Source organism: Lissotriton vulgaris, chromosome 10 (assembly GCF_964263255.1).
Source record: "Lissotriton vulgaris chromosome 10, aLisVul1.2, whole genome shotgun sequence".
Taxonomy (NCBI): Eukaryota; Metazoa; Chordata; class Amphibia; order Caudata; family Salamandridae; genus Lissotriton; species Lissotriton vulgaris.
This window is the reverse complement of record NC_141698.1, coordinates 164,343,003-164,487,181: the sequence shown is the minus strand read 5'-3', so window position 1 is coordinate 164,487,181 and position 144,179 is coordinate 164,343,003. Positions and strand designations below refer to the sequence as shown.

General features: G+C 43.8%; 1 pseudogene; it reads right to left on the bottom strand.

Moving 5' to 3' along the window:
- Nucleotides 1-87,909: 87,909 nt before the first annotated feature.
- On the bottom strand, nucleotides 87,910-142,749 carry LOC147684906 (retinol dehydrogenase 16-like; annotated as a pseudogene).
- Nucleotides 142,750-144,179: the final 1,430 nt, after the last annotated feature.

Sequence of the window (144,179 nt, the reverse complement as noted above, 5' to 3'; positions counted from 1 at the left end):
TTAACCATATTTTCCTAGAGACCCTATAAGCCGGGCAGGCAAACAAAAAGTGTGCTACTGACTCATTAGGGGCTGCACAGCCAGGGCTTTGTGTTGAGCACTTCCTAATTGCTACTGCTTCCATCCTCACCTTCCCCAAACAAAAGCTGTTGAGGCTATTACCTGTGTCCTGAGGAAATTACAACCCCCCAGTGGATATCAGCAGTGACGAGCCTCTACATATGAGCTGGAAACCAGCTCTGTGCATGGGTATCGAGCTCAGTTTGTCTTCCACTGTGTGATATTGGGTCCCCAATGTGTAACTGAGTGAAAGGAGCCAATATCATGTGACACAGGGTGTGACTGTGTTAGCTGGCAGGTTTTTACTTATTGACCCACAATTGTTATCTCCCCCTTATCAGGACACATCACATGCAATGTGGGAAGAATGACATCTAACACATGTAGAGTACAGACACATATCTTAATTTACACATTTTCCATTAAATTTAAGGAAAACGTTATGTCAGTGCAAAATGTCTGGTACCGACATCAACAGATGGTTAAAAAACAACTGACTCTTGCTTAACACAGACAAGGTGGAAGTAGTAATCACTGGTAAAGACACCTCAGTTTGGGACTCCACCTGGTGGCCTGTCAAACTCAAACCTAAACCCCTCCTGGTAACCCATGTAAAGGACCTTGTAATAGTAATGGACAACCAACTCACCATGACTAGCCAAGTAAACGCAGTCTAAAGGTGAACACAGTATCCATCTTGTGCTTTCATACACTCAGGATGCTCAAGAAGATGTTCAAATGGCTCCCGACCAACACTTGCAGAACTGTCAATCAAGGGAATCTACCATTACAACGCAGGCATTACAATGTAATGCTTTTACAGCACACTTTTTTACAATGCAGAAGACATTACAATGCATGCCATAACAACGCAAATGCCGTTACAATGCATACCATTACAACGCATTTTATGGTAAGTTTAATAGGTATGTTTTTATATTGAAATAATGTTATTAAAGATTGATGTTTGATTTTTTTGGTTAAGGTTTATGTTTTGAAAAATTAATTTTAAATATATAATATTGAATGGATGTGAGGAAATGGGGGTTTGGGGTGGGGGAGTGTTTTAATACTCAGGTTTTAATTTTAACACCTGGATATTCATTTAAATGTGTTTCCTATTTGTATTAAGCTTAAAAACAAACTCTTGAGGGTGTAACACCTACCCCCTGGCATAGGATGTGTGGAAAGTTGGGGTATTGGGTGGGGTGGTGAATTAATATGCAGGTATTCATTTTAATACCTGTATTTTAAAAGAAATCTTTGGGGGTGTAAGAACCACCCTCTGGCATGGGATGAGGGGGGTTAGGGGAATGTTTTAATATTCAGGTATTTATTTTACTGCCTGGGTATTCATTTGTTTACATTTTTAATATTAATATGATTAATTAAAAAATCGGGAAAAAATGCCCATCGGTGTATAACACCAACCCTCTGACAAGGGATGTGAGGGAAATAGGGGTTTTGAGTCGGGTGGTGCATTAATACTCAGGTATTTTTTTCAATATCTGGGAATTCATTTATTTTAATCATTAATATTATTAATGTAAAAAAAAATTATTAACTTTTGGGTGTGTAACATCTACCCTCTGGCACAGAATGTGGGGAAAAGAGGGGTTTTGAAGTGGGGGAGTGTATTAAATCCCAGATTCTAATTATAATGCCTGGCTATTAATTTAATTTTTAATGTTAGTACTATACAGTTTTAGAAAAATTTGATATAATTACTCCTGGGTGTATAACACCCACCCTCTGGCACAGGATAAGAGGGAAACAGGGGTTTGGGTGTGGGAGTATACTAATACTCAGGTATTTATTTTACTACCTGGTTATAAAAAAATGAATTTTTAACAATAATATGATTAAGTAAAAAAATACAAAAAAATATCTTGGAAGTGCAACACCCACCCTCTGGCATGGGATGTGAAAGAAATAAGGAGTTTTGTGTGGAAGAGTGTATTAATACTCAAGTATTAATCTTAATATCCGGGTATTCATTCATTTTAATTTTAGTAATTGTTTTAAAAAATTGAAATAATTGGTCGTGGGTGTGGAACACCCACCCTCTGGCATTGGATGTGAGGGAAATAAGGGTTTGGGTTGGGCGTGTATTAATACTCAGGTATTAGTTATACTACCTGGGTATTAACGTAATTTAATTGTTACTATTAATATTATTAATAAAAAAAGAAATAATTACTCTTAGGTGTATAACACCCACCCTCTGGCATGAGATGTGAGGGAAATAGGAGTTTTGGGCAGGGGAGTGTATTAATACTCAGGTATTAATTTAAATATGTGGGTACTAATTTATTGTAAATCATCACGTGGTCGCGTAATGCCCTGCTATATTAGTATATGACTGCTTCACTGACAACCCGGAAGAATGGACATCCGTAGGCTGCCGGGGTGCCCTGCTTATGCAGGGGCAACCTCTCACTTAGAACCAAGCACCCTGCCCTCAGGATTGTAAAGGTCTGTTGTAGGGGTGACTTATAGGTTTTAAGTGGAGCGACCACTAGATATAGTAAACCTATCTCTTGAGTAAGTGGTGCATGCATCAACTTGCACAGGCTGTAATGGCAGGCATGTAGTTCCATTTTGCATGGTCTCTCATGGGTGGCATCATACATGCTTCAGCCCATGGGAGGCCTCTGGTGTACCTATGCACTGGATACATGGGTACCATATATTAGGGTCTGACTAGGGTACCCCTGTATCCAATCTGAAGTGTACCTAAGTAAAAAACATAACAGTTTAGGGAGAAAGCAGATAGACTGGGGTCCTGATTAGCAGGATCTCAGTCAAACTTGTCAAAAACAGCATCACATTAAGCAAAAAGTAGGAGTAATCATAAGAAGCAGATCCTACTTTCCTACAGGAATGAAGTTCCCTTAGCTATTGAGGGTCCTTGGGGGTCAACTACCCCGCCTGTTACCTTCAGGAAATCCAACACAGTGGGTGGGCTGAGTGGTTTTCGGTGGCCTCGCCGTCTTTCTCCTCCAGTCTGCAAATCCACCTTCTGGTGCACTACTATTTGATAGATGAAGTCCCCTTGACTCTTCAGGGTCCTTGTGGGCCAACTAGCCATCCTGTTGCCTCCAGTAAGGCCCACAAAGCTGGTCTGCTGAGAGTTGGTCAGAGGCCACTCCCCTTTTCTCCACCACTCTGAAAATGCACCTCCTTGCGCACTGTTGCTTGAGGGATAAAGTCCACTCTAGTCCTGAGGCCCTCAGGAGGCAAAGGGACCTCACCAGCAGTGTGCAGAGCGGTGCATTTACAGAGTGGTGGAGAAAGTGGCATTGCCTTGGACCACCTCTCAGCAATCCCACTGTGTGGGGCTTACTGGAGGGAGCAGGAGGTCTTTTTGGCACCTAAGGACCCTCAGCAGCCATGGGAACGTTCATTCCCCAACCAGCATCGCTCCAGGAGGCTTGTTTGCAGAGTAGTGGAGAAAGGGGGCTGGGCCTTTGCTTATGCTTATAATGTAAAACAAAAAAAATACCAGAGAAGTGGGCTGTTTGGCCTGCCCTTCCCTTGACCATTTGGACCCCATGGAGCCTGACCCATTTTTTATCATAAAAAGGAGATGGGGGCTGCGCTGCCCGCGCCCCCCCCCCCCTCTCCCTCCTGTGCCGATTTAGGCACCGGGGACTCCATCCCCCGGGACCCAGCCATTTTTTTTTTTTTTTTAAAGTGCAGCAAGGTGGGTCCATCCCCCAGGGTGTGCTCCCTTTTCTTTTTTTTCCCCTGGGCATGGCCTCTTGTTGGGGACCGCAGGAGGAGCCTCAAGGCCCCTGAGGGAGCCAGCATTGCTTTCATACAGAGGGAGCTGCTAACATGCCACTCCCTCAGTCCAAAAGTAATTTTGCTCCGACTCATGGAAGCAAGAGCATTTTACTGCTCTCGCTTTCCTGAAGAAGAGCAGAGTTTATTTTAGCTTGGCTGGAGCGGTGCTCTCACCAGGCCATAGCAAACTGCAATGTCCTGGGGTGGGCACCCAGGGACATTGCTGGAGCCGGTCCTGAGAAGTAGCGGTCCCCAGGGCCATGGAGGATTCCTGGAGTGCGGCCGCGAGGCCCTCCTCCCATCATCTGTACAGCCGCAAGGAGGTGGTGGTCCTTGGGGCTGCGTGGGGGGGCTGGAGCCGACCCATGCATTATTTTAGATATAGCCCCTGGGAGGTGGTGGGCCCAGGGGCTGCAGGGGGGGCTGTCGTCCCCCATGCATTATTTTAGATATATCCCCAGGGAGGTGGCAGTCCCCGGGGCTGCATGCGGGCTACGTGGCCCCCGTGTTTCAGAATTCAAGCCCCGGGGAGGTGGTCACACATTATTTTGGTGTTTAGCCCCAGAAAGGTGGTGGTCCCCAGGGCAGAGGGCGGGCCTGTTGGACCCTTGCATTTCAATCAATTAGAACCAGGGAGGTGGCGATCACTGGAGCTGCGGGGGCCCACGGAGGCCTCTGCATTATTATTTGTATAACTGCCCAGACCCTAGCCCACCCGGGGATTAATTAAATGAAGCGGGGAGCCAGCACTTCACTTTTTTACAATTTTCGGCCAGATTCGTGGATCCTTCCTGACTCCTGCTGACGCGATAATACTCATGATGTCTTGTAACCAATTACATGAATTGTTGTTCAATACAAATTCAATGCTCATTTCCTGTTTTTACATCACTAAGTATTCTGGGTTATTTTTTGTGCTAGTTAAAACACGATTCTTCACATTTATTGCTCATGTTATTATTTTGTGTATTTCACGTTTGTTAATAACAAGCAGAGTCTGTCTTCACTCACTATGGTGAAAGGGCGTCACAAGTGTTTTTTATAAAATGGAAAGCAACGCAGGATCAGGCACTCGTGAACAAGGGAGTGATCCCAAAACGTGTTGAGTGTTTTCTTGCCAGACCTAATGCTTGAATAAATACAATTTTGCTGCAGTAATCTCTGGAGTGTCTGTGACTGCTGTTTTTCGTAAAGGAGAACCGCCGTGGCGTATTTGTTTAGAGGCTGCCTGCCTAGTCACGGACTGCCGTTACAAAGTGGCTGGGAGAGGCGTTGCGAGCAAGCAAGCTCGTATTTTGAGATAGATATATATATATATATTACACACACAGGTTGCCCGCAACAAAGGGAGAGAGCCCACACAGGATGGTGAAGCTGAAGTCTTTAATGGAGGCTTCGCGTAGGCACACACTGGAAAGCTGCAGTAGAAATATCCAGCCTGACGCGTTTCGTGCCTGATGCACTTTTTCGAAGGCTTCTCACTACTGGCGTAGCATTAGGCATTATTTCAAGCACCAGCTTTTAATGAAAGACACCTGTCCCAGTGGGCGTAGCCGCGCTCGGCATTCTGGTGCCTGTAGTGCTGAGTCTTGCTCCAGTGAGTTGCCGTCTTGCTACACCATTTCATAACGTGAAAATTAAAGTCCCAAGTGGGTTGCTGCAGTCTCCTTGAAATGCCCAGCAAACAATACTGCTTCCAGAAAAATCAGCACCTGTCCCCTCAGACGTTCTGCCGGTTGGCGTCACGTCAGGTCTACAGCCATGCAGCAGGGCTCCCTCTACGGCTCGGACCAGCCGTTTTTTAATTACACACACAGGTTGCCCGCAACAAAGGGAGAGAGCCCACACAGGATGGTGAAGCTGAAGTCTTTAATGGAGGCTTCGCGTAGGCACACACTGGAAAGCTGCAGTAGAAATATCCAGCCTGACGCGTTTCGTGCCTGATGCACTTTTTCGAAGGCTTCTCACTACTGGCGTAGCATTAGGCATTATTTCAAGCACCAGCTTTTAATGAAAGACACCTGTCCCAGTGGGCGTAGCCGCGCTCGGCATTCTGGTGCCTGTAGTGCTGAGTCTTGCTCCAGTGAGTTGCCGTCTTGCTACACCATTTCATAACGTGAAAATTAAAGTCCCAAGTGGGTTGCTGCAGTCTCCTTGAAATGCCCAGCAAACAATACTGCTTCCAGAAAAATCAGCACCTGTCCCCTCAGACGTTCTGCCGGTTGGCGTCACGTCAGGTCTGCAGCCATGCAGCAGGGCTCCCTCTACGGCTCGGACCAGCCGTTTTTTAATTACACACACAGGTTGCCCGCAACAAAGGGAGAGAGCCCACACAGGATGGTGAAGCTGAAGTCTTTAATGGAGGCTTCGCGTAGGCACACACTGGAAAGCTGCAGTAGAAATATCCAGCCTGACGCGTTTCGTGCCTGATGCACTTTTTCGAAGGCTTCTCACTACTGGCGTAGCATTAGGCATTATTTCAAGCACCAGCTTTTAATGAAAGACACCTGTCCCAGTGGGCGTAGCCGCGCTCGGCATTCTGGTGCCTGTAGTGCTGAGTCTTGCTCCAGTGAGTTGCCGTCTTGCTACACCATTTCATAACGTGAAAATTAAAGTCCCAAGTGGGTTGCTGCAGTCTCCTTGAAATGCCCAGCAAACAATACTGCTTCCAGAAAAATCAGCACCTGTCCCCTCAGACGTTCTGCCGGTTGGCGTCACGTCAGGTCTGCAGCCATGCAGCAGGGCTCCCTCTACGGCTCGGACCAGCCGTTTTTTAATTACACACACAGGTTGCCCGCAACAAAGGGAGAGAGCCCACACAGGATGGTGAAGCTGAAGTCTTTAATGGAGGCTTCGCGTAGGCACACACTGGAAAGCTGCAGTAGAAATATCCAGCCTGACGCGTTTCGTGCCTGATGCACTTTTTCGAAGGCTTCTCACTACTGGCGTAGCATTAGGCATTATTTCAAGCACCAGCTTTTAATGAAAGACACCTGTCCCAGTGGGCGTAGCCGCGCTCGGCATTCTGGTGCCTGTAGTGCTGAGTCTTGCTCCAGTGAGTTGCCGTCTTGCTACACCATTTCATAACGTGAAAATTAAAGTCCCAAGTGGGTTGCTGCAGTCTCCTTGAAATGCCCAGCAAACAATGCTGCTTCCAGAAAAATCAGCACCTGTCCCCTCAGACGTTCTGCCGGTTGGCGTCACGTCAGGTCTGCAGCCATGCAGCAGGGCTCCCTCTACGGCTCGGACCAGCCGTTTTTTAATTACACACACAGGTTGCCCGCAACAAAGGGAGAGAGCCCACACAGGATGGTGAAGCTGAAGTCTTTAATGGAGGCTTCGCGTAGGCACACACTGGAAAGCTGCAGTAGAAATATCCAGCCTGACGCGTTTCGTGCCTGATGCACTTTTTCGAAGGCTTCTCACTACTGGCGTAGCATTAGGCATTATTTCAAGCACCAGCTTTTAATGAAAGACACCTGTCCCAGTGGGCGTAGCCGCGCTCGGCATTCTGGTGCCTGTAGTGCTGAGTCTTGCTCCAGTGAGTTGCCGTCTTGCTACACCATTTCATAACGTGAAAATTAAAGTCCCAAGTGGGTTGCTGCAGTCTCCTTGAAAAGCTGGTGCTTGAAATAATGCCTAATGCTACGCCAGTAGTGAGAAGCCTTCGAAAAAGTGCATCAGGCACGAAACGCGTCAGGCTGGATATTTCTACTGCAGCTTTCCAGTGTGTGCCTACGCGAAGCCTCCATTAAAGACTTCAGCTTCACCATCCTGTGTGGGCTCTCTCCCTTTGTTGCGGGCAACCTGTGTGTGTAATTAAAAAACGGCTGGTCCGAGCCGTAGAGGGAGCCCTGCTGCATGGCTGCAGACCTGACGTGACGCCAACCGGCAGAACGTCTGAGGGGACAGGTGCTGATTTTTCTGGAAGCAGTATTGTTTGCTGGGCATTTCAAGGAGACTGCAGCAACCCACTTGGGACTTTAATTTTCACGTTATGAAATGGTGTAGCAAGACGGCAACTCACTGGAGCAAGACTCAGCACTACAGGCACCAGAATGCCGAGCGCGGCTACGCCCACTGGGACAGGTGTCTTTCATTAAAAGCTGGTGCTTGAAATAATGCCTAATGCTACGCCAGTAGTGAGAAGCCTTCGAAAAAGTGCATCAGGCACGAAACGCGTCAGGCTGGATATTTCTACTGCAGCTTTCCAGTGTGTGCCTACGCGAAGCCTCCATTAAAGACTTCAGCTTCACCATCCTGTGTGGGCTCTCTCCCTTTGTTGCGGGCAACCTGTGTGTGTAATTAAAAAACGGCTGGTCCGAGCCGTAGAGGGAGCCCTGCTGCATGGCTGCAGACCTGACGTGACGCCAACCGGCAGAACGTCTGAGGGGACAGGTGCTGATTTTTCTGGAAGCAGTATTGTTTGCTGGGCATTTCAAGGAGACTGCAGCAACCCACTTGGGACTTTAATTTTCACGTTATGAAATGGTGTAGCAAGACGGCAACTCACTGGAGCAAGACTCAGCACTACAGGCACCAGAATGCCGAGCGCGGCTACGCCCACTGGGACAGGTGTCTTTCATTAAAAGCTGGTGCTTGAAATAATGCCTAATGCTACGCCAGTAGTGAGAAGCCTTCGAAAAAGTGCATCAGGCACGAAACGCGTCAGGCTGGATATTTCTACTGCAGCTTTCCAGTGTGTGCCTACGCGAAGCCTCCATTAAAGACTTCAGCTTCACCATCCTGTGTGGGCTCTCTCCCTTTGTTGCGGGCAACCTGTGTGTGTAATTAAAAAACGGCTGGTCCGAGCCGTAGAGGGAGCCCTGCTGCATGGCTGCAGACCTGACGTGACGCCAACCGGCAGAACGTCTGAGGGGACAGGTGCTGATTTTTCTGGAAGCAGTATTGTTTGCTGGGCATTTCAAGGAGACTGCAGCAACCCACTTGGGACTTTAATTTTCACGTTATGAAATGGTGTAGCAAGACGGCAACTCACTGGAGCAAGACTCAGCACTACAGGCACCAGAATGCCGAGCGCGGCTACGCCCACTGGGACAGGTGTCTTTCATTAAAAGCTGGTGCTTGAAATAATGCCTAATGCTACGCCAGTAGTGAGAAGCCTTCGAAAAAGTGCATCAGGCACGAAACGCGTCAGGCTGGATATTTCTACTGCAGCTTTCCAGTGTGTGCCTACGCGAAGCCTCCATTAAAGACTTCAGCTTCACCATCCTGTGTGGGCTCTCTCCCTTTGTTGCGGGCAACCTGTGTGTGTAATTAAAAAACGGCTGGTCCGAGCCGTAGAGGGAGCCCTGCTGCATGGCTGCAGACCTGACGTGACGCCAACCGGCAGAACGTCTGAGGGGACAGGTGCTGATTTTTCTGGAAGCAGTATTGTTTGCTGGGCATTTCAAGGAGACTGCAGCAACCCACTTGGGACTTTAATTTTCACGTTATGAAATGGTGTAGCAAGACGGCAACTCACTGGAGCAAGACTCAGCACTACAGGCACCAGAATGCCGAGCGCGGCTACGCCCACTGGGACAGGTGTCTTTCATTAAAAGCTGGTGCTTGAAATAATGCCTAATGCTACGCCAGTAGTGAGAAGCCTTCGAAAAAGTGCATCAGGCACGAAACGCGTCAGGCTGGATATTTCTACTGCAGCTTTCCAGTGTGTGCCTACGCGAAGCCTCCATTAAAGACTTCAGCTTCACCATCCTGTGTGGGCTCTCTCCCTTTGTTGCGGGCAACCTGTGTGTGTAATTAAAAAACGGCTGGTCCGAGCCGTAGAGGGAGCCCTGCTGCATGGCTGCAGACCTGACGTGACGCCAACCGGCAGAACGTCTGAGGGGACAGGTGCTGATTTTTCTGGAAGCAGTATTGTTTGCTGGGCATTTCAAGGAGACTGCAGCAACCCACTTGGGACTTTAATTTTCACGTTATGAAATGGTGTAGCAAGACGGCAACTCACTGGAGCAAGACTCAGCACTACAGGCACTAGAATGCCGAGCGCGGCTACGCCCACTGGGACAGGTGTCTTTCATTAAAAGCTGGTGCTTGAAATAATGCCTAATGCTACGCCAGTAGTGAGAAGCCTTCGAAAAAGTGCATCAGGCACGAAACGCGTCAGGCTGGATATTTCTACTGCAGCTTTCCAGTGTGTGCCTACGCGAAGCCTCCATTAAAGACTTCAGCTTCACCATCCTGTGTGGGCTCTCTCCCTTTGTTGCGGGCAACCTGTGTGTGTAATTAAAAAACGGCTGGTCCGAGCCGTAGAGGGAGCCCTGCTGCATGGCTGCAGACCTGACGTGACGCCAACCGGCAGAACGTCTGAGGGGACAGGTGCTGATTTTTCTGGAAGCAGTATTGTTTGCTGGGCATTTCAAGGAGACTGCAGCAACCCACTTGGGACTTTAATTTTCACGTTATGAAATGGTGTAGCAAGACGGCAACTCACTGGAGCAAGACTCAGCACTACAGGCACCAGAATGCCGAGCGCGGCTACGCCCACTGGGACAGGTGTCTTTCATTAAAAGCTGGTGCTTGAAATAATGCCTAATGCTACGCCAGTAGTGAGAAGCCTTCGAAAAAGTGCATCAGGCACGAAACGCGTCAGGCTGGATATTTCTACTGCAGCTTTCCAGTGTGTGCCTACGCGAAGCCTCCATTAAAGACTTCAGCTTCACCATCCTGTGTGGGCTCTCTCCCTTTGTTGCGGGCAACCTGTGTGTGTAATTAAAAAACGGCTGGTCCGAGCCGTAGAGGGAGCCCTGCTGCATGGCTGCAGACCTGACGTGACGCCAACCGGCAGAACGTCTGAGGGGACAGGTGCTGATTTTTCTGGAAGCAGTATTGTTTGCTGGGCATTTCAAGGAGACTGCAGCAACCCACTTGGGACTTTAATTTTCACGTTATGAAATGGTGTAGCAAGACGGCAACTCACTGGAGCAAGACTCAGCACTACAGGCACCAGAATGCCGAGCGCGGCTACGCCCACTGGGACAGGTGTCTTTCATTAAAAGCTGGTGCTTGAAATAATGCCTAATGCTACGCCAGTAGTGAGAAGCCTTCGAAAAAGTGCATCAGGCACGAAACGCGTCAGGCTGGATATTTCTACTGCAGCTTTCCAGTGTGTGCCTACGCGAAGCCTCCATTAAAGACTTCAGCTTCACCATCCTGTGTGGGCTCTCTCCCTTTGTTGCGGGCAACCTGTGTGTGTAATTAAAAAACGGCTGGTCCGAGCCGTAGAGGGAGCCCTGCTGCATGGCTGCAGACCTGACGTGACGCCAACCGGCAGAACGTCTGAGGGGACAGGTGCTGATTTTTCTGGAAGCAGTATTGTTTGCTGGGCATTTCAAGGAGACTGCAGCAACCCACTTGGGACTTTAATTTTCACGTTATGAAATGGTGTAGCAAGACGGCAACTCACTGGAGCAAGACTCAGCACTACAGGCACCAGAATGCCGAGCGCGGCTACGCCCACTGGGACAGGTGTCTTTCATTAAAAGCTGGTGCTTGAAATAATGCCTAATGCTACGCCAGTAGTGAGAAGCCTTCGAAAAAGTGCATCAGGCACGAAACGCGTCAGGCTGGATATTTCTACTGCAGCTTTCCAGTGTGTGCCTACGCGAAGCCTCCATTAAAGACTTCAGCTTCACCATCCTGTGTGGGCTCTCTCCCTTTGTTGCGGGCAACCTGTGTGTGTAATTAAAAAACGGCTGGTCCGAGCCGTAGAGGGAGCCCTGCTGCATGGCTGCAGACCTGACGTGACGCCAACCGGCAGAACGTCTGAGGGGACAGGTGCTGATTTTTCTGGAAGCAGTATTGTTTGCTGGGCATTTCAAGGAGACTGCAGCAACCCACTTGGGACTTTAATTTTCACGTTATGAAATGGTGTAGCAAGACGGCAACTCACTGGAGCAAGACTCAGCACTACAGGCACTAGAATGCCGAGCGCGGCTACGCCCACTGGGACAGGTGTCTTTCATTAAAAGCTGGTGCTTGAAATAATGCCTAATGCTACGCCAGTAGTGAGAAGCCTTCGAAAAAGTGCATCAGGCACGAAACGCGTCAGGCTGGATATTTCTACTGCAGCTTTCCAGTGTGTGCCTACGCGAAGCCTCCATTAAAGACTTCAGCTTCACCATCCTGTGTGGGCTCTCTCCCTTTGTTGCGGGCAACCTGTGCGTGTAATTAAAAAACGGCTGGTCCGAGCCGTAGAGGGAGCCCTGCTGCATGGCTGCAGACCTGACGTGACGCCAACCGGCAGAACGTCTGAGGGGACAGGTGCTGATTTTTCTGGAAGCAGTATTGTTTGCTGGGCATTTCAAGGAGACTGCAGCAACCCACTTGGGACTTTAATTTTCACGTTATGAAATGGTGTAGCAAGACGGCAACTCACTGGAGCAAGACTCAGCACTACAGGCACCAGAATGCCGAGCGCGGCTACGCCCACTGGGACAGGTGTCTTTCATTAAAAGCTGGTGCTTGAAATAATGCCTAATGCTACGCCAGTAGTGAGAAGCCTTCGAAAAAGTGCATCAGGCACGAAACGCGTCAGGCTGGATATTTCTACTGCAGCTTTCCAGTGTGTGCCTACGCGAAGCCTCCATTAAAGACTTCAGCTTCACCATCCTGTGTGGGCTCTCTCCCTTTGTTGCGGGCAACCTGTGTGTGTAATATATATATATATATATATATATATTGCCTACTGGCAGTCACCAGTAGGTAGTGATAGTTAGGACCTAGTTTCCATAGGAAATCCACAACATTCTATTTGGAATAACTTTGGCGCCAGTGGACAAATCTTCGTGAATTTCTTCAAGAAAATGGCCTGCTTGGTTCCGCTCCTTCCCTGAAAGTTTGGGGGTGATTCGTTAATTGGGGGCCGAGAAAAAAGGGGGGGCCCAAAACATGTTTTCCCCATGCAATTTTCGATTGGGACCTTTAGCCAGGGCTACAGCCCGAACAGCAAAACGGAATTACACGAAATTTGGCAGAGAGGTAGAGTTCTGTTCGCAGATTTTGCTTTTTGTTAAATGGTGTAAATCCGTTCAGTAGTTTCTGAGAAAATTGCAGGTAAAATCATAGCGATATCTAGAGACGAAGTTCAGTACGCGTACTGAAATCTGTTCAATTACGAGCGCAAGCTGCATGCTGATTGGCTGTGAACTGTCTATCAACACTCAAAGCCAGGAAGTATTGGCGGCCATCTTGTGCCTCGCTAGAACCGAGTCACAAGCACACAGTAAAACAAAGTTGAGAAATAAGGGAAGGGGGTAGGGTAGAGACATTCTGACCCTCTAGGCTTACTCATACTTGCTTGTATATGGATTTTTAGGCTCTATTTTTTATTTTTATTTTTTAATGAAAAATCGCAGCGTATGTGTGTGGGAATACGTACACTTACGAGCAGGAGCTGCATGCTTATTGGTTGTCAATACTCCAAACCAGTAAGTGTTGGCGGCCATGTTGTTTGTCGGGAGAGCAGAGTCACAAGAAAACAGTAAAACAAAGTTGAGAAATAAGGAAATGGGGCAGGGTAGGCCTATAGTCTTGGTCAGGGGTTGGTACATGGATCTTTAGGCTCAATTATTATTTTTTTTAAGTAAAAAATGGCGGGGTACTCATGCAGTACTTGTACGCGGTGGAAAAGGTGAAAAAAAGTAGAAGTCTGTTTTATTCATTAGGTCCCGGGGGGGGGGGGCAAATTACGGGGGCAATTTTTCTGCATAATGGGTGCTTGTAAGGTGCCCTGAGCACTGGGGAACGGCACTCCTCTGGTTTTATTTTGAAATATGCGGGGGGTTATGGTCCTACTCCCCGCAGTCTCAGTGAGCGGCACCTCTGGTCTTTTTTTTAAAAAAAAATATGTTTTGAGCTCTCTCTCTCTCTCTCTCCCCGTACACGTCGCGGGGAACCACACATTTCTGGGGCAGTTATATGTAAAATTACCTTCCAGCTCCGGGTACCTGCATTGTCTGGAGTTTTTTATTAATGTTGGGAGGGTGGGCTTGATAATACGTCCTTGTAAATTCACATAGAAGCGTATGTTCTGGTGTTAACATGGGCTTCTATGGGAAATAACAAGGCCATATTATGAGGCTCATTATCGTCGTTTTATCTGCAGTTTCTTGCCAATAAAACGGCGATAATTGTAACACCGGTCTTTGATAATATGCACCTAAGTTTACTGGTTAAAAAAAGAGCAATGAGCCATATTATCCACAAAAGGCGATACAGTATTGTCGTTTTTATCGGCAGGAAACTGCCGATAATGCGGCGATAATGGGCTTGATAATATCCCCTTGTTAATAACCATAGCAGCCCAGGTTAACATCAGAACTTGGGCTCCTATGGGAATTTACAAGTGCCTATGGTTTTTTATTAATGTTGAGAGGGTGGGCTTGATATTACGTCCTTGTTAATTGCTATAGAAGCCTATGTTCTGGCGTTAACATGGGCTTCTATGGAAAATAACAAGGCCGTATTATCATGGTCATTAACGCCGTTTTATCAGCAGTTTCTTGCCAATAAAACGGCGATAATTGTAACACCGGTCTTTGATAACATGCACCTAAGTTTACTGGTCAAAAAAAGAGCAATGAGCCATATTATCCACAAAAGGCGATACATTATCGTCGCAGCAGCATTTTCAGCAAGTAGTCCACACCCACATATTGATTCTGACTTTGCTAAAGTTCAAATTCTATGCATTTATTGGGATAAACTTTTGTGTTATGAGAAACAGTCTATAGACTTGATGAAACGCAGGATGCAGGATCATTGCTGTCCTCAACATTAGTTGTTATTTTTTTCATTCTTTTGTTCCGCTTGGAATTTGTTGAGAAAACACAAAAAAAATACAAAACAAAAAAAACTGTTCTTTTTAGAAATACCTTCACTGGTCAAAGAAAGAACTATATTTCTATGTTAGTGGGTAAAAGTTTGTCAGAATGAATGTGTAGTTCATAAAGGAATGAATGAATATGTTACTAGTGTATGGAGAATGTGAAAGTGCAGAACTATAAGGAACTGCTACAGCATAAATCTGTAAGGTGTTTATCTATAGTATACTGTAGTATGTCCGAAGCACTTGAATGTATCATATGTACAGAAATATGTTACAAGTCTATGTTTCAATTTGCGCTGCTGGTGAAAGTGCCTGGGTGAATTTGTACGTGTTAGGGGCAGATTTACAATCCCCTTGTGCCTCTTTTACACAGCCGTTGCGTCACTTTTGCGACACAGCGGTGGTGCAAAAGATGTGCCATGGTGTGTGCTATTAACAATGTGAAGCATCTGGAGGGTGTATTATATTGTAAAGTGCTGCCCCAGAAGAGGCTTTCTTGTGCAGAAAGGGGTGCAGCAAGGCCTCCTAAAAGTGACTGAGTGACATGTATAACATTTTATTCAGTGACTTTTGAGCTTATGCTGCATCAAAACCTGGCACATGCTTGAAGCAGGTGTAAGGATTGATACAGCATTGTGAGCATAGGGCCCCAAGAGAATTGCTGGAGCTGCGTTATACTTGCAACCGACGTCAAGCAATAATTCATCCAAAAATTACTTTGCAATCTAGTTTTGTTCTTATTGTATAATAAGAATATGAAATATAATCTAAAAAATAAAATAAATATAAATATTTATATCAAAAATATAAGAAATTAGTATAAAAAGAAAGACATAATAATTAATACATTTATAAATTATCATTTACAAAAACCTATGAAATGCACTAAAAAAAACAAAGGTTTCACACATGTTATAGTTAGGAATCAGCATTTAAAAAACCTTGCAAATTCTTTGAAAAAGCCATAGGTTTCACACGTTATAGTTAGCTGAACATTTCTTTCATACAAATCCTTTGAAATTCCTCTGTAATAGTTAGCTCAGCTATCAGTGATGTCATCAGGGATGTCATTTGAGATGTCTTCAGTGATGTCATGAGTGATGTCACTGACCATGTCATGAGTGTTGTAATATGTGACGTCATCAGCAGTGTATTGCGGGCGCGCAAGTTACAGTTAGCTGAGCTAACTATAACGTAGGAATTTCAAAGGTTTTGTATGAGAGAAATGTTCAGCTAACTATAACGTGTGAAACCTATTGTTTTTTCAATTAATTTGCAAGGTTTTTTAAATGCAAAATCCTAACTATAACGTGAGTGAAGCCTATGTTTTTTTCAGTGTATATATATATATATTACCTACTGGCGGTCGCCAGTAGGTAGTTATAGTTAGGATTGGCTACCATAGACAATCCGCAACATTCTATTCGGAATAACTCTGGCGCCGGTTGAGGAATTTGTGTGTAATTTTCCAAAATTTTGGCCAGCTCCGCTCCGCTCCTTTCCTGGAAGTTTCAGGGGGGATTCGTGAAGTGGGGTCTGAGAAAAAACGGGGGTCCCAAAACGTGTTTTCCCAATGTTAATTTCCATAGGACGGTCTGACAAGTCTACAGCCCGAACCGCTGTATGGAATTATGCCAAACTTGGCAAAATTGTAGGGACTGGTACGCAGATGCGCCTTTGCTATATTTGGTGGAAATTGCTCCAGTGGTTTTTTTTAAAATTAACTTCAAAAACACATATATATCTATGGATTGGTGTCAGTACAACGCGATGTTTTACAACGCGTTCCGTTACAACGCGATTTTTACATCGCAAATACCATTACAATGCATGCCATTACAACGCATGGCATTACATTGCAGATGGTATTACAACGCATACCATTACATCGTAAGTATTGGTAAGTATATCTTTTTTTTAAAAAATGTAATAAAGTTAATTAAATTAAATTAAAATAATAAAAATAATATAACATTTTTAAAACAGTAATTAATGTAATTATAGTAATTTAAAATAATATAATTAATGATATATAAAAAATGTATAAATAGAAAATAATATAATGTAATTAATTACAATAAATATAATTATAATTTAATTAAGTTATAAATAATACATAATATAATTATAATTAATAAAATTAAAAGTTTTTAATTAATTAAACATTTTTAAATAATATAATTTAATTATAATCGTTTATTAATACAATTAAATTAATAATATATTAATTTAATATATTTAAAATAATATAATAAATGATATATAAAACATTTATAAATAGAAAATAATATAATGCAATTAATTACAATAAATATAATTATAATTTAATTAAGTTATAAATAATACATCATATAATTATATTTAATAAAATTAAAAGAATTTAATTAATTAAACATTTTTAAATAATATAATTTAATTGTAATCGTTTATTAATACAATTAAATTAATAATTGTAAATATTGTTATTAATTTAATAAAATTAAATAAAATTAATTTAATTAATTTAATTTATATAAAGTCGTAATACCCCTGTACCCCAAAACCCATACACTGCCCTAAAACCTAAAAACACCCCTGTACCCCAAAACCCAAACACTGCCCTAAAACCTAAAAACACCCCTGTACCCCAAAACCCAAACCCTGCCCTAAAACCTAAAACACCCCTGTACCCCAAAACCCAAACCCTGCCCTAAAACCGAAAAACACCCCTGTACCCCAAAACACAAACCCTACCCTAAAACCTAAAAACACCCCTGTACCCCAAAACCCAAACCCTACCCTAAAACCTAAAAACACCCCTGTACCCCAAAACCCAAACCCTGCCCTAAAACCTAAAAACACCCCTGTACCCCAAAACCCAAACCCTGCCCTAAAACCTAAAAACACCCCTGTACCCCAAAACCCAAACCCTGCCCTAAAACCTAAAAACACCCCTGTACCCCAAAACCCAAACCCTACCCTAAAACCTAAAAACACCCCTGTACCCCAAAACCCAAACCCTACCCTAAAACCTAAAAACACCCCTGTACCCCAAAACCCAAACCCTGCCCTAAAACCTAAAACACCCCTGTACCCCAAAACCCAAACCCTGCCCTAAAACCTAAAAACACCCCTGTACCCCAAAACACAAACCCTACCCTAAAACCTAAAAACACCCCTGTACCCCAAAACCCAAACCCTACCCTAAAACCTAAAAACACCCCTGTACCCCAAAACCCAAACCCTGCCCTAAAACCTAAAAACACCCCTGTACCCCAAAACCCAAACCCTGCCCTAAAACCTAAAAACACCCCTGTACCCCAAAACCCAAACCCTGCCCTAAAACCTAAAAACACCCCTGTACCCCAAAACCCAAACCCTACCCTAAAACCTAAAAACACCCCTGTACCCCAAAACCCAAACCCTACCCTAAAACCTAAAAACACCCCTGTACCCCAAAACCCAAACCCTGCCCTAAAACCTAAAAACACCCCTGTACCCTAAAACCCAAACACTGCCCTAAAACCTAAAAATACCCAAACACCCCAAAACATATACATCAGTACCCCCAAAACATATACTCCTATACTCATACTTATTTTAAAAAATACTTAAATTAATATATTTAATTTATAATATTTAAAAACGAAATAAATATTTTTTTATAATTAATAATAATTAAATCAATAATAACATATTAAATAAAATAAAAAAAAAAATTAAATACTTACCAATACTTACGATGTAATGGTATGCGTTGTAATACCATCTGCTATGTAATGCCATGCGTTGTAATGGCATGCATTGTAATGGTATTTACGATGTAAAAATCGCGTTGTAACGGAACGCGTTGTAAAAGATGCGTTTTAACGGTAACACACCATATCTATAGGCACTCACCGAGCGCTAACCGGTACGCGTACCGGGGAGCGCACCCGGCGCGCTACGGGAGTGCGCGAGCGGAAAGGTGATTGGCTGTCGGTTGTCTTTTAACATTCTAAACAGTCTGGAGAGACCGCCATCTTGTGTCTCGGTAGAATCGAGACACAAGAGGTGACAAAGAAATGGGAAAATAATTAAAAGGGGGCAGAGTAGACACCCCCTGACCCCCTAGGTTTTCTGAGGGGGGCCTAGAAGGACCCTGAAGGGCAAAAAAAACTTTTTTTTTGTAAAGAATTTTTGCGGGGTAAGCGCTGGGTGCATTCCCGGGTACGCTCTTCGGTATGCGCACCCTAAGTGCACCACAGGGAAAAACTCTTTTTTATTTTTTAAAGAATACAGCTCTTTGATGAGAATTGGAGGTAGTTCTGAAAATAATTTTTTTTTTCTTCTTTTTTCCTTTTTTTGAACAAAAACAAAAACAGAGAATGGGAAACTGCTCAACAGGAGCAAAATAAAAAAATGAAAATTAGGGCTGGGGATGGCAGCGGTGGTTCTCTATTGCTCGAACCATGAGCATAACACTTTGTTCCTCATAACAAAGTAGCTGATAACATTTTCTGCATTTAATTGTGGCTTCATTAAAAGCAGGCTGAATATTAGGGATCAGCTGGTCTGGTCGCCCCCTCACTGATGATGCAGTTGCTCCTCCAGTTGAGGTAGGAGCACCGTCCCCTGGAGCCTCTTGTGCCAGAGCCCGGACACTGTCTCGGGCATAGTTCTGAGGGTTCCTCCTCTCGAGGTGCCGGATCATAGTTGAATTTCCAAAGGAATATTTTTTGGAAGGGTCACCCCGTGACAGGACAGTTTGACAAATTCGACACTCCACTTTTGGAGCATTTACTTTTTTTTGGTCTGCTGGTATGGAAAACAATTTCCAGATAAAATGCTCCTTTTTTCTAGGCTGAGGAACCTCTTCATCTACAAATCTATCTGGGTCATCACTGCTGCTGGATTCTCTGGCAGCCATGATATTCAAACAAAGATTAAGCAGCAAAAAGACAGGTCTTGCAGTCACAAAAGTGAAAGAAGAAGTGAAGGAAATGGGTGGGGATTTCATTCTTTGTAAAAAAAAATATTAGCAACCAATGAAAAGTGTTATTTTAAGGTCATATGACTTGACGCGCTTACGCTGCGTGCTCCGAAGCGCTTCCGGGGGCGCTTACGCGGCGCGAACGTAGGCGCTTCCGGGGGCGCTTACGCAGCGCGAACATAGGCGCTTCCGGGGGCGCTTACGCAGCGCGCCTGAGAGACGTTTTGCTAGCTGTACGGAAATGCAAAATCATTTTCATTTCGTAAATTAAAAATACTGCTTTTTAAGTATGGTACTGAATGTCTTGCATTATTATTTAGTTTTCATACATATTTTTATTTACGAACGCAGAATTAGCGCTCTCGCTGCGCTCTCGGGAGAGCTTACCAATTAATAATTATTATTATTTTTTTTTTTTTAAACCTTTATTTGTAGAACGCACAGTACACAGCGTCTGCCTACAACCCATCAGGGCCGGCCGCTATGACATATGACAAAAGGATAAAAGGAAAATAAGGGGACAGTACGCCGTTGAAGCAATCAATGAGCGTGCATTATCATACTGAACTTAGGACCATAGCAAAAGGATAAGAAAGGTTTAATTTTATAATTTTGTCGAGTGCGATTTTATGAAGCAAGGAAGAGAGTTAAAGCTAATAACTGAACAGGAGAGCAATCATCAGTCACGAAGCGCTTGGAGGGAAGCATAAAGGAGGAAGGCATATGTCAAAGACGCAATTTCCCACCATCGAGGTAATAGGACCAGCAACTATGTCACACAAAGATACGCTATAATAAACTCCCTACTAGCATCAGACCCCGACCCCAAATTAGGTGAAAAGGTGTTTAAGAAAAAGGAAAAGAAAGAGAAGAAAGAGAAAGAGGGCCATAGAGACAAAGAAGAAACATAAAACACATCCCATCCCCCCACCCTGCATACCAGCGGAAGGCCACGGCCCCCCCCCCCCCCATTAGGCATGCCTGTCGCCCCAGGAAGACCCCGAAGCGGGAAAGAGCGGAGGAGGGCCCTAGCTCCAGCCCCATACTCACCCCCAATCTCCCAACCCCCCAAAAAGCGGAAGTCCACTAAGAGGGAGCGTAGGCAACATTGTAAGATCACCCCAGCCATTGTAAAGTTCCCAATTCGAACAACATTCCGCTTCGGCACCAAGAACACTCAGGAAATATCGAAGCAGCGGTCAGCCCTGACCGGACCGGACAAAAGTCAGCACGCCACCCAGTCCGTGCGCAGTGAGAGGCGGTGCACCAAAAGTACCAGTTGAGGCCACACAAATCCCCAGCAAAAACCACATTGATAGCAGAGGGAAAGCTCTCCAAGGCAGCAGGATAGTCAGCGGTAGGGCATGGCGCCCATGGTCGGGAAACAAAGAAGCCGGTAGTAGATCGATGAGGGTCGTGGGCACCTCGTTCCAGGCATAATGTTCCCCTAACTTCCCATCCGGCGGCACACACATGTGAAAGTCAACCATTGCGGTCGTCGGGGATGAGAAGGGCAGACGCTCTTCGCTGGACTCATCCGCAACAGGGTGCGCCACGATAGGAGGAAGAATCCGCTGCTCAGGGCGTACAGTCGCCCCCAAATCTTTTAGGGTAGTGTGGAGGTCGTTGATGGCCATCAAAACATCTCTCACTGTAAGCGCCATTACATACCAGACAGTGAACCGGGACCTCAGGGCTCAATGCACAAAGGATGGAGCCGCCGCATTAACGGATAAAATGCAGCAGAGAACGTGTAGGTCGCAGGAGATACCCTGAGGGTAGTAGTTGAGCCCCAGTCAGCCACCGCAGCGCGTACTCCTTACCACAGTCGGGTTACAGTCTGATCCGTCAATAAATTCTGCCTCGCAGCGTTTCGTTCCCGATGTAAGGAACTCCAATCAAAGAACTGTAGCATATAAATAGTGGGTCCGGCGCTGCGAGCGCACTCAATGTCTGCGGCAGGGAGGTTTCATTTTCACCTCCGGGGCTCCGGACCATCATGGCCGTTGGAGGCCGTTGTTTATCCACTGCAAGGCGGCCATACTGCAGGCTCCCGGACGGCGTTTCCAAGCCATCCGGGGGAGAATGCGGACCGGAGTTGGACGGTCGGGCTCCGCTACTATTCCCCCGCACAAAGCTGTGGCTGGGGTGCAGGATCGCGGGCAGGAAACCATGGGAGATGAGGGCGAGCGGCGGAGCTGGGCGTCCGCGCGGCCATCTTGGCCGCCGTCCTGGCTCCTCCAACAATTAATAATAATTAATACTTACACAAAACAGCAAATAAAAAAACACAAAACATCGTAGGTTACAAACTCGTTATAGAAAGGAATTAGCTTTTAAAAAACCTTTGAAATTCAGTGAAAAAACCAGAGGTTTCACAATCGTTATAGTTAAGAATTAGCATTTAAAAAACCTTTGAAATTCAGTGAAAAAACCAGAGGTTTCACAATCTTTATAGTTAGGAATTAGCATTTAAAAATCACTGAATGTCAACGCCAAGCTCTGAGGGGTCTGATCAATGATGAATCCTTAGTGATCAAGCCCTCGGACAAGGGGGGTAACGTGGTCCTAATGAACAGAGACCAATATAGAACTGAAGCCCTGAGGCAACTTGCAGACAGAAATTTCTACAAGGAATGCACGAATGCAGTGTACCAAACTAGCATCACTAGATATGATGCACTAGTACAGAAATGGTACAATCACAACATGCTCGGGAAGGACGAAAATCTTTTTCTAAGGAACCACACCCCCATGTTACCCACCTTTTACCATCTCCCCAAACTACATAAAAACATGGAAAATCCCCCCGGCCGCCCAATAATATCATCTATTGGCAGCTTGACTGAGAACATGTCACGTTTTGTTGACAACATCTTGTTTCCCTTAGTGATCAAGTTGAAATCGTACATAAGGGATACAAAAGACTTCTTGACCAAGATCCAGGAACTAACATGGGATTCTGGGTACCTGCTAATGGTTTTAGACATCACTAGTCTTTACACCTGTATAGACCACAGGCAGGGTCTTGAAGCTATTAAACATGCTCTGGGTCAACGCCAAATAAAGTATGCAAACCACAATGAAATGATCATAGAGTTCACTGAATTTTGCCTGACCAACAATATTTTCCTCTTTGAGGACCAGCTGTACATACAAACATCAGGTACGGCGATGGGTATCTGCTTCGCTCCCAGCTACGCAAACTTGTTCGTTGGCTGGTGGGAGGAGCGGGTACCCAGGAGCTGCACAGTTGATACAGACATAGGGCATGTAAAATGCTGGTATCGTTACATCGATGATTTGTTTATCGTCTGGGATGGAGGGATGGATTCAGCAGAAGAATTTATCAAAATTCTTAACATCAATGACCTCAACCTACATTTTTCAGGCTCGGTTAGTCCGGTGGCAGCGGAGTACCTAGACCTGAAGGTGTATATTGAGAGTAACCAACTGCATACCACCCTGTACAGAAAAGAAACTGCTGGCAATTCGACACTCTTTGCCAGCAGTAACCACCCCACCCAGCTAAAGAACAGCATTCCCTACGGAGAACTATTAAGAATCCGTAGGAACTGCTCAAAGGACTCCGATTTTGAGGCGGCTGCTTCGGAATGCTTAGTGAGATTCTCCATGAGGGGTTATGGTAACACCTTACTGAAAAACACCTTGAAGAAGGTAAGGAAGATACAGAGATCTAAACTCTTGGCCACAGACGATCCCACTGTGGGAAGAAATAGAAAACAAAACAAGGAAAAAGGGAAATTTAGACTCATAACTCCGTATTCTACGGGAGCTAAAGATCTGAAAGCCATGCTAAATAAAAACTGGCATATATTGAAAACTGACAATGTACTTGCAGATGACCTACCTGCTCATCCTTTAATCACGTTCAGCAGTGCTAGGTCACTCAGTGACATGCTGGTCTCGAGTCATCTAGACAAACCAACACCTAGAACTAATTCCTTGAAGCGAATGGCGGGCTTCTTTCCTTGCGGCCACTGCAAGGCTTGTAGTGGTAGCAGACGAGTGCTATCATATGATATACCAGACACCGGTAACAAAGTGCCGATCAAGCACTTTATCACATGCAGCTCCCAGTTTATTGTTTAGTCTGCCCGTGTGGCTTACGCTACATAGGCAGCACTATCAAGGAACTCAAACTGAGGATCCTGGAGCACCAACGGGCAATCGAGAAAGTAGACATCTCATATCCGGTTGCCCGGCACTTTGCAGATGAACATAACAAAGACCGCAAAAAACTCCGATTTTTTGGATTGGACATTGTTCCACCAAATATAAGAGGAGGTGACAGGTGAAGGAGACTCCGCAGACTCGAGTCCAGATATATTGTAGACCTTTCCACCAAATATTCAGGAGGACTAAACAGCGGCGAGGAATTAGCATGTCATCTGGGTAAATAAGGCTATAGGAATAAGGAACTCTCTTAGGAGGCCTAGTACAATAACTGCCAGTCCAGCAACAAAGTGTACATTTTGTCTATAGTGCTTAAACCGTATTACTGTAATATTGAATTTCCCAAGTCTTGATTGTGATTCTGATTTTTTTGATTTAGACCTTGATGTTGGAATGAACCATACAATGTAACTGCGTTGATGAACACTTTTCTTATTCTCTCTATCTCTCTCTTGGTTTTGTTGACCTTCTCCTTTCCTTCTTTTTTTATCTCGCTCTTTGTCTATTTTCCCCCCTATTTCTTCCTTTACTTTCTTCTCTTTTTCTTTTACCCCTTTGCCCATCCTGACAGGCCACCGGAGGAATGTAAATATGTAGATATGTGTATAATAATATGTGTACATAGAGAAACAAAATTGGCCAATATGGAAGCACGACCTGATACGAAAGGTCTCCTGGGATCTGAATTCCTTACTGTGGGTATTTTAGTATCACAATGGAATATATTTCTTAGCAGCTGAATTATGATTTATGATGTACCTATCAGCGTCTAGAATCAACTGAAGTTTAAAGTCCTTGGAGTTTCTTTTGGCCAACCTGGTTATACCGTTTATGCATGTCATACCCCGGATGACGCCTCTTTTCATTCCTTTGAATGCTTCTTGTTTTGATTGAGTAATCTTCTGTCAGATACTTGAAGGAAACAAATTTTCTCGTTATATTTCAATGAATTTCCATGATGAATTTTGTATTAATTTCATATGAAGCATGATATTACTCTTTCTCTGTGTCTGGAGGTTTGCCTCATGAATTGCACTGTTTGTTTATCTGTAAATATGACATTGTACATTGTATCATAGGACACTAGCCGATCCACAGCTTTATTTCAACGTGAGAATGCACGAATGAATTAGATAAGACCCCTGTATGGATAGAACACCCTTCCAATATGGCGCCCACAGAGGCATAAGGGGTAAAGTCCTATGTTTATGTCAATGTTCATTAACTTCTATACTTAATGGGACGTCTGAAATTGACGAGTGATACACTGACGAAGGCTCACGCCGAAACGCGTCTGTGCTTTTTTGTTCCCCATAATTAAATCGCTGGTTAACTCTTGGATTACGAGTGCTGCCTCTTTATTGTGAGACTGAGAAGAGTCCTGAGCGACAATATATATATATATATATATATATATATATATATATATATATATATATATATATATATATATACATATACATGACGCTCAAAAGTCCTAATTTCTCCAAAAGGACTACAGCATTCCGAGGGTGGTGATATTCACAGCGGTCTTTAATGAAAAGTAAACAAACGCGTTTCGGTGCAAGCCTTCGTCAGTGTCAATGACACTAAGCACATGACCCAACTTAAAGCTCCTACTTGGTAGTAGACATCAGCAAAGGACTAGCCCAGAGGTCGATTATCGACGCCATCTTGTAACAGATAGAGTCCAATACATAATATATGTAAATGCACACCGTGCAAGACAATGGTACCGAAAATCGGTACATATACAAGAAGTATAGGCATAAATTGATAAATTACAAATTATAACAACATCAAGCCGTGGATACATATATATAGTTATATCCAATAGGTATTTATAGTTAGGATGAAGTTTCTATAGGAAGAGTGTGCTTTCCTTTGCCAATTCCTTCGGCATCATTTGACAAACCCTTGTGAAATTATCAAAACTAGTATGCCACTCACTCCAGCTGCTGTCTTGAAAATATCAGGGTGATTTGTCAAGCAGGGACTGACAAAAGGGGGAACTACACCAAATTTAACAGAAAGGTAGCTGTTGGTTCCAGATTGTGACCATTTTGTTAATTGGTGTAAATCTGTTCAGTAGCTGCTGAGTAATTTAAAGACATCTCCAGTTGTGTATATAGGGACACTGAGGATCCCTGACCCCTTCCGATCTCATGCTGAGATCGGATTGGCTGCCAACACTTCAAACCAGGAATTGTTGGCAGCCATCTTGTGACTCGGCTTGAACTATGTCACCGTAAAAACATAAACAATGTAAAGAAAAGAAAAGACAAGGGGGCAGGGTAGAAGTATCCTGACCCCCTAGACCTACTAGGGGGGTCCAAACAGGCTCCAAAAAGTATTTTTTTCTTTAATTTGAAACTTATTTAAAAAACAAAAGCACAGGCTCTGGCACTTTGTTTCTAATCTGCCCTCATGTTTACTTTATTCTATACCACTCCTTTTTACGCCACTCCACTCTGGCCACAATACTCCCCTCCATGTCTCTACTCCACTTTACCCCTCTCCACTCTTTGCCACACTCCACTCTTCGACATTCCACTCTACGACACACCACTCCACTCTCCTCTATGCTCTAACTTTTAGTCATGCTGGTGTATAACATGGCTAAAACACATTGGCGCAGCCAATGGCTCCTACATAGGCGAGACATATTGGCCTTTGCCAATGGTTGTCTCCTTTTCTACCTGCCCATGCCTGATCCTTTTTGGCTGCATTCCATGCCGATTGTGCCTTCCTTGCATACCAGGAAGCACCATGCTTCCTACTAACCACTATGCTTTCTGCGTCCATCTTAAGACCCACACAATGGATCTTGTAAAAACAAGTGCATCCCATGGCTGCCTCCCATGTATCTAACACTCTACGACACTACACTCTAAGCCACTCCAGTCTACAACATTCCATGGCTGTACTCCACTCCACTTTTTGGCACTCCACTCTTTAACACTTTTCATTCTCCTCTAGGCCACTAACATTTAGCCATGCTGAATAACAGCAACACTGGTGTACAACATGGCTAAAACACATTGTCAAAGCCAATAGTCCTTGCACAGGTGAAACCTATTGGCTTTCCAAATGCTAGTCTCTATTTCTCCCTGCCCTTTGTGCGCTGCACACAGCATGATGCACAGTGTCAGCTCACTTCAGCCATTATTTTACATGACTGAGTGATAGCATTATGCTCTTGTACACCTGCACAACGACCAGTCCCAATAGAGCCAAGGACTAGCTGGTGCAATGTTTGCTTTGACATAAATATATAGATCTTTGCTGTTAGCCAGTGTTCTCTTTGATACAATGCGTACCTTCTTACCAAAAACATTCACAAACAAAATAAGTACTGACAAAGCCAGACCTACTGGCTTTGCAAATATATAAAAAAACACGCAATACCTTCAAATTATTATGACTTTTGCACCTCTCTACACAGTGTATTCAACTCTGTAGCCAAACTACATTAGTTATAAGTCTACAATCTATCATGCACTGTGTTCTCACAAAAGATATGATTTGCTATGTCATAATTAATATTGTAAATACTATTATTTTAAATGGTCTAACTGACATAATATAAAAGTGGATCAGCAGCACGTGGACAAGGCGTGAGTTATAGTTAAGGTAGTGTGGCTACTGGTTCAATACACTGTGTATGGAAGTGAGCGAGTTATGATTTGAAGGTGTTGCAAAATTATAAATTAAAGGTATAAGTATAATTTTAGAAATGTAAATTTTTGTGCACACTAAATTTTGTTTAGCTAAAGAATAAATAAAGTAATATGAATTTCAAGATGGTCTGAAAATTATAAATGTAATGCAAACTAAAACTGAAGAACTTCTAATGTTTGTGTATTTTAAGTTTGGTTTATATAAAAAGAATAAATAAAGAATACATTAAGTTTTCCTAACTATGACAAAGGTTTAACTTTTTAGGTCTCGCCTAGCTATCGCGTAAGCAGTGCTTTGCGAGATATTTAGTAAGGGGCTTTTGAAAGTGCTCCCAAAGACTGCAGGCGGATCGGGTACAGTGCATGTGCGTAGTGCGCGTGCACCATTTGTCAGCCTGCATGATCACTTTCACGGCCGCTTTGATGTTCACAGTGAGCCGGGCGTCCACTGAGAACATCAAAGCGGCCGCAAAAGTGATCACTATTTGCCAACAGGCCGGGAGGAGGTGACTTTTTTTCATTAGTTCCATCGCCGAACTGGCCGCATGCATTTGTTTTCGCTTTAATTACTTAGGTTAAAATGATGCCATCCATGCTTGGCTCTTCTCAGATCTTTTCGGTGGGTGAAGTTCGTTGAGCTGGGGATTTACATATCCTAGCGAGTATTGTGCTTTTCTTGATAAAGGGCACCAGTGGCACAATTGAATTTTGCAGTTTAGTAAAACTCTGCTCCTCCGGAGTCCTCAGGGGTAGCTGGTTCTATCCCCCAGGGAGGATGCTTGCTTCCTTCCTTCACGTTTATCTTCTTACCTAACCAATCGGAAGTACAGCCCAAGCAACAGGGAAGAAAAACACTTTTTTTTACTGCTTGCATGGACTGTTTTTGAACTTACAGCTTAAGCTAGCAGCATGTATGCTTTAGTTGCTATTTTCTCGTTTTGGTACCCGCTAATCTGAGCTTCCTGTCAAGGCCACTCTAGCAGGGCACTTTCCATTCACGTGCTCTTATAGCATGCAGAGGGCATCTCGCTTCTGCCTCATTTGCTTTTTTGTAGCTAATGTGGGCGGCGCTCGCCTCTCGATGCTTTATGTCGGTTCCATCACGGTTTCAAACCCAGGTCCCTTGCCGGAACGTAGCGCTGCGAGCTTAGGTGTCCTTGAACTACACCAGCCGCTATTGTGTGGGAGTTCATATCTTGTGGCAACTTGCCCTGCACTGCCTCGGGTGCCAGCACAACGCTTGCCCTGCATTGCCTCGTTTTTGTTTTAGTTTGCAGCAGACTTATTTCAGCTATGCTGCTTTAATTGTTTAAGAGCTGTGGTATGTGGCATTGAAGTGATACTGGGTTTCCTTTTAACTTGGCAGCCATTTTTACATGAGCAGGAAGCTTACATTAACTGGGATTTTCAGCTGTCTGATAATCCCGTTTAACTGACAGCATGACCGCATTACCTGATTACGATCTGGACTCTTAAGCTTCTGTGAGAGTATGTGATGGACCTATAATATTTATGCCTGCTATATTGCTGGATGTTTTCCTGCATAGAATGGTGCTTTAACATTGTTCTATTTAAATCAACTCACCAAGGTTAAGATAGGTAGAGGTTACAGTAATCATTCTAATATTTGGATCTTTGAGTAAACCTCTACAGCTGGGATGTTGGTCCAGTTTGAAACATAAAGGCTGTGCTTGTACGCTTCCCTTTTCCCGGATACCTAGGTCATTGATGCAACGTTCTGTTTTAAAGACACTGCATCCATTGCCTTATGTTTTTGGATGTATTTAGTGCAACAAGACGGACTCTGTATGTCCATAAATATGGGCAAATAGTCATACCCACAACCACACACATACACATACACACAATGACTCACACAACCACACCCACAGCCACACACACACAACAACCACACACACACAACCACACACACAACCACACACACACAACCACCTACACACACAACCACCCACACACAACCAAACACACACAACCACACACACACAACCACACACATAACCACACACCCAACCACACACACAACCACACCATCAGGGCACACTTTCACCAGGCACAGACACCATCAGTCGTCAGTGCACGCTTTCACAGGGCACAAACACCACCAGCCATCAGTGCACGCTTTCACCGGGCACAAACACCATCAGCCGTCAGTGCATGCTTTCAGCGGGCACAAACACCACCAGCCATCAGTGCACGATTCCACCCGGTACACACTCAGTCACCAGCCACGGTCGCGCTGTGCTCATGATGGAGCAGTTCCGTCATGGCCCGCTCGGCACGCCTGTGCGGCGCGGATTCCGCGCCTGCGCTGAGCGTTCCATTGAGCGGGCGGGGCCATGACGGAACCGCTCCGTCATGAGCACAGCGCGACCGCGGCTGGTGACGGAGCGGTTCCGTCATCAGCATGGGCGTGCTGCACGGCCCCCCCACCCCCGTAGCGCTGCGGCGGAATAGCCGCCGCAGCGAAGGGGTTAATGCGAGACCTATTGCATTGCAAATGCTTGTTTTTTTAAAGTAGTGACTGTATGGGTGAGTGATGGATAGCTAAATAACTGTATGAGTGATTGACTCTGTGTGTAAGTGGTTGTATGCGTGAGTGAGTGGCTTTTTGAGTGGGTGTTTGGCTAAGTGAGTTGGCGTGTGAGTGGCTGTATTTGAGAGTAAGTGTCTGTGTGAATGGCTGTAGGGGTGAGTAAACAGATATGGGAGTGCTTATATGGATGTGTGATTTGGCATGTAAATGGTTCTGTGGGTGTGTGAGTGCTTGTATGGGTGAGCGAGGGTTTGTTTTGAGTGGCTGTATGGGTGTGCGAGTGGTGTGTGAGTGAATTTGTAGGTAAATAAGTGGGTGTATGAGTAGCTATATGGGTGAGTGTGTGGCTGAACGGGTGAGTGACTGATTGTATGAGAGACTATATGCATGAGTGAATGGTTGTGTGAGTGGCTGTATGAGTGAGTGAGTTGGTATGTGAGTACTGGTATGGGTCTGTAAATGTGTATGTGAGTGGTTGTGTGGGCGTGCAAGAGGTTGTATGTGGGTGTGAGTGGTTCTGTGGACGGTGTCATCAGTGATGTCATTTGAGATGTCATCAGTGATGGCACCATCCATGTCATGAGTGATGTAATATGTGCGTTCATAAGCACAGCTTTGTGGGGCATAAGTTATAGTTAACTCAGGTAAATATAACTGCAGTATTTCACTGGTTTAGTACAATGTGAAATCTGAGCCTAACCATAAGGTCCCTGTAACCTTTGGTTTTTTAGTGAATTTCTAATGTTTTTTAAATGTTGTAGCCTAACTTTAAAGACTAGGAGTCACCTTGGCAGAGTGGTGGAAAAAGAGAGCGTGGCCTGCGACAGCCTCTCAACAATCCTGCTGTTTGGGACTTACTAGAGGTAGCAGGAGGGGTAGTTGGCTCTCAAGTACCCTCAAGACCTAAGGGCATTTCATCCCCCAACTAATCAATCAATCAATCAGTGACACTTATAGAGCGCGCTACATACCCGTAGGGTCTCAAGGCGCTGGGGGGGGGGGGGGGGGGGGACCAGATGGTCCTTTGCAGAGTGGTGGAGAAAGGTGGTGTGGCCTTCAACAACCTCTCAGCAATCCCACTGAGTGGGACTTACTGGAGATAACAACAATGGTAGTTCACCCCAAGGATCCTCTGGAGTCCAGGGGTCTTCATCCCCCAAATAGTAGTGCGCAAGAACAAAAGTTTGTAGAGTGGTGGTAAAAGGGGATGGGGCCTCCAGCAACTTGCTGATCCCTTTTTTTTATTATTATTATTAGGGGAGGGTGCTGCAAGGCTCCCCATCCAGGTCTGATTTCAGCCCCGGGGATCCCATATCCCAGGGCCTGGCCTTCTTATTTATTAATCTTTTTTAAACAATGGGGACCCCATCCCCCGGGGCCCGGCCTCTATTGTGGGTGCCCTGGTCCCACCAAGGGCACTCACTCATCACTGATGGGAACCGCAGTCCCAGCCAGTTTCCCGCCTCCTGCGGGAGCAGGCATTGTTTTTTCACATAGGGAGCTGCTGAACATGCAGCTCCCATTGTGTAAAAGCTCAATTGTGCTCCGCTCTGGCTTACTGAAAGCAGAGCAAAGTTTGCATGATTTTGCTTTGCCTAATTTGCTATTACCTAATTGGTAATCGCAAATGTGGTAATGCAGTACCTAGGGTGCTCGGGAGCCTAAGGCCCCCATAAACCCATCGCCCCCCAAAACAAAATTGCACATTTAAAGCGCACACATTTCCTAGGGGCATGTGTGCACTACATGGCACTTTGAAAAAAGTATTTAGTGATTTTTTCAAAATTGGACATAGTTACCATCGACTTAGAGTCAATGGTAATCGTATTCCCTAAATGCACAGTTTTCATTTTGAAAATGCTAGGTACATGTCCTAAGAGAATCACAAATTGTGATTCTCTATTTGCAGTCACAATTTTAGGTGAGTGCAATTTTCGTGATCACCTAAAATTGGGAATACAAAGCCTTCCATACATCTTGAAAGGGTATTTTGCATTCGCAAATGGGCAAAATCACTGATTTGCACTGTTTGAGAATGCAAATTGTTTGACACATGTGGCCCTAAGTATTTCTGGAGTAGTAAGAGACCGTCACAGCTGTCACCTGAAGTCATCAGAACCTCATCCTGAGGTAGTTCTAGTGATTTCATTTAAATGTTTTGCCCCATACACATCCTTCAGGATGGTTTTGGATGACTTCCCCAGAATATTACAGAAACAGCACAGATGCAGACATGGGATGACTTGAGTATGACTTCAGGAAGATATTTTTGACTTGGGTTCTGCTACAAGGCCTAATTCTTTGCAACACTAATTGTGTGTAGAGCTCGACAGAAGAGTTGACCATAGTCGTCAACCTCAAATGTGTCTGCTTGCTCCTCTGTAAAGGTCCTACTACTCTTGAGGGGTACTTGCGGGAACTGATCAGTGAGGCTCTGTGTTGATGTGCAGAAAGGCTTTGCAGCAGTGGCATAACAAAGGCCTCTGCAGGGAGGACCCAAGTTCCAGGGGGCCCCCTCAAAACAGTACACTGGCCTGACAGCTCCTCAGTGAGACCCCGGGGGGCGGGAGGGGGGTCCTCCATGTACTTTGCAGGGGGTGCCCTAAAGTTTTGTTATGCCACAGTTTTACCGGAAACTGCTAAAGAGAAAGAACAAAATTCACAGCACACATGAAATTCAAACTGTTAGTTCTAAATTGAGAGCTTCCAGGGAAATGCATTTCAGGCCCACGAGATTCAGCTTACATAAGAGAAATGGCATATGAGCGTTACGAGATTGCATAAAATGAGGCACGCTCAGCTAATATTCCTACCTACATGCTATATGACACGTTTAATAAACACATTTAATAATGATTGGTTATCAGTTGCATAACACAGGTTCTTCATGTTAGTGTTTTCTGCTAGTTACATTTGCTTTCCAAATTGACTCTTAATATTTTCTATTTAAGGACCTAACTACATTGCATCTTAGGTTATTGCATTTCAAGATCCTAACACTTCATGTTAGCACGACAAAGGATTATAAGCGGATGCGTTCTACATGTGTGGTCATAATGCATCCCCCCTACAAATTAAATCAAATTTCCGGCACATCACGCTTATTTTCTGCAAAAAAGAATCTATTGCTATGCCTGTGTAATATTACGCTTGTATTCTGAATTGGGTCCAATATTTTTTCCAGATATATGAACATATGATCCGAGAAATAGAGAAATGTATTTAAGAGAAACAGTAAGCTGTGTGTGTTGAGAGGAGCTGCAGTGACTATTCTGGGTCCTTGGCGGCCATGTTCTCTCTGTGGCCGCCTTCACCATAGAGAAGAGCAGACGATGATCTGGAATGAGCATGACCTTTCTCAGAGTTAGCTTTCGCCTCCGGGTCATCGGGCTCCATTGAAGCATCACACATTTATTTCTCTGGGTAGATTCTGCTGCGAGCGCTTCTGAACGAGAGGCAAATGTTCATAAATAAATTCAAGCTCGGTGCTTGCAGCGCCTAGCTCTGGGCACAGATCTGCAACTGAGGGCAGAATTGACTCTAGAAGCTTAAACTGAAAGAATGAGAGAGAAGGAAAAGGAGTGGGAAACGGGGGAGGGGGGCGTTATAATGCATGAGAAAGAATTAGCGAAAAACAGAGGAAAGAGGAGAAGCAGGTAGAAAGAGAGGTGGAGAAATACGCAAGTTTTTCTGTTTGTTGTTGCAGTTTTATGAAGCGCGAACTGTATTCGAAGGTATCAGAGCGCTTTACATGAGCACCATGATGCATTACAGACGGACACAATCATTTTAATAGGCACGGGAGATTAAGTGATAAAAGATATACGGGTAGAGAGAGGTAAAGCAGGAGGAAGAGAGGGAGTTGGGGAAGTGAGAGAGCTGGGGAGACGAGTGAGGGGGAGAGAGTACGAGAAGGGGAGAGAGGGTGCTCACACGAAAGAAAAGCAGACGAAGAGAGAGAAGCTGAGAAGGACTGCGAGCGAGAGGAAGGGGGGAGAACAAGGTCGGGGGAGGTAGTGGGAGAGGAGGAAAAGAGAAAGGGGGCACTTGAGAGTGTGGGGGGCGCAGAGAGGGAGACAGGCAGAGATTGGACAGAGGGAGTGTGAATGAACGTTACAGAGTCATAAATGGGGAAAATACAGAGAGATAAGTAGGCAATTAGAAGAGAAGAAAGAGGAGGGTAGAGAGAGAGGGAGAGAAAGACGCTTGTGGGGGCGTGGAATGATGACAGAAGGTACCACAAGCAACGAAGCCCCCACCCTGCAATAAACCTATGATTCTGCGCTCGTGCTTGAAGACGTATTCGGTGTGTGCTGCACGAGTGCGCGGGAAAAAAACGACTCCCCTTCACACACCAAATGAAGACTGACGGTACATTAACCAATAATTCCACACCGAGAATTTATAGTGAGAAGACAATGAATCTAGCATGGTCCAAGCAGGCAGCCCTGTAGTAAATTACCTAGTGCATGGAAGCTGGAAAGCAGACAGCCTAGCAGTAAATTATCTTGAGCAAGACAAGAGTGGAAGGCAATTTGCCTTCCACCAAGGGCTTTGCCCTCAGTATCTCCTTGCACAATGCCTCTCTCTGTCTTTATGCATTTACTTCTCATGCACGTCACGTGCTTGAGCAGTCTGCAGACACAACACAGATGTCTTAAACCAGCGGTTCTTAACCTGGGGTCTGCAGATTCCTGGGAGTTCGCGAAACTTACTGAGGGTCCGCGATTGTTTGAAAAAGTACATTATATTAGCATATTAATTCAATATATGCAAAATGTAACACTGAACGTTTTAAAACTTTCTGTGAATGTGAACGAATATGAAATTGGATGCTAAAAATGAAATTGACATCTTAATTTGTGGGAATAGAGCAAGTACAGCAAACAGAATCTAGTATAAACGACTAGTAGCCTCAATTGAAGTATCGACAAGCTAAAACAAAAAGAGAGCATGGGTAAGGGCATATAAAGATGAAGGGACATGCCACAGGCCACACTTTCTCTTCATCTTTTAAAAGAATGATCCAACATCCTACTAAACTAAAAAAAAACGATTTTAAGATTAATTTTGTTTGTGAATGAAATACAATCTATACTACTATTATAAAGAGAGAACACAACCCTTTTGGCAAGGTAAACTCGGGAACCACAGCGCCAATCCACACACCTGATAACTCCTTGAAATTGTCAGGGTGTGTAGATGGACATAGGCTACATAAAATAAAAATAAAAAGTAAATTAAAAAAATTCACTTTAAAAACAAAGTAGTCCCCTGAAAGAAGCGCCGGCCGCGACGTCTGCGTCATGACATGGAGAGCGCTGGTAGGAGTGGCGTTCAAGAGCAACAGGAAGAGCGGAGGACATGATCGCTGGGAGGATCTGCGGACAGGCGGGGAGGAGCAGCGGACAAGCGGTAATGACCAGCGAGAGTGGCGAGTAAGGTATGTGAACCTGGAGTGACGGGCCGAGGGACGTGACCAGCGAGAAGCGGATGAGCAGTGGAGCGGTAAAATCAGCAGCGCGAGGAGGAGCGGCGAGTAAGGTAAGTGAACCTGGAGGGACGGGCCGAGGGACGGGCGGAGGAACGGGCCGTGGGAGGGGCCGAGGGACAGGCAGAGGGACGGGCCCAGGGACAGGCAAGCCTGAAATGCTGCCCCCAACCCCCTTCTACCCCAGGCAACGCTGGAGCGTACTGCTAGTATTTAATATTTTTTGTGCTTGTTTGATGTATATTTGTACTGTTTGGAGGTTCTAAAGTAGAAATTGCCTATGCCAGGGTTCCTGGCTTCCAGTAGTGATTCAGTGGGGGTCCACGGAAGTCATATGGTTAAAAACCACTGCCTTAAACAATGTCTGCAGGCACACTTCCCCCATCAGTAAGTCCCTCACGCCAGAGAATGGCAAAATAGTTCCTTTCATTTCACTACTAATTGCATAAATGTTTTGTGTGTCTTCTGTAGCCAGAAAATTATTTCTGTTTGCACATCAATGAGAAATAGTCATGAGATGGGCAAGATGGTGGTTGTGTAAAGCCGCAGTGCTCTTGGAAGAGAGTACAGATCATGCTGATAATTGTACCGATGATCTACTAAATATGCAGTGAGAATATTTGAGAAATACGCTACCGAAAACTTGAATAGTATAAAGATAAAAGAAAGAAATAGAGTTGGTAGACGGAGGAGTGGAGGAGAGGAGATGGTTACGGAGCTTTGCCTGGAAGAAATAAAGCCTGTTAGAAATTATATACTAACTTTAGGCACCTTAATAGGCCTACGGTACTCCGATATCTGTGGAAGGAGACACCGAAGAACCTCAAAATGCAAGAGAGAACAGGAACTGAAACCTACCATTCCGCAGGTGTTGGAGGAGAAGCTGCCGCTATTATGGCTCCAAAGATCGCGGCCACATCAGCCACAGCCAAAGCAAAAGCGGCGAGACAGCGAAAGGTCACTGAGCCAGGAGGCAAGCTGGGTGGAGGAACTACGGAGGAGGTCGCCCTGGGCTCCAACACGCCGAAGCGTGGAGATGTTGCCGATCGGAAGGGGAGTGTGACCGGCCCATCGGTAGCAGACCTGCTGCGGAGAACTCTGGGACAACCCCTTCTGGGTGATGGAGGGAAGAGCAAGGCAGGAGATTCGGCTGAATTGGCTGCCGCGGCTGCTGCTCTGATGCTAGATGAACACCCTGATACTAGGGGTACACCGGCTGATGTAAACAACGATTCAGGCACCCCCAGTATCGCTGAAGCGCAGAGCCCAGTGGTGCTCAGAAAATAACAGCTTGGCAACAGAGCTGGACCCGAGAGGCCATTGCGAAGGCGATACAAGGGATAAAGAAGTTATGTCTCCTCCAATACCCCCTTTGATGGCAGAGTCTGATGCCAACACGGGAGACATGGAGGGGGGCCCAACACTGACAATGGGGCTGAAGTCGGAGAGGCCGATAAATTACATGTTGGGCGGGGTCTGTCCACAATCTCCAAACGCCTCAAATAAGCCTAATTGACCCCAAGGCAGTGGTCAGTACTGGCAAGATTACTGTGGCTAGCACTAATAACATAGATTACAATGACCTTGAACCAGAGAAGGATCCCAGCGTTTTTTTCTCTTTTTCGGATGAGCTTGAATGGTCCGATGATACCGAGTCTTGTCTGACTGATAAGAGCGGTAGTGGCAAAAAATTCGAAGATCCTAGGGTCAAACCAAAAACTGTGCTAAAACGAAAAAAGAACCATCATGGAGCAGCAGATTTGTCCTGAGACTATACCCCCTCTACTCAGCTTGCTAGCTTTTCTGGTTTGATAAACTTAGCACAACATCCGGATCGTACGGCATATGTAAATCCAACTACGCCAACCCTTGACACTGTTCTCCAAGCTATCGCATCACATCGTGAAGAGACATCTCAAGATGGGCGCAAAGCTCAGGCAGCACTATGTAAGGTACAAGGGGTGGTGCGCAAATTGACTGGGACCGTTAGCAGATTTGGAGATCGAATGACGGAACTGGAATCTAGAATTGTTTCAAATGAATCTAACATTACTATGAACCAGGAGCGGGTTGAATCTCATGAAGCTGAGCTGGCAGACGTTAGATGGAAACTGGAGGACTTTGAAAACCGTCAGCGTAGAAATATCCTACGCATTCTTGGTGTGCCGGAGGCGGCGGAGGGGGAAGACATTTGATCATTCGTAGTGGACCTTCTTCGTGACTCTTTGCCGGAACTCTCTGGCTGGAATTGGGCAACAGAAGTACAGCGAGTGCACCGTGTACCTTTCACACTAAAACAACCAGAGAAACCTGGGGCAAATCCCCGTGCCATTCTTGTCTTTTTTGGCAACTTCCTGCTTCGGCAGGCAATTTTTGAAAAAGATAGGCCTGAAGCCAAGCGCACTAGAGGTGGGATCTCTTATTTTGTGCGCCCTGATTTTTGCCACTCCACCATCGAAAGACGGTGGAGACTACGCCAGCTAATTAAGCCATTCCAAGACAAAAGATTCAGGTTTATCTTAATAACCCTGCTCAGCTCAAGGTGATCTATGAGGGTCAAAGAACATTTTTTCTTTCTGAAATAAAAGCTAAAGAATACCTTGATGGGCTAAAGTAGATACAGCAAATACTGAAATATGTATTACATATAATGTGATTAAGGTGATTAAGGTGAAGTGGTTAAAAAAAACGGACCAAAATGTAGTTCGGTACTTGTGTGTATAAATATATGTAGTTTAATTTCATCTGTATGTTTTTGTAGGTGTGAGACTAGATTGAGCACTGGTCATGTGGTGCATATCCATCACAAAACAGATTCTAATGGAGTCTGTATGCTTCACATTTGGTGTGGGGAGGGAGGGGGGAGGGTGTGGAGAGAGGGAGAGTGGTGGTGGGAAGGCAGGAGATAAAAGCAACTAAAAAAAAACAGCTCCAATATTAAAATTAAGAAAGCAACCTATGTACCTGAATGGATAATGTGGATAGAAGATATACAACAGATCAAGATGCCGGGAAAATTTGCTATAATGCAAGGATTGCAGATCCCTTGGAAATCACCAAGTAGGCTGTAATGGGGAAAATAAAGATATGTTCTTGGAATGGGACTGGACTTAATGATAGGGGTAAGAGGGCCCGATTATTTGAAATAGTTAGACAAAACTCTTTTGATATAATTTGTCTGCAAGAGACCCACCTGCCCGGGGACAAAACGGATTTGCTAAAAGTTGGGGGATACAATTTACTTGCCTGCACTACACAAAGTCGAATACTCGTGGGGTAGCTATTTTAGCTAAAATTCCCTTTGGACAACCTACACATAAAGCAGTGGACACTAATGGAAGGTGGGCTATTGTAGAACTGGAACTGGGTAGTACTATCTGCTCAGTTTATGGCTCAAATCAGGATGACCCACAAATATTTGATGATTTAGAACTAGAGCTCGCCTCTTGGCCAAGATTGCTTATATTCTGTGGGGATTTTATTATCTCCCTGGGGTCCACATGGGGGAGGCAGAGTCAGTATAGATATTCAGGCCGTAAGCCGAAGATATTTAGAGCTATTAGACGACTTAGCGATAGCTTTGATCTTATAGATATTTGGGATGTTAAAAATCAATATGACCCCGGGTACACATATTTTTCACACCCCTACAATAAATATGTTAGAATCAATTATATGCTAGTTACAAGAGACCATGTTATTCAAGCAGAAATTATTAAATGCCCGAAGACAATTTCCGATCATAATTCTTTAATTCTTACTATCCATATAGCTAACTTCAACAGACAACGCTCAAACTGGACATTTGATAGAAAACGTCTGGTTAACAAAGATTATATAAACTATATAACTGCTTGGACACAGGAATTCTTTGATATTAACCAATATAGTGCATCCAGGGGGGTTGTTTGGGACTGTTTTAAAGCTGCCCTGAGGTGGGAGACAATTAGCTATGTCGCTAGACGTAAAAAACAACAGGACAATGCTAACTACCTTTTGATGCAAGATCTGGCTAGAGCAGAGGAAGAACATACACTATCAATAGCTCGGGGAGAAGATGGGAAACAAACCATGCGCCGAATGTTGGTTCTTAAAACTGAGCTAAATAACGGGCTGACCCAGAAAGCAGCTGAAACTTTTCAGGCACACCAAAATAATATTTACGAAAATGGGGAGAGGGTGGGTAAGCAGCTGGCCCTCCGTACTCAACAGAAAATGTCCTATAATACGATCACTGCTATCAAGATAGAAGGTCAGGAATATACAAAACCAGAGGATATTGTTGAAGTATTTCAACAGTATAATCAAAAGCTCTGTCAAAGGGATGGCATAGCGGATTCGAATGAAGTGAGAGAATATCTAAGGGAATTCCTAGCTGACACTGGGTTGAGCAAGGCCATAGACACACTAACTAGAGAGGGTCTTGAAAAGGACATCACTGTCACCGAGTTCTATCTGGCTTGGCCTCAGGGAAGGCCACAGGCCCCGATAAAATTCCTCTAGAATTATATAAAATACTAGGAGGGCAAATACTACCTTTTTTATTGGACTTGTTTGTAGGGATACTAAGCATGGGCGAATTTTGCGAATCTCGCGTTCGCGAATTTTGCGGATTTGCGAACTTGCAATCCGCAAAATCCGCGAATTCCCGCGAATTTGCGGATTTTTTTTTTGTGTGTTCGCGCGTGTTTCTGCCAGTTCGCGAGGGTTTTTACAATTTCACAATTTGCGAACTTACCGGTCGGGTCGCAAGTTTTGCGAACTTGTTGTTTCTACGTGTCCAGCCTGTTTGGGACACTCTTCTTCATCACTGCCACTCTCTGTCACCACTGCCACTCTCCGACTACTCATGCCACCCTCTGGCCCACCCATGCCACCCTCTGTTTCATCACCACACCCTCTGGTTGTCCAGTGTACATTATTTTCGGCAAAGCAAAGCACACCTTCCCTGCCTCAAGTGACCTGAATTAATTTGGGGCTGATGTCACAGAATATTTTTTTAGCTGGCACCTGCTTCCTTAGTGCTTCCTGATTAGTGATCTTTTGCACTTGCTAAGTGCTTTCATTGTTGCAAAATTAGTTACAACACCTGCCCTGCCCCCAACTGACAATAATGAATTAGGGGCTGATTAATGGATTTTAACTTCCAGCCTGGCTCCTGCTTGTCTCCCTTAGCTGTAATTCAGGATCTTTGTAGCATATGTGTAACTATTCTGAGGTTCAAAGGGTCACATAATATTGGCAACTGGCAACTGAACTCTGGAGGGGCCCCTCAGGAAGCACTACAGGAAATGGCTACTAATGATGAGCCTGAACTTTTGAACCTGGTAAGTAGTTTCAGTTTTGCTAAGATCGTATTTCTGCAATTTAGCACTTACTCGCGGGGTGCGAAGTTGTACTGGCAAGCCGCGAACTCACGCGAACAGTGCGAGCAAGCCATAAAATCCGCTGCTCGCGGATTTGCGGATTTCACGGGAAATTCACAAATCTCGCGGATTGCGAATTTACCGAAAATCCGCAAAATCCGCGAGCGAAACGGATTTTCCGCCCATGCTTAAGGGATACAGTGGAGTGGCACCCCTCCAGAATCATGGAAGGAAACTAACATAATCATCTTCCCTAAAAAGGGTAAACCTACTGAACTTCCATCATCATATCGTCCAATTTCATTGATCAACTCTGACTGGAAGCTCTATGCAAAGATCTTGGCTAATCGGCTCGGGTGGGTCATCGAACATCTGGTCTCCCCCTGGCAACATGGTTTCATCCCCGGCATGGGCACGACAGATCACACCTGTAGAGGCATTTCCCTTTTTGATATTAAGTCCGGGACAGGGGAGAGGATGTCGATGATCCTCCTGGATGCTGAGAAAGCTTTCGATCGTGTGTCATTGGATTTTCTATGGGGAGTGTTGGAGATTAATAATTTTGGGCTCGGATTTATGAAAGCAATTAGAGTGAAGTATCAAGACCCAACGGCCAAACTCCAAGTGATGGGTATCGAATCCAGAACAATTAATATATCAAGAGGTAAAAGGCAGGGATGCCCCTGCTCCCCGATGTTATTTGCCATGTACAATAACCCTTTGATTATAAAACTAATAAAATTCAGTGAAATAAAACCAATCATTGTCGTAGAATATGAAACCAAGATACTTGTCTACGCAGATGACGTGGCATTATTAACACCAAACCCCGTTGAGGCAATCGCAGAAATAGAAATTATTACCCAGACATTTGGTCAATATTCTGGTTATTCGCTTAATGGAGATAAAACTGTGGTTTTATGCACCGATAATATTGAATATGTTGATTCTAGAAAAGCAGACAAAGCCACATATCTTGGAATATGTGTATCTCCAAAGGTTGAAAATATTAATAAGCTTAACTAAGAACCCCTAATGAATGCTATAAGAAAAGATCTTACTAGGGCTAATAGCTTGCATCTGTCAATCATTGATAGGGGACATTTTTTTAAATTAATATACTTCCCAAGCTATTATACCTGTTTCGAGCTATTCCTCTAATTATAGAAGACAATATCATCAAATCCATTGAAGCACAAATATCTAAGTTTGTCTGGCAATACGGAAAAATAAGGAGGTCTATGAAATATTTATCTTTACCTCAACATAGGGGCGGGTTAGCAATTCCAAATATGATGTTATACTTCTGGGCTGCTCTTCTCCAACAAATGGCACCGCTTTTTAATACCACTTCTCCCATTGGGGGCACACAGAGCACTGAAATACCATCTATTATGAATTAGCAATTGGAAAAAAAGCAAAAGGACTCTTTCTGAGACAACTTGAACCAAGCTATTATGAAAATGTCAAATTTAAAATCATTATTAGTGCTTGGAAAATATGGAAAAAGGCTTCTAGATATATGGCAATTCCAAAATTCAATAGATATACCGCCTTGTGGCACTCCTCTGTATTGCCAGTGCAAGCTAATGACGACATTGCTTAAAAAATGGAAAGGTATGGGGATTACCACAGTATGGTTTTTTTTGGGAGGGGATTCAAATACTAGGTTTCTGAACCTCTAGACAAATTTTGCTATCTCTAATATTGATTATTTTAAGTTCACTCAAGTCAATACTATTCTTAATTTAAAAAATCCAAAAATCACACTCGAAAATATTCCCTTCTTTGATATTATAAACAAAAACTCGACAAGAATTGGAACAATCTATTATCTGCTCCTGGAAAGACTTAACGATGATTTGGAACATATAGATCCATTATGGGCGGGCAAACTTGCTAACCCCAATGTTGATATTGATATGTGCCTGCTGTTAACATCACGATTACTCCTATCCTCCGATTTGAAGGCCCAGCTATACAAAACTATTTATGATCTATACTATACCCCCGCTAAGCTGCATGCATGGGATAAAATAATAAATGATGAATGCCCAAGATGTGGAGTAGGTCCTGCCACCTTATTACACATGTTTTATGAATGTGTTAGATTAACACCACTGAAAAAAATGTGATCAGAATTTTGGGAAGAGGTATTTGGCCATAAGGTGGTGGAATCGCCTACTCTCTTTATTCTTGGTTATGATAGTACTCTTGGTTTTAATACGGAAGAGGAATCATGTATTTTTCTAGGTACGGCAGTTTATAGAATAATACTGGCAGCCCGCTGGAAGGACGCAGATTCCCCAAGCTTTCAAATGTGGCTAACTCGTTTTCTGGGGGTCTATAATCAAGAGAAAGCCATCTATGCGGCAAGGGGGAGACATTCTAGAATGCGTGGCATCAAGATTTGGTCTCCAATTGCACTTTGGAGCAGGGATGTAAGAAATATTTAAAGACTAACTGTTCTTATCATATTAATATATATATTCTGGACGGCTTGGCATGTGTTAAAGTAATGAATTGTCTATTCTAATTAACTCTATTAATCATGAAGGTTTTTTTAAATATTTGATACTGATGTATTTGTATATTTCGAATTCTTTGTTATGTAATATTTGGAGTTGTTTAATAAAAATAAAAAAAGAAATAGTCATGAAAGTTATGGAGCTTGTTGATCATGTGCCAAAATATAAAAAAGCGACTAACCCCAGAACTTACTGCATCTATATAAAGAATTATAAAGCACCCAAATGGGCGAGCTATGCAGCAATTTAAGTGAGGCAATAACTTCAGGGGGGGGGGAATAAATAAATAAAATGGAAAAATCTCTGAGCATGCTGAATGCATGGTTCGCCTACAGCACCAGCTGCTGGAAGATGGGCTGCGTATTTTCCAACATGAGATAATACACTAGGTTAATACACAAGACAACATAAAGAAAACCACCAATAGATACTTTTTTGGAAAATAGCTCATAAAATAATACAAATACCATCACCCAAAAGCAGGCAGTAAACTATACCCACTCTCTAAGAAACCAAATCAAAGGCCATGAATTACAGTCATTATCATTATTGGGTGTGATTGCGGTTTACCACTGGGGCAGTGCGAAAATGTGTACACTGTTACATAAAATACTGCTGGGGAATACTTGTGAAAATACCATTAGCGCATACATCAGGACAAAATGGTCCTTCCCATACAAATACACAGCACACCCTTTACTATGGTGAGCACATTTCCTTAATGGACATCCACATCCTTCACAGTAAAGACTTGTGGGACTGTTTTGGGTACCAACCACCTCCTCCTGCGGAGCACTATAGAGGTAATGTGGTGGAGGGCGTTTATCTGGTGGATTCACCAGGGACGTGACTTCAGGTGTCCAAGGTCTTGTAATTCTGGGAATGCACCGAAAACCATGGGTCTTGAGACACCCACGCTATGCACATGGAATGCCTACCAAAGGCAGAGTAACTCAATGAAGCGATTTGCGCTTTGGTGCTCAATATTTTTGGAGCCACACAAAGTGGCTTTGCATGGCTTTTAAAATATGAATTAAGGTTTGCACCACACTTGCACCACATTGCGTGGTGCAAGAGCAACACAAACCAGGTTATAAATGACTCAGGGAAACCTAAGACATACACCCACTGAATCTTATTGATTTAGATAAGCCACTGGGATACACCCATGAATTTAAATTAGAGTTCGCCTCCAGAAACTAGAGAATTATCCAATACCACCCTAACCTAATTCAGACAGTCCGGCTCTCACAGTTTCAAATCCACTTAATAACTCACACTGCTTGTAACATCTTAATTGGTTGTGCATGTCTTACTACTTTAGTAGGGAAGTATTTCAGGTAAACTTTCAGAAAATGTAGATGGAAATCTAACTCAGTTAAAATACATGTTTCATAAATTAAATCTCGGTTAACATAAGGTAGCTGCTTAATGTTTGTGTCTGAGATGTAGTGCTTTGAAAAAAAAATCTAGATAGATAGATAGATAGATAGATAGATAGATAGATAGATAGATAGATAGATAGATAGATAGATAGATAGATAGATAGATAGATAGATAGATAGATAGATAGATAGATAGATAGATAGATAGATAGAATAACAACCACATTCATGAATGGCTTATGGTGTTCTAGTCAAAAATTACAAACAAATTATCTTTAGTTTTATGGTTTTACCACATTTTTTGAGAGCGTTGCTACTTATACAGATGTTCTAGTGCTGTGAGGAGGAAAATAAGGGGGCATGAAAGTGACTCACTGGTATATAATCAAGTCTTCAGTACACAGGCACTCCTATTTCTATTTAGGGGGGTTTTGTAAAGCGCATGGTGACGCACAGCGGCGTGTCCCCGCGCTGAGGAGCGACTCTTACTGGAACCTATACTATAGAAGCGGCATACCTTACTGAGCGAATAGTGCAGTTTTAAGTTTGGCTCTAAAAATTGATTCTGATGGCTCTAATCTCAATGCCATGGGTAGTTTGTTCCATCTTGAGGCTGCAAGGTACCTGAAGGATCTTCCGCCCATCCGTGCTCTAGACACCTTGGGAACAACCAGGAGTCCAGAGCCGGAGGATCTCAACGAGCGGGACGGCTCGTAAGACGTCAGAAGTCCTTGCAAAGGGAGAGGAGATCTCCCATTGATGATCCGATGGCACGTGCATAGAGCTTTGAATTCTACCCTGCTTCTGACCGGGAGCCAATGCAGAGACCGGAGGGCCGCTGCAGATGCGGCTCTTCTGGGTAGTCTAAGCCCTAGTCGGGCAGCGGCATTCTGTAGGACCTGTAGGCGGTTGAGATTCTTCTCCAAGGTCCCTAAATAGAGAAGATTGCCATAGTCCATCTTTGATGTGACTAGTGCATTCACCAAGGTTGTTCGGCTCTCACAGGTAAAAACTTCAAAGTCTTCCTGAGACTTTTGAGGGTCCCAAAACATGATCCGACCACCTGATTGATCTGGGGGCCGAAGGTAAGGTCAGTATCAAACCAGATGCCCAAGTTCTTTGCTTTCTGGCACGGAGTGGGTGTTGGACCTAGACAGGATGGCCACCATGCCGACGTCCACGCTGATTGGCAGCCCCCCACGACCAGCACCTCAGTCTTGCCTCCGTTGAGCTTGAGGCAGTTGGCGGACATCCAGGCAGCTAGATCTTGCATGCAAGCTCTGAAGATGTCCGCCGAGAGACTGGGTGCACGCGACAGGGAGATAACCAACTGCGTGTCGTCGGCATACGACACCAAACGGAGGCCGTGACTCTCTACTAAGGTGGCAATAGGAGCGACATAAAGGTTGAAAAGTGTTGGACTCAGGGACAAGCCCTGCGGCACCCCCTGGTCCAAAGAAATTCGCTCAGAGTAGTGGTCACCCTGCCTCACTTGGAAGCCTCGGCCAGTAAGAAATGAATAAATCCATTTCAACGCTGCCCCTCTCACCCCTCCTTTGTTCAGACACTGTAGCAAGATGGAATGTGCTACAGTGTCGAACGCAGCGCTGAGGTCTAATAGGATTAGAGCCATGGTTTGTCCCTCGTCTGCACCCTGCCTGAGGGATTCGGTGGCCCTAAGGAGGGCAGACTCCGTAGAATGACGGGGCCGAAACCCGAATTGGGTAGGGTGAAGAATGTTGCCTTCCTCCACATACTTCATTAGCTGTTTGTTTACCACCTTCTCCGCTACCTTAGAAAAATAAGGCAGCAGAGAGATGGGGCGTAGGTTGTCCAACTTCTCAAAGCTAATGTTGGGCTTCTTGCGGAGGGGAAGCACCACAGCCTGGTTAGCAGGTCTAAAGTTCCCAGAGTTATACAGCCAGTAAAACAGTCAAGTCAAAAATCTAGGGGTACACCATGCAAAAGATGGACATACCTACAGGCCTCATGAACAAAGAGTGCTTGGTGGAGCCAGGCAACCTAACTAACCAGACACCACAGTCTGCTACAAATGCCTCCAGTCACGGTGATAGCTGCCCTAGTCAAGCCTCACATACTCTTAAATGCTTGTAGAAGAGATACTATGTTTTGTGGGTGGTTGTATCAAATGACAAACCAGAGGCTACTGTTTTGTCACCACACTACAACCACAGATCGATTGAACCATAACAGTGTGATGATGTGAACAATGTGTGGGAAATGTAAAACTGGTTTAAAGGGGACTTCTTCGCGATTCAGCAAATATATAATGAACTGGACCAAGATCCAGGATGGGAAATTCAAGCGGTGGATGGAATTACTAAAATAGTGGTGTGCACCCACAGGCTCAGGGATGCACAATGTTTGCAGCGAAACCATGGTGCCACTGAGTCACAATGACACTGTTTTGGAAGAGCGCCCGGAAGAACTAGTCACTTGTCTTACAGTCCTATTGCTAAAGTAGAAAATGAGGGTTACAATCCTCTTATGTTTTCGAGTGTGCGCCCACAACATAGACCTGAGGTTCAGTGTAGGGTGTCATCAGGAAAGACCGACTTGACAGCAACAGTGTAATGCTGCCTTGGGTAGCCATGAAGCAGGAGCAGGCAACACAGCATTCATACTATAACTAGAAACAACCTCTTGTGGGGATTTCTAACTTTTGGGTGAACAACCTTTACAACAAAACTTTTACAACGCACTACCATTACAACGCAGGCATTACAACGCAAACCATTACAACGCATTGCGCTGGGGGGCGCTCTAGGATAGGGAATACGTTTAATTTTCTATCCAACACCTTCCCTAGTGCCCACAGGGACTGGAGTTTGAATAGAAAATTAAACTTTTCACTATCCAGCACCTCTAAGCACTATGCGTTGTAAAGGTTTGCAATGTAAAAACCGCGTTGTAAAGGCATGCGTGGTAAAAGCATGCGTTGTAACGTCATACATCCTAACTTTTGTCATTTATAGAAAATATTGTGATACTTGACTTTTATAAACAATCATGTATACTGAATAATGAAAAATGAATTGTTCTTTTTATGTACTAAAAAAAGAGATAAAAAGAGTTTTATATACCAAAAAAAAGAGGAAAAATATTTTTGTAAAAAAAAAAAAAACTATTTGAAAACCATACTTAATGGCGCTATTGTATTTGTGTTGTACACTTAATGGACAATAACAGAGCATTTTCCTGTCTTAAATTTATTGGGTTTGACAAGAGGTTGTTTGTAGTTATAGTTTTCCCTTTTTCCCCCTCCTCTTGAACCCCAAAGGAACCAGGGGGTGCCTTAGCTTCACAGCAACACAGCATTCATCCAACATGGATTGCTATATGCAGCAGCTATATGTACAGAGCAGAAGATGTGAACTCAAAGGCACCTTGCATAAGGTGGCAACAGCTGATGCTTCATGGGGAAAAGCCTTATTCACAAGCTGAACAAATATTATGAAGTGCGACCACCTATTTGGGAAGAAGAGTTGTGAGCACTTAAGCTAAAACCCATACTTTACTAAACCTTGACTGTATTTTCTTCACTTTACGTATATCACTTGTGTAAACTAAAGTACCTGGTCGAAGGGGTTGAATGCTGTAAGGTTTACATTACAGTTAAAAATATTCAGCATCTGGGCCTAGCCACAGATGGTTCTTTATATTTATTGTGGTTATTGATAAATGTAATGATTATTAACCATTTATTTATCAGTTAGGACTGTCTGTCTGTGACGTTGATTACTAAAATGGGATGTTAATAGAACATTTTAACTATTCCCCAAGAGGTGGGGTCTAGTTTTGCATTAAAAATAAGAAATGTGGTTTGCAAAAACATATACCACTGTGCCTGAATTTAACTGTACATAATGTTTCATTAGTACATTTGCAAAATATGTTAATGGGGTTACAGCACAACGGTGGTCTATGTTAGTCGAATAACACGAAAGTAGGATGTATTTGCAACACAAATTAAGATGAAGAGAAAAATAAAGAAAAACCTTTTGGGGAATTCCCCGCCAGAAAAATCGATGCATTTTAACAACTCCTAAATCAGCATTACTAAAAGGAAAAGCATATTAAAAACATAAATAAATAAAGCACTGCCTATGAGTTTCATCAGTAAAATAATTGGTCCAGATAGTCTGTCTTCCATTTCTACCAGCACCAGTGCTATAAAAGAAAGCAAAAGAGACCAGTTAACCAAGGCATAGGATAGGAAAGTGGTCTAGTATAAGATATCACTAATGAGAATCAGGCGTGGTTATGGTGAAAGGGCTTCATCCCCATATGCCCCTCCCTCATTCAGCTACTCTGACTTTGGGATAAGCAACTCACCAATTTTAGGGGAGACTGCAGCTGTCAAGGGCAACGCATCCTTGTAGCTTGCCCCAATGCGTAGGGAAGTACCCTTTGGACCTCCACCGCCGGGGACTGAATGTTCCACAACCCCCTGCAGCCAACACAGGTGAAGCTGCTCTCCCACGCCTCTTAAAGCGCATCACACTCCCGCCGCACGGAATAAACAACTCACTGCTTTTAGGGGAACCTGGAGCTGTCAAGGGTAAAGCATCCTTGTAGCTTCCCCCAAGGCGTAGGGAAGTACCCTCTGGACCTTGCCATCACGCGGAGAGCCGTTGCAGTCAAGACCACCACTGCCGGGGCCTGCATGTGCCACAACCCCCTGCACCCAACACAGGTGGAGCTGCTCTCCCACGCCTCCTAAGACGCATCACACTCACGCAGCGTGGGAAGAGGCAGGACAGGGCCACCCCCTTGACTTTGTCGTTTGATATCCCTGCTGTACAGCCTGTGAGTCAGTAAGCCCTTCTTTACCCCTCCACTCCCCTCATTGACTTTGATGAGGAATGAAGGCGGCCACTGTGTTTCTTTCCTAAGGAACTTGCACAGTTACTAATTGACTCAATTTTTAATTAATGAGGAAAATCGACTGTGTCTTCTTTGTTCTCTGTGAAAAGCCTATATTGAATACCTGTAACACTACCCTTTTTGCTTAGAACTGTTTCAACTGGGTTAGATAGACAAAGTGTCTTTAAAACAAGGGGATCGTGTTTAGTGTTCTAAGAATTTGTTACGGCTCCATCTATCAATATGGGAAAACGAAAGGCAACGGAGGGATTAGATGGGGGAAAATGACAAAAATAAGGAAAAGTGCTGGGGAAAATTGCACCTTAGAAAAAATAGATAACCTGATAGAAGAGGTTGAGACACTACTGAATAGCAAGTGTAAACCGCCTAGAAAAGAAACATCCAAGATCACAGCCTTTTATAAGAAAAGTGGGGCTAATCCTCATACAAGTAACACTCCTGAATCAGGCATAATACATGTAACTATTGACGCACCACCATCCAAAACAGCCATCCGACAGTTAGATCCTGTGCAGCATGTTAACTGGGAATTACAAGAATCACAGGGCACAAATTGACTGATTTCTGAGGTCTCTCACAGTAAGGAAGGGGGTGCGGAGGGCACACCAACAATCGAATGCCCAAAAAGGTATCTACCATTAACACTGCTAGATAATGTCTCTCACGCGATACTTCTAAAGCGCCTACAGGAAATTGGAATCAGGGGTTTGGCTTTGGCCTGGTTCCGGTCCTTCTTGGAGGGGAGATCTTTTCAGGTTTTGGTGCCACCTTTCCATTCACAGGAGTATGCCTTAAATCAGGGGGTGCCTCAAGGTTCAATAATGAGCCCCTTACTGTTCAACATTTATGTTCCACCCCTTGAGTTGGTGGTTAAAAGAAGAGGGCGGTCTCTGGTGTCGTATGCTGACGACACCCAACTGGTGATCGCCTTCTCTAAGAAATGTATTGTTAACCTGGAAATTTTTAAGGAGGACCTGTTAGAGGTTGAGGACTGGATGGCTGCAAACTGTTTGCAGTTGAATGCCAGTAGGTCTGAGGTCATGCTGTTCGGGAAGGACCAAGATCTGTGGTTCAAGCAGTGCTGGCCGGATCATCTCAAACCGGCTCCTCCGCCTAAGGAGGCTGTAAAGAACCTTGGTGTGTGGGTCGACAGGGGCCTTACCTTCGAGATTCAATCGAAAGCGGTGGCAGGGGTCTGCTTTGAGCTTCTGCGAAGTTTGAAACCTCTTTTAGGGTTTTTTCCTCCTAAAGTCTGCCAAACCATTGTATAGGCTACAATTTTATCCAGACTGGATTGTGGTTATTCTCTCTATCTCAGTGCAAATAAGTCCAGCATTAGGCGCCTGCAAAGAATTCAGAATGCAGTGGCACGCAATTTGGTGGCACTTCCAAAATCGTGCTCTGTTTCCCATGTTCTTCCTAAACTACATTGGTTGCCTGTTGTGAAGGAAATCCAGTTCAAAACACTTTGTGTGTCTCACAGGATTTTGAATCAACAGGCACCTCTGGGACGGGCCAATTTGTTAGAGTTCTATGTGCCACGGTGCACTTTAAGGTCTGCTGACCAAGCTTTGGTCAGTATTCCTCGAGTCCTGAGAGCTAGAGCCGGAGGCCGCTCTTTTCGCCGTCTTGCTGCAAAACTTTGGAATTCGCTTCCTGTTTTTGTCAGAGGGATTCAGAACCATCTTGAATTTCACAAAGCCTTAAAGACCTGGCTTTTCCCGGTCTAACTCTAAATCTTTTCCTCCTTGCTCACTCTCACTGTCTTTGGTGGCACTGGGATGCCCCGTCGCTGGGGCAGCCATGCACAATACCAATCTGACTATAATAATAATATTAATAATAATGATCCTAACCCTCTTACATTTCTAAATACTAATTAACCATTATGCTTCCAGTATGTTGACCCGCAAGCCCCGACAAAAACAAATCCCACTCCCGCAAATAAGATGAAAACAGTGACTGACAGGGTACAAGCCATTGATAATGCCCAGCTAATAGCAGAACTGACACAGAGGCTAGACACTTCAACGGAAGAAGTTGCAAATTTAAAAACAATAATTGGCAACATGATATCTAATGGAAATGAGGGCAAACAGGAACCCATGGAGGGAGCACAAGTTTACAACAGGATGTCAAAGGTGAACCACCAAGCCCCTAAAACAGTAAAACAATGGTACCGCCCACACAGACATGACGAGACCCTAGTGGGAAAAGCCAAAGAGACATTATATGAAAGAGGGACTATCACGAACAACAACTGGGAGAGAAGGGAATTAGCCATAGAAAGAGTGAATGTAGAACGAGGGGATACATTTGGAGTAAGAGCTATGAGTGGACAAAGCTATGCTGACAAAAATAGAATGAATACAAAAAAACAACTAAGGAGTGACTTATTGGCGCTGTGGGCAGAGAAATAAAGCCATGAACACAAAAGGAAAAAAGCCTCCCACCAATAGTGACAAGGCGATATTGTCCTGAAGAAAGCTGCATGAATTAATATAGACAGCTGAAACATGTCGACCTACTTTTGAAGGGATATAAGTGGCCTATAATATTACCACTACTATTATCCTGCACATTGCTTTTAATAATATTAGCTGACCACCAAATAAAGTTGTTTTTGGTACAACTAATATTTTTTAATCACATCACTATCACTTGCACATAAACACATACCTATCAAGTTCACTTCACAATAACCTGCTCCGCTGTGAATCAGGCGTTGAAGCACACTGGAGGGACATTCGGTTCCTCCAGTGGGAACCCCATGATGAAGCATGTCACCACTAAGGTGAGTGAGGGTTCTTCTTAAACAAATATGAGTTATTGTTTCTTCCTCTTTGTATGTGTTTTCACTCTTTTTCCCAATTCTGGTTCCAATATCGCCTTGTCACTATTGGTGGTAGGCTTTTTTCCTTTGGTGTTCCTGGCTTTATTTCTCTGCCACCATGCGCCAATAAGTCACTCCTTAGTTGTTTTTATGTATTTATGTTTGGGGATACAGGAGTGACCTCTTTGTTTATCCTCCCTCTCCTGTTGTTGATATATATTTTGCAGCGCGCAGCTGTGAGAGCTGGTCTGCTGATCAATTTTTCCCTTTGGTGCTGACCCCTTTTTCACAAAATGGGGAACCCTGGTTTGTCATACACCAGAGAAGAGTTCGATGTCATCATAAATGACAACTCTTTGTTTTCGGACCCCCTAATATCTCAGACAATTGCCCAAACCATTGAATGGGATAAGGTTGGGGAACAAAAACGTAGCCGCATAAGAGCCATCTTGCATGGGACTATGCTAAAGGAATATCTAAGTAACAATCTAGCCCCTAAGGGACTCCTAGTTACCAACGCCCCAAGAATCTTCCTGGACGATGCAGTGTTCAGGAAGGAATGGGCCCAAATTGCCTGGCACTGCACGCGGAACAGGGCAATATTAATCATAAAAACGGCCCTAAGTCTGTCAGAAGCATTGATGGTTGAGATACAGCAGACAGAAAGTCATTTTAAAGCAACCTTGACTGGTTATAAAAAAACGTCTAGAAGTTCTAAATAAAGAAGTCAATGAGTACAAAGAAAACTTGTCCCAATCAAAAGCCCAAAAATTCAAAAAAGATCTAAAAAGATGGTCCTATGTTAAGGTCTACCCCTATTCCAGTCCTGATTACACCCCCCCCAAACATGAATGATGATAACTCCGATACATCAGGGGAGTCCAACATGAGTGGGTCCTCTACAGGGAGCACTGGGACCAAAAGGGGAGGACGAGGTAGGGGAAGAGGATGAGGTTTTCAACCCCCTATATGGCAGCCTTATCCACAAGGGCCTAACTTTCACCCGAACATGTTTCATCAACCACAACAGTTCCCACCCATGAAGGGCTGGAATTCACCGTATTATACAATACTACCCAAACGCGTTTCCCCAACAACGTTTTTTAGGGAGAGGCCGGGGCAGAGGGGGCAAACGAAAAGGTACCAACCAGGTCCACTGGGACCAGACGGAGACTATGGGCGACAACACCCGCAGCAAAACACAAGATCAGAGGGCGGGCAAAGGCAACCAGAGACTCTAGTTACCAACCTATCCTCTGTAACTTTGACTCCTACTAAGATGAACACTTTGGAGAAAGGGCTCAGTTTTGTGCCAACTCCAAGATTAGATCGGTTCAGACTACGTTGTGAATTAACTGAGTTTTTCAGAAAGATAAGGTTAAAAAGCTTTTTTGAGCAAAGACAATCAGAAGATTCATCCCAAGACCACTGAATGACACTACGTTTAGATTAAAATCTAATTTCATACCCCCTCCGAATATGGTACCTCCGGAAATATTGGCATTCGAGAAAGCGGTTATTACTGAGGTAGAGCAACTGAATGAGCCAACTCCCTTTAGGAACATGACAGGAGCAGAATTCCAAGCAATTCAATCCCTACAGAATAACAACACAATCGTGATTAAGAGTGCAGACAAGGGGGGTGGAATTGTGATTCAGGATCGGGTAGATTACGACACAGAATGCTGTCGTCTTCTGAATAACCAGACTAATTACATTCCCTTACACGAAGATCCGTCGGAAAGTTTAAAAATAGAAATACTGCTGAACATGATGGCATTATCAGTAAGCATGAGGCAGATTTTCTCATTACTACAGAGGGAAAAATTCCATACTTCTATACCCTCCCGAAAACTCATAAAGGAGTCCTACCACCACCGGGCCGTCCAATTGTGTCGGGTTTGGGTTCAATACTCGAACCCCTTTCAAAATACTGCGATTTCTTTTTAAGACCAATCATTGAAGCCACATGTACCTACATCAAGGACACGAAGAGCCTCTTGGCAATTCTACAAACAATTAGATTACCAGACGACCCATGTCTTCTTGTAACTCTCGATATCGAGAGTTTATATACCTGTATACCACAGGATGCGACTATTGAGGTATTGGCAGAGATGTTACAACAGACAACTTGGGAATATAACACCACAAGATCATTTGTCGTGGAGATTGCGACTCTAGCCCTTAAACGCAACTTCTTTAAATATAATGGGAAGCTGTTCTTACAAGCAACGGTGACTTCAATGGGAAGCACGTTCGCGCCCAGTGTGGCAGGGTTATATGTGTACCATTTCGAGTGTGAGCACATACTGAACGAATCTAACCCTTTCTCGTCAAATATGTTACTATGGCAAAGGTACATAGATGACGTTCTACTGATTTGGAGAGGTGATAGTACCTCCTTAACATCATTTTCTGACTGGCTTAACGGTCTGGATCGTCATCTTAAGTTCACTCATGATTATGCTGAGGATAAGATTGTGTTTCTAAACGTGACAATTTCACGCACTGGCAATGAATTACGAACAACAACTTACTACAAACCAACATCAAGGAATAACCTACTGCATTACTCCAGTTTCCATCCTCAATCACTCAGGGAAAATCTCCCTTTCGGACAGTATTTGCGAATACGACGCAATTGCAGTGAGCTGAGTGATTTCAAACAACAAGCCCAGGAACTGACAGGCAAACTACAACGCCGGGGTTATCCGAAACATCTGCTGGAGAAAAGTTGTAAACGGGCGCGTAACCAACACAGAGATGCCTTATTGGAGAACCATCCCAAAGGGGCTCTTTCTGAAATCCTACTCACATGCGTGACTACATTTAACCCTTTATCTAATGCAGTCACCCGCTGTATAAACAAACACTGGCGAGTACTTACTAGTACTGACCATAATTCGGAGAAGCCCCTCATGTCATTTAAACGTGCAAGAAGTCTTAAGGATGCCCTTGTCCAAACCCGCCCCAGACAACAAGACCACACTAACACTGAAGGGGTTCTGAATGCATGGGGTCTACCCCCGATAACTGGACATTACCCGTGTGGTGGTTGTGCCGTGTGCCCACTGACTTGTGCCACAAAATTTCTGAATTTAGAAGAGGGAAAAGTGTGGCAACAAAGAAACCACACCAATTGTAACTCGTGCTTTGTTATCTACCTAATTACCTGCCCTTGCAGGTTAAAATACATCGGAATGACAACTAGACGAGTAAAGTTAAGGATCAGTGAGTATCGAAGTAATATTCGTTGTCACAAGACCAACACAAAACTAACATCCCACTACTTTCAGCAGAAGCATACACCAGAAGAATTAAAATGAACTGTGATCGAACAACTGGCCCAGGGCTCTGAGGCCAGTCTGTTTGAAAAAGAACAGAGGTGGATATATCGCTTTTCAAGCCACCGAACGGGCCTTAATGATGATATTCCTTGGGGCACAGTGATGAAGAGATAAGAATTCTTCCCAAGAACTGTTTGATGTTTCTCCCTGCCTTTTCCTCATTTGTATATCCTTTTAGATTGGGCCTTATTTTTTCGACTTCCATGGACCCTATGTCTGGGTTCATCAAATTAGAGAGACTACTTACTGGAAATAATGACTAATTGGATATAATCGATGACATCAATTTAAGAAGACTTTGGCACCTATGGCTCTCTTATGATATTTTAAAAGAGTGTTTTCTCATGAGTTAAATACACAGTCATCCATGCTTATGTATTCTGCGAGTGACTAATATAAAATAATAATAACATTTTATTTCCACTCCAGAAATAACCTTGATTAATTTAAGAACTAAAACAGATATTAGTGAAAATACGTGGCTTTTGCAGCATGAGAAAGTCCCTAATGTCCCAACTGTACCAAACATACGACCTAAATGTGAGTTTTTTAATATCAATTGCCCACTTAGAAAGCCGTTTCACATAGAAGGGCTCTTAGTTGGAATTGAAGGCAGTACCAATAAAGTTTTGGCTTACAAAATAAAGAAAAAAAGAAAAAAAAAGAAAAAAACGTTTTGTAGCTGGGGGCTTATGGAAGCTTTAAATTGTGTTCTTAAACGCGTGATAATGGTCTTTCATTATGCCTTTGGGAAACCATTTCAAACTTTCCTATTCACTGTTTTCAAACATAAATGCTTCGATGCCTGAACTAATCGCAAACTAAATATAATATCTCTTTAAGCGCGGTGCACGCTGAACACGTGACCTACCCCTGACCTCGCTCCTTTTAGTGACGCTACGCGTCGGCAATCTCACTTTCCGGGCGGCGGCAGTGGACCAAATTGGTTCATGGCGGCGAGTCGCTACTAGCAAAGTAAGTTTTGCACATTTAATTTAAAATCGGTTGGGATGGTGAGTTTTTTACTAACACCCAGATTAACGATCTAATCCTTTTCCTACGCAGTGGCTGTAGCGTGAAGAGAGCCTCCCCGCTTAGCCTACTGATGACAGCACCATAATATCGTGCTGTAAGTAATACAAACCAGCAGTGTTTTTATAAAATGTTGCTTTTTTAATTAGTCCCGGTTTCTTGGCTCACGTTTTACGTGTGAGGAATATGGTCTCTTTTTTGTAATCCTACAGTGAAACCTGGGTCAATTCAATATGCACCATAGTAATTTCAACAGACCGTTTTTAGCCTGCATACTCGTCGTAGCCAATTATACAGAATATACATTATTATTAGCGATTTAGTTTTGATGAGTTTTGTTTTGATTTGTAGGCTTTTCTGAACAAGTAAGCCTATAGACGACAAATGTAAAGACTGGGAAGCAATAACCCCAAGTCTATCCTTCACTTATCCCATATTCGGGTTGCTAAGGAGTACTGTCGCTAAGGAGTGACTTTAAATGCTGGAACTAAATGGGACATATGTATAAATAAATATGTTGTACATGAAAAGAGTGATTTGAAAAACGCATTAATGTTGTGGCTTTTACTTACAGATTTTTTTGGGCCCCTGGAAATACTAGGGTTGCAAAAACCGAATAATTTCGGTATTTTTATAATATAATTTTTCACATATTACATATCGACTGGTTGGACACGCCTTAGCGAGCGTGGACCACCAGGGATATTCACTTTAATGGTCCTGAAGAAAGCTGCATGAATTAATATAGACAGCTGAAACATGTCGACCTACTTTTGAAGGGATATAAGTGGCCAATAATATTACCACTACTATTATCCTGCACATTGCTTTTAATGATATTAGCTGATCACCAAATAAAGTTGTTTTTGGTACAACTAATATTTTTTAATCACCTCACTATCACTTGCATATAAACACATACCTATCAAGTTCACTTCACAATAACCTGCTCTGCTGTAAATCAGGCGTTGAAGCACACTGGAGGGACATTCGGTTCCTCCAGTGGGAACCCCATGATGAAGCATGTCACCACTAGGGTGAGTGAGGATTCTTCTTAAACAAATATGAGTTATTGTTTCTTCCTCTTTGTATGTGTTTTCACTCTTTTTCCCAATTCTGGTTCCAATATCGCCTTGTCACTATTGGTGGGAGGCTTTTTTCCTTTGGTGTTCCTGGCTTTATTTCTCTGCCCACAGCGCCAAAAAGTCACTCCTTAGTTGTTTTTTTGTATTTATGATTGGGAATACAGCAGTGGCCTCTTTGTTTATCCTCCCTCTCCTGTTGTTGATATATAAAAATAGAATGAACTCTAAATATATTAGGGGAGCCTTAACCCTGGAACAAGGACTATAACAAATAGAAATGGAGAAGATGCATTCCAGGCAATGCAAATCACGCAATACTCAAACACCAGACACACTGTTCTTACGCAAAGCAAGATTAGCACAAAGCCCAGTGATATGCCAAGACTAGCGGATCATAAAATGTTTATGATTAACTTTCCAAAGTTATCCCTCTCTTCAGATAGGGAAGATATGGATTAATTGAACAATAAGGTCATACACTGGATTAGACATAAGCGTGCCTGCTTCTCAGTGCTACGTTCTGACATAATAAGTGCGGAAAGATTATCAAATAAAAATGACCCCTTTGGCACAATAATATTGGTCTTTCAATCCCTAAGACCGATCGACAAACTGATTTAATTGGAATTAAGAGCACCCCTAAACTCGAGCTCTATGGTAACATTTAAGCTAAATAGACCTAATTCTATGGATGGTAATCGACAGCTAGTGCAAGACAGTCTCAAAGAAACATACAATGGCACTGAGACACAAGTCGACCCAGAGGCTGTTGACTGACTAATGAAGCAGCAAATTACCTATGATATCGACAACAGGCTCTCTCAGACCCCCATACATATATCTGGAAAAGTGGAAGGGAGACAACAAATAGAAAATCACTGATCTAAAGAGATGTCCTAACTTAGCCTTGTAGTCATACGCTGCACCGATAAGTCCATTACATAGTGGAAAAGAACTATAGCATGCAACAAAGCATTTAATATAATGGAATGTTGCAGGACTTAAACTAAAGTTACTAGACCCCGAATGGCAGGAGTTCATGAACCAATACGATATATGCCTATTACAAGAATCCTGGGCTTTGGAACCACAGCATAAGATGGGTTACAGAACATTAGTACCAACTCAGTTCAATCAGCTTGAGGCCGGCCATCAGGGGGGCTAGTGATATGGGTTAGGATCTCGCTAAAGATTGAAAATGAAGAACAAAAAATATAATCTCGAAATATCGTTGGCATAAAAATACAGAACCCTGACTGAGCTAATGTTTACTTGCTAAATGTCTATAATAGACTGAGGGCATTCAGTATTGAATCACCAGAGATACACGTTTTGGATAATCTATTGGGCTCAACTGATCCCAATATATCGGTAATCATAGGAGGGGATCTAAATTGTGAGTTCGAGCCAATAGTGGGCCTAGAGAACATCTTGGAAGAAGAAACCATGTCACGAGGGATCCGATTTTAGAGGCTGGTGCTTCTGTTCCCTGCATAACTGCAGCGATTCAGTTAGCTCGTTTTGTGATGGGGCAAGGATTAAAGGCCTGTAATGGTAGGCTACCGTCAGATAGCCCTACTGCATATACTTTAAAAAGAGGCACTTCCAGGAGCAAAATTGATTATATATTGGTCAGTGTTAGCATGTGGAATAGTTTAACAGACTTAAAAATTGAAACAAGAGAAGATAGTGATCATTACCCACTATGCTTAACACTGGGGGGAACCTTTCTCGAAGGCTGAGAACTGGGGATGGACCCCAATACTGGGAACACATTGCAACCTATTGTTAGTAAAATGGCCAGCTATAGCAGGCAACTGCGATATTATGACTAAGATCTATAACATTTTTTCCGACATTCTTTTGCCAAATATAAAAACCACTTCAGGTGAGATACCAATCACGCAGGTCCACCATACCATGGAGAAAAAACTGAATCTTCTTTTGAGGCAATCTGCCAAAACGCAAGAGCGGTCAAATTGTACAAAAAATAATTCTTATAATCCATGGTTCACCAAGACTTGTCGAGAAGCAAAACTCCAATTATTAGAGGCAATTAGATCCAGCAATATACAGAAAATAAGAGACAGTAGGGCAAAGTACCAGAAAACAGTAGTACAAGAAAAGAAAGATTGGGAAGATTGTAACTAGAATGATCTAATTATACCATCAAAAAGAAGGATCATGCTGGTTTCTGGAATACACTTGCATGGGGACCAGAATTGGTAACCATGGCCTAGACCACTATCTGGATCCAGGCACATGGAGTAGACACTTTTCAAGCTCGTACTCTGAAGCTGCAGATCCGGTAACAATTTTCATTTCTACTATGGAAATGAACTTCCAGGAAACTGACTGGCAGGGCTCAAATAGTACCCCTTTCTTTACACTAGAAGATACAGAGGCTGCAATAGAATGTATCAAGCCAGGGAAAGCAGTGGCCTGATAAAATTCCAGGGGACTTTTTAAGACCCGATAAAGCAGTTTGGGTACCATATGTGAATCTCCTTTGAAATGCTTTGGCAATGGTGAGCCAATACCCGTTTCTTGGAAGGCGGCCGAAATAGTACCTATTTTCAAGAAAAGAAACCGCCAAGACCCCACAAACTAGAGGCCAATAAACCTAATAGACACTCTAGAAAAGGTCTATGCAAAACAAATTTTGTCTAAGCTTAATAATTGGTTGGAGGGAAATAGCATCTTATCCCAATATCAAGCTGGATTTAGAACAAAAAGTAGCACAATAGGCCAGGTTTTTAGATGCTGTGTATAGCTTGGAAATATACTATTTTAAAGAGAGGACATTTGAATATAGCTTTTATAGATCTGAAAGGCGATTTCGATTTCATTCCTAGGAAATCGTTATGAAACTGTCTAAAAAGTCAGGGAGTTCCAGACGACCTTTTGACACAGATTGCGAGGCTTTACAATGATAACTGTGCAAAAGTCAGAGGGGGGCCTGGGGGGGAACTGACAGATGCAATACTGATTAATAGAGGGGTGAGGCAGGGATGTGTGTTGGCACCAACCCGGTTTTCTTTATATGTGAATAATGTTGTGTAATATCTTCAGGGTTGTAACCATGGCTCACCAAAATTAGGAGGGGTGCCAGTTCCACTATTACTCTTTGCTGATGATACAATCTTAATATCGCAAACACCCAAGGGTTTACAAGCCCTCCTAGACACCTTTAATGATTTTTGTTTCTCTAAGGAGTGCCGGGAAACCCTTTTTGGGTAGCTGTCGCACCCTACAAATGCAATTAATAAATAAAAGGGCCTCGAAATAAACTGAAGCAAAACCAAATATATGGCAGTCAATCCACAAAAATCCTTCAACAGAAACATTATTTTACAGAAACAAAAATTGAATTATGTGATAAAATTGAACAATTTGGGCATTGCACTCAATACGAACCTATCATGGAAACGCCCACATTCAGAAATCTAAGCTAGTCCTGATACAATCCGCCATGGCAAAAGTACAAAAACAGCAAGGTAGCTTATCAAAGGCAGTGTCACCAGCACTAGAAATCTATAAGTATAGGGCACAATCTGCGACCCTTTATGGCACAGAGCTTTGGGGGATCGATGGTCAGAATGTGTTGGCCATGGAGGAGAATACATTTCTGAGAATGTTGTTAATATTACTGACATGCACACCACTGATTCCCATCATATTTGATACAAACATTAGGCGCATTGAACACAATAGCCACGCTAAGACCAATGTTGTTCTGGATCCGTTTATTTACTATTCCGGAAATTAAAAACTACAAAGATGGGTTAATCGAGATACTGCAACTCGGCCAAAGCATCGACCTGGTTTTATAAACTAGGCTTGAATAGCTATTGGGATGATTCCGAATCTCTTTCACAGCTATCAAAATCAGTTAAAAAAAGTACATACTAGATGCATGTAGCAAACAGTATACATTACTCCTCAAAGCTAGGAAGGTTGCCCTCGCAGTTTATATCCATCAAACCTTTTCCTGGAATATTTAGATGAAATACACCCTCCGATGGCCAAATCCCTATATATGAAGTTCCGCGTTTGATGTTTTGAGGATAAAACATAATACATGAAAGTGTATGGGTAGTAAAACAGATGACAGGGACTGTTTCTGTTCCCTTTGTTCCCAAAATGCCATTGAAAATGACTTTCACATACTATTCTTTTTCCGAACTTATGCTACTTCTAGGAGAAAGTTGATCAAACCAATATGTTGGAACCTGGGATTCAGGACACATCCAGGAGCACTGAGAATTTTAAAAGCAGATACATCCCAGAAAATAGTTTTTAGTCAAAGCAGATGTTTATTTGAAGTAAAACCTTACTATCAATAGAAAGGGTTTGGAATTTTTATTGGGTTATTTTTCTTTCTGCTCTAGCTATAGTTGATTGATACTACAGTATATTCTTTTGGGATGTATTCTCCTCCTGGACATATGTTGCTGTATCTCCACCCTAATATCTCCAGTGGTTAACATCTGTGCTTTACTCATTTCTTTAAGACTTAATTAGCAACATAGCACTACCCCAGGTTGCACTACTGTTTCATAAATACAAAAATATCCAATCCTTTTTCATGAATTTAATATGCACTTTATTCGCCAAACTAGAAGCCGACTACTGTACTAGCTGTATTTGTCATTTCCTCTGTGAATATCATCTATTGCACTGGCATAACATCTGTTAAACTCTTTTAATGAATGATTAGTTGTAAAATGCCAACTTTTTACTTACGCATATGTATTTTAAATTCAAAATCATACATTCTTATACTAATTATTTATTCAATATGTTTAAAAAAAATAAATGTACATGAGTATATTTATGGTGTCTTTTTAAACTGAAGATTATATTGATGTTTTTATCATTCTGACTTGGCTCGGACCGCTACCTAGTTAACCAGTTCCAACAACGTGTTGAACATGCCCTATTAATGCTATACCCTTCTAAACAAGCAAGCCTCTGCGTTCATATTTTTCATTTTATTATCTGCTTCTCCTGCTAGCCCCTCTCTCTGCCTTATGCGTTTGCTGGATAGCAGCGGTGATATGGGTATAGTGCCCTTAGGTGTGCCCTATGGTGTGAAGCCAGCCTTCTCCATCTGTGCAAGAAAAGTAAAGTGTCATGTAACACTCCCGAAAAAAGCAACAGAATAAGCTTGCATCACAATTTGCATTGCAAGTTTTGGGTGTTGCGAGAGAAAGAAAAAGGTAACAAGTAACTGTAAAAGATGGTCCAAATGACCATTGAGTGACATCATAAACCAAGAGGAGAAAGGACGAGTGGTTTGTAAATGTTACCAGAATCCCAAGGTGTTAATACAGGACCATATTAGACATTACCCATTAGGTAGTTTTTTATATTACATGGCAGTTTGTTGTAGGTAGCTTAGCAAAGCACTTCACTTCCAATTTAAGATAACAATTGACAATGATTGAAATTAGAATTCTACGGTAAAACAATCAACTGTGGCGAGGGCCAGTGGATTTATGCAATTCTGTGGCTCTAGTATTTGTTGCATAGTTAGGGATTTAGCTTATTTGCTTCATAATGTGTGACATAATATTCATAATTTGCAGAATTCACAAAAGATGTTGGGGCATATTAGCAAGGGCGATATCACCGCTTTAGCGGGACTTTTTCCCGCTAAAGCGGCAATATTTTTATCACCCTATTAGCAAGCTGTCGCTAACAGCAGTTAGCGACAGCTGCAGATTTGGGGCCTGCTTTGCATGTCAGCGATATTTATCGCTAATGACATGCAAAGTGGGCGTACCCAAACTGTTAGCGACTGAAAACAGTCGCTAACACCCCTATCGCCTATTAGCAAGGCAGGCAAAGCGATTATAAAAAATCGCGCTAAGCGCGATTATTACTATAATCTAACGCCTGCTAAAAAGTTGACTTACCTGTATAGTCAATGGGGGATGGATTATCAGATTAAGCCCCCATTGGCGTTAATGCGAAATCCAGCGATATTCTCGCATTTTGCCGCAATCGCTGGATATTTTAGCACAATGGAGAAAAACGTTGCTAATAGCATGTTTTCTCAGCTAAAATATTCAGCAATTGGCAGCGATAAAAAAAAGTTGCTAATCGCATTTAGCGATAAATATCGCTATTTCTTGCTAATAGGCATCGTTGTTTCTTGCACAAATGGATGAAAATAGTGCTGCCAAAGAACGTGCTGAATAATTATTTTTCACAGAATAATATAGAACACCTTGTTGTATAATCTGGTCTCCGATGCTGCATAATTATTGTTGCTCTGACAATGATAGGGCTCTGCAGAGTGGTTTTGAGTTTGTCCTTGTGATGATTAAATCCTTATTTCATAGAGAACCAGGAGATAATGTCGGTTTCATGGCTCTCTGGTAAATATGGTGTCGGAAAATGTCCCTCTCTAAAGGGTCACCCCAAACTTTTTGCCTTTCTCCTCCTACTTTCCTGACCTAGTTTGTGTTGGCTTTAGGACTCTGGGCACTTTACCACTGTTAACCAGTGCTAAAGATCATGTGTTTTCTCCTCTAAAACATGGTTTGATTGACTTATCCACAACTGGCATATTTAATGTATCTATTAGTACCTCACAGAGTTCACTACATGTGCCCAGAACCTATAAATTAAATATTACTAGTGGGCCTGCAGCACTGATTGTGCCAACTGGAAGTCACCCATAAGGTAGGCCTTGAATACCCATATGGTAGGATGCAGGGTATTTAAAAAAGGGTGGACCCCGATGATGAAGCATGTCACCACTAGGTGGTGAGTGAGGGGTTTTTTAGAAAAGGAAAAATTATTCCAATTTTGGAAAACCTTCAGCCTATACATCGGGTGATACTCCTTCATTTGTTTTTCAATATTTAAAAAGTAAGGCATGCATATTTAATGTTTTACATGTCCTGAAGGTGAAAATCCTACAAAGTCATTTTTCTCTGTGGCAAGGCTGGTTCACCAAGAGGAAAACACAGCGTTACATTATAACAACTTCTAAAGCTTCATTTCCATTTGGGAGCAGCTAGAAGAATGGTTGAAGGACTCATTTTAATAGTAATTTAAAATCCAACTTAACAATCAAGTCTGATTTTATATTACTATTTTGGAAATGGCAGTTTTAGAATGTTCTTACACACAATTTGTATGTTTGGTAATGGCGAGAAGAGCACTTTGCTATTAGGACGAGAACCCTCACTCACCTGAAGGTGACATGCTTCATCAAAGGGTTTCCTTCACACACAAGGACCGCAAGGTAACTTGTGCGGGCTACAATTTCTGAGTATCACCGGAAGGAGCAAAGGTGTTTCGATGAGCAAGATGGTAATAGTGATGAGTAAGGGGGGAGTGCAAGAAAGAAACCTACAGTATTAATAAAACTATCTCCAGGCGGGCGAAAAACAATTTTATTCTGGTGCCCCCATCAGATATAGTTAAAGACCTGTGAAGGCAGGGGTAAAGCCTACCCTATCTCAGTGGGTCAACATGTTTCAGTCCCCTAATGACTATCTAAAGTTCACTGCATTCATAAGGACCAGAGATATGCTGTCACTCTGCTTTCAGAAATTAAAATCAGACACTAGCCATAGATTCGACTTCATCGCACTTAGCCTTAACTTTTGACTTTGCCCCAGTCTAGTGCGAGCAGATAACAGCATTTGCTGCTTTGTGCTTTTGGCGCTAATTTTATTTCAAACTTACAAATTCATATCTTCATGTCTGCCTATTAGATTTTTATCATTTTGGGGTCATTTTATTATAATGTACTCAGTTTATTTTTCATTTGTTGTGGATGTTTCGTCTGTAGTGTTTCCACAGTATTATTGATTGAGTACTGCATAAATACTTTACATATCGTCTCTAAGTTAAGCCGGAATGCTTTGTGCCAAGCAACCAGAGGATTAAGCACAGGTTTATTTAGTGACTTTTGTGGTTCAACCTGACAAGGGTTCACAGATAGACTATTGATGTTAAAAATATTGATGTTCAAGATATCGAAAAATAATATAGAATACAAACATATTGACTTTCATACCTACACAGGTAAGTACAAAAATATTGAATCAAAAATATTGATGTAAAAATATAGATGTAGAGAATATCGATTTAATATATAAAATAAATAATATATATGTAATATATTAAATATGAATATTATCTTAGCAAAATAAATTACATTTAATATACATGTTTACAAAATATAACAAATAAACTTAATTTAAAAAAATAAACACACAAACATAATAATTTATACATATATATTTACTTTAAAATAATTAATAAACTATTATCTTTAATTTATTTAAAAACTTTAAAATTATATTAAAAATATATATATATATATAAATAAGAAATAATAATTTAAAATATAAAAAAACATTGTAGAATAAATTAAAATATTAAACTATGAAAAAATATTTTAACTTAAATTGCCCTATACAATAAGTGGAACAGTAGGGAACGTGCTGAATAGCAAATTAATTAAATTTACTATTCCAACTCCAGTGAATGCAACAGTAGGGAAAGTGTTGGATAGCGGAGGCTTAAAAAATACTTCTCCCACTCCAAAGAGTGCAACAGTAGGGAAAGTGTTGGATAGCAATAAGGGAAAAATGACTATTCCCACTCCAGTCAATGCAACAGTAGGGAAAGTGCTGAATAGCGGAGGGGTAAAAATTATTATTCCAACTCTAGTGAGTGCAACAGTAGGAAAAGTGATGGATAGCAGAGGGGTAAAATTTACTATTCCCCTTCCAATGAGAGCAACAGTAGGGAAAGTGTTGGATAGCGAAAGGGCAAAAATAACTATTTCCACTCCAAAGAGTGCAACAGTAGGGAAAAAGTTGGATAGCGGAGGGGTAATAATGTGTATTCCCACTCTCCTGAAAGCAACAGAAGGATAAGTGTTGGATAGCGGAGGGGTAAAAAAATGGATTCCCACTCCAGTGAGGGCGACAGTAGGGAAAGTGTTGCATAGTGGAGGGGTAAAAATTAATATTCCCACTCCAGCGAGTGCAAAAGTAGGGAAAGTGCAGGATCGCGGAGAGCACCCGCCCCAATGCCAATGCGGCATGCTGTGCATTGCATGCAGAATGTGACAGGCACCACGCGGTCACTGCCACCTTGTGCATGGCAATGAAGGGGTGTCCCTAGTGCAGCACCCCACCATCCCACCCCCGGGGACTTGCAACGGGCCCCCATAGCAATACCCTCCAGCCTTTCCATGGCTGCATCGCCGCCATGAAAAGGCCTTGTCCTCCCGTCAACATAATATGGTTGACCGTGCTTGGAAGGCACCGCCACCGTGTTATGCCACAGGTCTGCGCGGCCAGCAATCATAACGATTGCGGACCGGCGGAAAAGCCGCGGACGGACTTTTGGTCCACCACGTTACCCCGCCATGCTAATGAAATGAAAAATAAAATTATAAAGCGCAATAGCTACCCTGAGGCGTCCTAGCGCTGCAGACTTGTGAAAAGTGGGGGTAGGGGTTAGGTTATTCAGGGTGTGAGTAAATCAGGGTGTAAGGTGGGGGTAAATCATGTTGTCATGGTGGGCGAATCACCACCGCCAGCCGGGCGGTGGTGATCCGCCCGCCATCATAATGACCCCCTATATTAAACACTTCAATATTTTTAAAATCAGTATTACATACCTTAAGTCGATATTCTTGACTACGATATTCTTCCTCTTGATATTTCTGACCCACAATATTAATGACTCAATATTAGTTCAACTCAATATTTAGTACTAGGTATCCTGTCTCTGCACCCTGACAAGTATTGTGACTATTATTTGAGGTCGGTTTTCACCCCATCAACTAATACTCCAATTTCTTGCACAAACAGTACATGAAACTCCACAGCAGGGTGCACAACTGATGATGATATGAATATCTGAACTACAATCCTTTCATCACTCTCTTGAGAGAAGCAATGATCACAAGTGTATCACAACTGCAATACATTGTCAGATACAACTGACAAAAATACACAGATCTTCTTCGATTTGTTATTATCACTTCAATTTAGCAAGATTGTTTGTGGCAAACATTTATTTTGAGAATTCTCAGTACGAACAATTGCCCTAAATCCTGTAAAGAAAAGCATTTATTAAAAATAGGAAAACACTTTTTACTTTAAGCCACAAACATGTAATACAGTCTACATGTACCCAGTTAGATTAGAAACAGAAGAATGGAAATTGAAGAACAACTGTATTCATATAAAGAAAATAGAAGTAGTAACAACATGATATAATGGACAAAGAAAAATAGAATCACCATGGTATCATTGAAAATAGAAACAAGACTATGGTGATATAATGCAGTCAGAAAAAAGACTAGCATGATATTGTGGAAATAGAAATGAGAGGAACTACCCTGAAAACAAAGAAAAAGAAGCAACATTGCTATGTTATAGATGATATGGGAGGTAAAAATGACTCTAGAACAACCAGTGTGGCTTTAACAAATGCATATGATGCACCATTAAAGCATGATGCTAGGGATTAGAGGCAAGAAACCTAACTTTTTATCAACTCTTCCTGAAAGACTGAGCCATTCGAAAAACCTACCAGTATATACTATATAGTGGAAGGGTTGAATCTCCCGAAAAGAGAAAGTAGGAGTGATGAAGTAATACACATACTGGGAAAGACTGTAAAAGTGACCATACATCTAATATAAGAAAAGATTGCCCAACATAAAGAGAAGGGCACACCCATCACAGTAAAGATCACCAAAAATTAAAAGAAATTCCCCAGAGAAACTGCCTATGTGAATGTTATGTTATTTTATGTTATTAAAATATTTATTAAGCGCACTATCACTGATTAGTTTCGTGGCGCTAGGATCGACAGTAACATAAGTCAGGGTGAATGGTGGAGAGTTAATTAAAATGCTTGTCTAAAAAGCCAGGTCTTCAACGCTTTCCGGAAAATTAGGAGATCTTGGCAGTACCGGATCTCCGGGGGGAAAGTGTTCCATAGGCAGGGGGCAAGTGTTGCAAACCTACGTCCACCAGCACGTTTAAGTTTGAAAGGGAGAGTCTGGAGGAGGCCTTGGTGGAGTGAGCGAAGGTTGCGAGAAGGAACGTATCTGGTAATTAGTTGGTTGATGAATTTAGGGCTTTTGGCATACAGACACTTAAAGATCAAGCAACCTGCTTTAAAAGCACAACGTTGCGTGACCGGAAGCCAGTGCAGTTTGATGAGTAGGGGAGTAGCTGCATGCCACCTTGGTTGCTTTAGAATCAGCCTTGCGGCATAGTTCTGAACCATCTGGAGACGCTTGAGTAGATAGTTTGGAAGACCCAGGTAGATGGCATTCACGTACTCCAGATGGGACAGAACAGTAGCGATCACAACCTGGGTGATTGCTTCCGACGTTAACAGTCGCCGGACCTTCCGAATTTTTTTTAGCTGAGTGAAGCATTTGGAAACCACCTGGCCCACTTGTGCTTTTAATGAGAGGTAGCTGTCCACGATGACTCCAAGCGTTTTGGCCAATGGTGATGGTGACGGCGCTTGACCCAGATCTGATGGCCAGTAGTGGGGACCCCAATGCTTAGTGCTGTCCCCTGTCAATACCAATTCGGTTTTACCTGGATTTAATTTCAGCTGGTTTTGGTCCATCCAGGATTTAATAAACCTCATGGTTGACTGGAAATGGGTAATGGAATTTTCAGAATTGTCGATGGTAAAGAGTAGCTGTAAGTCGTCAGCATAATTGAAGACTCTCACCTGTTTGTCTCACATGCTTTGCCTCACTGGATGGCTGCACTGACTGAAGGGCAAAAAAGATTAGAAATGAGCCCCATTTTCCATTTGCCTCAAACGTTACACTAACAGGCTACCTAACCTGTCCAAGGTGAAGCTTTCATTTTAATAAATTAGAGGAATCCCTCTACAGCAAACCTTCAGACACTACACTATGGTTGTAAAAGAAGTTGGATCATAAACCACAGCTTTGCATTTTCTATCTAATCTTCTGACATACTGGACCAGACTGAATGCTGGAGGGATAAGAAACAACCTACAAAATTCTTTGTTATCCCCATACATTAGTCCCCAGTCTGCAGGTTTACAGAGTACCCTAGGATATCAGTGAGTAATAGTTTCCGTACATATCTCTTATTTTAAGGCTTTTTATTAAGTTTTTATAATTACAAACTGTCACAGAACATTCGTTGTTCATGTAAAACAAGGGAATTTGAAAGAGAGGATCACTTCCAACTGTGTTTTGCTTCTTCAACAAATGTCACAGTTAGGAGTCCTTGCAGTTGTGTTATATAGTGTTCAAACCTTACATAATACAATCATAAACTCCAGCCCCTTCGACAGCCTTATCATATACAACAAAATGCAGTTGGTGTGTTCCATTTCAATTTTCAAACATTAATCCAGAGAGAACCTGGATTTGTCCCTGGTGAATTTATATAGAAACAAGTACACAGAAGCCAGCTCAACCACTCCTTTATAGTCGTACCCACTGCCCTCATCTTCACACCTAGACCCACATGTGCACACCTTCAGAGGGCATATCACTTTTAAACTTTACACAACCTTCTCAGCAGAGCCAAAACCCATCTGGAACTTTATACTGATTATAACTGGAAACAACTGAAAAAGCATACAAGGGGGTCAGACAATGAAGGACAATGCAATTATCCTGTTGTGCTCTTCAAGCTTTTTACCCACTAGATCCTTTCAGGATCTGAGGGTGCACTCTCACAAAGGCAAAGTGGAAGGCAGTTGTGAGATCATCCAGATGCCATATCCAAATATTAGCAAAAATATGTGATTATTAGTCAGTATTACAGCATGAAGAATGTGCAAGGATTACCAACAAATGATCGCATACTGATAATATAAATTAGTGTTCAGCAAAGGGTCCAAGCCAGAAGTCTCTACAGGTAGATCAGGAGCTACTGGTAGCTTGCCAGTACCCTGAATGTAGCATGCTAAAGTGCAGACCATAGCAGTATGTAATTTAGAGGGTTTAGCTATCCCCTTGAAGAAGGCATACAGCTCTGGACCATTAAAGGGGCTACTAGCCAAACTAATGGCAGAGCCACATGTTTACACACAAATGGTTGTGGGATGGAACCACACATGCTTTTACCACGCATGCCGGTTCCAAGCAGTCTCTACAATGCGTTGTTAAGGCGTGTATGGTAAACACATACCCATGGTTAAGACTTGACAGGTAAGTCTTAACCCCCCCGACCCCTGCCCCCACCCTGAGTCCTAAAACTAACCCCCTCCCTCCTGAAAACAAACCTCCTCCCCTGAGCCCTAGAAACTTCCCTGCCTCAAATCCTAAAAACTACCCACCCTCCCCTAAGCCCTACCCTGACCTCCCCTGAGCCCCTAAAAACTACCTCACCCTCCCCTAATACCTACAAAGTACTCTCACCCCCCCATAGCCTGCTCCCCAAGCCCTAAAAAGTATACAAATCCCAGTACCCTGCCCTTAGCCCTAAAACGGCCCCCAAGTCCCTGCCCTGACACCTAAACCTACCCCTTCCCTCCTAAAATACAACCCCCTCCCAAGCCCTGAAAACTACCCCAGCCCTGAAAACTTCCCCGACACCCAGCCCTGAAAACTACCCTGAACTCCCAAGCCTTGAAAACTACCCCAAACACCCAACCCTGAAAACTACACTGAACCCCCAGCCCTGAAAAGTGCCAAAACTCCCCAGCCCTGGCAACTACTCTGAACACCACCAGCCAAGAAAACTAGCCTGAGCCCCCCAGCCCTGATAACTACCCCAAACCCCTCCAGACTTGAAAACTACCCTGAACACCCCAGGCCTGAAAACCACCCAAACCTCCCACCCTCTAAACTACCCTGAACCCACACCACGGAAAACTACACCAAACCCCCTACCTCTGAAGGCTACCCCTAGCCCCCCCAACTATACAAACTACCCACTCAAAACCCAGCCTCAGCCCCACTTACCTCACCACGTGGCATCCTCTATCGATCCTTCCTGCTGCTTGGCTGCTTCCGCCGACTAACAGCTAAACCAAGCACTGCTTTAACCCCATCACTGCTAGGCCTCCCCCCCCCCCCCCCCCGTCCCCTGTGCCAAGCCTTTTTTGGCTATTTGGGGTAGTTTGCGCTTAGGCCCCTGTAACTTTTCGTCCACATAAGGTATCCACGCCAAATTAGTGTCCTTTTCTTCCAGCATCATGGGGATTTTAGAGGTACCCAGTGCTTGTTGATTCCTCTGGAGGGGACCCAGAAATTAGCCAACATACAACTACATTTTGAGGAAAAATGTGAAAAAAGTGCTGCAGAAAAAAGTGTCTTGTTTTTCCCTGCAAATGGTATCAACAAAATGTTTGTGGTGCTGAAATCACCAGCTTTCAGGGACAGACAGATGTTTGTCAGAAAACCAAAATGTTTTCCACGGTTAAGGCATTTTACTGGGACATAGCCGAGTTTTGATATTTTTTGTGCTTTCAATCTCCTTCCAGTTAGTGGTAGAAATGGGTATGAAAGCAATAGTGGTTCCTGGAAAGCTATACATTTCAGAAAATTAGACAGCATTCTGAATTCCACAAGGGGTCATTTGTGAGGATCCTTTAAGGTTGTTTTTTTTTTACTGAAACTAACAGTTGAAAATAAGCAAAATTGAAAATGAGTTGAAAAAACAGCAATTTGTGCCAACGTTTTCACCTATAACTTCTTCTAAGTATGACAGATTTTTTAAAGCAATATACCGTTACATACACTGGACCCTTTTGGTTGAGGGGATATATAGGAATTACAGGTTCACCAAGAACCCGAGGAACCCAGAGCAAATAACTGAGCTTCATCTTGCAAAGGATTTTCATTGAGTACCGGGTATTTAGCAATTCATTTTGGTAAAATACAAATGGTGAAAAATAGGTATCAAGGACACCTATGAATTTCCAAAATGGGAACAAAATATAGAGTTTAGAGGGAGTAGCTATTTGCACATCTACAAAATTGTTGGTACCATACTAGCATGTGAATTATAGGACATTTTTCAAAGTGACTTCTTTTTTACACATTGTCTTACATTTGGAAGGCAGAAATGCATAGAAAGTCAATAGGTAATAACAGTTGCTCTACAATTCTCTGTTTCCTAAAGTCTCCCAATAAAAATGGTACCTCACTTGTGTGGGTAGGCCTAGTCCCCACAACAGGAACCGGCCCAAAACGCAAATTGGACACACCACATTTTTACAGTGAAAACAGACCCTGAGTACGAGAGCGTTGGGGGATCCACGCAAGCCATACCTCACTGGACTCCCCATGGTGTCTAGTTTTCAGAAATGTGTGAGTTTGGTAGGTTTCCTTAGCTGGCCGCGAGCCCGGGGCCAAAAACCTAGGTGCCCCCCCTGCAAACCCAGGTCGTTTTATGATAGATCATTTTGAAGTCTCCACAGTACATTTTGGGCCTTTTTCTGTTGCGGTCACTATGTCTACCCACACAAGTGAGGTACTATGTTTATTGGAAGACCTGGGGGAACACTAGGTGGTAGGAATTGTGTGGTGGCCCGGTGATCCCACAACTTTTTCACACAGAAAAGTGAGAAAAATGTCTTTTTTTAAAGCTAAATTTAAGGTTTACAGGGGGTTATAGGTTGGAAAATGTTGGGAGATCGACGTAAGCCACACCTTCCTCGACTCCCCTGGGTGTCTATTTGTCAGAAATGTCTGGGTTTGGTAGGTTTCCCCATATGGCCGCTTAGCCCAGGACCAAAAACGCAGGTAGCCCCCTTGCAAATCCATGTTAATGAACCTAAAAAAACCAAACATTTCTGAAAATGCGTTTCAGCTTCTGCACCCTGTGATCAACGCCGAAACGCATTGGGTTTTTCGGCTATGGCTTAATACATTTTTCACCAACTTCCTGGCTAAATGAGTTTCTGGGAAGGAGAGTGCATATTATTAAGCGTTGTTAAGCTTTCTTTGTAGACTGTATGTTTACAGGGTTCCTCATACCCTGATGTGCACCGATACCAACGAGTCCCGGCATACCTATGAGGATTGTGATGCTCATAGATAGATATATGTATGTATTCAAGGATGGAGCTAATCTTATGTAATCAGTATTCTTGATAAACATTTTGGTTGACAATTTTGGGTCAATTGGGACATCTGGGTAGTCACTTTTATAATCCAGCAAGGTGTGGTCACAACTGTGGTCATATCTAATATGATCACTTCTGCGACAATGATTAAAGTCATTAGCAGATCAGGACTATTTTCATTGATCAGAAGTAGCTCTCTAATTATTACAGAAAAGGTTGGAGACCCCTGATTTAATCCATTTAAAGAGGTTTAAGAAAGTTCCAAGAACAAAGTAATTAGGGTACTTTCTATATGGACATGTAGATTAATATCCGATCCCTCTCATTTAACATGTACTCTCAGTGCTTTCCTTTAAGGGCAATGAACAATAGGTTGCTCATATAGGAAAACATTGTTTAAAAATACATGAAGCTGTTCAACACAAAAGCCTGCTGCATGCAGAGAAGAGCTTCACAAAAAAGAAAAAATGATTTAACAAAGAGAAGTTGATTAACAAAGAGAAAAGGGTAGAACAAAGACAGGAATCAGACTGGTTGATCAAATAGAAGGCAGAGTGAACAAAGATAAGTCTGATTAACAAAGGGTAGACAGTTTGAACAAGGCATAAACATGTCGAACAAATCAGAGATGGGTTGAACAAAGCAAAGGTGGGTTGAACAAAGTATACAGGCACTTACCGGAGCTTGCAGCGTGCCGTGAGGGAAACGGCCCAGCTCCTCACCTTTTTTCCAATCAGCCTGCGCCGTGAGGGAAACGGCTGTAGTCACGGATTACACAACTCAGCAGACCCGGGGAGGACGCAGCCCAGTGACGCTTCCAACGCGCCCCGAGGCGCCATAAGTGTTCTGAGCGCCGAGCGCGCTTGGGGGGCACTTACCGGAGCTTGCAGCGTGCCGTGAGGGGAACGGCCCAGCTCCTCACCTTTTTGCAATCAGCCTGAGCCGTGAGGGAAACAGCTGTAGTCTCGGACTACACAACCCAGCAGACCCGGGGAGGATGCAGCCCAGTGACGCTTCCAACGCGCCCGGAGGCACCATAAGTGTTCTGAGCGCCGAGCGCTCTTGGGGGGCACTTACCGAAGCTTGCAGTGTGCCGTGAGGGAAACAGCCCAGCTCCTCACCTTTTTTCCAATCAGCCTGCGCCGTGAGGGAAACGGCTGTAGTCACGGACTACACAACCCAGCAGACCCGGGGAGGACGCAGCCCAGTGACGCTTCCAATGCGCCCGGAGGCGCCATAAGTGTTCTGAGCGCCGAGCGCTCTTGGGGGGCACTTACTGGAGCTTGCAGCGTGCCGTGAGGGAAACGGCCCAGCTCCTCACCTTTTTTCCAATCAGCCTGCGCTGTGAGGGAAACGGCTGTAGTCACGGACTACACAACCCAGCAGACCCGGGGAGGACGCAGCCGAGTGACGCTTCCAACGCGCCCGGAAGGCACCATAAGTGTTCTGAGCGCCGAGCGCTCTTGGGGGGCACTTACCGCTGCTTGCAGCGTGCCGTGAGGGAAACGGCCCAGCTCCTCACCTTTTTTCCAATCAGCCTGCGCTGTGAGGGAAACGGCTGTAGTCACGGACTACACAACCCAGCAGACCCGGGGAGGACGCAGCCCAGTGACGCTTCCAACGCGCCCGGAGGCACCATAAGTTTTCTGAACACCTCCCGCCCCGCGGGACGCGCGCGGGCGGCGCCGGGCTAAGCCCGGGCACAGGGTGGGCCCTCTGTGGCCCTCAGAGGCACGTAGAGGCCGGGTCGGGCCACCCCACTTGGCTGCTACGAAGTTGGAGGTATTGTATCTCTTCATTATCGATTCTGGCATTGTACTGTGTTTTCATCATGCCCATCTGGGAGGAGCTGAATGCCCTGTGTGGTACGAACTACGTCCAGAACGTATATACCCCCCCTAAAGTGAGTAGATATGCTGATGAAGTAAACGACGAAGACACTGAGAATACTGACAAAATGTGCACTAGTCCCTCACTACACCCCTCCAATCCACCAATAATATTGCCGACTGAGGAGGTGAACAAAACACCTGTCCCCGTATCACCACTTCAATTGACCCTACTGGCACAGATCGAGCAATTGTTAACAACTGCACTATCACCCCTGATCACTAAAATCAATAATCTGGGAGATAGGTTGACCAGTATCGAAAATAAATTATTAAGGAACCATATCTCAACTGAAACAACAGCCACACCCATTCACCCTACTCTCCCCAGCAACAATGACAATTTCAAACCTAGGACACTCATGACAGCTCAAACTCCTGAACCCCTCATCTCTCTACCTAATCCAAGAGGCCGGAACATTATTTTTAACTCCATACCTGTACCCCATAGAGTTCCCAGGCTTGTACATGAAAGCAGGAATTGGATCAACCTACCGCCAGAAGCTGCCCCTTACGTGACTGTTCTTTCTGGGGTCCCTGCACCTAGTCAGGGCAAATTTGAAACTCACCAGGACTTGTTAAACAAAACCATCTCCTGGCTACAACAACACAGACCATTGCCACCTGCTTTAGATGGTGGCATCCTGAGAGTCAGGAGGGTGGGGTGGCTAGGTACGTCGCCCAAAGACATCCCGGGCGACCTTATTTTAATTAAATTCAAGACTATGAACATTGTCCCCTATTTGCGATTCTCCCAACCCCAAAGAGGGAGATGGCCCTATTCGCATCTGGGACTTGTACGATTTTTATCCCTGCCCCCGACCCTATCCGTCCCTAAGGCAAACGACATGGAACCATAATTCTTGGTAAAAGGGGATGCCATGAACCCTGTGCTACCAACACACTACCCTTTTTCCTGATTTTTGCATGTACCATTTTATTTAGCTGAATGGACAAATTGATTTTAGTTTGCTTTTAATAGTTGGTTTTTCTTTTTATTTTGCAAATGATATGTCGAGTCATTTATACATGTTTTGTATTTCTTTGCTGCTTTTATGGTTTTAAACAAAAACCGAATAAAGCTTATTTGAATTTGAATTTGTATACAGAGAGAAGATTGGTTGAACGAAGCAGTCAGTGACTGATTCAAAAGAATGTGTGTTTAACAAAGAGAAGGTCATTGGAACAAAAATAAAAGTTGCTGAACAAGCAGAATGGAAGGGTGGGGGGACAAAGAGGAAAGTGGTTGGACAAGGTGAAGCTTGTTTGAACAAAAAGAAGAACTATTACAAAAAAGATTACTCTGACAACCACAAAAAGGCTAACAGAATAACAGGACAAGAATAAGGCTGGCTGAACAAAGATAAGACTGGTTGAACAAAGGGGTCACTGACAAGCAAAGATTATACCCGTTTACCAAAGTGAAGGCTGGATGATCAAAGAGATGATGTATTGAGTAAAGAGAAAGTTGCTTAATATGAAGAACTGATTGGACAAATAAATCAATCAATAATACATTTTTAAAATGCTTGCTCCCTTTAATATAGTCAGAGATACAAATACCCAATGAAACAGATGGTTACGTTGGTCAAATAGAGGCCTGCTCCTTGGATGAGAATAATAACTAACAAGGGAGAATTGCCAATGCTGATAAACAAACAGTTCGTGTATTTTTAAATAAAGTACTTGAAGTGAAATTCAAGACCGAGAGCTAATTAATAACTTTTATTCTTTTTAAGAGTTTTAACAATACACCAAGTTATATATTTAACGATTGCATATTCCAAAAATCACACAAACAAAAAAGCCATATTAAACAGGGGATGAGTATTCAGGAATCATTCAGCATATCACACATATCCCAGACATACACGGTACAACCATTCGAGGGAAAAAGGGGTACAATTGCTAAAAGCAATACAAAAAAGTTTTACAATATTTACAAAATAGCACACGCTGAAACAAGAAAAGAAATAGAGAAAAGAAGCCAAGGTCTGCGAGGTACTTCACAACCTAGTTGCTTAATAATTAATCTAATAAACAGTACATTCCTATGAAAAAAGGTTATGTGTTATTTGAAACAGGTAATGTACAAGGAAATGAGGACAAGCAAACAATAATAGTTCATAACATCCGTGCTTGTCACTGTTGCAGACAACTGTATGGCTATGGCCTACGCGTTTCGAATCCCATTGGATCGTGGGGATTCTCTTCAGGGCCTGGAGTTTTCTAGAAAAATAAAGAGAAAACCAGAAAAGGAAAAGAATTACCACATACTCCAATTTTTAAACAATAGAACCACATCAGGCACTTAACTCAGTGACCACTCCTTGTCCACAGAAACTTACCAAAGGGCAACAGTAAGCGAAACTTGGAGGGGCCTCAACTTTATACTTAGATGGAATATGCCAGAATCTGGAAGGGTTGAAACATAGCTAGAGTCAGGGATTTCGAAGCCAGAATGGAGGCTGTCGACGGAACTGGGGGCTGTACAATTACTTACTTTCATAAGAGAGAATATCACAGGGGAGAGAACACAGTGGAGACCTGTGGGGGAATGACCGTATAGTGCATCAGTACAACCTCTTTTAGATGAGTCAAAAGAAGTAATAATAGCAAATGTATAGTTGGTCTCACCTGTTAATTATGTTGCTAAAAGTTCATTTGAGCCGGGGGTAGAAGAAAGTCGAGCTTCTAAAGGAAATCTTAAGTGGTGGAAAAAACTTGCACCTTTCGGTCCGTTTAACAGTTGAGGACTCTAAAACATAATAATAACCCAAGAGAGAAAGCACTTTAGAATGTAGTCAGGCGACAGAGTTGCAAGCAGAAATTGTTTACACCGGGCGGCATCTTACCGCGTGAAACGGCAACACTCGAGGGTGTAAGCCGGGTTGGTAACAGATTTGTATTTTTTATCCGTAAGACGTGTAGACCAGTCTGAAAGTAAAAAATAGTGGATACGATTCAACAAATTGTCGAGCAACTTTTTAGCAGACAGAGGTGTTCACGAAGAACGGCGTCTTACCACGAGGGAGGGCGCAACACTCGGAGGTCAGCTCCGTTAAGGTTGATACAATGTAGCCCAGAGCAGCTCCGGGAAAGTGGATACAATGTGGCCCAGGGCGGGCGCCTGGAAAAAATGACAGGATGCGAGTGAATAGTTTAAACGTGACCTTTTAGACGGGGAAATTACTGCAAGTGCTAGAAGGCGCTTACCGGCATATCAATTGTCTATAATCCGGCAAAACTGGTTAGAAGAGTTTAACTACACAGGAGACAAAAAAGGGGGGAAAAAACGTGAACTCAACCATTAAAAAACGGGTCAAAAACCGGCGAAGTTTAGCACAGCAAAGTACTTACAAAAGAGTTTAAAATCAGTTCCTACAACTCGGCGGCAACATAAGCGGTCAGCACCGGTCACTGGCTCCTGCGGGATAGCAAGTTTTGGCTCAACTGATCTCTCTTTTTATATGTTCCTGGTGGGGCGATCCGCCCACAGCTTAAACCAGGGAAGGAAGTAAAACGTGGACCGGAATGGAAGACTCCAGGGTAACAGCCTAGCTGAAAGAATAAAGGGCCAGTAGCATGGATTACAGCTTAAAGATTTCACTCAATTCATTGAGCCCCGAAACTGCAGTATCAAATTTAACTATAAGAAGGGCTTCACGTTTAGACAGAGCTAGATTGAGATCTCCTCCACGGGGGTTTTTTTTATTTTAGAGATCACCGTCCACTTTAGGTCAGTGACTCGGTGTTGCAGTCGTGTCCAATGTAGCACCAAAGGGGCATTCTCAACTTTGTTTTTGATCCTAGATTTGTGCTGTGAGATCCGCTGCCGGACCTCTTGGTTAGTCTTGCCTATGTATAGTAGCTGGCAGGGGCATGTAATGCCATAGACAACAAACTTGCTTTTGCAGTTGCTTACTGTATCATGTTTCCAAGAAATCCCGTTGTGCTGGAACAAAGAACCTTCTACAGTGGATTCACAGCACAGACAAGTCCCACACCTGTGATGACCGAGGATGGGAGGCATCCCCATCATTTGACGTAAAGTTAAGGTTTTAGGGGCAGGCATGGCTGCTCGGACTATGTGGTTGGCAATATTGTTTTCTTTTTTGAATGCAAATAGGGGCTCATTCACGAGGCTTTCATCTAAATCCTTTATCAGATGCCAACTTTGTTTTATGATTTTCTTCAGCCGATTGGCATTAGGACAAAAAGTCGTGACGCATACCTGCTTTTTTAAATCCGATTTAGGTTTGCGTTCCAGGAGTGTCTCTCGTGGGGTCCATTGGGCTCTCCTAAGGCAGTTTTTTACAAGTTTTTTAGGGTAACCCCTCTCACACAACTTAGATGTTAAGTTTTCTGAGTGTAATTTGAAATCATCTGTAAAGGTACAGTTTCTGCGGACACGCAGGAACTGCCCATAAGGGAGATTTTCTTTTAGATTGCGTGGGTGGTTACTATTAAACATCAGCGACTTGTTACGGTCAGTTGGTTTAATAAATAAGGAGGTGGCCAGTTTCCCTTCAAAAGGGAAGACCTCCACGTCGAGGAACGCAATCCTATTAGTGGATTCAGAGATGCTGAACTTTATGTCGGCAGTCCTGGCATTAAGCCATTGATGAAAGTTAGCAAGGGTGTCGCTATCACCTGTCCATGTCATAAAAACATCGTCAATAAAACGGAGCCATGCTCCGATGTATTGACTGAAAGGATTGTTGTTATAGATGTATGCATTCTCGTACATATCCATAAACAATACTGCCAATTCTGGCGCAAAGGGGCAGCCCATGGCTACCCCCTTGACTTGGTAGTAAAATTCACCATTAAAACAGAAGTAATTCTTTTTTAATGCGAATGTAGCCAGATCCACAATGAATTTAGTAGGCACACGCATGGGCCTAGGTCTGGAGTCAAGGAAATGAGAGAGAACTGCTATAGCCTCATCCTGAGGGATCTGGGTGTATAAAGCAGTTACATCTAAGGTAACTAGTCTGTCTCTGCCTTCACTGAAGTCAATGTTTTCTAGTTTTTTGATAAAATCAGTGGTGTCTTGTAGGTAAGATTTAACCTGGATCATAAAGTCTTTAAGAAAACAATCAACATATTTGGATGCCGGCTCTAGTACAGAACCGCATCCTGCCACAATGGGTCTGCCTGGAGGATGGTCAGGATCTTTATGTATTTTGGGCAGTATGTAAAACATGGGAATTTTGGGATGTTTAGTTTTCAGATATTCAAATTCTTTGGGACCAACAAAACCTAGATCGAATCCTTCCTGCACAAGTGCGAAAAGTTCGTTTTGAAGGTCCGTGGTCGGGTCTTTATTGATCTTTCTATAGCAGGTGGGGTCCTGTAGTTGCTTCATGATTTCAGAGGTGTAGTCCTGGCTGTCCCATACTACAATAGCACCGCCCTTGTCGGCCTGCTTAATGATAACGGTGTTATCATTTTTCAAGTTGTTTAGAGCCGTCATTTGGTTTTTAGTGGTATTATATTTAATGTATTTCTTTTCTTTTTCCATAGCTGTTATGGCAGACAATACACTTTTCTCAAAGATCAAAAGGTTTTTGGGAACTTTGTTTGCTGGCGGGCAAAAGGTGGACTTATTCCTTAGGCCGGTGACCTCCGAAGGCTGGGAGATGGGGTTTTCACCAAAAAACAAAGTCAGACGTAATTTTCTACAAAATTCAATGAATTCTGACTTCATTTTCACGAAGTCAGTCCTTTTTGAGGGTACGAATGACAATCCTTTGGCTAGGATGCTTTCCTCGTCTGGTGTGAGAACTTTTTTAGACAGATTGAAAATAGGCGACGCTTTTAGTTTTTGTAATGCTGTCGTCTTGTTCTCATCTCCCATTGGATGTTGCTTCTCACCCGGCCCCTGGGGAGTGTCTGGCCTCTCCCTAAAAAATTCGGAGATTGATTTTGTTGTTGCTGTTGATTAGTGTTCCAATTGCGATTTCTATTTGGGCGATTGTAATTGCCAGTGGGTTCGCTGTCAGTACCCGACGAGGAGGTATCGGAGAACGAAATGAATTGTCTACGAGACCTACCCTGGTTTCCTTGAAGGAAACGTCTGGATTCTGCTTTGGAATAGAAATCCGCTTGTAGATAGGGGTATGTATTCTCTAATGAAAAACCTTTTTTATCTTTTTCGAATTGGTTGGATTTTTGAGTTATAGTGTGGTCTTTGAACTCTTGTATTTCTTTGGCAACCTTTTCCAAAAGGGCCTTCGCGTCTGCTATAGTAGGATTACCACTAATTTCGGACTCTAATTTCGCAATTTCGGCTAATTCCTCTTTAGATATTCTGACAGCTGTCTCAACTGTCAGCATCATAAGGTCTCTGCTACATTTGGTTTCTATCATGGAGAAACCTTTTTTGAATATCGGGTCCTCTGTAAAAATTACAGGAATGTTCTTAATTTGAAGACCAGCCGGGATGGTGCCTTCTCGGAGGTGCTGCAACAAAAAATGACCATGAAGGTCTGTCCTAATCTGCTTCTTTTTCAAACGAATGAGTTTGTCTGATTCGTTGGAAGTGGTAGCTGTCTCACTTAAGGTGACTGAGGAGAAAACAGGAGGGTCACTGAGGAAGCTTCTAATGTGGTCGAAAGGTGCAAGTTTTTTCCACCACTTAAGATTTCCTTTAGAAGCTCGACTTTCTTCTACCCCCGGCTCAAATGAACTTTTAGCAACATAATTAACAGGTGAGACCAACTATACATTTGCTATTATTACTTCTTTTGACTCATCTAAAAGAGGTTGTACTGATGCACTATACGGTCATTCCCCCACAGGTCTCCACTGTGTTCTCTCCCCTGTGATATTCTCTCTTATGAAAGTAAGTAATTGTACAGCCCCCAGTTCCGTCGACAGCCTCCATTCTGGCTTCGAAATCCCTGACTCTAGCTATGTTTCAACCCTTCCAGATTCTGGCATATTCCATCTAAGTATAAAGTTGAGGCCCCTCCAAGTTTCGCTTACTGTTGCCCTTTGGTAAGTTTCTGTGGACAAGGAGTGGTCACTGAGTTAAGTGCCTGATGTGGTTCTATTGTTTAAAAATTGGAGTATGTGGTAATTCTTTTCCTTTTCTGGTTTTCTCTTTATTTTTCTAGAAAACTCCAGGCCCTGAAGAGAATCCCCACGATCCAATGGGATTCGAAACGCGTAGGCCATAGCCATACAGTTGTCTGCAACAGTGACAAGCACGGATGTTATGAACTATTATTGTTTGCTTGTCCTCATTTCCTTGTACATTACCTGTTTCAAATAACACATAACCTTTTTTCATAGGAATGTACTGTTTATTAGATTAATTATTAAGCAACTAGGTTGTGAAGTACCTCGCAGACCTTGGCTTCTTTTCTCTATTTCTTTTCTTGTTTCAGCGTGTGCTATTTTGTAAATATTGTAAAACTTTTTTGTATTGCTTTTAGCAATTGTACCCCTTTTTCCCTCGAATGGTTGTACCGTGTATGTCTGGGATATGTGTGATATGCTGAATGATTCCTGAATACTCATCCCCTGTTTAATATGGCTTTTTTGTTTGTGTGATTTTTGGAATATGCAATCGTTAAATATATAACTTGGTGTATTGTTAAAACTCTTAAAAAGAATAAAAGTTATTAATTAGCTCTCGGTCTTGAATTTCACTTCAAGTACTTTATTTAAAAATACACGAACTGTTTGTTTATCAGCATTGGCAATTCTCCCTTGTTAGTTACTGTTATGGCTCAGCCTTGCTGATCAGAGCCAACCCTTAGTTGTTTCTTGGCTTGGATGAGAAGGCAGTTTCACAAAGAGAATATTATTTGAGCAAAACTAGGTTGGACATATTGATCAAATTAAGAACTGTGTAATAAAATGTATAATGGTTGAACAGAGAAACGGTCTGGTTGAAAAAGAGAAGACAGGAGAAATAGAAGAATGTGTGAGCAAATAGAATATGTAGTTGAATAAAGGAGTGGTTGATAACGTAGACTAGGTAAAATGATAGAAAATTGGTCAATGAAAGAGAAGAATGTTTGATGAAGAATAAAACTAGTTTAACAAGGAAACAGCTGAGGAAACCAAGCAACCAAATGTTACCTAACATGGAGAGAGATTGTCAAAAGGAAGAGTGAGATTAAGTACAAAAGGCTAAAGTGGTCACCAGAATATTAGGAATAACTTATTTTCATATATTGGTCCATACATTTTCAAAGCCTTTAAATAGCTCACTCACTCAACTACTCATGGTACTCACTTTACTGACCTTCAGGAGGATGTAGAGGGAAGGCGACCTCACTGGGATTCTAGGGTCAACTTAGCCAAATTGTGTTGGCTTAGTTGATAGTCAAAGAACATTTTAAAATTGTATACTTTTTAAGTGATACACACTGGGAAAGGACTTAACAAAAGGGATGATTGCAAACTGAAGCAATAAGATATTTTTCTAAAATTAAGTGGTTTGTAGAATAACTTGAATGTGGGTGACCTAACGTGAAAACATGTTTTGTTTATCTAAAGATCGAATATCCTAAAATAGGGGTCTGAAAGGAAAGAAACACAATAGTTCTTTCCATAATGGGGAGAAGGATAGTTCAACAACAAAAGTATCCACAGGTCTAAACAAACATTGTCCAATCTCTCATAAAACATTAAACAACCCATTCTGAATATAAAGAGAGATTGTGTCTCTTCCTTGGATACCCATCAGTCACCAAACTTGATGATCTTTTTCTTCATCTGGGTTTCCTTGTCCACATTACTCAAGGCTTAACCGGGGCTACAAGCTTCTTCACAGCCCACAATATGCCCGAGTATGTGATCCCTACTGAAGAATGGAATCTTACCAGATGTGAACAGATGGTGATCAAATGGGATTTTATGGTGCAGTGCTAAAGTGAACAAAGTGAAAAGTGTTAAAATTGATCTATGAGAGACCTAACTTTATTGATGTAACTCATAGTTCAAACTAAAAAACAGTGCAGAGATAGTATTAACAAATAACTATCTAGAATCTTAACATGGTCAACATGTTTCAGCATCCATGGTTAACTAACTCTAACCTTCCTGATGGCTTGGTTGCCGGTAACGGGGTACCGACGGTCAGAGCGGTGCCGCCTGTTTATCCTGAGCCGTTGCCAGGTAGGGTGAGTCAGCTTCCTTTGAAGAATAAGACACCGTCTGTCAAAGGATGTTGTATGAGGAAGGATTTCTGTTCACACCGTGAATCGGGTGACTATGGTGGTATCCTTTAGATCCATTATATTGTATATGGTTTTTATACACAATTTTTTCATTGCAGTAGCATTTCAGTATTAGGTCCTGAAGAAAGCACGGTTAGAGTTAGTTAACCATGGATGCTGAAAACTTTTCACTTTGTTCACTTTAGCACTGCACCATAAAATCCCATTTGATCACCATCTGTTCACATCTGGTAAGATTCCATTCTTCAGTAGGGATCACATACTCGGGCATATTGTGGGCTGTGAAGAAGCTTGTAGCCCCGGTTAAGCCTTGAGTAATATGGACAAGGAAACCCAGATGAAGAAAAAGATCACCAAGTTTGGTAACTGATGGGTATCCAAGGAAGAGACAAGATCTCTCTTTATATTCAGAGTGGGTTGTTTAATGTTTTATGAGAAATTGGACAATGTTTGTTTAGACCTGTGGATACTTTTGTTGTTGTACATTGATATCTATAGGGCTGTGTATCCACGCTGGTCTCTAAAATTAGCCTTAGACCCTCGCCCAAAAGTAATTGGTATTTTTTGAGAAGGATAGTTCCACAACACTCACAAAAGGCTAAGTTCTTTAGAGTGGTTCATGAATATGTTACGAAAGACATTGTAAAAGGCTAAGTTCTTTAGAGTGGTTCATGAATATGTTACGAAAGACATTGTAATTTTAAATGTGGGTAGTTCAGTTTAAGGAATAGAGAGAATGTTCTTTTTGATGGCAGAGGAGCCAAAGAGAGACTTTCTAGGAAAGGGAGAGAGAAAGAGATAACAGTCTAGCGTCAGTAATAGATATTTGAAATAAACATATTTTGGGAAATAACCATCACTCAATAATTTAACGAAACCCCATGTTTGATTCATGTATTCTCAAACTTGTTTCCATTAAAAAAAGTCTCTCTTGAACTAGTTATAGAAACAGAAGTAATGCACACAAGGGTTAAGGAGGGTAAAGCATGACTTGTAAATAAGGGAGGAAAAGAGATGAGGGAAATTCTTCGTGTAACCTCAGATTTCCAGGCCACCATCAATGTGACAGCAGTATTCAGGTGTCGAGTGATTGATACCACACAGAAGAGAGTTCCACAAAAAGACAGTTTTTCGAAAAGAAGACTCAATCTTACTCCTGATTCTTTTGTTATCGATTGTTTGAAACTTACTTTTTCACTAGTTATGCATATTTCTTTGATCTCACAATCCACTGTTAAATAAAGACTTAAATAGGTTACGTTTCGTGGACTGTGGAGTTGAGGGTTATGGAATAGCTTTGATCACATTGTGTTACATGAAGTCCTGAATAAAGATAAGATTGGAATTATATAACAAGGTCAATGGACGTGAAGCGCTCTACACAGTATTAAGTTCGAAACTGTTAACTTCAAATCAAAAGAAAGTTAAAAAAAATACTAAGTGTGATTTGATTTACGGAGAAGGTAGATTGCTCTTAAAGAAAATGGTAATTGAAGGAGGATATGTTGCAAAAGAGAACCAAATTTAACCAAGGAGAAGAGTGGTCACCAAAGGAATAGAGCAAAGTCAACTATATACAAGATATAGAAAAAAAATCCCTGAAACAGGGGTAGACCTATAAAGAAGCTACAATACACAAGAAAAAGACAGCTGCTTCGAATAGACGATAGGTCACTCAAGAGGAAGACGCATTTTCAAGGATTAAGTCTGCAATATTTGTTTTCTGTAAAGTCAGTGGAAATGTGGGTTATATAACCATGCACATGTGCATCAAGGGAGAAACCCTGCCATGATTGCCCCACTGAAGTAGAAGATAACTTGTCATGGTAGTTAAAACATACACACATATGAGATGCTGGAAGGAGGGGTGCCTCAGGAACCCCAAAAATGTAAATGCTGGAGTTCAGAAGGTGAATCACAACAAAATGCCTTTACATTGTGTTTTTTTTCTTGTCACATTCAATGCAGTTCCAACACAAACATCTAATGTCAAGCTGACAAATCTCTGCTAATTAGAAAACTTGTATTTACTTGTATTTCTCTGACTGCAAAGCCATTTTTTTAAAGTGACCTAGGTCACAATGTTGCTGAAGTACAGGAGGAGGCAAGGCTGCGGGATGTCTGCTTCAGCATTAAAATACATGTGAATGAACTATACAAATATTTAAAACTATATTAGCAATTAGGAAGCCACTAATGAAGCACATTTTAATAGGATCAGAACAAATCAACACACTTTATTTGCTGAAGCACAAATGATACATATTTGTTGAAACCCAATTTCCATGCATTTTCGTTTGTGCGCTGTATAGTATTACCAGTCAAATTCTATGTACATTTAATGGTAATTTCAGGAGAAATGTGCTTTTCTGTAAATGACAGGACTCTATCTCACCAGTGCTCCAAAAAGCACAACCAGATGCATGCCATACCCCTACTACTCTCTTGCTGAATGGCCATGGCACATTTGCTACACTCATTTTTATGTTTTTCACAAGCCCTATGACTTTAGTGATATAACATTAATGGCAGCACCCCCCATTCTGAAAATTGTTCCAGCACCACTGTGTACATAGTGAAAGAGAGAGAAAGGAATAACCTGCACCTTAGCCAGTCCTACGAAAAAGCAAGGCCAGGCACTGAAATACTAACTTTCTCCTGCTGACCCTCTAAAATGTAAATCTATTTAAGTTTGGCAATAATAGTATCCACCAATATAGTGGGGAAGTAAGAGAGTGGCACGTGGAAAAGTTTGGCATCCCAGCCAGCTGTGTAGCGGGTTCTTGGGTAAACTGCTGTCAACCCGTCCTCCATGCAGTCTGTGACCAGTGATAGGTTGGTAGTCATCTTTTCTATTGCATAAATTCCATTGTAAACTGCAAGGTTAAAAAATAAACATATGCATCACTTTAGATTACAGACATGCTTTTGGTTTATATTTTACATTCCACATTTTCTCATTGTAAAACACTGTGTGGAAATTGTTGGTCTTTAGAAGACTATGTCAGCATATTAGGAATTAGACAGTGAATCTATTATTTTACAATCATTTACATATTGTGTTTCAATCTCTCTTGAACATGGGGAGAGTAGGCACATGGTTGTGAGAAGTTGGCCTAGCATATGCTGTCCTCTCTTCTAGTGGGCACCTTGCACCAGTCCAAACGACCCCTTATTGATGGTAGGTGAAAGACAACCTTATAGAAAGCTATCCTAGTGGTACGAAAATAGATATTGTCCCCGAGCACAATTTCACAGATAACAGTATTTTATAAAGAAAAAAGAAGAAAACCCAAATCGAAATCTTTGCTTTCAAATTCTTTAGCAGTTTTTTTTATTTTCTTTTTCTTTTTTCTCTTTTTCTTCAAGTGGTTAGAAGTTCATCATTCCATATTTCATAAGTCATACAGTACACAACGAGCGTAGCCAAAAAACAATGCCAACACGTGTTTCATCAAGGGAACAGTCTCCCAATGACTTCTTCAGGGCTACAATAAAATAAAATAAAGAATATATATAAATATATGAACAATGCCTTATATTTTTAACAATACTAACTAACACCTGTAGTGATTGGGAAGACACATGTTTTCACCATGTCTTTAAGTCAACCAGAGGTCCCAGAAAAGAAAGAAAAGCGGTGCAAAGAAGATAGTATTCACTGAGAACACCAGCCACCAATCAATCAATCAATCAAAGCATTTATATAGCACACTACTCACCCTGAGGATCTCAAGGCGCTAGGGGAGGGGGGTCTGCTACTGCTCGAACAGCCAGGTCTTGAGTTGCTTCCTGAAGGCGAGGTGGTCCTGGGTCAGGCGGAGGTGGGTCGGGAGGGAGTTCCAAGTCTTGGCGGCGAGGTAGGAGAAGGACCGTCCCCCTGTGGTGGCTCTTCGGATGCGGGGGACGGCGGCGAGGGCGTGGCCGGTCGATCGAAGCTGGCGTTTGGGAGCGTAGAAGTTGAGGCGGCTGTTGAGGTATCCAGGGCCTTGGTTGTGTAGGGCTTTGTGTGCGTGGGAGAGGAGACGGAAGGTGATTCTCTTGTTGACCGGGAGCCAGTGCAGGTCTCTCAGGTGTCCGGAGATGTGGCTGCGACGGGGGAAGTCCAGGATGAGTCGTGCTGAGGCGTTCTGGATCCGCTGGAGTCTCTTCTGGAGTTTGGCGGTGGTTCCGGCGTAGAGGGAGTTGCCGTAGTCCAGACGGCTGGTGACGAGGGCCTGGGTGACCGTCTTCCTGGTCTTGGTGGGGATCCACCGGAAGATCTTACGTAGCATGCGCAGGATGTTGAAGCACGATGAGGAGACGGTGTTGACTTGTCTGGTCATGGAGAGGGAGGAGTCCAGGATGAAGCCCAGGTTGCGTGCGTGGTCTGTTGGTTTGGGTGCGCTGCCTAGGGCGGGGGGCCACCAGGAGTCGTCCCAGGCGGAGGGTGAAGATCCCAGGATGAGGACTTCCGTCTTGTCCGAGTTCAGTTTCAGGCGGCTGTTCTTCATCCATTCGGCTACCTCTTTCATCCCTTCGTGAAGGTTGGCTCTGGCGGTGGTGGGGTAGTTGGTGAGGGAGAGGATCAGCTGGGTGTCGTCCACGTAGGAGATGATGTTGAGGTTGTGCTGGCGTGCGATGTTTGCGAGGAGGCTCATGTAGACGTTGAAGAGGGTTGGACTGAGCGAGGAGCCTTGAGGAACGCCGCAGATGACTTCGGTGGCTTCTGATCTGAACGGGGGGAGGCGGACTCTCTGTGTCCTTCCGGAGAGGAAGGAGATGATCCACTCTAGTGCCTTCTCCTGGATTCCGACGTTGCTGAGGCGCTGCACTAGTGTATGGTGGCAGACAGTGTCGAAGGCCGCGGAGAGGTCTAGGAGGATGAGGGCTGCTGTTTCTCTGTTGTCAAGCAAGGCTCGGATGTCATCAGTGGCTGCGATCAGGGCGGTCTCGGTGCTGTGGTTGGCCCGGAAGCCAGTCTGCGAGAGGTTGAGGGATCCATTCATCTCGAGGAAGGCGGCCAGCTGCTTGTTGATGGTCTTCTCGATGACTTTTGCAGGGAACGGGAGCAGCGAGATGGGGCGGTAGTTCTTGAGGTCGGTGGGGTCGGCTGATGGCTTCTTTAGTAGAGCGCTGAGTTCGGCGTGCTTCCAGCTCTCCGGGAAGGTGGCGGTGTCGAAGGAGGTGTTGATGATGTCCCGCAGGTGGGGTGCGATGACAGCGTCGGCCTTGTTGAAGACGTGGTGAGGGCAGGGGTTGGTCGGAGATCCGGAGTGGATGGAGTTCATCGTGCGGACGGTGTCTTCGGTGCTGATCGGGGTCCAGGCGCAGAGGGTGGTGGTGGGGGGCGGTGGTTCGGTCGTGGCGTGCGTCGGTTGAGTGCTGAAGCTGTTGTGTATGTCCGCGATCTTGTTGTGGAAGTAGGCGGCGAGGGAGTTGCAGAGGTCTTGCGAAGGGGTGATGTCGTTGTTTCCAGCGTTGGGGTTGGAGAGCTCTTTAACGATGTTGAAGGGTTCCTTGCTGTTGTGTGCGTTGTTGTCCAGTCGTTCCTTGAATGCAGTTTTCTTGGTGGCGTGGATCATTTGGTGGTGTTTTCGGGTGGCGAGCTTGAGGGCAGTCATGTTGTCCGGTGTTGGGTCTCTGCGCCAGGCTCTCTCGAGGGCTCAGCAGTTCTTCTTGGAGCTCTTGAGTTCGTCAGTGAACCATGGGGCTCTCTGGCTGCCGGGTCTGCTAGGCGGGGTCCTCAGGGGGGCGAGGTCGTCTGCGCAGTCGCTGATCCACTTCGTGAGGTTGGTGGCCGCTTGGCTGGGGTTCGTTGTGCTGGTGGGTGGGTTCTTGCTCAGGGAAGTCGCGAGCTGGTCGGTTGTGATCTTGTTCCAGCTTCTGCGTGCAACCTGTTGCTGGTGGTGGTGGATCGTGGTCCTTCTGAAGGTGAAGTGGATGCAGCTGTGGTCCCTCCAGTGGAGTCCGGTGGCGTGGCTGAAGGCGATGTCCTTGCTGGATGAGAAGACGGGGTCGAGTGTGTGTCCGGCGTAGTGGGTGGGGGTGGTCACCAGCTGCTTGAGTCCGAGGTTTGCGAGGTTGTCCAGCAGGGTGGTGGTGTTGGGGTCGTTGTTGTTCTCCAAGTGGAAGTTGAGGTCCCCGAGGAGGATGTAGTCAGCGGAGGGGAGGGCGTGCGGGCTGACGAAGTCGGCAATGTCCTCGCTGAATTGTGTGTGTGGTCCCGGGGGTCTGTAGATGAGGTTGCCTCTGAGGGTGGTCTTGGGGTTGATGTGGACCTGAAAGTGCAGGTGCTCGGCGGGTGCGAGGGTGTCGTCGGTGTTGGTCGTGATGCGGATGGTGTTCTTGTGGATGATGGCGATGCCTCCTCCAGTCTGGTTGATGCGGTCCCTCCGGATGATCTTGTAGCCGTCTGGGATAGCGATGGCGATGTCGGGCGCTGAAGAGGCGTTCATCCAGGTTTCCGTGAGGAAGGCGACGTCTGGGGCTGTGGTGTCAAGCAGGTTCCAGAGCTCGACGGCGTGTCTGTGGACGGAGCGGGTGTTGAGCAGGATGCATTTCAGGTGGCTGCTGTTGTTGCTCATCTTGGTCTTGGTCGGTGCTGGAGCAGTGCAGGTCCGGATGCAGGTGAACTTGCAGGAGTGGCAGCAGATGGGTCCGTGAGTGCGTCTCAGGGTGGCTCGATAGCATCCCGGGATTCGGCCGGTGTTGAGTGCGTAGAGTTCGGTGGCGTCATAGATCCGGCGGGTGGGCTGGTGTCTGCGGGAGCCAGGGGTCGTGGCACTGGGCCCGGTCCAGGCGCGGACGGGTGCAGACGGGCTTACCTTTGGCGCACCTTCGACGCTCAATTGGTGCTCCCGCTGTGCGCGTCCGCTACGCGGTCGCTCTGGGGGCCAAAGTGCAAGAAAGAAAATAAGTTGATAGTAAGTTTCACTAGTGTCCGAAAAGAACCTAATTCTAAACTATGCCATTGCAAGGAACTTATTCATGAGAAACACACTCGCCGATAGAAAGGATTCTGTTACAGATATATCAGTATCATTCCAGATTATTTTCAATCTTTATATGGTTTTTAGAATACTGCAATTAAAATAAATAAGTTTTAGTTGTATCCAGAGCCAGAGTATAAACTTTTATTGTTGTTTTCCATTCCTAGTGCGTAATCAGAGTCAAACAAGTCTAGAGGTTAAATCACTAAGAGAAATTAGGTTCATATCCAAATTTGATAAGCCATTAAATTTCACCTGAGTCAAATAGCACTCCTATGCGATCTACTAATAAATTACCTCAAAAGGGCTCCATAAATCAAGGTTTTCACAGAAGGAATAACAATTTTTTGTATCTGAAAGGAAGAACAAATTTAATTATGAACAATATATATTTTATTGCCAAATTCGTCTTAAAAGACATATATTCAAGTTCATTTCTTAACACCTATGGGGGAGAAACACAAATGTGTAAACACCCCACATGTGCAATCAAATTATTACAAAAATGTAACCCGAGGTAGTACGAAACTAATATAAGCGAAGAGGGGCAATTCATTAGCACCCCAAGTGCAAAACCGCTAGTTTGCTAAAATCGTAGTTCCAGTTCATTCGAAACTAAGACAATTTAAAATTATTACGGAAAACACGGTAAACAATAAAATGTAACCCCGGATGATAGAAGCCTCAGTTATTTAAATCACTACGGAAAACCGGCATATTCCGCTATAACACTCTCATCATCTTAATTGTTCAAACCACTACGGAAAACAAAACATATTTAACGCCAAAAGTCTCTTCATGGACAAAGCCGCGTGCTCACCCTTTTCGTACTATATACCGGTGAGCCTTATATATATTTTTACAAAAGGCGTATCACGTAAGGTAACTTGAGGCACATATCCCAAGGCAGTTTACTCGTGCTCAGGTACTTCTTCTACGACTGTATACAGCTAAAGCATTACCGGCCCATAGTAACCGACCCACATGCAAATATTCACAAAGTCGGCCCCACCATTATCCTCACTTACCGGGAGAGTGCTCCATCCTCTTCACGTTCAATTCGTCAGGTGTAAACAATCGTAAACGCCATGATTCGGCGTTTAAATACACACGTGAGAACTAGCGTTCCGATTTCCCAAAAATCAAAGAAGGACATTGACAGAGTTTCGTCTTCCTGGAGACGCCATATTAGTCTAGTCAATTATTCACGGAGTTAGAACGTGAATGCACCCTGAAGAGGTTTTGGAATCCAGGTGCATAATGATATATATAATTATTAAAAAGCGCATTAAGGCGCGTTAATGTAGCAATTTTAAATTGGCAAAGTCATAAACCAGTCTCTAATTTTCAGATTCAACTTATCAAAACTATAAATTGCGATAAGTAGTAACACAGTCTACGCGGATAGCAAGCTAGACTGCATAAGTAGTAATCAACTATGTCAGTATACTTTTCTTACTGGTCAAATAATCAAGAGCCATCCGAGGTTCAATACTATAGTGGCCAATCGGACAAAACGAAGGAAAATAGAAGGAGAAGTTTTGTCTGATTGGCCACTATAGATACAATAAATTAATTTATCCTAAACACACTCTTCTAGTCTTTTATGAGGCTAGAGGCAAAAGGACATCAGTTAAACTTATTTAGCACACAGGAAATTAGTACAGTATATGTTTAGCCCTACGGGCCTCACAAACCAAATACTAAGAAAGTGGTATAAGAACCACGACTGACATAGATACAAGGCCTAGAACTTTTAGAACTGCTGGGGCCCCCAGGAAAAACCCATGGTAGTGACACAGGGGACCCATGGGGGACACATGCAGTGTCTAAACACAGCCACGAATCACCATTTACTTCTACGGGGAAAGTCGCGGTTGGAAAATTACAAAGGAAGGACACTTAGAAGAGGACTTGGAGCAAACCCCTTTAGAACTAGGAAGTTCTAGAGTCAATACACACGGGAGCACCGGAGTACTTGTGTTACCTCACCCAGGGAAGCCGGGTGCATAGGTGTCTTTCGTGTCTGGTTTTGTTGTCATTTTCAATGGCGAGCTGCGAGAAAGTGCTGCAGGCGACCAAGTCGAAAGTGTCCGGGGGGATCCAAGCCTGGATCGGAGTCAAGAAGAACCTGAAAGCAGAGGGGACAGCATATGGGTCACTAGCCAGTGACCAGGAAGGCGAAGAGAAGATGCCAACCAATGTCGGGTGCTTGCAGGTGAAGTAGGTGAAGCTTGACTCTTCAGCCACGAGGAGCAGGAGGCGTTGAAGACAACCAGGAGCTGGATTCCAGCTGTCCCATGAAGGATGTTGAGTTCTGTTGTGTCAGATTCCGGATGGGACCCAACAAGCCTTTGGAGGGGAGTCAGGGCACATCTGGAGGAACCAGGAAAGCCCAAGAAACAGAAGAGTTACCTTTGTGGGAACCCACCAGTGGACGGACCAGGGATCGCGAAGGAGCCTCAAGCGGAAATGCTAGAAGCGGGCCCACGGAACACTCGTGGAGTGTAGGCCCACAATCTTCAGTGCAAATGGTGCTCGGGGAATGGACTAGAAGTAGCCCAATCCACAACTTACAAATGTGCACGGTGTCCAGGAGTTCTGGTCCCACATCTCTCGTGATGGCTGGGGGTCTCAGCTTTGCTGCGATCTCATGTTGGCCTCTGAGATGTCTGGAAATCCATGTCCTGAGTCGCAAATCCGGCGGGATCCATGGGGAGCCTTGGAAATCCAGACCAGCAAGATGCTTCTTTGGTGCCTGTTTGAACAGGGGAGTCACTCCTTGACCCCAAGGGAGATTCTTCCGTCTTCTAATCGAAATAGAATGCCGAAGGTCCAGGATATATGTTGCAGAGTTTCGTCCAGGGTAATCTAAAGTCCTAATGACTGGGTTCCCATACTTATACTAAGTTTAGAGATTGGACTGTGGGTGGATCCAGGGAAGGGGTGGTTACACCCCTTTCCCTTTGTCCAGTTTTGTGCCAGAGCAGGGCCTGTGTGCCCCTCCAACTGGTTTAAACTGGGGTATGCACAGGGACACCAAGTGTGTCCCCAGCACTGTCTGAAAAGCATTCACTCAATGCACCCACCCAGCCCCAAGACACTAAGGCCTGTCTGGGGAGGTGGTTACACCTCCCTGTGACAGGAAACCTGTTGTCCAGGCCTCCCCTGCCAGAGTTTCGTCCAGCAGCAGGAGGTCGGACTCGTGCCTGTGGCTGCAGCATCCATTTTGTGATGCTGGGGCTCTTTTAAACTATTACCGATTAGGTAAGTGTTTACTTGTCTTCTCCTTCTAGAAGGGTGGAATTCTACCCCCCGCCAGGACTGGTGGGGGGGATAGGATTCCTAAGTATTTGACACCAAACACAACACGTTTCCATGCAGCCATTCCAAAGTTAGCATTTACCTCCGATGTTCTAATGCACTTAAGAGTATATGGTCTGGCTGCATCACAGAACAGCTACAGAGAATAGATTCCGAAAGCTGCAGAGGGGTCCTGCTCATGCGTGGGCACCCTCTCACACAAAACCAAGCGCTCTGCCTTCAGGATTGATAAGGCCTGTCATAGGAGTGACTTATAGGTTTATATGCATCAGTGATTAGAGGTAGATATAAGTAACCCATATCTTAGTAAGGGGTGCATGCACCACCTTACCCAGGCTGCAGTAGCAGACTTGTGTTGCCATTTTGGAAGGCTTCCTAGGGGTGGCATAATACATGTTTCAGTCCCTGGTAGGCCTCTGGGGTACCTATGGCCTTGGTACCTAAGGTACCATATCCTAGGGACTCACAAGGGTAACCCAGTAACCAATCTGGAGTGTACCTAATGTACATGCAATCATTTTAAAGAGGAAAGCAGATAGACTGGGGTCCTGATTAGCAGGGATCCGAGCCAAACTAAGTCAAAACACCAGATGGATGTTGGCAGAGCAGAGAGCTGGGGGAGAAGATGTGATTACAGCAGGTCGGACTGGGGACAAACATAGGTCTGGTTCAAAATAAAACTGCTCCCAATTGGGAATAAATATGCATAAAAGTAGCCGAAAATTGCAAATCAGGCCAGTTTTGGACTTGTAAAGAGACAATGTATAGGTATATTGCAAAGTATGGGATTCCTAAGTATTTGACGCCAAACACAACATGTTTCCATGCAGCCATTCCAAAGTTAGCATTTACCTCCGATGTTATAATGCACTTAAGAGTATATGGTCTGGCTGCATCACAGAACAGCTACAGAGAATAGATTCCGAAAGCTGCAGAGGGGTCCTGCTCATGCGTGGGCACCCTCTCACACAAAACCAAGCGCTCTGCCTTCAGGATTGATAAGGCCTGTCATAGGAGTGACTTATAGGTTTATATGCATCAGTGATTAGAGGTAGATATAAGTAACCCATATCTTAGTAAGGGGTGCATGCACCACCTTACCCAGGCTGCAGTAGCAGACTTGTGTTGCCATTTTGGAAGGCTTCCTAGGGGTGGCATAATACATGTTTCAGTCCCTGGTAGGCCTCTGGGGTACCTATGGCCTTGGTACCTAAGGTACCATATCCTAGGGACTCACAAGGGTAACCCAGTAACCAATCTGGAGTGTACCTAATGTACATGCAATCATTTTAAAGAGGAAAGCAGATAGACTGGGGTCCTGATTAGCAGGGATCCGAGCCAAACTAAGTCAAAACACCAGGAAAAAAGTGGGGGAAACCATGCAGTCAGATTCCACCTTCCTACATACAGTAAAAGAAAGACTCTGACCCATGTTGTTTTGATTTGTAATGCTTTATTTAACATGTGTTACTGAGTAGGATTATGGAGAAATATTGTGAAGTATTTATTAATGATAATGATTGCATCTAAATATGGTTATCAATTCTATTGATATGATAGTGATTTTTAATCTGCGAGTACTGCCATTATAATATGGTGACCCCTTGACAAAGTCAAAAAGCTTGCCGTATATTATGATTTGGTGACCCCTCGACAAATCCAATATGCTTGCCATATATATTGATATGGAGACCCCTTGACAAAGCTAATAGGCCCGCTTTATACCATCCCCTTATATTGTGAAGTTGTATCTGGTATCGGTTGGGGGTATTGTGATTAGGGTGAGCACCCACCAGGGATGATGTGATATAAAAGTGTCACCAAACATATTTTCATCTAACTACTGTATATATTTGTAAATTAATGCACAGAATTTCTCTGCGTGTGTGCGCGTGTTTGTGTAATAGGTGTACTTTTCAGTTTTCAAACAAAAAACATTGACTAGACATTAATTTATTGAGTGTCGTTATTGCATATCAGCGGATGGAGATTACTAGTCCCCACCACCTTCACTGAGTAGGCCTTGGAATGCTCTGCTTTGTTACCCAGAAAGATCAAGTGCTGCAATGTTGCACTGGATTCCCAGTTAGAAGACAATTGTGGACCTTTTACTTATGCAGGACTCACATCCAGTAGAACTAATATCCTAATTTCTTACACTCATTATGCTGCCCCTGAAGTCTAGCACAAGGACTACTTAAATACAATCACCAACTGGAAAACAAATGGGGAAATGAAGCTATCCATTGGCTTTGGCTGGCCTGGTGTTCCCTCTCTGAGCTACTTCTTACAGGTACTTTTTTTAAAGTGCTGGTAAAATGAGGTATCCCCTTTCAGGAGTGGGACCTAAAAATGGAAGACAGGAGTAGTCAAAGAAATGGGACATAATTAGAAAAACAAGGGGACGTGATAGCAGGACACTGATAAAGTAGAGATGGGTTGGCAGAGCAGAGCAGGGAGCTGGGGGAGAAGATGTGATTACAGCAGGGTCGGACTGGGGACAAACATAGGTCTGGTTCAAAATAAAACTGGCTCCTAATTGGGAATTAAATATGTATAAAAGTAGCCGAAAATTGCAAATCAGGCCAGTTTTGGACTTGTAAAGAGACAATGTATAGGTATATTGCAAGGTATGGGAGACTACATACTCTTGTTTTTGCTGCAGACAATGTTTATGGTAACATAAGGGGAATCCACTGTAAACCTGGCCCACCTGGACATGAAACTGGCCCGCAAATTGCTAAACAATAACGGCCAAAAGACTTAATCTCATACCAGACCATGGGGCACTGTCTGTTGGCACTATAGGCCAGTCTGACCCTAGATGTTAGAACACGAAGCTGAAATAGAATTTTGGCACTGCCTTATGGATGCAGACAATCTTAGATACATCATCACAAGTAATTTATCGCACTGCTCTAGCAAAGACTGTTCTGCTCTCAGGAAACCTCGAAAATACAAATGCTGGCACAACAAGTTGCGTAAAAGAGTCAAGAACTCACGGTTTTGGTAGAAGTCCTCTCCGTAGCTCTCCTTCACCTCAGATGGAAGAAGGTTCCAAATATTTTCATGCCCCTTTTTGAAGACCTCTGCATTTACAACTTCAGTTTCGAAGGCCCCAGGTTCGATGATGGACACTTTCACTCCAAAAGAAGACAGGTCACGTCTACATCAACCCAATTAGTATTAGTGTCAACCACCTCTCTCCCAAGGAATGACACAGCTGGTAATGTGTTGTACATTGAGGAAGCTTTACCTCCAGGGGCCATCAAACTTTATTTTAATTACTTAAAGAGCTGTTCAAAATTATATTTAAGCCTGTGTCTGGAGCCTCTGGCACAGATTATCAAAGTACCTTAGAACATGCATTTAAACTAATTGATTTGACCCTAGTTTTTATGATAACCAGTCTGCTAATGGAGAGACCCCACTATTCAAATTTACAACAATTTGAAGTTAGTTGGCATTATGTATAATACATGTATTGACTGTCCTGACCCCACCAGAAAGTCCCATGATAGACCTCTGTAGATCCCCAGAAGGATGTTACTCTACAGATTTAAGTGTAGATTGCAGGGCTCTAATTTCACTGCTCTATAGAAGTCTTATATAGAGTATACAAAAAAACTCTAGTAAGAAACTGATGTAAAAGAAGGAAAGGTGTTGTACTTTCACTAACTTAAGACACTGTATAGTTTGTTTTTAGGTGGTACAAAACTGTGCAGCAGGGAGTGGCTGATCCATGCAATGCTGGTAACGTTGCCATAGTCTGCTTTACTGTGGATCATAAAATGGATCATAAAATGGTATAATGCTATAAGTTCTGCGTACAATAACCGAATAGTGCCCTTAGTAATGCCCCTGATAGTGTCTATGATTTTATTTCTGCTAAACCCACTAAAAAAAAACAATCTTTTACCAAAGGAACTAGGCAACTGCAAATATTTAAAAAAGTTACCCCTTTCCAACCCAAACTCCAGCTGAATATCGCCAAACTGGCAAAACGCATCGTTTGCTATTAGATCCCCAGCCCTCCGAACCCCCTTCATTGCCCAGACTGCCATGAGCTCATCTGAAAAGATTTCCGGAAAAGTGGGGTTTTTTATAAAGCAGAGTGTAATGATTAAGTCTCCCCAGCCCAATCTTTCTTTTTAATCACCCCCAAGAAATTAAAAGCAGCTAGAAGAGTCTTGAATTTCATCCTTTTTTAATTTCTGTGCTCCGTAAATTTCCAAAAACAGCTCTCTGCATGCTCCCCCAGTAACAGCACATCAGGGAGTTCTGTTTCCCCTTCCACATCCCCGGAAAGTGACCCAAACAATATACCCATGTATTGGAGAGCAGCAGCCCAATAATAACTTTGAAAATCAGGAAATGAGAACCCCCTTTCTCCTGTGGTAAAGACATAAACCGGAGAGCCCTACTGGTTTTCCTGTGTGCCCAAATAAATCGATTAATAATACTTTCCAGGGTAATGAACCAATGCTTTTGAAATTCCAGCAGGATTGCCCTAAACAAATAAAGAATTTTTGGCAAAAACATCATCTTCACCATGTTACATCATCCAACTAGTGATAAAGGAAGAATATTTAGTCTGTCAAAACCAGCTCTAGCCTTCCTGATTACTGGCTCGATGTTCTTGGCTACCATGCTCTCTAAGTCAGACATAATCGTAATTCCCAGATACACTGCTGAATCTGTGACCCGAGGATCTTCACAATTAACAAACTAAGGGGTCGATTAGGATGGCGGACGGATTGCCGTCCGCCATCCTTGCCCGTCCGCCACCTATTTCCCCCCTGCCATATTACAATGGCGGGGGGACCGTGGCGGACGGACAGGCCGTCCGCCGCTTTTCCGCCACGGTCGCCTTGCGACCGCTGCGGAAAAGCTCTAATATGGTGGCAGTGTCTATCATACACCGCCAGCCATATTATGATGTGCTGGGGGCTATGCCTTTCCGTGGTGGCAATGCTGCCACGAAAAGGCATACGGTCCTTGCATTGGGTGCCCGTTGCGGGCCCCCAGGGTGAAGGGGGTGGTGGGGGTGCACATGGGGGGTACCTATGGTACCCCCCTGCAGGTGCATGCACAATGCGGCTGGCACCGCGCGGTGCCTGCAGTTTTGTGCATGCAAATGCACAGCATGCACTTTTAACTTTGCGGCGGGTGCTGCTTAAAGCAGCACCCGCCGCAATGTTAAATATACGGGATGTGACCGCCAGGGTGGCGGTCACATCCTAATTGCAATGGAGGGAACGCCGCTGCCCCTGCGGACGGTTCCTCCACCTCGGGGGTTTCGGAAGGACGCAGGTCCGTCCGCCATCATAATCGACCCCTAGTTCTTTATAACTTGCGTTTTAGTCCGATTCAGAGCATATCCTGAATATGTGCCAAAATCTTGTGCTATTGACTCTACCACCGTCAATGCCGAAGACGTATCCGTAGTAACGATGGCCACATCAGCGTTGGCTGAAACTTTCGATTCAATGCCCTGGGGAGATTCCATTATTGGCCTCAAATAGCCGTAATAAAGGGTCCATATATATTGCAAAATAGCAGGGGTGAAGATGGACACCCCTGCCGGGTTCCCCGCTGAATAATAAAGGACAGAGTATGGTCACCATTTAGCCTTAGGCGAGCGGTGGGTGCCAAATATATTGCCTGAATTGCTTTACTAAAGGCCTCCCCCAACCCAAACCATATCATCGATTCCCATAGAAAATCCCAGAAGACCCTATAAAATGCTTTCTCAGCATTTAACCGCATCAGCGCTGGCAGAATTCTGCTCATGCGCTGAGATATTCAAAAACGCACTTTACATGACGAGCTGGGCTCGTCATCAGCGTGCGAGGAGGCTACGCCATGACGAGCCCAGCTCGTCATGAGCGTGGAAGGGGTTAATAGCAAAGCGGCCATAGGGTCTCCTGAGATCTCCGTGGCATCAAAAAGTGTTATCACACACCGTATGTGCTGCATGGTCCCCCGGTAGGCTAAAAACCCATGTTGACAGGAGTTAATAGTTTTCCTTAAAATATTGTTTAGCCTTGTGGCCATAGCTTTCGAAAAGATTTTGACATCACTGTTAAGTAATGTAATGGGACAGTAGGGACCTGACTCCCTAGGTGGCTTATCTTTTTTTTTTTAACTATAACATCCGCTTCACCCAAGACTCGGGTGCAGTCCCCCCCCTCCCCCCCCCCCTTGGAGCCAACAGGATAACCTCAATCAAGTCTAATCCAATAATATCTATTAATATTTTGTAGAACTCTAATGGAATCTGGTCAGGGCCAGCCGCTTTACCAGATGGTAGATCTTGCAAAGCCCCCAATATTTCTTTGTGGGTCAGCACCCTCTCAAGTTTCTCCCTATCAATAGGATCAACCTTGTGTATAGAAATTCTATCTAAGTACTTTCGAATATCCAGCGCCGCCTCCGGCGATTCTTTACTATATAAGTGTTGATAAAAAAGCCTAAACGTTTCTCGGATCCCTAAAGAGTCTGTTATAACCTTTTTGTTAGCATCATAAATTTCTGAGATCTGGCCTGCTGCCACTTTTTGTCTTACTGTTACAGCCAGAGTATGCCCCACCCATTCATTATATTCATAGCAATGCTCTTTTTTTAGCCAAATAGATTTGTATTACTTTTATATTGAGTAAAAAGAGCTGTAAAATGATGCCTGCTAATTGACTGGAGCAAGTCTGGGTAGGCAAAATACTTGCTCACACCCATCTCTCTACAAACCTTGATGTATCTCTTGCTGAATCAAGGCCTAAAGAGTCCTTAACATCTCCCCATTCAAAGCCTTGTTCCGCTTTGCCCAAATAGTGTGCCACAGAAGAAGGGGTGCTAGCGGTAGTCTGTCTTCAAGAAAGGGCAACCCCAAAGCCTGATGGCAAATATAGGAGGATCTACAGACAGGAACAGCCAAAAGAGGTTTAATACATTTCTTCTCTGCCCTCTGTAAATCAGTCACATTAACATAGCACCAGACATGGGGGGCGTGGCTTGGTGCTGATACAGGAGGGTTGCCTGTCCGTGAGTTCTGTGAAGGGCACGCCAGAGAGACAGTCGTATTCTTCACGGAACACATTCCTTTGCTGGCTTGCCGGGTATTCTCACCTCGCTGCAGGTTTATTGCAGAGATGTTTCTCTGCTTCGTTAGTTCCTAATTTTAACAGAATTTGGTGGGCGTGATTATGAGAAAGTTGCGTCTGCTATTTTGTTTTTCCTTTTTATGCCTCACAACATTAAGCTCGTTTTCTGTTGCCTCAGAATACTGCCGCTTTTCAAATAAATACAATGGGGCATCTGCAGTAATACTTCACCTATAATTCTTTTGGTGTCTTCAATAATACTGCTCAATTTTGGCAGAGACTCTGACAATATTTATCTGCTATATCTCAATCAATCAATCATACAAATTTGTAAAGCGCGCTACTCACCCGCTAGGGTCTCAAGGCGCTGGGAGGGGGGGGGGGCAGCCTCTACTGATCGAACAACCAGGTCTTAAGTTGTTTCCTGAAGGAGAGGTGGTCCTGGGTCAGCCGTAGGTGGGTGGGGAGGGAGTTCCATGTCTTGGCCGCCAGGTAGGAGAAGGATCTTCCTCCGGCGGTGGTTCTGCGAATTCGTGGGAAGGAGGCGAGGGCGAGGCTGGCCGAGCGTAGCTGGCGGGTGGGTGTGTAGAATGTGAAGCGGTTGTTGAAGTATTTGGGGCCCATGTCGTGGAGAGCCTTGTGTGCGTGGGTGAGGAGTCTGAACGTGATCCTCTTGTTGACAGGGAGCCAGTGCAGGTCTCAGGTGGGCAGTGATGTGGCTGTGATGCTGGATGTCCAGGATGAGTTGTGCCAAGTCGTTCTGTATGCGCTGTCTGCCACCTTTTATTTGCTTATGTGCCCCTTTGGCTGACTGACTTTTTGAACCACATAAGGGTAGGACAAGTAACCTTCAACTTAGCACTAGTAAACCACCGACTACCGAGAATAGCACCAAAAATAATACTCTTAATCCTTTCTCTGTTCTCGTTGATGTGGATGACACTGGGAGTGCTTGTCAAGAATCTTCCTCATAGTTCTCCAGCTTGAGGGACTCTCACTCCACCTCTATGACCAAAATGTCCTCTAAACTGCAAACAACTTCTAATAACTTAACACATAAAATAGTTAAAAAGAACCCTCCCTCACCCATAAAATACCCTACTACAATCTCAATGGAGCTTCTGATTGAGGAAACCCGGGCACTCAAACCTTATATGGAGGAAACTAACAATCAACCTCAAACACTTCATGAAAAATGTACTTACGTGGAGAACAGAGTTAATCAGATGAAATGAATGGTTAAGGTACTCAAGGATACTGTGCTCGTTGTAAAGATGTTGCAATCCGAACTCTAGTCCTTAAAAAGCATGCTGAAGACATAGAAAATCAAAACAGGATAATTAATCTACGTATTTATGGTCTGGCTGAAGGAGTGGGCTACGATCCCATTTCTTTCCTGCAATCCATTGTTCCCATAGTCTTAGACTTGCCTACCGCCTCTCTTTTGAATACACAAAGGGCACACATACTTGGGTATTCTCCTCACTCTGCCTCAACTTCACAGAAACCTAAAGGATAATCATTTATCTCGGATCCAACCTATTTTTGCAGCAGGACTTTGCCTAATCTACAGCAGACAGATGGAAATAATTTCTCAATATCAGACCAGCTCTATATTCTTCCAATGCCAGAAGTGTTTTATCCTACACTTGCGTTTTCAAAGTAGCATACAATAACAAAACTATCACTTATGAACACTCTTCTTTCCTGCAAAAATTCATTGCCAGCTGCTTGTGTGAGGAAATGGATACTTCTGAATCTATTGTTACCTGATTTTGTTGAATTTTAAATCTTTTAATACCTTCCTTGCCATCAGACTTTTAAATGCCAGGTATCTAATATGCTCAATGTTTCTCACATCATACATGTTCTTATTTGTTGTTTCTTGTATTCCTTCTTTTGGGTTTGTTCCATATCTCTTCAAAATTACATGGATATCGTTTTGGGTGGTTTGGTCTCCCATCCTTTGCCAGACATTTGGAGTTTGGTTGTGTAAACCCACATTTGCATGGCCCAAAAAAAAAATCGCGTTTTATAGGTATGTAATTTTTCTTATTTTCTTCAGTATGTTGGCTGTCTACTTTCTTTTATTCCTACTTCTTCTTTTTCTATTCTTCATTCTTTCTCTTCTCATTATTACATCCAGCTTTTCTTATATTATCCTTTTATGCTGCTGTTTCATTGCTTACTTTTTGAATTACTTAGTCATCTATATCTCATTGCTTTTTCACTGTTATGGTTATATATCAAATGTTAGAAGATTTTTGCTATTTCTTAAATCGCCTTAAGAATTGTTTCATAGAATATTAAAGGACTGGGCTTGCCTATAAAATGCCAGAGGGTTTTGACACACATTTTCAAACTAAAAAGTGATATTGTATTGCTGCAACAAACTCATTTTCCCAAAAAATAGATTTTTCAACTTAAAAACCAATGGGTTGGTCAAATGTTTGTTTACCCGGGTACAGGGAAATGTAACGGAGTGGCTATATTTTTAAATAAATCCTTAGATATTCAAGTTATTTCCCAGGACTCAGATTCCGTGGGCAGGTGGGTTACTGCATCCATAACTATTATTAAAATACCTGTAACTATTTTCAATGTCTATGCAACCACAAAGATAGATAGATTTTTCTGGCCTGATGTTTTATCTAAATTAAGGTCTTTAAATGACAGTTATTATATTTTTTGATGGTGAGTGCAACATGGTTGTGGACTCCTTCACTGATCGTCACTCCAATTCCAAATGTATCCAATCACCCAAGGATTCACAATTTACATCTACAATAAACCAGAGATCTCTCTACTCAATGCTTGGAAAAAACTAGAATTGACTATCTGTGTGCCTCAAAGTCTCTTGTACAACATATTATACACTCAGAAATTGTTTCCATATTAATTTCTGACCATGCGCCTTTGACACTAGATTTAGATCTTATCCCAGATACTCCTGGCACTAAACGATGGAGATTTACCAATTCTCTTCTCCTGAATCCTAATGGTACATAAAACTTTGAGAGATTTTGCAAAATACTTTTTTATTGATAATGAGATACGGGATATTTCTCCTCAGACTATCTAGGATACCTTTAAAGCTGCCTCTAAAGATTTCATCATTTCTTTTCTAGCCCACAGGAAGAAATCTTCCTCCAAGAAGGTAATTAAAATTATGAATCATATAAAACAATTACAATATACTTATTACCTTTCTAAATCTATAACCTGTCTGGAGGAATTGAGTCAAGCTAAATTTGCCTTTAAAAACATTTCCACAGAAATTGCTACTTCATATCTCCCAAAAATCTGGCAGAAAGTATTATGGAGGATAACATAAAGCTGGGAAACTTCTTGGTTATTATCTCAAGATTAAAAAAGATTGGGCTAAAGTAGACTCCAATTTGTTCACTACTAACCGCACTGTTTATAAAAATGAAGATATACTATCTGAATTTACTAACTTTTGCCGGAATTTATACACTCCAGAGTATCATGCTAATCAGAAAAATATACTTCAATATCTGTTGTCTGTCAAACCATCTCCTTATCCGGATATAGATTTTTCCTCACTAGATGAAGACATTTTAATTGATTCCATTCTCACGGCTAAAAGTCCATCAAAAAAAGAAAAAGCCCCAGGACCTGATGGATTCACTACAGAATTTTGTCTGCATTTCTCCAAACCTTTAATTCCCAAATTATATCAGCAATCTGCTCACCTTATATCCTCCAACTCTGCTGGATGTTCCTTTCAATGTGCTTCAATATGCCTTATTCTCAACGAAAACAAACACTACGTAAACATTATAGACCCTTTTTCCTTGTCTAGACCTTTTACTGCCTAAGTTATTAGGAAGGTAACATTCTGGCTTTATTAAAGGTTGACATCTTTCTGATAACACTAGATTATTTTTTTATGTTTTTAGTAAGTCCAAATCTCATAAATATTCTTTAACAGCTATTTCTCTGGATGTCAAAAAGTTGTTTAGACTGAGTTAGTTGGCCTTTTATCTTTTTCTACTCGCTTGGTTCAGCTTTAGTCCTAAATTTATTAATCTCATCTCCTTGCGAAGTTCTTCTCCCAAGGCATCCATCATTGTCAATGGTCTTACTTCTCTATCATTTTCAATTCATTGTGGTGTTTTTCAAGGATGCTCCCTCTCTTCCCTATTATTTATTCTTGCACTGGAGCTCTTTTTGCTAACAATTTGTATGAACTCATGCATTAAGGGTTTTCAATACGGAGGCAAACAGCTAAACCTTTCAGTATATGCAGATGATATTCTTTTCTTCATTTCACATCCACAAACTTCTCTATCTGTCTTTTTGAATGAAGTTACAGACTTTGTTTCTCTTTCAGGATATAAATTAAATGCTGACAAATATGAAATTCTTCCTTTAAATAAACTATATTTTCATGCTGATTTAGCTTCTTCTCATTTTCTTGGTATCAAGATAAAACTAAATACCTTAGTCTATGGTTTAATGTTTCTTTAAATGAGGCAGTTTATCTGAAGCTGAAAGGGGTTCTCACAACCCTAATATCTCTTACATCTAGATGGAATCCTCTGCTCTTATCTTGGTGGTGACGTTAATATATGATAAAGATGATGCTACTACCTATAATATTTTTCTGTCTTTCTAGTATTCCTATAAATATTCCACATATTTATTTTAAAAGAAAGAATGTACTGAATTTTTCCCAAATTTTTGAGGGACAACAGCATTTTTTGCATCTTTTCAAAAATGTAAACACCCCAAACGTATGGGAGGTGTTAATTTTCCTGATTTTCGTTCTTACCACACAGCATTTTTTTCTTAAACAAGCTTCTTTTTTACTTATTGAAGAAGAATCTATTATTCCACCCCTCTGGGACGATATTGAATAAAACATTCTTCACCCTTTTTCTGTTTGAGAATTTTGATCTTTTACTCAGAAATGTCTATCCTTATCTCTCCCTATTCTAGAAAATGGGTGAAAAATTATCTGCCCTATTTTTATCGCACTTCAGAATATCAGAGAACAATTTCTCCAATCCTCAATTTGGCATTAAACATGTTAAATAAATAATAAAACTATTTTTTAGAAGTCTTGGCAGGAAAAAGGTCTAAGGTGGATTCATTAACTCTTTGATATTGATTTTTGCCTTCCTTTTACACTTGCACAATCACACCTTTCCTTGCCCTCATCATAATATACTAAATATATATCATTAATATCTGTGGTATATCATCATCTCCCAGATAATATCACTTTTATTACTCCTGCCCCTCACCTAGCCCCTCACCCATATTGTTAACCTCTCCCTCAGCATCCCAAATATATAATAAATGAACTAATTTTCCAGAAAATCTGATACAAAACAGAGCTGGAACTGCAATGGGAATCTGACCTATTTACCTCTTTTTCAATTCATATATGCAACAAAATGTTGCTTAAATTACGGAAATTCTCTAGAGCAGCTAATGCCATCTAAACTTTATTTTTTATTTACAATAGACTATTTATCACTGAAGCCACTCTACATAGAATATATCCTACCTCCTCCTATTGGTCCAGCAATATCACACCCTGTGACCTTAAACAAATGCTACGTGAATGTCCTTCCACATACAATGTCCCTCCACATATCAATATTGGTTAAAAGTTTGGAAGCAGATGAATTATATTTTTCACACACACATCCCTTTTACTTTCACCAATATTTTCGGGAAGCATTTTAGAGGACTGGTCTTCTCATTCAGACAATGTTCATGTACTGGATTTACTTCTTGTCGTTCCCTTTCAGCAAATCGCCAAAGCATGGAAAGACTCTTCAAACACAACTTTTCAAGCCCGGTGGTTGGTGTCTGAAATAATCACAGACTTGACAAAGTATACATTAATCCAATATCTCTTGCCATCTAAAGAGATGTTCTTTGGTTACCCCTGATGACTTTACTGGACTTTTCTGCAAAGGCTCCCAGCCGGCTGCGGCCCATGGAGGGAGCTCGGTGGGGCAGGGAGGTGGTGCGGGGGAGGGGCAGGGTGGGGGTGGTAAAAAACGGAATATGGATAATTGCAAGTAAGTAAACAATTTAATAAATAAAACGAATTTCGTAGCGCGCCCTGCATCGCATTTTGCTACGAAAGCTGTACCAATTGCTAAATAAACTTTTTATATATTTTAAACTTAAACATAGCATCAGACGCCTGCTCCATAACTAACAGCAGAAATACATTTAGCCATATATACCTTCACAGCTCTTTTACTGGTTTGTGCACCTGTCATGATTTAGACTTACTAAAGTACCTTCACATTCAGGATTTGAGCAAGACATAACCTGTTTGTCATCTGAGTGTGGATACATAGTGAATTGTAAGACTATTGGCAATGTACACATATTAGTATGCTATTCTTTCCTTACAAGGCCCCCCAAAGTAAACATCCTATGAATCTGAGGGCCTAATACTCCCCAGCTGATGGGCGAAATTCTGAGGGAAAAAGGCTTCAGCACGATGCCGTTGTGCGTAATTCCTTTCAGTCGATTTGTTCAAGCGGAGAAGCGTGGGACTGAGGCGCTTGTGATGAGAGCGCTTGAAGTGGTCTTGTCCACTTCGTTCACAGGAGACACGCCCTACTATTGGCTGTTTTCAAGGGGTGTTTTCCATTTGAAGCACATGCTGCTGTAATACAGGGAAGTCTTTGGCAGCTTCCTGAGGCTGCATTTGTGTCCTTTCCTCCACCCACTGTAAGCTCGAACAGCGCTGTGAGCTCTTTGACCTTTGGTAGCTTAAGCACGACGGACGAACGGCTGCTCTCTTTTTGAGGTGGGGGTCAGATACGCAAAAGAGCACTAGCGCCATAGCTTTAGCCTGTATTCAGCACCTAGGAGGATGCTGTTTATATTTCAGTTTTTCTTTCCCTAGTACTTTGCCTGCAATTGTTTGAGCCTTATAAAATGCTGCTTGGTGGAGCGATTCTCATGGAACATTGACTTTGTTGCTTTTCTTGTGGATTACCATTGGAATATACCTTGGAATCAAGTAGATGACATATGTTTGGTTTACTCTTCTACAATGGAATGCCTTGCTCCAAGAAAACATGTGTGTATTATGGTATGGCACCTCTTCAAAGGCATTGACATTTGTATATAAATAATCAAGATCCTTTCTCAGCATTGATGGGAGTTCTGTACATTATCTGTCACAGAGGTCTGAGAATCATCAGATACTCGATTATTGGTTCTTGGAGAAAGTATTTATTTAGGCATGTACTACCCTAATTTTGTGGTATGTATGAGTGTTTGTATGCATATAGTCAAGAAAGCATATCTGTGTCAAGACAGAAAGTGTAGATGATAACATTTTCTCTTTGCTCTTTTTCCTTTTAATATTCATGCACTGTCAAAGAACCTTTAGCACAGACATTGCGTAGTGGGTCATTTACGACTCTTAATAAGAGTACTGAGTGATATTAGGTATTTATTGATTTTTCCTTACCTACTAGAAATAATGAGTATAGGGCTTTGTATTAGTGATCATTGTCTGTGTTTTCTTACAGGCCTTGTTCTGTGCTGTTCGCTTCCAATTACCTTTTCCCTTGCTTGAGCACCTTAAAACTCTGTACCTTTAAGGTAAGCAAAATTCATCAGAGCTACCTTCTTGTAGGTAGATGGGATTGCTCTTTCTCTGCAATCCATATTTGGGGTGTGCCAGGGGTGCAAGTGGGTAGTGGCAGAGACAAAAGTGGGTTCCGCCAGTGGTAGATTTGAGTGGTGGCTGCTAAATAAAAGATTTAGGGCTAGATGTAGGTGGCTAAATACCGGTCGGTAAAGCCGAAATTCGGTAAATTTCAGGGTTACCAACCGGTATATAGCCATGTGCGATGTAGGTATTACCGAATGCCATCAGTCATAACGATACAGTAAATTTAAGGATAACCAGGTTGTGATTCCTAATTTACCGATCGGCCGACACCGAAACACCAAAATACTGAATCGGTAAATAAGAAATCGGTAACAAATTGCTAATGCGATGTACCAAAAATCGGTAATACCGAATTTGTCCAAAATCGGTATTTAAGAATCGGTAATTACCACTGACCCAGAGCAGATGGTAATCAGGTGCAGTGCATAAAAACATCCCCAAAATGCAACAGTGTGAACACAATGGCGGCCCTCTACATCATAGCAAGGTGGCTACGTTTGCCAGCAGCAGCCCTGAGGGTTTAGAGACGGGAAGAGCGTGTGTACAGACTGCGTGTCACACTGTTCCAATTGACTGAGGCAGAAATACATGATAGGTACAGGCTACACCCACAAACCATCCTAGACCTGATACAGGACCTGCACCCATAGCTGGAGCATCAGACACCAAGGGTGCATGCCATACCAACACATGCGCAGGTGCTCTGTACTGTAGCCTGCACCTACTCGCATCAGGAAGTTACCAGGGTGTGATAGCTGCAGCAGGTGGTGTGCCACAGAGTTGTCTGGCCCGTTTCTTCAACTCCTTTTTGGATGCCATGATGCAGAGAATGCATCACTACATATGCTTCCCCAACACACAGGTGGAACTGCACAAGACAAAGCTGGATTTCTACCAAAAGGAGCAGTTCCCACATGTAATAGGGGGTATACAACCGTTACAACGCAACTATTACAACGGACTACCTTTACAACACAACTACTACAACGCAGGATCCTTTACAACGAATGCCTTTACAACGCATGACATTACATAGCAGATGCTATTACAACGCATGCCAGTACAACGTAAGTATAGGTAAGTATATCATTTTATTTAAACATTTATTTAATTCCAAAAAATTATTTGATTGATTTAATAAATATTAAAAATAAATGAAATAAATTAATTTAAGTAATTTTAAAAAGTAAGTATGAGTATAGGGGTATATGTTTTGGGGTGTTTGGGTATTTTAAGGGTTCAGATATAGTTTTGGGTTATTGGGTACAGGGGTATTTTTTAGGGTTCAGGGCTAGGTTTGGGTTTTAGGGTACTGGGGTATTTTTAGGGTTCAGGGCTAGGTTTGGGTTATGGGGTACAGGGGTATTTTTAGGGTTCAGGGCTAGGTTTGGGTTTTGTGGTACAGGGGTATTTTTAGGGTTCAGGGCTAGGTTTGGGTTTTGGGGTACAGGGGTATTTTTAGGGTTCAGGGCTAGGTTTGGGTTATGGGGTGCAGGGGTATTTTTAGGGTTCAGGGCTAGGTTTGGGTTATGGGGTACAGGTAACTCTCCCTGGAGTTACAATATTATTTTAAAACACCTACACTATTTTTAAAATATATATATATATATATTTACAAATATATTATTTAAAAAACTTACCAAGTGCTGCTGTGTTGGAGGAGAGCGTGTCCGTTGCTTCAGTAAAGAAATTGCGAGCTGAAAAGAACCTTAAGCGCCTCTGTGCTGCAGGCGCTATCTGGCAGCGCTTTGGGAGTTACTGCTCGCGTTTCCCGCTCCGCGGGAAACACTCGCTGGGAGAGGCTGTTTGGCGGCTCGAGTGGGAGGAAAACCACATTGCCCACAAGTCAGCGGGGCCAGCTACATCTCGCCGCCACGCCCCCCTCACCTGCCCTCATTAGCGCTGGGAGACCGCGCATCGCGGGACGCGCGCGGGCGACGCCGGGCTAAGCCCGGGCAAAGGGCGGGCCCTCTGTGGCCCTCAGTGACCGAGGTAGGCTGGGCTGGGCCCGGTCCTTTACATTTTGTTATCACCTCTTTGAACTTGTGTCCACTTGAGTAGGTGGGTGAGTTGATTCGTGTCCTGTTATAGCTATACTGCACCCCGGTCCTACTTGGCCCGTCAGGGGCGGACGCCATTCCAGACTTTTATCCGTTTTATATTCCTACATTTCTCATTTAAATTCATCACTGTGGAAAATGTCTAAAACCCTACGCTCAGGAAGGGTTGTGGGAGAAAAACCTGGCCGAAAATTAACTACCACCCGCACAAGAAACAAATCAGTGAACAACCCACTGTTGAAAGGCCAATACCAGCTATCTGAACTCTGGGATCTATATGGTTTAAAAAAATCCAAATTTGCGACGCCAGAAAAACCAGATACCAAAGCCCTGGATTTTCATTCACCAGCTACTATAGATCCTCTACCACCCCAGGTACAGCAGGGGGCCCCCCAATCTATGGTAGGGGGGTCTCCCTTACGGGATTCCACAGAGGGGAAGCTGACGATCGTAGGTGATCCAGTGCATATACCACCGATCCCTCAGTCACCCATGAATGACAGGCCGGGGGGTGAATTGTCTGCATTATCCATTGACCTGGAACTATGGGGACGCTACGTAAGCCCAGCTAAAGTGGAATCTTTGGAGCAGTTTAAAGTTCCAGGGGGTGCCACCCCTTCTGGGTTATTGCTGTATAGTAGCACCCCTTCGTTAAACAGACATGAAATATCTGACTTGTTAAACACCTCCAGGAGCCCCGATCTTAATCTCCTGGATAATTGTTGCACTGTGGAAGCACGAGAAAAGCCGATCTCTGAGTCCATGATCGCGCTGGAACAACTCCTAGCTTCAATCTTACTGCTTCTAGGGAAATTTGTAGGCAGCTCGGACTGTATTCTTGAATCAGTCACTCAAATTCTAAAGACATTGCTGCAGAAATCGCCGGATATGAGTAAGGCATCTCCCCCCAAGTCTGATCAATATTTATCTGAGGGGAAAACCAGAGATACTAGAGGGGAACTAGATAGGAAAAATGAAGTGCCTACTATGGATCCTCACAAGGATACGCCCCTTACTGCAGCTCCCAACTGTATCAAAAATATAGTCCTGGAGATAGAGGAGGAGGATAAAGCTTTGTCTGGCCCTAAAACGGGCCAGGAGTTATTTCCTATCTTCGTACCTGAGTGCGGAAAAGAACCCCTGGCCGACAGACTAGAGGTAAATGAAGAAAGGGGAAAAAATGGTAAACAAAAAATTAACAAAGCCAGCAAGAGGAAACCAATACGAAAATACAGAAAGAAGAAGCAGCGGAGGATTATTTTCCAAAAGTTCACAGAGGCAAGGGAGAATGATGTAAGGAATGGGGAACCCTCATCTACTTCCTTAAAGGTGGACATGGACGTGAACTTAACTGCTTTAACCTCTGCAGAGGAGGAAAATGATCAATGTAGTCTGCTTACGCAGGAAGATACACCGCAAATAGGGGGCTCTCTCCCATGCTCTCCTTCACGGAGTGCACTAGGAGTACCAATCTCTTATCCATCTGGGGCTCTAAATCCTTTGGCCCCCCCTTTGCTGTAACACTTGATTCGGAAAATTCTTGTCCTCCGGCCCGTTCTGTAAATATTTCTAAGGCCCCTGCGGATGTGCGTGTATTAGATTTTGTCCACTTATTTGATACTGACCTTTTGTTAAACAGAGCTTGGATCCTCAAACGCTTCAGTGAGGTTGAAAGTCTCTATCATATTCAGTCTAGAGACATAGAATTGGTGTCTCTGTTGGGTGGAAGTAGGGTATTGAGAATACTGGTGAAATTTTATTCGCCTATTATAACAAACTTGATACTAGAACAAGCTGAAAACTTTCAGCGTTTAGGTATTGATGTTCTCCCTATCTCCAACCCAGGCAAGCCAAATCCTTTATGTAAGCAGGGGTTTGGGGGTGGTGAGCAAAACGGGGTAACCTCTCCCCTGAGAGACCTAAAAATCTGGGTTTCCAGGGGAAAACGCTCAGTGTCGCATGTGAAGCCTCTTCCACTAATTGAGAATTCCTCACTCATAGATGATAATAACCGGTGGAATTGGCTCCATAGTGCATTATCAACAAAAACGAAGGATAACCCCAAATTGTTTCGCCATCTTTAACACCGCATTAAATATAATTTCCTGGAATGCCGCCGGATTTCACAGCAGCCCAGAGAAACTTGCTTTTCTATCTACTCTGGGGGCTGATATATTGTGCATTCAGGAAACATGGTGCATTGATATGTTAACGCCTTCAAAAGATTTTTACGTTCTGGAAGTTCCAGCTGCGCCCTCTAAGAAAGGGCATGCCAGGGGGGGGATAGCCTGCCTATTGTCAAATAAATTTCAATGGAGATTCTCCCATTACATTGATTCCAGTAGACTTTTCCACACAATAACACTAGAAAATTTGTTCCATGATGGTAAAAAATATCCCATGGTAATTTTTAATGTGTATATACCCCCAGAGGAGTGTTTTAATGATAATTTGCAGCAGGTTCTCCAGTATATGGAACAGATAAAAAACTCCCCTCCTTTCCCTGTAATTTTGCTTGTAGGTGATTTGAATTGTAAAATTTCAAACACTAGTCTCAAACTCTTCAGGAATAAAGTTAAGGAAGAGGTACATTTTATCCCCCAGACGCTTTTTCCGGAGAACTTGATGACAAATAAAAGAGGGAAGATTCTGTTAAAAGAACTAGCGATTGGGGATGGTATTATCTTAAATGGAAGATTTCCATCTGACGTCCCCGCTAATTATACTCACAAATCCCCCTTTGGGTCGTCAATTTTGGACTATGCTATTGCCGACTATGGCCTGTTTCCCCAGATTCTGGACCTAAAGATTATACCCACGCCACTCAGCGACCATAGTATATTGTTATTAACAGTGTCTTTAAACTCTTTGAATACGGCGTCTTGGTCGCTGAATGGCAATGAGGCTACCTTCCATACCACTTCTGGAAGGTGCTTCTGGAACAGTGCCGCCATTAATGGGGTGCAGGACCTACTGGCCGATACCCTTAGGGTAATAAACGAGTGGAACGGCAGCGAATTAGTTTGTTTTGAAGAATTTATGCGAAAGATCTTATTGTACGCAAATAAAACTGTTCCACCTAGGAAAGGAGAGGTAGTCCCTATGACATTGCGTAATCTGAATAGGGAATTAAATAAACTAATTCGCGAACAGTATGTTGAAAGGGTCCTGGAACGTGGGAAAGACATCGCTAGGTTAAAAAGAAAGAGAAGCAGACTCAAGCTCAAAATTAAAAAGGATAGGGAGGATGAAATATGGATTAAACTGAGGGAATCTGCTGCACATGGTAACATTAAAGACTTTTGGGCAATAATTGGGAAAGGATGTGGTACACGCCATTCCCCTATTCCCATTCCTATCCCAGAAGAGCTATGGTCCTCTCATATCAGAGAGCTCTATGCAGGGAACGGGACCACAGGTATGGATAATTTCATGTATGCTGCCCCTGAAGACCTGGTTTTCTATCCCTCTGAGAAAGAAATCGAGACGGCTATAAAAAATATGCGACCCTCTGGGGCCATGGGTCCGGATGAGCTCCCGATGACGGTCCTTAAACAAGATCCCTTAAGCTGGAGTAAAATCTTGTACCCCTTGTTTAGGGCGTGCCATCTCTCCAAATGTGTTCCTGCTTCCTGGAGAGGAAGTATTTTGGTCCCTATCTTTAAAAAGGGTACAAGGGATAGCCCCAGTAATTACCGCCTGATTGCGCTCCTCGACTCCATCGGAAAGGTCTTTGCGAAATGTCTCCTTAGTTCTCTTTCCGATTGGGTCGAGGAGCACAATATTCTGCCGTTTGAACAGACTGGCTTCCGAAGGGAGCATGGCACGCTAGACAACATGACTGCCCTTCAGGTGATCACAGATAAATATGTCCAGGTGAGAGGGGGAGTTGTATACGCCGCCTTCATTGACTTCTCCACAGCGTTCGATAAAGTAGATCGTGGAACGCTGTGGAGAAAACTGGCGACGCTGGGTGCCCCTATTCCCCTGTTGGAACTGGTGCGGGCTCTGCACACTGAGACCTGGTGCAGGGTCTTAATGGGGGGCGAAAGGGGGCTTTCGGCCAAAATACCATCTCGGAATGGCCTTAAACAAGGCTGCTTACTGGCACCCCTTTTGTTTTCTTTATATACGACTGACCTCCCTGCTGCCGTGTCTGCCAGTGAGGGGATTGCACCGATGATAGGAGGGGCTCCAATATCCTGTCTGATGTATGCCGACGATGTTTTGTTGCTTGACTTGACCCCTACTGGTCTTGCAAACCGGCTACAGGCTCTCCAGGCCTTCGCTGGGGAGCATTACATGAAGATCAATATTAATAAAAGTAAAGTGATGTGTATAGCTGGTAAGAAGAAGTGCCGCTCGACAAATTTTGGTTGGGCTATTGGAGGGCATAGATTGGAGGTCGTTACTTCCTATACCTTTTTGGGGAAAATATTCTCGGCCAATATGAGCGAGAAACTCCATATAGAGCACTGCTCCCGCAAAGCTCTTGCCCATGGCAATGGGTTAAAGTCCCTATACCAGGCAACGGGGAAAAGACACTTTGCTAGCCTTCTAGAAGTGTTTAGAGCAAAAATCCCCGCAACTATCTTGTACGGTATTGAATTAATAGAGGTAAAAAACTGGGACTTTTGCCACAAGATTGAGGGGAAACTCTTAAGATCCCTCTCGACTCTTAACAATGCTTGCCCACTGCCCGCCTGCAGGCTGGACTTTGGACTCAGGAGTTCCTGGGTTCAGGGTCTGTGCGCCCTAATAAGATGGGTGGCCAGTTTGGCCAGAGCGAGAGATTGTACCCTGCGAGTTCTACTCAAAAACGAACTATTGGGCAATTTTAAGGAGTTCTCTAGACTCGTAAGTAATTTTAGAAGGGCTGTGAAGATACTTAAACTTGATGAAAGTGCTCTCTTTTCCTATTCTCCCACGCAGTTAAAACATGTTCTTAAGGAGGCCTCGTGGGAGTTTTGTTTCCTCTCTGACAAAAAATCAGTTGGTGATAAAAGGAACGCGGAGCCGCTCATCTCCTCCTATAGGTTGAAACAGCCACAACCCTATGCCCTATGGAATCTACCACATGGGATACGTAGGTTTTGGTTTTTATTACGCTATGATTTAATCCCACTTAATATATTGCTATCCAAATGGTATGGCACTTCTGCCTTGTGCAATTTATGTAAACTGAACAACCAGGACTTTATGCATGTATTATTGATCTGTCCTATGTTACGTAATTTGCGCAACCGATGGCTAAAAGTAATCTGTCTCCGCCTTAGCATTGTCACTTTAAAAGATTTTCTTTATGCACTTTATTGCCCTCCAAACGAAATGTTCTGTTCTTATATTTTTAACTTTTTTAAAGGATTTTTAGCTATTTATTATTTCTACTGGAAAAACTGTGTCTGTCCGGCCTTGTTGGATTGATTGTTAGCAGTATAGCTATTGCGGATCGAATATTGTGCTTTTTAAACTCTTGTATTTTTTGTGTTTGTGTTGCTTTGTATTGCATATGCTTATGTGGCCCTCTTTGAGAGCCAAAACATAATAAATACATTTGAAATTTGAATGTAATAAATAAAATTAAGTAAATATTTATTAATTACATTTAAAAAAAAATAATATACTTACCTAGACTTACGTTGTAATGGCATGCGTTGTAATAGCATCTGCTATGTAATGTCATGCGTTGTAAAGGCATTCGTTGTAAAGGACCCTGCGTTGTAAAAATAGCGTTGTAATGGTGTGCATTGTTAAAGTATGCGTTGTAACGTCATACATCCGTAATAGGGTGCATTGATGGGACCCACATACCAATCTGTCCATCTGCAGCTACAGAATACATAAACAGCAACCGCAAATCCACTCATTCCATCAACGTGCAGGTGATATGTGATGCAGACTACATCATTACTGATATTGTGGCCAAATTTCCAGGGAGTACCCATGACTCCTACATATTCTGGAACAGTGGGATCTGTACACGTCTGGCTGCTGGTGAATTCAGAGAAATATACCTTCTAGGTAAAGCAATGTGACACACCCCGATGTATACCTTGGATATATGTATTGGTGACTCAAATTAATGGCACTTTCTTTCCCATTTAGGTGACAGTGCATATGCTGTGCGTTCATTTATCCTAACATACCTCAACCCATCCACCCCAAGTGAGAGGAGATACAATGTGGCACATAAAAGCATGAGCAACGTTGTGGACTACTAAAAAGCAGGTTCCGTTGCCTCCACAAAAGTGGAGGTGCACGTCAGTACCGCCCCATCATCTGCTGCAAAATAATAGCAACATGTGCAATGCTGCATAACCTTGCCACAAAGAAAGGAACAGCAGTGGAACTACCTGACTCTGAGGACGAGGGTGAGGACTGTCCACAGCCAGACCACAGCGCAGCATGGGTGGCAGCAACACCGGATGGAAGACACAGACGGGCTGAGATAACACGCAACTATTTCTGAGTGAGTAAGGAGACATAGCCAGTTACTGTATTTGAGTGATGGTGTTTAATGATCAGAGCACACCACCAAGATCAATAGCAGTGTCCATACAAACATGGATTACATCACCCACTTCAGTACAACCATATCATGACTGGCGCTACTTCTTGCGCCCATGCGCTGCACTGCCACGTTCCTTTGCCCCACTGGCCGCACTGCCTGTCTGTCCAGGGCCAGAGCTGTGGTGTTCGCTGCACCTCCTGTTCTCTGTGGGAGGAGGCGTGATGCTACTACGGCTAGTAGCCTCCTCACTTTCCCCCATCAGCTGTAGTGGCCAACTTGTCCGTTTGGAGCACTTCAAGTGCAATGGTCACTGTGACCAGCCCCCTAGCCACATCCCGACTGCAGTGTGCCATCTCCGTCTGCATGGCTATTGAGCATCTGCACATGAGAGAGGTTGCAGTGGACAGGCGGTAAACCCCCTTGATGTAATTATCCAGTTTCTGCCTCTCCCTGCTTCTAGACAGACGGTCCTCCTCCAACTTGCTGCAGAGCTGCCTCACAGCCTCCACCACATCACTCATGACCTCAGCCATGGTGGTGTTCATGCCGCTGATGCCCTTCTCAATGCAATGCATGTGAGCATTCATGTGTGCCATCTCCCGCTGCACTGACCTGATTGCTCTCCCTTGCAGGCGCTGGACCTTCAGCATGTTGCCTTCAAGCCCAGCAAACACACTGTCATCTTCGCCCTGGAAGTGAGGACTGGCTGCCCATGCCCTGCGGCATCTGGAAGATGTGTGGGCACGCTTTGTTGGGGACTGTGATCCTGCCCTGTTGCCGTCCTAAGCCACTGTAGACTGTTGGCCCTCTGTGCTGTCCTCCTCGGACACCTCCACCGGTGGTGGTGGTGTTTATTGTGGCGGTGGGGATGGTGATGGTCGTAGTAGTGGCGTTGATGATAGCTGTGTTGATGGTGATGGTGATGGTGGTGGTGATGGTGGTGGTGGAGGCGTTGATGGTGGTGGTGATGGTGGTGGTGGGGTGGTGTGCCCTGCAGGCGACTAGTCCTCCTCCTCTTGTCTCCTCTCTGGCTTGGGTGACTTTCCTCTGCTACCCTCTGCTGCACTGCGAGATGTCTCACCTGTGAAGACAGAATGTAGATATGCTCACTTATCTGGCAGCATTTGCATTGTAATAACCTGAATGCCTGCCAAGCACACTGACTGTCCTCTGCTTGCTAATTGCTGTCACATGCCTTTGGGTTTGCTGGACTGACTGTTCTGACATGTGTTACTTCTGACTACATCTCCCATAATGCATTGCAGGTTATGAGCAAAACGTACTGGAGTGGGAGACCCTATGCCTCTCTGGGGATTGGGGGTAGGGAGGGGGTGCACAGCATGCTTTGCATGCATCTTACCTTGTTTGTTGGCAGCTCTGGAAGAGCTGTCTGTGTCCCAACCCCACTCACACTCTCTGGCTGGAGGATGGACTCAACCAGGAGCTCTAGGGCAGTTGGTGCAGATGCTGTGCTCCTCCCTCCACCAGTTTTGCTGGCCTGCTTCTGCCTCTCTGCCATCGTCACCTTAGCAGTCTTCGTCAGATCGTTCCATCTTTTTTAAGATCCTCAATGGACCGCTGGGTGACTCCGATGGCATTGATCTTTTTCTGAATTGCAATCCAGATCTGCTTTTTTTGTGATTCTGGCACGTGCAGGGACTGCTTGCCAAACAACTTGTCATAGTCCTTGGTGACATCTTCAATGAGGACCTCCAGCTCCCTCTCGCTAAATTTGTGTTTTCGTTTTCTTTCAGCTCCCGCCTTCTCCCTCTCCTGGTTTGCCATTTTGCTTGGTTCTGGTTGCAAAATGAAGCTGTGTTGCTCCTGGCTTCTCTGCTCTGCTCCCTACCTCACAGTCAGCTCCAGGTTCAGTGAAGCTGCTCGGGTGTGTCCACTTCCTGTTTGGGGGGTTAATGGGGATGCACAGGATTGGCTGATTCCACAAGTACCAAATTTTTAAATTACCGAATCGGGATTTGGTATTTACGATTCAGTATTAGGGTTTCGGTACATTTTTTTTTTACTGATCCATTCCGAATCGCTATTTTTTAGCGATTTATACCGATTCGGTAATTTTTACCGAAGCTTTACATACATCGGAAATACCGAGTCCTTAATACCGAATCTGTAAAATTAGGTATTAAGGAATCGGTATTACATAATTACCTACATCTGGCCCTGAGGCATCTATACTATTGAGGTTTTAACAAATTAAGCTTCGGATATTATTATTTGCCATGAATTTATTTACTTTCAAAACAACCCTTTATCTCAACTAAACAAACTAGTGTCTTCATTACACACTGCTAATTCAATAAATGTAAATTACCCATGACTACAGCAACACGCACACCACAAGTTGATTGATGGTTTATAGTTGCTGCAGTCATTTACTTTAAATGAAAAATACGTACTCACACGAAAACGTAAAACTAAAAGGGCAGTACTGTTTTTACGTCCTTAATGGGCAATCTAAGCACAGGTGGGAGTTTCAAAAGCAGAATAATGTAGGGAGAGAAACATTTTTTATCCAGATATAGGCCAGAGTTGATTTTCCAAGGCAATAATGAGCAAAAGCTAAATTGCAATTTTTAAGACACTCCCCTCAGGCTGTCAGAGAAAGCTCCACTCCAAATTTGGAAATGCAGTATCCACCTGTCAAAATAGACAGCCTGCCTGCTGCACTGGACACATTGACGATCCTTCCACAAGCCTTCCTCACATGAGAAGGTAAGGCAAGCGTCACGTCGATCATACCGATCAAGTTCACATTTATCACCTGCCTGAAGTCATCCACCGACAACCACTCATTGGGAGCTACTGGGTAGGCAACCCCGGCATTGTTTACCAGGCCCCAAAGCCCTGCACAGAAAAGATTTAAAAAGTGCAACATGTAAGACATCAAGTGGTCTGAGGGGAAAATTGAGGGCTCATAAATAAAGCCCTGGACCATCCCCACCGATCTACATGAGACAACACCAACAATGCAATGCTTAGTTTGTAAAAGAAATTAATAAATAAGTGCCAGGCCCCTCATTAGGAGGACATTGCAGTATCCACCACCCATTGCCACGGCCAGAGCTGCCAATGACAGTACCAACATAACTAATAACCATCACACTCACACAAGTGTGACAATTCAGACTGTTCTAGGCACCCAAAGCTGTAGGAATGGCTTGGAAGGCAGATATTAGTCATTTTAAATGCATGTTGAATTAATAAACAGCTGTTGTTGTGCACAACACTAAATTAGACAAATTGCGTCTCCAAGTGGCATATTGTTATAAATGCCAGGGGTGACATTATGTGCCATCGGTGGGCATCTGAAACCACCTGTCAAGTCAAAGATTTATATAGCACACTACATACCCGTAGGGTCTCAAGGCGCTTGATTAATTAATCACTGCCACAATGGAACTAATAGCTGTATTTTACTGCAGGAGACTTCAACGCAAACACTATTGTCTCAGATCAAGGCCTGGGAGAGTTGGTACTGGCTCAAGACCAGTTTCTCGTAAGGTGGGTATTTATGGATGAAATGAAACAAATAGTTCAAGATATAAATCCAGCTACGTAATTTGGGGACCAATTACTAAGTGTTGTTACATCTTGCAACTGTCTCCTGCCTTGCACTTTTTGTTAATGAGTCATTTCGAACAAGTGATGTATCAAACGAACTTAAAAGATCTTGGATCGCACGTCTTTGAACAAAAACCTAGGCTCAAATTAACTAAACTTTCAGGCAATGCAACACAGCAAGGGAACTTATTACACTGTGTTGCATTAAAGGGGGAGAGCAGAAATGCACAATATTTACTAAGATGTGGCGTACTTCTCTGTCTTTGTGCTGACGCTCTTCTGTTAGCCTGGCACCAATGCAGGCACCCCTGCGGCATGCCACAAGGGGCCTTTTTTGTGATCAAGGTAGTTTTTGTACAGGAAGGCGTTCCTGCACAAAAACTATTACTTAGAGGTATATTCCTCTTTTTGTGGGTGCTACAGAATGATGCAAATTGCAGCACACATGCAAAGAGAAAGTAACAAGAAGAAATACAGATGTTTCTCTTCGTTACGCCATGGTCACGTAGGAGGCCCCTGTTTGACACAAACCCAGATTTAGTGACTACTAAGTCTAGCTTTAAGTCAAAATACAAGGGTGGGTGCACAGGAACCCCCATGCTCCACCTATATAACTCCTTCCCAGCGTAGGGTTACGCGAAGCTGTGCAAGGCACTGCCTTGCATGAATTTGTGGGTTGAAAGTGAAGCAACGCCACACAAAAATCAGTTTGCATGGCTTTGTAAATGTCATTTAAGCACTTGTGTTGCCTTGCGTTGACTTGTGTGACACACGGACAACATAAGTTCTTGGTAAATCTTCACCCTGGTTTCGATTCACGAGGTCATAAAAACTACTAATTCGAGGAACATACACAACCTTCTTAGTTGTACAAAACACCTCTCTTGAGGTAATGGACAATAGTGTGAGGCCTGCTAATGTTAATAGATACACTTATGGCCTACATAACCCCTGACCACAGCACCTTATTGCACAGGCTGCATTATGTGTCAAAAGTATCTGAGTTGGCTGCAAAAACTTCCCTCCCTCTCCTATCAGAGATTTATACTCAGGTGAAAACAGGAGGGAAGTTAACAGTTTGCCCATGTGATTATGGATTCCATCAAGGACAAGTATTTCTTCTTCATTATTTATTACATATATTAAGCCCCCTTCATGAGATTCTATGTGAATCTGGAGTGTTATTTCATAATTATACTGATGAAACACTGGGGATGGATTACGAGTCTGGTGGTACACGGACCGCTAAACTCACAGGGGGCGGCTATGTTGTGCCATAGCCGCCAGGGAACCGCCAATCCCTGGTGGTGGTGCGACAGTGTAGAGGCAGTAATATGCTTGACATGACCGCCTTGGTCCAGCCAAGCATATTACAAGTTTCCTCTCCACCGTGGTTTTCACGGCAGTTCCCCCGCTGTCAAAAATGTGCATCTGCGCCCTGGAATGCATACAGGACCTGTGTTTGGCATTCCTATTGTGGTGCCGATTTTCAGGGAACTGCAGTGGGAACGTCAAAAGCAAAGCCTAACAGACAGGAGGAAACTCCTTATCTGGTGGGTGGCCTGACCATGGCTTTGGCGGTGCGGTGGCAGGGCGGACCCAGTGCCACACCGCCAAAGTCACAATCAGGCCCTAATCCTTCACCAGCTCACAAGAAATGTTAAGCCTGACCAACATAATCTGATCTTTGAGTGCATTGCGCAAAGGATGCCCATAAGCTGGCTAAACCTAAACAAGGCGAATAGTATCTAGTAAAAGTATCTTAATAATTGTAACAACATATGAACAATGTCAAGCTCCACATGGGAGTGATTTTCACTGCTATAAAAAATCTCTCCTTTATGGTACACTCTCTGCATTGGTGAGCAATTCTGGAAGTGGTGCAGTTTACAATTTAAACCTTAATATATAAGGCCATCTCTGGTGATTTGCCAAATAAGAAAGAGCATCCCTCTACATCACTCATGTAGGGTTTTGTGTTCACCTGGGAAAGAGTTCCTTCCTTGTTCTAACTATGGGGGACTAAGGCAGGAGGCCTGGCTTTTCCATCACTAGCCAAATGCTTTGGAGTAACTTACCAGCACACAGATTACTAAATATATTCATTAAATAAAATGCCGACTTGGTCCATATGCAATGTGGCCTAGTCCACTAGGGCATGGCATTAGTGTCAGCCCAGATGCTTTTCAAAGGCACATGAATGCAGCACCTAGGAATAAATGACTTCAATAGGAGTATGAGCCTGCCTTTTCCAATTAACTAGGTTTACGAGACTGTACTTGACACATGATGACAGCCTGAGCAACTAAGGTTGCATTTTGGTATGTGAAGATAGTGCTTGTGCACATGAGGTATACCAGGGGCTGTACATCTGCATATTAGGATTTGTTGAGGTTATGATGGCTACACCTAGGCTTGTGGGTTTGCCATTGCCATAAGATGAAATTCTGTTTGTATGATAGCCTGTACTGGGTTATATAAGGCTTTGTTTGGGCATTTGTGTTTGTACTTACCATATCATGCTAGTACCTAGGCATGTGATCCAGGTCCTTGGGAAATGAAGCTGTTTTCTTATATATGAGCTTGAAATCAAACATGTGAAACTGAATCTGGACAGATCTTACCTGATATTTTGTGCCACTATGTGGTCAAAAGAAGCTGCAACACTCTTATTGTGGCTGAATCAGAATGTATGATGGGTATACATGGGTAAATGAGGCTATACCAGTGCATGTAATGGTTGCAAAAGGCCTTATAATACCTGTATCTGGATGTATGATTGCTATGCAGGGGCACATGATACTACACCAGGACATGTAATGGATGTACCTGTCTTATTACAGCTAAATCTGGACTTGTGATGGCTACACATGGACATGAGACTATACCAGGGCATGTTTTGATTCCATCTGTCTTAGGATGTATGTGCCTGAGAATATTTAAATATAATTCAGAGCACAGCAATAATGAAGTATTTTTGATCTGTCACTGTGTTCAGTCTACATTTTATTAGAATAACACTCCAAAATAATCAACATTGAACAGCACAACCGCACATCAAAGTCCATATATGGACTTTGTTGTGCGGTTCACCTTTGGTTATTTTGTAGTGTTATTCTACTTAAATTTAGACCGACCACAGTGTTGGATCAAAAAACTACATTATTGCTGTGCTCTATTAAAAATAAACAGGATTTTTTTGTTTAAAACATACCAATTTAATTACATATAATAACAAAACAATATAAAAAAATTCTTTTTTACTAAAAATATATTCTATTTTACAAATATAACTAATTAAAAATAATATAGTTTTCAATGCGCAGAAACATCATAATATAAATTTCAATAAAATAAACAAAACCATACAATTGTAAGAATAATACATACACAATTCCCACTCCAGTCTGTACAACAGTAGGGAAAGTGTTGGACTTAGGAATGGTAAAATGTACTATTCCCACTCGAGTCTGTGCAAATGTAGGGAAAGCGCTGGACTCAGGAGGGGTAACATTTACTTTTACCACTCCAGTAGGTGCAACACTAGGGAAAGCATTGGACTCAGGAAAAGTACAACTTAATATTCCAACTCCACTCGGTGCAACAGTGGGTAAAGAGTTAAACTCAGGAGGGGTACAGATTACTATTCCCACGCCAGTCACTGCAACAGTAGGAAAAGTGTTGGATTGCGGTAGGGTAAAATTTACGATTCCCACTCCAGTCTGTGCAACAGTAGGGAAAGGGTTGAACTCAGGAGGGGTAATGATTGCTTCTCTCACTCCAGTCTTTGCAATAGCAGGTAATACGTTGGACTCAGGAGGGGTAAAATGTACTATTCCCACCCCAGTCAGGGTAACAGTAGAGAAAGTGTTGGATTGCGAAGGGGTAACATGTACTATTTTCCACTCTAGTATGTGCAATAGTAGAGAGAGAGTCGTTCACTTCAAACAAATTAAACATTTAACAACTATATAAAATAACAAGAAATATAAATATTTAAATATAAAAATTATATATAAATGTTTGAAAAAGTAAAAAAAGTACATATTTATTACAATGTTGAATAAAGATGATAAATTGTAACTATTCATATAATTAAAATACCACACTATATTCACACAATCATAACAACCAATATAATGTTATTTACAATTAAAAAGCTTACCACACATAAAATAATAAATAACACCATTTTTAATGATTGAATAACTATTTTACATGTATTACTTAAATAACTGACCATCCTAAACAATACATACCTAAAACATATCTTTAAAATAATAATATTTACATATTTTAGATGATTGTCAATTAAACAATTAATAATAATTAACTAATACATTAATTATATTTAATTAACTTCCCATCCTTTACCCGTACAAACCTAACAACCTGCACCTAATATACAACTTAATATCCTAATTGCATAATAACTTATTATAATAACTAAAAATACATTAATTATATTTAACATCCTACCCTATACCCCTACAAACCCAACAACCAACACCTGATATTTAACTTAAAAAATATCTTAATTACACAATTTAAGTAGTTAATTGCCAATTAAACAATTAATAATTATCTGATAATGCATTAAATATATTTAATTAACATATCACCCTTTACCGCTACAAACCCAATTAACTGCACCTGATATACAACTTAAAAAATATCTTAGTAACACATTTTACATAACTAATTATCAAATAAATAATTATTAATAATTAGCATTAATTAATAATTATAATTAATTTCCTCCCCACCCTTTACCCCTACAAAAACCATAACCGGCGCCAAATATATACATCAAACATTAAATGAATTACTCATTTTATATAATGAATTATCAATTCATTATGCAAGGATAGCACCCAACCTCAAGAAAGATATAACCAGCCTTCTCGAATTCAGGAATCCTTCCGACGACCAACTAAAAGACCTTATTTTATCAATTAAGTCTGGCTCTCTATATGACCCCTGCCCGCCCAACATAATGCACTTGATACCCACACAACTGGCGGCATATTTGGGCTCTATCATTAACACAGTATTCGCCAGCTGAATTTTTCCCGCTCAATGAAAGCGCACCTCCATTCTCCAAAAGACAATCTTGATAGCTCAGAACCCGGTAACTATCGGAAGACTCCCTTTTGCCACCAAATGAATTGAAAAATCAATGAACAAACAAATAACTGAACATATTGAATATAATTTTATTTTATTTATTTATTTTTTTTTAAACAATTTTATTGGCATTTCTAGTCATATACATACAATTGGCAAGAAACTGGTATCACATCCTGAGATATCAAGGATACAGTTTGGCATACATGCACAATTCTTAATATTACCAACAGCGGACCTGTGGCACACATCGTGTTAACACATAGTCACAAGCGCAACTTAAAAAATATCTTATACAGCAACAGTGCACATTCCCTCACCATGGACGTCCCTCCCCCTAACATTTCATTGGCACCATAACTAGCCTCAAACTTCAGCAACAACCTGGTACCCATATCCATCCTCCCTGTGATTTCGTTATAATGTCTATTTCACCACATGGTCGCCCTGCTGTGTCATGCGTTCATGTACTTCGTCCATTTCCCGGTCTGAGCTTCCACTGTCAGGTCTAACCTCAACCGCCAAGTACAGTGTCCAATAGTTCTTAGGGCGGTTATGAGTTTGGAGTAACTCACTATACAGTCCTGTTTGTGTACAATAAAACAACATGTCTCTGGACCATCTGGCCAGTGTAGGTGTGGGTCCCTTCAGCCAGGTGATCGCTACGCATCGTCTAGCTACCAAAAATGCCATATCTACCAGCCTGCAGCACTCTGGGACAACGTTTTTAGAATAGCCTAGCAATGCAAGCAACGGTGAGGGAGTTAGAGACAGAGCTGTAACCCTGTTGACCTCTGCGTAAACTGCGAGCCAGAAAGCTGCTATCCTTGGACACATCCAGGCCAGATGTAAAACATTTGCAGTTTGCTCCGGACATTTCTCGCAGGTTGGGGAGTCACGGAGACCATATCGGAACAGTCGCTCGGGTGTGTAATACACCCTGTTCAGAAATTTGAACTGTAATAGGCTGTGTCTGCCATTAAGAGAAACTTTTTTAACATTAGCGCAGCAATAGTGCCATATATTGTCTGTTAGTTCCATCTCGATGTCTGTCTGCCATTCCAACCTAGGTTTTGCATAATGTGTCGTTTTCTCACTCAGTGTGATACTATACAGCCGTGACACTAGGTGAGCCGGTGTCTTAGCCGTGACCACATGTTGGTATGTAAGAATCGTAGATGGTTTTGTCATGTCTTCACCAAGTAGCACCCGGAGGGCTAGTCGTACTCGGTGGAACTGGAATCTTGTCAGTGGAGGCGCGCTCGGGCAATCCCCCGCTACCACTTTGTCCCATGTGCGAGCTGCCCCGTTAAGGAACAGATCGCCCATTGTAATAATATTTTGTTTTGCCAGGAAGGACAGGACGCTTTTGTCTGTACAAGGCCCCAGCCACGAGCACCATTCCAGCCTGCCCTCCGGTGCATATAGCAGCGTGCAAGCCTGTGCGTCTTTCAGGTAGTGCCAGGCATGTGTCACAGCATTCCGCGAGGCAAGTAAACCCGTACGTCTATCTCGGGGTCGAGCCATAAGTGCAGGTAGTGGAGTGGGATCTGCAACTATTCCTTCTATAAGTATATGGGGAGCATTGGAAGGGTCGTACATCCACCTGTACGCATGTGCGCCCTGTGCAGCACGATAGTATAATTCTAGGTCCGGGGCTTGCAAACCCCGTCTTCGTAGGGTCTTATAAGGATATTAAATGCAACTCTAGGCTGTTTACCGGACCATACCAGTCGCAACACCAATGTGGGCAACTGCTTGAAAAACGCGCTAGACAATACCATGGGGATATTATTAAACATAAACAGAAAACGAGGAAGGACAATCATTTTTAGTAGAGATATGCGTCCCAACATTGAGAGAGGAAGGGTAATCCATTTCTCTATACTCTCCTCTAGCTTGAAGATGGCCACTCCGTAGTTCTCGTGTAGGACCACCTCCGCGTCCTTGTGTAGCCGTATGCCAAGGTATCTGACAGAGTCAGTGGTCCATTGTATAGGGTAGTCTGATTCCACCCTACGTGTGGCTGGGGTGAGAGGGAACATAACCGTTTTGCTCCAGTGCACACCGATACCATAGAGCGAGCCAAATAGCACAACTTCTCTCAGTACTCGCGATAGGTAGGCCTCTGGGTCACGTACATACAGCAGCGTATCGTCTGCATATGTCGACACTATTAGATTGTATCGTGGGAATCGAATGCTGCGGTGTCCATGATATTCCCGTAAGGCACATGCAAGGGGCTCCGCAACTAATGCGTAGAGAAAGGGGGAGAGGGGGCACCCCTGCCTGGTCCCACGCCCGACACTAAAGGGTTCTGTGGTGAACGCTCCTATGCGGACTCTTGCCATCTGGGAGTCGTAAAGTGTGTTTATCAGTCGCAAGAAAAGCTCTCCTACCCCCATACGCAGCAACACTGTGCGTAGAAATGGCCACTCGACCAAATTGAATGCCTTTTCCATGTCAAGGAAGACCGCAACTGCCGGAACCTCCTGACGTGTGTGTTGAAATGCTGCAAACACTGTGCGTAGGTTATAGGTCAAGGTGCGGTTAGGGACAAATCCCGCCTGTTCAGGAGCCACCAATGTCGGTATCAGGGGACTGATACGGTTGGCAATGACTTTCGCAAATATCTTCGCGTCTACATTTATAAGGGATAACGGTCGGTACGAGGTGCATTCCTCCTGGGACTTGCTGGGTTTAAGAAGCGCTATTATGACGGCTTTCCGCATTGTTGACGGCATCTGTCCATCCTCCGCAATCTGTTCTACGAGTTTCAACAGCTGTGGAATAAGTAGATCTGGGAAAGCCTTATAAAAGGAGGCTGGGAATCCGTCGCTACCTGGAGCACTGCACGCTTTCATGGATGACAGTGCCCAGACAATTTCTTCCCGTTCGAATGGGCCCGTTAGAAACTCACGGAGAGTGTTAGTAAGCCAGGGCAGCTGTATGTGGGTTAGATATTCCATAATGTGTTCATCCAAAATCGGCCCCCTGGAAGCATATAGTGTGGCATAATATTCCCGAAACCGGGCCGCAATCTGAAATTCGTCCAGCTCGCCTTCCGAGTTGGCGATCGTATTGCCGGTAGCGATGCAGTCTGTCTAGGCTGCTTAGCCATCCTAGCAAGGACCGTACCGGGGCGCTCACCCTCTCCGTATGATCTGGCAACAGCATATTTCCCCAGATACTTCACTTCTGTATCTGCCTCCTCGTGATACTCCCGAAGCGTACTGGCCAGTTCCTGCGTTACTTCCTCGTTTGGGGCGGCCAACAGTTCCATCTCAATATCTTTTAGCCTGTTCTCCAAAAGCGACAAGCGCCCTCGTATAGATTTAAGGACTCCGGCGTGCTTGGAGATGATGACTCCACGAATGTACGCCTTAAGCGACTCCCATACCGTTAGGAAGGAGTCCACCGTACCCTCGTTCCTGTCAAAGAAGTCTACAATGTCAGTGGCCAGTTCCTTTTGGAGAGATCATCAGGGAATCAGTGGATAGGGGCGAGGAGGCCATATTGGTCCTCCTCGACCTATCCGCTGCATTTGATACTGTATCCCATAAAATACTTGCCACCCGTTTACAACAGCTAGGGGTAGGTGGGACAGTGCTGGCCTGGACTAAATCTTTCCTGTACAGTCGATCTCAGAGGGTTACGATGCACCCATTTGAATCTGAGGATAAACCCCTCCTGTGCGGAGTGCCCCAGGGTTCTGCCTTGAGCCCTTTATTGTTCAATGCCTATGTGACCCCTCTTGCCAAGGTAGTAGAGTCCTGGGTTGTCAGGGTGGTCTCTTATGCTGACGATACTCAGCTTGTTTTTTCCTTTAGAGACCACTCTTACTCCCTCTTTTCCAACTTTAGAAACTGCCTTGGCAATATTTGCACCTGGATGTCAGCCAGTCATCTTGCCCTCAATACCGACAAAACGGAGGTTCTCTTTTTCAGCAAGAAATCTCCTCCCCCTGCTATTCTTTGGTGGCCAACCGTTTTGAATCCTCCTCCCACTCCTGTACAGGCGGCCCGCAACCTTGGCTTCATCTTTGACAACTCTTTGTCTGGAAGTGCCCAAGTCAACAAAGTTGTAGGGGCTTGTTTTTCCAGATTGCGCATGATTAGGAAAATTTTCCCCTACCTCCCTCAATCATCTCGCAAAACAGTTGTCCAGGCACTTATCACCACCCATCTAGACTATGCTAATCGTCTATATGCAGGTGCCCCCCTATACCTAATTGACCGTCTGCAAATTGTCCCGAACGCGGCAGCTCAGCTCATTGGTAATATCCCTGCTCGCACCTCGGTCAGAGCCTACCGGGATGAGCTTCACTGGCTCCCTATAGCCCGACGCATCGATTTCAAAATTCTGACCCTGACATTCCGAGCAATCCATGGAATTGGCCCGCTCTATCTGAGAAAACGTCTCAAGATCTCTTCTTCAGTTAGACACCTGAGATCCAGCAGTCTGCGTCTACTGATGGTGCCAAGATTTAGGCTTTCTCGTAGTGGCGGCAGATCTTTCACCGTCACTGCTGCCAAGCTCTGGAACAGCCTTCCTCTTGACCTCAGGTTCACTGAATCCGAGCCAGCCTTTCGACGCAAACTTAAGACCTGGTTGTTCACTAAACATTAGGTCTTCAGCATTTTCAGGTCTTCAGTATTTTCCTTTTCCCTCAGTGGGATGTGATCTTGGTTACTCTCTATGGGGACTCTCATGTAATCTTAGCGCCGGGACACCTCCGCCGGAGGTAGCCGTGCGCTTTACAAGCTTCTAAAATAAAATAAAAAATAAATAAAAGGCATCATCCAACAAGGAATAAGGGGGTAGCCTCCACGCAAAAGGAGGAGGCCGGCGGGCTGGAGCACGTAGAGTGATCAGCACTGGGGAGTGGTCAGAAAATGTATGTGGCAATATCACACAAGCCTGTATACCGAAAAGTAGCCGCTCAGAGATCAACCAATGATCGATGCGAGTGTGGAGGTCATATTGCGATGAATAGTGAGTGTAACCCCCTAATGTGGGGTGTGTGACTCGCCACACATCCTGCAGTCCCATTCGAGTCATTTCTGCGTCGAGGGCCCGGGAGGGAGCGGACGGTCGCCTACTAGGCCCGTCCGATCTATCCAAAACATGGTGTCTTGTCAAATTAAAGTCGCCGCCTCATATGACCTGGGCTTAGCCCAAAGATCTAATGTTACAGGCAAGTTTCACGTAAAAAGAGGGACAGTCAAAGTTAGGACCATATTTGTTAACCACGTATAAGGTCATACCCCTACCGGTACATTTCGTGATCACATAACGCCCTTCCGGGTCAGCATCAATAGGTGTAAATGTCAATGCATACCGTGGGTTAAACCATGTTATTACTCCCCTTGCACATGATGTAAAACCGGCAGCATGGGTGTGGTTGTGCATTCCTCTATAGCGTAGTATCCGGCTGTCAGTGCGTAAATGTGTCTCTTGTAATAGTGCGATATCTGCATTGTGTCTTAATAAATATTGAATCACTCGATGGACCTTCCTGTGGTCATTAAGACTGCGGACATTCCAGGGCAAGGAAGTAAGGGAGAGAGTATCATGTCTTTGTTGTGTCCTGATGAGGGTTGGGGCGCAGGGAGGGTCAGTCTCAGTTCCGCTTATTGCTGTGCCATGTTTATAATGGTGTAGTAGCGTGTAGAGGAGTGCTGTGTCCATCGCAAAGAAGCATGCCATGTATGTGTCAGTAGCCTTGCCAACAATGCTGGCAGTCACATTAAAGAGATAACCAAAAACAAACATTTGCATGCGCAACCGTGAATGAGCTTCTCGTGTCTGCGCCGAACCCCCACCCTCAATAAGCATGCAACGTATGCGACAGTAGTGTTGCCAACAATACTTGCAGTCACAGAAAACAAAGAGCAAACATTTTCATGAGCAACCGTGAATAATCTACTCATGTCCATGCCCAATCCCCCACCCACGCATGCCTAACCCAAACCTGGCCGTGGTCCTCGTTCCCACCCTGCCCATCCCTCCCCCACCCCTGTCCCCCATGAAATGAACTGCACCTTCTCTCCCCCATCCCCAATCCGCAACTTTCATCTCAGACTCAGAAAAACACATTTAACACTCTGTATAGAAACAGAAAAAAGATTCCACAATTCTACTCAAAGCCTTAAAAGCGAACACAGCAAAAGCAACAGAAGCCCTCTGCAAGGGAGGCAAGAGGTAAAAGTGGTGCGCACTCAGGGACGAAGGTAGCCAGCTCACAACTAGCCTGTGTTGTTAGGTTTTAATAAGACTCCCCGCACCGTCCCACCCCTGCCTATACAATACCAATCACAGGTGATATACAGTGTTGTGTAAAAGGGTCCAAAATGCACCAAGAGTGCGTCAGAGTCCACGATAGATCCTCCATGACCCTCTCACAATTTTATTCAGCCCTCCCCCCGCCCGCCCCCCATTGGTCAAGTAGACATCGCCTCCAAGGAGTCATACTGCACAAAAAAGAGAAAGAACTTTATCTACAGGGGGACTCTTCATAATAACAACTACTTCAACAAGAGGCATGTGTCCCGCACTAACGAGTCTCTATCCTTTATCTCTTCAGACATGCATTCCTCTCACACAGCGCATTCTCTACTCACTGCCATCTAGCACCAGCGCAGCATTCTTCAATGCGATATCGCCAGAGTCCCGGCTCAGACTGACTGAAGGGCTGGAGCAGTTAAGAGGAAAGAAAGAGGAGATCCGCTTCTTCAAGCTCTAGCTGACAGCTTGTACTATTACGAGCAGGTCAATAAGTCAATTCTGATCATCCAGTTGTCCGCCCGAAGCCTCCCCCACAAGCTCATCATCAATGGCCCGGCGCTGTTCTTTTCTCCAAATCTTCATAGCTTTTTGTAGCGTATTGGGATCCGTGAAGATCGTGGACCTTCCCTGCCGGTTGATCCGCAATTTCGCCAGATAGAGCATTGCATAATCAAACCCCATTTCTCTCAATTGACATTTCATTGGGACGAATTGACGACGTGCCTCTTGTACCCTGGCAGTGAAGTCCGGGAACAGAGAAAGCGTGCTCCCTTTATAATGCAGAGGTTGTTTCTCCCTAGCCAATTTTAGGGCGACATCTTGGTCCCTGTAATTCAAAAGCTTAGCCACTATAGGTCAGGGCGGGCCCCAGTTTGGGTCTGGGTCATAGTGTGCAGTGCGCTCTCTCGACCACAAACATCTCAGAAAACACAGACTCTCCCAACAGCTTATTGAGGAGGGCCTCCACAAAATGTTCCATATTGCCTGTTAGGGTGCTTTCCGGCAGACCTGTGATGCGAATGTTGCATCTGCGTGGCCTCGCTTCTAAATCCTCAGTCTTGTCTTGTAGTATTTGTAGTACTTTGCCCAATTGTTTGTTGTCCGAGTTAAGGGTCGTTTGAGCCTCTTCCACTTCACCAAGGCGTCTGCCCGACATATCTAGACGTTCGGCATGCTTGTCAAGCCGTTCCGCCATGCGGTCCATTCGATATGTCAGTGCATCCATTTTGTTCCCCAAGGACTCTATGCCCCCCTGCAGATTCTTTTCCATTGTAAGCAATATGGCTCGCAAATCAGAGTCAGGGTCTCCTCCTCCTGCCATGTTTCTCTGTACATTCTCTGTCTCCTTAGCTTGGGCGTCAGTGGGTGTCTGTTTCCTGGCGGCGCCAAAGGATAGTTTGGTCTGCGCCTTGTCTGGGCGTACCATATTTATACTCTGCAGACGCACCAGTCGTATCTGTCCTTAAGGAGTTGGGTACTACTTTTCCACTCTGGGCCGCGCCGCTAGGAACAGTATAGTAATTACGTAGTTCACTCTTACTCCCCCAATCAGGCAGCTCGGGGAGTAGCCACAGCAATATCTAAAAAGTATCAGGGCTCTGTCCCTCCTGCGGTGCCCAGTCGCTGTGCTGATCAAAGAGCCGTCCTCACGTGACCTAGCAGGTAGTTTTTGCGCAGCTTGGTTGTGGAGCCTATTACGTCTTCCAGAAAGCCAAATCAAGCCCACCCTGTGCCCCAGGTCTCCGGGCCTACATCGCAGATTACGGCTCAGAGAGAGAGGCCGACTAGTTCCTAAGTCCGCTTACAGTCTTCGGTGCCCAGAGGTAATGGTACTGCCGCAGTTTCCAAAAGAGGTGTGGGGAAGGGGGAGGGTGACAGCAGATGGTATGGGCTTCGCACCCCAATGTTGGCCGCAATCATCCCAGTCCTCCAAGCGGGCCCAAGCCTGGTGGGAATTCAGGTGGAGAAAGCCAGTGTGCCTCACCTAGTTCTCAGACGCTTCGAGACTCACTGGAGAGCTCCCGGTACTGTCCTACGCTTACTGTGGAGGCCTCGTTGTCATAGGCAGTCACTTCCGACCCCGTCTCTTGTGTAGGCCCGGCCACGTGGGCAAAGCCGGGCGCTCGAGTGCAGCGCCGGCGCCGCATCGATGTCCCAAGGTCAGACACCCCGTTCCCGCACCGTGCTTCCGTACCTCTTTGTGGGGGCAGCCTTCCGCCCCACGGCCCAGAGCGCGGTCGCGGTTCCGCGATCTGTGCCAGCGGGTGTTCGCTGCACTGTCCTCCGATGTGCTCCTCCTGCACCAGTCGGATCGCCGACCCGCACAAGGCGTCGCTCCGCAGTCGTGCCGATATCTGCACCTCTCAGTGCCTGCTTAAATATGAGGCAGTCTCAGCTCCGTGCTTCCCGGGTCTGCAAGGGGGCTTTGTCTGGGGGAAATGAGTGTGAATCACCTGTAGGATATTAAAGGATTGTGAATTAGGTGGAAGAGCTCTCAGATCAGGCGGCCATCTCGAACGCCGGCTAGCTCCGCCCCCCATATTGAATATAATTCACTATTAGATGAAACACAACACGGCTTCAGAAAGCATCATAGCACGTCGGTCTTAATCACAGCCACAGAAGATATCCATGTAATCCTAAATGGAGGAGGGACGGCCACGCTGGTGCATGACCTCCCGGCGGCCTTTGATACCGTCAGCCATGAGATCTTGGCTGACCGTTTGCAGGTAGCAGGAATAAAAGGCACATCAGTTGAACTCTTAAAATCATTCTTAACAAACCGGCAACTAAATGTAGCATTGGGGTCAGCAACCTCCAAACAGTTCTCCCTACCATGTGGAGTTCCTCAGGGACCCGCCCTGAACCCCACACTTTTTAATCTATATGTAGCGCTGTTAGCCTTGATAATAAAAGAAGCAGGATTCACCCTAGCTTCCTATGCTGATGACACATTTTGTTTGTGGTGTCTCTAACAAATGGAGAAAAGCACCCGGGTGAGACCTTTAAGACCAGTATGAAGAATGTGGGTGACTGGATGGATTGCAACTGTCTGAAGTTGAATGCATCTAAGACTGAGGTTATCTATTTTGGTAATAAACCCTCCCTCTGGATGCCTGACTGGTGGCCACCAATACTTGATGTGCTGCCTGTACCCTCCACTAAAACTAAGGATCTGGGCATCATCATTGATAAATAACTCAAATTCAGGGACCAAGTCAGTAAAGTCACCTCCATTTCCTTTTGTGCTATAAGATTAATCATCAAAATTAAGATATACATACCAGAGGAACTTTTGAAAACAGTGACTCTGGCTTTGGTCCTCTCCCGCTTAGATTACTGCAACAGCCTCTATCTTACCATTAATTCAGGCCTGATGAAGAGGCTTCAGATGGTACAAAATGCGGCACCACGTCTCATCTTAAAAATCTCCAAAAATGTATCAGCGAGAGAAGCCATAAAAAAATTACACTGGCTTCCAGCCAGGCAGAGATGCAACACAACTAAGGAACAAACTAAAAGGATATGTCTCCAACAGACTCTTACGTTTAAGAATGGCCAGGAACATGGCAACCACCCCCTTCAAGTATGCCACATGGGGAGGCATGAGCCTTTTCAGATCAGCAGCAATGCTGTGGAATACATTACCCATTACCCTAAAAACAGCACCCTTCTTGATGAGCTTCAGTAAAGGTCTGAAAACGTGGCTTTTCACACAGACCACCTGAAGGAATTAACTTGATTGCCGACTGCACTAATGTCCCTTCTGTTCTCAGCTTGTCTATAGCACCAAGACGCCTCCGGGCATTAACTGCACTTCATAAATCCAATTTCAATTCAATTCAATTCATTTAGATAATTAATTAAAAGTTAATCATTAATTAATTATAATTAAATTACTTCCCACCCTATACCCCTACAAACCCAACAACCCGCACCTAAAACGTACTCCCAAAAAATTATTACACAATATGCATAATTAATTATCAATTAAATATGTATTAAGAAATAAAATAGGTTCCCGGGGGGTGGGTATTATGGTAAAGTCTTCCCTTGCTCTTGCTATTGATGATGTTATCCTTGATGATCGTGGGCGGTATGCTGCTGTTTCGGGGAGGTGGGAGGGTAAGCAGGTTGTGTTTGTTGCTGTCTATATCCCCCCGGGGCTGCAAGCTACCACTTATGCTGATCTGGGCAGGACTCTCCTTGGGCTTCCGGACGGCTTGCTGGTCCTGGGTGGGGACTTTAATTCTGTCATGGCCGGCGACTGTGACCGACTTCCCCCTAGGGTACTGCCGCGGTCCCAGATGTGGCTCAGTGAAATGGCTGAAACTTTTGGCTTAGTGGATGTCTGGCGCTCACTACACCCCTCACTCCAACAATACACTTTTCACTCCGGTGCGCACGGCAGCCTCTCCCGTATAGATTATTTTCTTATGCTAGCCTCCACTCTGTCCACTGTTCGTGAGATTCGGCATCTTCCCCGGGGTATCTCGGACCACTCCCCCTTGTTGATTACGATTTCTGTGGGCGGTCTACCTGGTAACAGAGTTCCCCCGATCCCCCCCTGGCATTTCCGAAACCCCCGGCTCCGCTCAGATTTGATTAAGGCAATAGATTGCTACTTTTCTGAGAATGAGGGCTCGGTCACTTCCCCCACTGTACTCTGGGAGGCCTTCAAGACGGTTATTAGAGGTTCCGCCCTGTCACTCATTGCCACTGAGCGTAGGGTCAAGAGGGAGGCTGTTGTGGCTCTTGAAACCGAAATCATTGCGCTTGAAAGTGAGTTGGGTGGGAATGACACGCCTGCATTGTTACACGAATTGGAATTGAAGCAAGCAGACTATAAAGCCTGTGTCACGGATGCTGCTAAATTGATGCGCTCTAATCAACTGGGTTGACTGTACGGTGTGGGTGACAAGGCTAGCAAGCTCCTTGCGTGGCTGGATAAGACTGAACGTGCGAGTCGTGTGGTTCCCTCCATTGTTCGTGAATCTGGTGAGAGTGTTTCTGATCCTGGTGAGATTGTTGATTGTTTTGTTGACCACTTCCGGACGGTATATACGCGTGTTAGCGATCGAGATGAGGCCGACTCCAGGCTGCTGTTGCGTGACATTGCCCTGCCCGTTGTGTCTGATGAGGACTGCCTCGCCCTGGAGGCCCCCTTTACTGTCGATGAGATTGCCCTCGCCATCCGATCCCTTCGCTCTGGAAAGGCTATGGGCCCCAGTGGACTCCCCATTGAACTCTACAAACTTTGTCCCAACAAGATGGCTGCCCACCTGCGCCACATGTTTCTCGAGGCGGTTGAGGCTGGTTGCCTCCCCCTTGAGCAGCGCCTCGCTACCATAGTGGTCATTTATAAGGACGGCAAACCTCGTGACCGCTGTGCCTCGTACCGCCCCATTTCCCTCCTTAACGCGGAACCCAAAATCCTCGCTAAGGTGCTGGCCAATCGGTTACTTACGGTGATTTGTGACCTGATCCACCCGGATCAATCCGGTTTCATCCCCCACAGAAACACGGCCCTTAATTTGCGTAGGCTCCACAGCGTTCTCGCGAGAGCTCCAATTCTCGCCGAGCCAGCAGTGGTCGCTTCCCTGGACGCCACAATGGCGTTTGACACTATTGAATGGCCTTACTTGTGGGCAGCCCTCGCTAAATTTGGCTTTGGCCCCAAATTCATCGCATGGGTTAAGCTTCTTTATGAACAGCCACTAGCTCAGGTCGCGGTTAATGGTAGATGCTCAGACCCCTTCCCCTTGGGCCGTGGCACACGTCAGGGCTGTCCACTTTCACCGCTCCTATTCGCGTTGGCACTCGAACCCCTTGCTGCATGGCTCCGGTGGGAACCCTCGATCAAAGGGATCCGGTGGTCCCCCGACCTCGAGGATCGTGTCTCCTTGTACGCGGATGATATCCTCCTTTATCTCACTTCCCCCCAGAAGTCGCTTAACGTTCTCTTTGACGTTCTCACGTCCTTCGGTAAGAACTCGGGACTTGTCATTAACTGGACCAAATCCTGTGTCTATGCCATAGCCGGTACTCTGCCGCCTCTTCCCCGCAGGTTCCCTATCCTGGTGGCGGCCGACGGCTTTCAGTATTTGGGGGTCTATGTATCCACGATCTCCTCGGTCCGCTACGAGCGGAATCTATATGCTCCGCTCCGCAGACTGAAACAAGACGTTCGGCGTTGGCGCGATCTGCCTCTATCTTCATTGGGCCGGGCGGCGCTCTTTAAAATTATGTCGCTCCCCCGATTCCTCTATGCCCTGCAAAATTTCTTCGATCCCGTTCCAGCTCGCTATTTCCGCGAAGTCGAGAGTTTACAACGACAACTTATCTGGGATGGTCGTGCCCGCATTGCCTTATCCAAGCTCACGCTCTCCTGGTACGGCGGGGGTATTGCGTTGCCGGATATTAGACGTTATTACTGGGCCTCACACCTGAGCGCCATCAACCATGCGACATACTCTCCGCAGCCCGCTCCCGCCTTTGCCTTGGATAAACTATTGCTGCCTGGTGGCAACTTTAATAGGGCACTGTATTCCAAGGCCCCCTACCGCCTCCTTACGGGCCCGACGAAATGCGCAGTGCGGGCATGGAGGGATGCTACTGTGGCCACGGGCTGGGGTGGTAGACTGACACGTAAGACGCCGCTGTATGATTCGGAACGGCTGGGCAACCTGTGGAAGACGAAAGGGTTTGAGAAATGGGACATGATTGGGATCAGCACTGTGGAGGACCTGTGGGCACGGGGCGCGGTTAAGTCCTTTGAGTTATTGAAGCTTGAGTACCGACTCGACGATAGGGAGCACTTCCGGTATATGCAGGTGAGACACGCCTTGGCTTCTGTCTTTCCCCCTGGTACAGACATTCCGCAATCCTCCCCCTTGGAGGATCGAGTTCTGGACGGCCACGTCCCGGATAGTACCATCTCCTTAATCTACAAGAAGCTTATTAACAACAGAGCTGACCAGCTTGAGAAGCTCCGGGCCGCCTGGACGGCTGACGGACTTGAATTGGACGACGAGGACTGGCAGTCAGCTCTGTCCTCCCCTAAGGAGGTGGCTATTCCGGCGCGACTTCGCTTTGTCCAATTGAAGATCCTCCACCGTGTTTATCTTACTGGAGTGCGTCTGGTGCGAATGGGTTTGGTTTCGGATGGACGATGTAAGCGTGGGTGTGGGATGGATGGTACCTTTCTTCACGTTCTGTGGGAATGTCCGATGATTGCAGCGTACTGGTCCAGGGTGCATGATGTTATGAGTCGTGTCACGGGGATCCCATTACTTCCTGAGGCACGTCGTTGCCTGTTGAATGTGTGGGAACCGTCTGATTGCAATGCTGCCCAAACACTTTGGGTTACTCTAGGCAACATGGTCGCTAAGAGGGATATCGCGCAGCTCTGGGGCTCCCCTAGAATACCATTGCTAAGTGCATGGAAGGAGAACATGGACTGGTCCATGTTCCGAGAAAAGACGGTATATGAGGCTCGGGGGCGCCCAGGGAAGTGGTCCAGAGTTTGGGCTCCCTGGAATACTTATCGTGGAGACATTTGTTCTCCTCCGCTTGATTATGAGGTCCCTCTCCCCTCCTTTCCGTGATTTATGTTCCTCTCCTACTCCTGCCACATGTTTTGTTCTCTCGCGCGCGCCACCCCCCCCTCGACATTGTCGTTTCTCCTACATTATTTCCCCCCCCCCACCTCCAGCAACCCTTGCCACTATCATACCATGTGTTTGTTTGTTTGTGTTCTTTTCGACAAAAACATAAAATTAAACCTTTCTTATCCTACTTGTATGATGTTATGCTCTTGCGGACAATGTGGACGTGATAGATTGCTCCAGCGACGTACTGTCTGGGAATATACTGTTCACTCAGCCTGTTTATGTCATAGCGGCCGGCCCTGCGGGGTTGTAGGCAGACGCTGTGTATTGTGCATTCGTAAATAAAGGTTTTAAAAAAAAAAAAAAAAAAAAAAAAATTCTTTATAAATAATTCACTTCCCACCTTGTACCCCTATAGATCCTACAACCTACTACAGCACTAAAAATGACAATAAACTATTAAATTACATTTAAAAACCACAACAAATTTACATACTATATTAAAAAACATTAACAATATTTATAAAAATAATTTATTATATTTACAAATAAAATATTTACTTAAATACATACAAATAATTAAAAAACGATATTAACAATATTTTTGTCAATAAAATCAACATAGATATTTTATGTCATGACATTGTGTTCTAAGATCTTGTGACATCATTTTCTATAATGTTTTCATGGACACAAGTTATGTGATCTGTCTTTCTTTGATGTAATTCAGGGATATGGTTGAATGGGAAGTGATGGCGTTTGTGTTATCTCAATAATATTGGTGAATTAATGCCATTATTATCAAATCTCCTCTGTGATTACCAATGAAATTGTTACTTGCAGAATATGTTGATAGCATGTTAACAACTGGCAAATACAATATTGCTGACTTTATGATTTCAAAAGAGTAGAAGGTCTCTTTAGCAATGAAAGACATATTTTAGGTCCTCCCTTCGGCCTTCCACTTGCTCCTTGACCCATTGTGCCATGGCAGCTACGCTTGTGTTGTTGGTGACATCCAATATCACTGTTTGCAACCGCTGGGAGGAGGTTTCCTTAAGCTGCTCCGCCCCCTTCTATGTCAGGCATGTTGCAAGCACCAGCAACCCTCGCTCGTCTAGCTGCCGCGCCAGCTTGTTTCCAAAGCCAGAGTCGCAGCCAGTGATCAGCACATACTTATCAGGGAGAGTTGGGACCCTCTGCCTCTCTCTGTACCAGCGAAAGAGAAAGTACAGGCCCAGTAATGCCGTCAGGTACAGAAGCATCTTGGAGTCTCAGACTGTGCCTGTAGTTGGTGAAGAAGAGATGAAAACAGTCTTATGACTGAATGATGGAAGCGTTTCTGCAAAACTAGAACGCCCAGAATTCAGCAGGTCTGACTGAACAATATTGAGAACTGCCTCACAATATGAGCTTTCTAAAGCTGTTCAACAAAGCTTGCTAAAAATTAAGATTAAGGCCAATGTGAAGATGCGCAATGCAACATCATCAAGAAAGGGATTGGTACCAGATTACTGTAGCAGTATTAATGTCCAGTTAATAATAGAAAATCTACATCCAATGGAACAATATTTTTGTAAACAATTTTTAGAAAATGTGTTAAGAAGAAGTTCACCAAGCTGGAGGTAAGATCCAGCTTATATGTTCAAAACCTGGTTATTAGGTAGTAGATCGTTGCCAATGCAGGTCTGTGCATCCTCTCTAGTACAGAATTTTAACCAACGAGTTGAGGGCAGAGTTTCCCTTTTCAGAGGACCATCTGGAAAGAGCATGTATTGCACTCTTCCCAGAATGCATTGTGTTGGTCCTCTGCCTAAATCCAATTTCCTATACATATATAAAATTACAATGGCTTTGCTCTGACAAGACACTTTGTATATTTCACTCAGATGGGTCCTCAAGGCAAAAGAGAAGAAGTGGACAGTTTCCATTCTTCATCCTGAAACCAACTTCCAGGCACAACTAAGATATTTGTGATCAGCTAAGGGTAAACCTCATGACAGGCACAGCATTAGTGATGGCAACCTATCGGCTCTGCACACAAGTTCCAATATTTGTAACCAATATTGAACATTCTATTCTCATGTTAGAGAGCATTTATACTCATAAATAAAGAAAGGTTCTCCATCTGCTCAGGACCACTATACTTAATTTATAAGGAGGGCTAATGGACCTCAAATCTAATGAAACCAGAACCATTTAGTGTCTGTAGAAAGGGCATGGGCTACCCCCCCTTTCAGTCTAGAAATTAGATAGACCAAATGATAGGCCTCCATCATATCCCAGGCACACTAACCGCTTCTCTGAGCAGCAGAGCAGCAGTTTGAGGGTTCACTCATGATCAGGAATCCCACAATTTCTTACCAAAATGCTATAAATGGAGGGGAGCTTTTGAAACAAAGGTAAGAATAGCTGGGAGGTTACAACTGTGCGCATTGATGGGGGGTTTCGTACTTATAGGGACTGTGCACTGCTCATAGGTGCCCCACTATCATTTCAGTACACACTGCAGGTGGACTATATCTAAACATGGGTATACCTCATACAGATGTGCACCAGCCTCTACCAGTGCCAAACTCCACCACTGGATCATATAATTTGGAGAGGATACAAAACACTGCCATGAAAACGACCACCGTAATCCTGGAAGTAACCGGTCACGGATCCTTCCGAAAACTGGGAATGAAGGTAGATG